This window comes from Dendropsophus ebraccatus, chromosome 5 (genome assembly GCF_027789765.1).
Source record: "Dendropsophus ebraccatus isolate aDenEbr1 chromosome 5, aDenEbr1.pat, whole genome shotgun sequence".
Classification (NCBI taxonomy): Eukaryota; Metazoa; Chordata; class Amphibia; order Anura; family Hylidae; genus Dendropsophus; species Dendropsophus ebraccatus.
The window spans coordinates 96,853,795-96,997,973 of record NC_091458.1 but is presented as its reverse complement, the minus strand read 5'-3'; the positions used below and the strand labels follow the sequence as shown (position 1 = coordinate 96,997,973).

General features: G+C 41.8%; 1 long non-coding RNA gene across 1 annotated transcript; it reads right to left on the bottom strand.

Annotated features, from left to right (window-relative positions):
* Nucleotides 1-44,575: 44,575 nt before the first annotated feature.
* Nucleotides 44,576-140,701, bottom strand: LOC138793688 (uncharacterized). The gene is made up of 3 exons (XR_011363318.1): nt 140,677-140,701; nt 128,755-128,832; nt 44,576-44,685 (listed from the first exon to the last, which is right to left on the bottom strand). It is a non-coding gene; the product is annotated as an uncharacterized lncRNA (long non-coding RNA).
* Nucleotides 140,702-144,179: the final 3,478 nt, after the last annotated feature.

Genomic DNA, 144,179 nt, shown 5'->3' with positions numbered 1-144,179 from the left:
TATTTAGATTTACCTGCATCTCAATGCTAACATATTATCTTTTGCAGTAGCAACATATGTATCCAAAAATCTGGGCTTCTCTAATTTTATTTGAAATTAAGAAAAAATAGGAATTTGTGATATAATTTGAGAGTGTTGATTTAGTTGAAAATACTTTGGCAAGGCAAGGGCAAAAAATGTGAAAGGAGGCCTTTTGTCTGGAAAGAATGGGACATACATTTGGGTGATTAAATGTCCCTATACCTTTTTCTCAATAGTTGAAGCTGAGCCCCATGCAGGAAGACTCTGCAGCAATGCATGGAGGTCATATGACTTTTGCAGGGGCATTACTGCCACTGTAGCAGCCATAGTGGCTGCTACAGGGCCCACCACATCAGGGGGCCCATTACTGCAATACGCTGGGCCTCCTGAGCTGCCATCATACTACCAAGGGAGATGCCTACCATGGGGGACACTATGTACTGGGGGAGCTTAGGATAATTTTGGCGGACACTAGGGATATTGGGGGATATGAGGTGAAATGCCTACCACGGGGAACACTAGGAGAGATGCCTAACATATGCTGTCTACTGGGTGTGGGGGGTAACAAATAGGGGGATAACCTATAGTCCAATGGGGGGAGAGGAGGGGGCCCAATCAAAAATTTGCTATGGGGCCGAGCCCTGGGCTGCATAGACTCCATGTGCACATATATAGGTTTCATTGGGTGCCATATACAGAGAGATATTCCCCCTCTAAAAACTGTGTACTTCCAAACATATACAGCACCTAATTGAGGTTGCCATCATTATTTCAGCCATTTAGAAGTAACTGGAAGTATACGAAGCTTGTAGCCTCGTGCCTCTGTGACTGCCCTATCATAGGGACATATGTAGCTTTAAATCAACAAAACACAGTAACATTTCCCTTATATAAAAATCCAAATACAAGACTCATAGAACCTGAAACAAAGGCAGTAAATAATCTGCAGGAATGAGAAAATGCTCCAATTTGTGTGTTATTCTCTTTGTGCTATTAACTGGTTTTCGATATTACTGTACATCTGTGATGCAGGTATTGTGCAGGGCAAAATTATGTTTTCTAGTGAGGCACTTTCTGATCTAGCATTGAGCCAGCGATTCTGCCAGCTGAGATAATTATTCCCAGCTGACACTAGATGTATGCAACCTCATTTCACCTTCCTCTGTCTGTTTGTTTACTTGCCTCTCATTAATAGTAGCATTGTTGTTGTACTTTTTACCTTTTGGTTCTTAGTGGAATTTGTGCAGTAAGGTCCTACAAATCGCCATACATTGCAAAACCCATTGCCCTCAGTCCAGATGACACAGCTTGTTTCCAGTGTTTTGCAAACAATGGCCCTGTCTGCCCGTCACAGCACATGTTTTTGGGAAAAAAAATTAGCAATAAAAATAATTGATTGTAAAAAATCACGTTGCACAGAATGGCGCATCCAATATACTTTTATGGAATCATTTGTTGTATCATCAATTTTACTTAGGTTATAAAATATTTTATTGTCCTAAAAATCCTATATCTTTCTTCCTATTATCTAATACTGTTTAACAAGACAATAACATCATATAAATGTGTACCCATTGTATGTGAATATAAATCAATCTGTAACAGAAATCATTAAAGTCAGGTGTTTCATTGTAGATTTCACTTTTATTACAGGAGCTTTCCAGACCTTATTACCTCAGAGAAGAATGTTCTTGTGAAAACATTTAAGTGCACATGAAGCCATTAGTGCCTTTCTTGTGGAGGAGCAGCTATCATGTGCCTTGTCAGTGTCTCTCATTACCTGTCCAGTGGATTATTCCTGTTTGTAGAGGTTTTTCCTAGAATAGATGTAGTAGATTGAAATAGAAAATAAGGAAGAAATGGGCATGTAACATGTGACAGTGTAACTGAGCAATTCAGTCTTTTTGTATACTCAGCTTGGGGCTATGTTCCCATTACGTGAAAATGACAGGCAACTTTTATTTTAGCACTACCTATTGATAACGATGGCTGCAATTAATGTTCATGATCATTATTTGCAGGCATCATTAACAAAAGATGGCTGTCTCTTTGACGGCCGTCCAGAGGTATGGCCGCAAAATCTTGTTGTAAGAACATAGCCTTAGGCTATGTTCACACGCTTTCTTTTTTTAGCCATTAAAATGGCAACATAGCCTTACCGCTAAATAACTGAACACAGCATCAAATCTACACCATCAAATATGCTGCGGATCTATGGCGTATCCGGTGTGTGTGAAGGCACCCTAACCCAATTTAAAACTTGGGTTAGCCTTACCGCTTGCAATGGTAAAGACGTCACTGGTTAACTATTTTAAATGAATTGCATAGAAAACATGAATATATGCCTATTAAAGAAAAAGAAGCAGCGTATGTTATATAATGCTAGACACACCTCCATAAATGGAAAATTCTTTATTCAACATAGAAATTTCCAAATAAAGAAAAACTCTAAGGGCCACATTTATCATCCGGCGGACGGATGATTTTTGGCGGAAAGTGCCGATTTGCGTATTATTTTATACGCAAATGGCCGATTTGCGAATAAAATAATCGCAAATCGGCACTTTCCGCCGAGTACGCCAGGGGGCGGAAAGGGGGCGGAAAGTAGGCGGGAAGTGGGCGGAACGGAGGGCGCGGACTCAGAGTCCGCGCGATTTATCATCCGTTCCGCCCAAATGTACGCCGAAAACCTACTCCAGTCCTCAGCTGGCGTAGGTTTTCGGCGGTGCGCACCGGCGCGCACAGGATTTATGTACAGGCAGTCCGCCTCTACATAAATCCCCGTACCGCCGGAGCTGCGGGGGCATTTTTAAGTCCGGCGTAAAAAACGCCGGACTTAATAAATGCCTCCCTAAGGGTAGCTTCACACACACCGTATCGCAGCGGATTTTCTGCAGCAGATCTGCAGCAAATCCGCAGCTGATTTGATCTAAATAACTGAACACAGCATGAAATCTACACCATCAAATATGCTGCGGATCTATGGCGGAGCCGGTGTGTGTGAAGGCACCCTAACCCAATTTAAAACTTGGGTTAGAGTCTTGCTTTTTTTTCTTTAATATCTTGTGAATTTTAGTATGTCAGTCTATGAGCACCCGTTATGCGGCTGTGCAGGTTGCTTAGTTTCTTGATGAATATATACCTTATATGCCATATATAGGGGGCAAAGCACATGTATAAATGTCACAAAATTAAACAGCTATTAAAAAAAGGCACTTTTTCAATAAGGAAATAAGAGAATATTGAATTGAATGGTGAAATATAAATATATGAGATTATTAACTATTATTATTATTATTATTATTAAGTAACTATTATCTATTTTGGGGAGTAGATGGGATATTTTAGACAAATTTTTAATTTAGTTCTTGAACCCTAATCGAAATAGAAAAGGAGTATGGTTTTTCAAGAGAATTGTCTTTTATTAGTGGGAATTGTTTTTGCTCAGCTTATGTTTTCAGCTCATACTTCAGAAAAGATGACTAAAATTTACACCAACACATTATCTGACAGATTTTTTTGAGCCAAAGCTAGGAATGGATTATTAGGGGACAGGTTATAAAGGAAAAACTGAGATTTCTCCTCTTTTCAAATCCATTCCTGGCTTTGGCTTAAAAAAATCCGTAAGATAATCTCTCAGATATAAGAGTCATGAAGATTGGCTGGGAATATAGTAGTGACTTTTTGAACATGCAATTCCCTGTGTTGGACAGTAGGCTTCATATTAGGGTTTTACTTTCAAAGGCAGATTTAAAAAGTATTTTGAAAAGGAGCTCTAATGTATAGTAAGGTGAAATGGAGACAACAGTATTGAGCATGCACCTGCTTTCACAGCATAAGTAAGAGTATGTATGTTGCTCCACAGAAAAGGCTGAACTGAAGACCTCTACACTCAAAGAGTCATCACTCTCATTCATGAAACAACACAGATGATGGTGGCCATCGATGGCAGGACACATTATGGGAGATGAATTTCCTTCTAAGCATCTTGAAATATTACGGGCAGAGACAGGGATGTGAAATTTACTGGGCCTTGATGGTGGTTAAGGAAACTGTGCGAGCTGCTCTTCCTTGTCAGTGGATCAAACAATCCTCCCTACTGGTGACGTGTCTAGGCCATCTGGAGCCTATTTGGCTATTGTGCGTGCCCTCATGTTACCACTGTTCCCAGCACCTCCTAACAGCTTGGCCAGAATAGCCTATTTGGTGGGAAATTCATAAAAATGACCATTCTGCTTATCTCATTCCGTTGATGCGCCTCTCAAAGTCAACTAGGCTAAATGTCTTCAAGTGAATTGTAGAAGCATGTCTAGTAGTCATTAATCTCTCACCAAGAAGCACACTGCCTTCAAGTAACCTTTGAGAGTGTCTTTATAAGGCAGCAAAGGAAGAGCCTGTGTCTAATTGCACACCTGTGGTCTTTGCCAATTTTGCAGCAATTCGACATTTCTATCTGCGTGGTTTGTAATATGCAATCCCATTCTCCCTAAATTAGCTTGATTGGATTTAGGTCTGGACTCTGTGATTTAGTCAAGTTCTTTAAAGGCATAGAAATGTGCAAAACTTTAAAGGGAATCTGTCAGTACCTGGGCCCTGCCACTGGAGCTTAGAGTGTGCTGTAGCTGGCAGTCTGCCAGTGAAAATGGTACCTTTTGGTAAGTTGTGGGTTATGCACAATCTCAGGTCTCCTACTGTAATGAAAAGTCAAACAGAAATTGTAACTCAGTGTTTGTGCTGCACTCTGGTATGCCTCACCACTCATTCCTCCCCACTTTCCTTCATGAATAATCAATGCTGCCCGGCCTCCTGCTCCCTCAGCTGTCAGTCAGTAGCTGTCAACAGAGGGCTGATCTGCAATCAGATATAGTTGAATCTAGCCTGTGTTGGAGATGTGGTCTAGGGGTAAGTCTCCTGTCTACACCCCAATAGCAGGTCTTTCTTTGGTTTGAATCCCCTGATGGAAATAAAATATATTTATTTGTTTTTTTCATTATTGTATCATTGTGCAAAAAATTCCAGATCAGGCCCAGATTAGTTTGTTTTTTAATAACTATTTTTAAATAACTATTTTTTTGCATCATTGTATTAGAAAAATGTAAACCTAGTTTGGACCTGCGTGGGAAATCTTTGCACTTTTAAAAATCATACAATAATGAGAAAAAAAAAAGAAAAAAAAGACCTATATTTTATTTCCATCAGGGGATTAAAACCAACGAAAGAACTGTGGGTGAGTTACCTTCAACACATTTGGGCTCAGGGATTAAACTATATTTGAGCGTTTCTTTCAGACATGACCTGCCTACAGAGGACTGATTTGCAATCAGATACACGGGCTGACAGCTGAACAAACAGGACGCCGGACAGCATTGATTATTCATGAAGAAGAGAGAGGAGGGAGTAGCGAGGTGTGCTAGAGTGCGGCACAAACACTCGGCTACAACTCCTGTTTGACACTTCTTTACAGTAGGAGATCTGCATAATCCACTCCATAGACATTCTACCAAAAGGCACCATGGTCACCAGAGGACTGTGCCCGCAATCCTAACACAAATGAAATATATTGGCCGCAGCAACATGTAAAACAGAAGCCGTTGTTTGACATTGCCAACAATAGTCGTTGTTATACATAGTGTACACATAGCCCAATAATGTATTTCATGTTATTATTTATTGTTTTAGAAGCATATGAATATGCATTTTATATGTTGTTAGTATATTATATGCTATGTTAATATTTCTACTCTCTCCATTTAATCAGTTTACAGAGGAACGATTTAGGATAAGGAGCTGAATGAGCCACAAGACAGATACGCTAGTAGAGCAGAAACCTAGTATTATAAGACATGGCTATTGTTACGGCACAAACCTGAACTGCTTGAGGCCAACAAAATCAATAGCTATTTCTAAAAGAAATCAGAAAACACAGTGTGGTGTGCACTTAATTAAAGGTCATATATATATATATATATATATATATATATATATATATATATATATATATATACACACATATAATTCTTTTATTAGGCATTGGAACAGGTGATGGCAGGTCTTTCTAGTTCACACATAGCACAAATGAACAATTAATTAAGAACACTCTTTGGATAACAGAGCATAGGATTAAGGGGAGATATAAATATATATATTTATTTATTTTTTAACACTTTATGCCGTGGCCACCAAGTGGTTGGAGTCGGTATGAAAGGAGGTGTGGCGTCTTGCAATGCCATATTTATCAAAGGTAGCATACATTGTAGCTAAATCTATGCTAAAGCCCCTATTACACGGAGCGATCTTTGGGAGCAAGCGAGCGCTGACCTATCAGGCCAGCACTCGCTTGCTTCTTCTTTCCCGCTTGCTGCCGGCACTGTAACACACCATGACAGCCAGCGGATAAGTGAGGGGAGCTGCGGGACGCTCGATCTTCCGGGGAGCCCATAGGAGTTAGTGGCGTTGCCATCAAGGTCGTTTGTGTTTTAACATGTTGAAAGACAATGATCAGCCAACATTGTGCATCTTGCCCTTTATTACACAAAACAATTATTGGCCGTAATGGTGAATAATTGCTTCCTGTAATAGGACCTTAACTCTGAGCTAGAATAGATGTTAGACGCACAGTGCATAGCCCCCCCCCCCCCCCCCTTTACTGCCCAATTTATTTAGAGGTATGCCTCTAAATAAATCTGCAAGCCAATGTAATATCATATTAGGAGCACTGTGTGAAATGCAAGTCTTGATAAATTGTAACCTAAAGGGTGTAGGTCTCCAAAACATCATGCCATGGAATCCCAGTGTTAACAAATTGTTAACACATTGTTTACATAGTCCAGTTCTGTAATTCCTTCTCACAAACTGTTATTTAAATGATCTTTTATTTAAAAATATATATACATACCTAAATTCTCCCGCAAGGCGACAACTGCTCATTACAACAATACTGAAGGCATCAGCTTCTTCCAATGACAATTAGCAATTAGCAGGAGGTTTATGTAATATGATGGAAGAGATTGCGCAGGCTATTTTCCTGGCCCTCCTGGGAACAATAAGCATTTCCTATTCACCAATGAACACTTGAGAATGGGAGTCAACTTTTAAATTAGCAGCAGAGGGATGTTATATGCATATTCTTAGTGCTATCCTATTCTAGCCAAGTACATTCAGATACATACACATTTCAACATGTTTCATCATTTGTTGCAGGATGCCGTCTCTGGTTCACAAACAAAGCAGCTATTTGTCTCCCGCCTGGTTTTGTGTGTATGTATCATCACAACAAAGTAGTAAGATCTGGGAAACAGATCCCTGGAGGATTGCTGAAGTACAGTCACCGTACACTAAGTTCAGAAAAATAGCTCAGCTCATGAGAGGCAACTAGAACAACACATAAACCTGAGGCGTCTTTATCACTGTAGTTAAGCATTGAAGTTTCAGCATTAAAACTGGATGAGCATTATGATAATAGTTTTTAGTGTTAATGTATATGATTGTGTTATAGAAAGACATAAAATAGCTTTTTCTGTTCTTGCTTTACAAAATAATGAGTAAGCAAAGCTAAATTTGGGGTTGTACTCTATGGGGCTGCATGCTTTGGGGATTGTTATATCACTTTCCGTTGAAAGGGTTGGGCCATAATAACTGTTACCTATGTACAGGATAGCCGACCAATGGGGGTGATTTTCCGGGGTCCCTGTGGTGAAAGCCCCAGTAATGAGACACATCTCTTATTCAGTGGATAGTTTATATTATATATATATATATATATATATATATATATATATATATATTATGCCAACAATGTGGGTCGGATGACTGCCGGACAAATACTTGTTATTGAAGTTGTATAGGCACGTTAAAGCGATTGTACAACTGTGTATATCACTTTTTTTTTTTTTCACATGAACAGACCGGCGGCAGCGTAGGGAAGTCAGTGAAATCTAGTCAGTGTACCAAGTATTTGTCTATGACAATAATGTTGTATACAATAGTATATACACTACCGGCCAGACCATATTTCGTATGACATATTTTCACACCACTCTCTTTATGAAGACCACCCCCATAGAAGACCATTTTTTTGCACTTCTCAAAGAGTTTTTACTGTTGTTGCACTGCTACATTATATTAACGAACAAAACAAACTCAGGGATTTCCCAGACTTTGTAACTACAGTAAGTAAGCTCATAGCTATTACTTTTCCCTGTGAGGCATTGCTACAGCCTGTGACACAGTTACAGGAGACAGATAAAATAAAGTTTACACCATGTTAGGGTGCGTGCACACTACGGAATGGAGACGGAAAACCCGTCGTGCATTCCGCAGCTCGCACCCGCCAGCGGACTGAGGCGGGTGCACACGTCTCTGTCTGTGTCATAGACTCCATTCAATGCATGGGAGGATTCTGGTGTCCGTCCTAAGAATGAACGTGTTCATTCTTTGGACAGAGGGCAGACCCCATTCGTGCATAAAATGAAGTCTATGACACGGGCAAAGACACGCGCACCCGCCGGCGGGTGCGAGCTGCGGAATGTGCAACAGGTTTTCCGTCGCCATCTTGTAGTGTGCGCTCACCCTTACTGTTTTATTGCTCTCAGTGACAGAAACAAAATGACAGTCTTGCAGATAAGATTCCTTTTAATGGGTAATAAAAATAAAAGAAAAATTATTATGCCTAATGAAGAGACTGAAGTTGTCTTGAAAACATAGAAGATTGTCAGCAGGAAAAGACCACATGGTCCATCTAGTCTGCCCTTTTAGTATTTCCTTTCTTACTATCTTGGGATAGATATATGTTTATCCCAGGCATATTTACATTCTGTTGTTGTGGATTTACCAACCACATCTGCTGGAAGTTTGTTCCAAGCATCTACTACTCTTTCAGTAAAGTAATATTTTCTCATGGATAACAGAAACAGTTTTCTAGGCCATGTGAGTGAAGAACCACTCCGGTGAAGCACAGTAGGTGTAGCCAGGCCAACTTGGTAAAACGAATCCCTCTTCATTTTATTCTTACTTAAAAGGAGTCATGTACATTGTTTCTAGTTATGGATGAGTGAATTTACAGTAGAAACAGATCAAAGTGCTTTGTTCCTACCGGCATTCTGCTCATCAGTCTGTGGGGCTATGAAGTGAGCTCCCCTCCATGCCGCTACCAACCCAGATGTTGGAAAAAAGATGGATCCAGTCGATCCATCTTTTGCCAGCACCTGGGGAGGAGCGGCACGGAGGGGAGCTCACTGCAAAGCCCCACAGACTGATGAGCAGAATGCTGGTAGGAACAAAGCACTTTGATTTGTTCCTACTGTGAATTTGCTCATCCCTACTTCTGATCTTTCCCCTAACTAAACTCTGAACCTTATTCTTAAATTCAGTTTTTCATTAAAAACACGGTTTCGATCATGTCCCCCCTTTCTCTTCTTTCCTCCAGCCTATATAGATCCTAAAGTCTTTCCCGATATGTTTTATGCCTCAGACCCTCCACCATTTTTGTAGCCCGTCTGTGGACCCGTTCTATTTTATCACTATCCTTTTTGTAGGTGAGGTCTCCAGAACTGGAGACAGTATTCCAGATGTGATCTCACTAGAGCTCTATAATTCAGAATCATAATCTCCCGCTTATTACTGGTTATACTTCTAGCTACACAGCCCAGCATACAATTTGCTTCCTATTTATCATCATTTCTTAGATTTTTGTTAGCCACTAAAAGGTCTGAGAGCAGTAAAATATTTTTCAGTTGGTTAACATGGTGGTTATCAGAGGTGGATCATAATGTAGGTGGTTTGGGCACAGAGCCTGAGGCTCCTGGGGGCCCACGGCTGTTGAAACTGCCCTCATCTGATGTTGTCATTGGCCTATTAGAGTATCGGAGGATTCTCGGGTGGGCCCCTGTGTGATGTGTGCAGATCCTTTAAATTTAGATGGCCCTCATGATGAGGCATAACTAGAAATGGCTGGGCCCATAGCAAACTTTTGATTGCCCCCCCCACCTTCCTGACTGACCACTAAGCCGTCAAGTGTAATCATAACTGCAGGCGCTCGCCAGGAGTGCTTGCAGTTAAAGAGATATTTACAGGAGCCAGGAGGCCCGTTTGGCCACTGGCTGCTGCAAATGATGACAGCTCAGGGAGCCCAGTGTATTGCAGGAGCGAGGCTGCTATGGCTCCTACAGTGGTAGTTACATCCCTGACAATAAATGTCCCTTTTCACTGTAAGAATCCTGTGCATGCGCCATCGCTAGTGAGGTGGCTTAGGCGCACTGACGCAATTAAGCTTGGGTCCTGCCACATCAGTATGCCTGCGTATGGAGAGGGGGGTTCATTCTTTTTTTTTTCTTTTTTCTGGTATTGCTGTTAAAATAAAGAACTATGATGTTTTACTGTTTGGTGAAGTGGATAGCCAGTATCATTCCACATGTCTTTGAGACTCTTGTTCAGATTTTGCAAAAATGCCTTTCCTTTAGGTTTTGTAATTTTTTTTAAATAACTTGTTTCACACATGAAGTATAAAGTACTTATCAGCTGTTGCATGTCTTGCAGGAAGTGGAGGTGGTATTTCCAGAGCAGGAGAGGTTTTCTATGGGGATTTGCTAGTGCTCTGGACAGTTCCTAACATAGACAGAGGTGTCAACAGAGAGCACTTTGTCAGGCTGGAGAGAACACATCCCTTCCTATAGGACATACAGCAGCTGATAAGTACTGCAATACTTGAGATTTTTTGGAAGTAAATTACAAATCTCTGGCACCAGTTGATTTGAAAGAAAACTAATTTTGGTGAACAACCCCTTTAAGGGACATTTTAAATGGATTATGATTGACTCATCACCTTCTATCTGAAGGATACCTTGCAATGTACTATGAGATGTATAAAGTTGGACTGTAGCTGTCTATTATTGTTCTAGCTTTTATCTGTTATTTTCTACATGGCTGACCTTTTATCTATTTCTTTGGTCTCTGTAAGTCTCTCATATTTTTCATCTCCCATTACTTATTCATTTCACCTTTGTGGAATGATTCAGGACTAATTTCTTTCCTGCAACATGATGTATTTCCACAAACATTTCCCAGAGGCATTTAGTGTTATCAGTCAATAGCTTTACTCTAGTTCCTCGATCCCTGCTTAGAGTATCAATTACTTTATCACAAGGAACAACATCTGCGTTGGTGACTGTATCGGAGGGACATTATCTTTTATGAATTTGTTACATTATATTTCATTAGATTTTTCATGTAGAGTGAACTCAGTTGTACTCTTTGCACTGAAGCTTTTGTCAAACACAAACTTTGCATTGTCTTTTTTCTTTCTAAAAATTAAAAAAGAAAAAACAACAAAAACTGTCATTTTTTTCTGCTCCTTGTCAGTTTTCTTATTTTATTGTACATTACTATAGGCATTTTTATTGCTGGAGTTTTATCCCCTGTGTTTTTCAGTACAAGCATGATTCTTTACTATGTGATTCCCTGACTTCTATTGAAGAATTTGCAAAAAAAAGCACCAGACAAAACACCAACGGTAATCAAATGCCGCACCCTCGGGTTAGAACAGAGTGGGCGATGGGTGCCAGCATGGTTTGCAACATACAGTACAGACCAAAAGTTTGGACACACCTTCTCATTCAAAGAGTTTTCTGTATTTTCATGACTATGAAAATTGTAGATTCACACTGAAGGCATCAAAACTATGAAATAACACATGTGGAATTATATACTCAACAAAAAAGTGTGAAACAACTGAAAATCTGTCTTATATTCTAGGTTCTTCAAAGTAGCCACCTTTTGCTTTGATTCCTGCTTTGCACACTCTTGGCATTCTCTTGATGAGCTTCAAGAGGTAGTGACCTAAATGGTCTTCCAACAGTCTTGATGGTGTTTCCAGAGATGCTTAGCACTTGTTCGCCCTTTTGCCTTCACTCTGCGGTCCAGCTCTCCCCAAACCATCTCGTAGCACCCCATCACTCTCCTTCTTGGTCATGTAGCACTTACACAGCCTGGAGGGGTGTTTGGGGTCATTGTCCTGTTGAAAAATAAATGATGGTCCAACTAAACGCAAACCGGATGAAATAGCATGCCGCTTCAAGATGCTGTGGTAACCATGCTGGTTCAGTATGCCTTCAATTTTAAATAAATCCCCAACAGTGTCACCAGCAAAGTACCCCCACACCATCACACCTCCTCCTCCATGCTTCACGGTGGGAACCAGACATGTAGAGTCCATCCGTTTACCTTTTCTGCGTCGCTCAAAGACATGGTGGTTGGAGCCAAAGATCTCAAATTTGGACTCCTCAGACCAAAGCACAGATTTCCACTGATCTAATGTCCATTCCTTGTGTTCTTTAGCCCAAACAAGTCTCTTCTGCTTGTTGCCTGTCCTTAGCAGTGGTTTCCTAGCAGCTATTTTACCATGAAGGCCTGCTGCACAAAGTCTCCTCTTACCAGTTGTTGTAGAGATGTGTCTGCTGCTAGAACTCTGTGTGCCGGCATTGACCTGGTCTCTAATCTGAGCTGCTGGTAACTTGTGATATCTAAGGCTGGTGACTCGGATGAACTTCTCCTCTGCAGCAGGGGTGACTCTTGGTCGTCCTTTCCTGGGGCGCTCCTCATGTGAGCCAGTTTCTTTGTAGTGCTTGATGGTTTTTGCAACTGCACTTGGGGACACTCTTAAAGTTTTTTCCAATTTTTCGGAGTGACTGACATTTCTTAAAGTAATGATGGCCACTCAATTTTCTTTACTTAGCTGCTTTTTTCTTGCCGTAATACAAATTCTAACAGTCTATTTAGTAGAACTTTCAGCTGTGTATGCACCTGACTTCTGCACAACACAACTGATGGTCCCAACCCCATTTATAAGGCAAGAAATCCCACCTATTACACCTGACAGGGCATACCTGTGAAGTGAAAACCATTTCCAGTGACTACCACTTGAAGCTCATCAAGAGAATGCCAAGAGTGTGCAAAGCAGGAATCACAGCAGAAGGTGGCTACTTTGATGAACCTAGAATGTAAGACATATTGTCAGTTATTTCACACTTTTTTGTTCAGTATATTTTTCCACATGTGTTAATTCATAGTTTTGATGCCTTCAGTGTGAATCTACAATTTTCAGTAATGAAAATACAGAAACTATTGGTCTTTACTGTACTCCTGCTCCCCCTCTCGTCTATGAAAGTTTTCAGCAGATGGGCAGCGGGGGGAAGTGGAGCGCCTTAGAGCAGAAGAGGTAGGACCTTTTCTTCTCTCCGGATAACCTCTTTAAGGGACATGTAACTGTCTTCTGAACTCTGTTTGGGATCCACACCAGTCAGGGGATGATGAAATTGCTACTCCTGTTTAACTTCTTCACGGCACTGATCTTTATATTCACATTAGCTAAGTGAAGGTGGGGTACGTAGCGATATAATCTCCTGAGTCCTTTCCTTGTTCTATGGGTGCCAGCTATTATCTACAGCTGACAGCTGCACGCTATCAATGCTCACACTGATAGTGGTCAGTTATCTATTTAAATGCAATTTTTAAAACTGACAGGGACCTTCAAACAGTAGCACTGCACATTGTTGGTGGTGAAGGGGCCGAATTGGCTCACCATAATGAGATCACAGAAAGCCTTTCTATTGTCAAAACAGTCCTAACACTTCTGAGGGCCTTTGTGGCTTTCCATGACTTCCATAGGCAGGCTGTGCAAGCAGAACACAAGCAAATTGATTCAATAAATTGCAATAGCAAAACAACACTTTTTTTTCCCCGCAGTTTGGCATACTTCCATTTTGATGTGTATTAGTAGGCACTTTTTAATTTTGATTTTACCCCCTGCATTTTCTATATAAGAAATGTGAAATGTCATTCTTTCTTTAAGGATTTATATTGAAGAATTGGCAGATTTTAAAAATTGCCTATAGAAGACTATGACACCCCCCCCCCCCCACACACACACACACTATTTCTTGAAGAGGAAAAAAAAAGCCTAAAAACATCATTAGTGTAAAAATACATCATACCCAAAAATGCCATGTGAGTATGGTGTTTCATATTGCCATGGGTTAGTTACAGGGCCGTTTCTTGCACCGGGTGGGCCGGGCGACGGCACGGGGCGCCGAGAGTTAGGGGGCGCTGGTGGCTCCCCCGGGACCTCACACAGCCTGGGTTGGATAGCGCACCACGCGCCCCCACACCCAGACCGTCACCCGGCCGCCCGGCATCTCGTCCACGATCTGTCAGATGAGCGGCACGGGACGCTCATGTGAGCGCCAATCCCGTCCGCAGTTGCCGCGACCATGCTCATGTGACTTGTCCCGGCCGTCCCTACGCCTCACCTACTGCCCGCACTCCTCCAATCAGAGCGGGAGCGTGGGGCCGCTGCGGCCGTCCATGGTGCACGCAGCCAATCAACGTGTTCGCCACGGCCGGCCGCAGCGGCCCCACTCTCCTGCTCTGCGCTGATTAGAGGAGTGCGGGCAGTAGGTGAGGCGCAGGGATGGCCTGGACAAGTCACATGAGCATGGTCGTGGCAGCTGCGGACGGGATCTGACAGACTGGGGGCGCGAGATGCCGGGCGATGCGCACTACTACCGCTGCAGCTGAGAGGTGAGAAGACAGCCATCTATGTAATATGAAGTGGGATCTTATTAGACTTCTCCTCGTTTACCTCCCATCCGAGCTTAGAGAACACTTCTTCCACAATGACAATACTTGATGCTACTAAGGTAACGGAATCCCCAACAATAAGGAAATCGTCCAGGTATGGGATAATAATAATGTCCTTCTCTCTGACGTGGGCCATAACCTCGGCCATGAATTTGGTAAAAATCCTGGGAGCCTGGGAAATGCCAAATGGCATGGCCGTATACTGGTAATGAAATACAGAACCTTTGATGTTTACTGCTACCCTAAGAAATCTTTGATGATCTGGATGAACAGGGATGTGGTAATATGCGTCCCTAAGATCAACTGTCGCCATAAATCAGTTGTGGGATAAGTTTAGAATAGCAGATGAAATGGATTCCATTCTAAATTTTTCGTAAGAAAGCACTCGATTAAGAGGCTTGAGATTTATAATGGTCCGAAAGGAACCATTGGGCTTCTTAAACAAAAAGAGGGTAGAATAATACCCCCTACCTTTTTGATGTTCTGGAACCGGAACTAAGACTCGCTTATCTAACAGGGATCTGACCTCAGTCACCATAGCCGTATGTCTCTCAGGGTTAGAGGTAACGTTAGTAATAACAAATCTTTCTCCTGGGGAGGACAAAAAGGAAATCTTAAGTCCATACTTTATTATTTCACAAACAAAAGAACTGTTCGAAATAGAACACCACTCCCAATTTTTTCTCAAGTAGACCTCTGCTCTTTTATCCATAGGATCCTTCATGGATGCAGAATCCTCAAACTGCAAAACGTCCTTACGTGTCAATTTCGCCACTGGAGGATCGATCTTAGGCGCTGTTTCCCAGGTTATTGACTCCTCAGCGCTAAACGGATACTTCCTTTTGTAAGCCTGAGGAACAAAGAATTTTCTGTCCGGACGGGCCCATTCATTGGAAATCAAGGTCTTTAAACTCTGATGGATGGGAAACACCGGACGTTGTCTGGGGGCTAGGTCCTCGAACATAATGTCCTGAATGGACTTAGGCTGAGGATTATCTTCTATGGCCATGGTCTGTCTAACAGCCTTTACAATAGTATCAACCAATTCAATTGGCATAAGTTTTTTAGCCGTCTCTTCCCCCTGGGTTTCTACTGTATCCAAGAGCTCTCCAGGTTCCTCAAGGCCAGACAGCTGTTCATCCCCCTCAGCCTCTTCCTCTTCCTCATCCTCCCCCTCCTCAAAGAGAATAATTGGAGCCTCCCCACTAGGACCTGGGATCTCCACCGGGGGTACTTCCACAGGAGTTTCTACGGAAGGTGGTATAGCAGTGGATGTGGAAGGGAGAGAGGCCTGAAATAAAAGGGTTTTACCTTCGAAAAAAATTTCAGAGGAAATTCTAACTATTATTCCAAAAATAAAGGGGAGAAAAAAAAATAATACACATACCCGGATTTGTCGCTTAATCAACCCCTTCATACTTCTTAAGAACGCTGGACCCTGATCATCCAGCACCCTGTTCCTACATCCACCACATAAGACCTTAGTGTAAGAACTACTGAGTCTCTTTTTACATATAGGACAATCCCTAGGCTTAGCTCTTGATTTCCTAGCTTCCTCCTAGATTAAACAGAAAAATACTAATTAGATTTGAGCTTAAAAGAACAAAAGTTTTCTTGGGGGGAACCCCTCTTACCCATACCATACCGCAATGGTCTCAGGTGGAGGATTATCCGTTGGATCAGCACCTTGTGACTCCATGTTATTCTTTAAATGAAATCAAGGGAGTATTAAAGAAATAGCCACCAAACAGTGGCAGAGTACACCAGTACAAGCAGCAAGCAACTCTGGACGTACACTGTCATAGAGACAGAATCCAGCTTTATACCTGGCGCTTGCTGAACAGACCGGCTGGAAAGCCCCCCGCCACGGTGCTGATGCGGCACACCCTCCCGTGCACGTGGAACGCCACCCCCGACAGGCTGAAGCCCGGATGCTGCGGGCAAGGCCCACAGGAGATCCCTACTCACAGGCGCGAGCTGACGTCAACCCGCGGCGATGGCGTCCCAGCGTGTGACGTCAGCGCGCCGCGCGCACGCGCCGTCAGCGGCACCAGGAACCACCAAAATGCGCGCTCGCCACACCGCCGGGGCTAGCCGGCAGCAAGAGACAGCGCAACCCGGTTCTGGAGGCGCCGGGGCCGCACGGGGACCCTCTCCAGGAGGTGCTGGGGCGGAGAACAGACTTGGCTGTGGCTCCTACGGCGGAGTCTTATACAGCCAGGATGGCGGCCGAACAGGTATGCCGGGTGCCCCAGTATGACTTCTTTCAAAGAAAAAAACCAGCAAGCAGGAGGATATACCCTCCTGCATGTCCTGCTCCCCTGGACAGGAAACAGAAAACTGGCATGAGTGGGGCGAGTTGCTTCTTTTAAAGGTCCAGTGGTCCTGTTTCCTGTCCAGTGGGAGGAGGCGGTCCTCTCCAGGGGTGCCGTCATAGCGCGAGAGGAGAAAATATGTTACTTGTTTTTCTGTGGCCAAGAAACCTCCAGCTCCTTTGGAGATTCAAAGTGAAATTGACTATGAGGTCTCTAGGATTTTAGATATTCGCAAAGTCAGAAATTCTTGGCTGTACTTGGTTCCCTGGAGAGGGTACAGTCTGGAGGAGAAATCATGGGTCCCTGTTAAATCTATCCATGCAGACAAATTGATAAAAAATATTTCATGAATGTCATCCGAACAAACCCAGTGCATTTAAGTATCCTGAGGCCCCTCATAAAAGGGTAGGGGGTGCTATTATAAACGTACCTGCTCATTCCTCCACTGCTCTCCCAGTACTCCAACTAGAGAGTGGGGTAGCATCTGAACTGTCTGACAGGCACGCTGTCAGCCTGTTAGAGGACATAGGTAGCAGTCTAATCATAGCTGATGCTGGCTCCACACACTCTCCCTGCTCTAATGCAAACAGGTGGAGGCATTTATACCTGGCCCATGATTTTTTCCCTTGTTTTCTCTGCTTGACTTCTGGCTTGGACTTACGGTACTTTTGGATTGCAATTCTGTGTTTGACACCTGGTTTGACCTAGCATGTTGGAATTTGGTTCTTTGTCCTCTATCTGGCCTTTCTACTTCTGATTGCTGTAGTTTTCCTGAAGTTTTTGCGTTTGCTGTGGCCTTTACTTTCTCTAGACTGGTGACTGTTTCATCTCCCCTCCTTGTTCTTAGTCATTGTAGCGACTGTCGCCCAGTTGGGGACTGAGTTTGGATAAGGGCTTACTACTTCTCTGCCGCGAAGGTGACAGACTCTCAGTTAACATCTGGCTATGGTGTTTGTAATGAGATCCGAACACAGTAACAAGTGAAAGCCAGCTCACCCTTGCATTTTCTCTGGAGCACAGGCCTACAGGCCTACACTCGGCCAGTGTGCGACATCTGATATAAGAAACAAGTGATCCAGCCATCTGGTAAAACTTAAATTCTTTATTTTGTCCTCATTTAAAATACAGGTATATTACACCATAGTGCGGCACAACACAGGGGTACTGATGACGCGTGCATGCGCACTCTTGATCACAGACCCATCCAAGTGATGGGGAATTTTTTATGTAAAAATGCGCTCCATTGAATTTAACAGGAAATTGACCAACAGGGCACACACTGTATAGAATCACCATAACTCATTACGATTGTAAAATAATGAACATTCTTATTATGGCTATGTTCCCACCTCAGAAAGTCAGGTAAAGGTGGATGTCCTGTTCTATAGATGACCGCTTAGAATGATCACAATCTTTGTTAGCAGCCATTTATATAACAAGATGGTCGTCCTGAAGTAGAGACATAGCCTATTTATGGCCTACTTTTACAAAAAAAATTGCCTTTTCTTCACCTGCACACACGTTTTTTTATTTTCATCCGTATTTTGTTTTTATGTTATTGTGTGTAAACATAGCCTTAGCCAAATTCAGGAAAACGTGCAGATTTTTTTAAATGTAATTTTTCTTATTATTAGTTCCACTCCTGGTTTTGGCGAAGAACACTGACAAAAATGTGGGCCAAATACAGAAATACAGATAGTGACCAAAATACTACACGTGAATCCAGATTAAAAATCAATTCCATTTAACATAGTAGGATTGCTTCAGTGACAATCGCATGGATTTCCTTTAATATGAATACCACAGTCACAGAAATCTTCTGTATGTGAAGCCACCATAAGCTGTGCCAAACGCATTACATACAAATACACCTGTACCATAAAAGACAATCTCTTTAAGAAAAGTAGATTTGGATGTACTTTGAATTGCATTGAATGTAAGACATACAAAGATTGCTGAAGTAATCCTCAGTCACATTGAAGGTGACTTTATTTATAGGTGGGTTTTCTGGCTATATTTACAGCTGGTCTTTTCTGGCTTTAGTTGATAGATGTGCTGCTCAGGAAAAAGTCAGACACTGGGTGCTGAAGAATCAATGTAAATCAAACAATAAGCAAAGCACAACCGTTTCTCATGGCAAGTCTTCACAACCTTTTAAAGATCTGCATGTAACATTGCAATTGCTGCAAGTATTGCTTCATATTATTGACAGGCATTTGTTTTTGGGTTAACAAACGGACAATTCTGACATAAAAGAAATTCAAAGATTGACCCCTAGACGACTCATAACGAACGGGTACAACATGGGCGCCTGTGCCTCAACAACCCAGGCCGTACCCATACACTATTATTTGCTATGTAAATATAAGGGTAGCTTCACACACACCGTATTACAGTGGATTTTCTGATGCGGATCCGCAGCAGATTTAATCTAAATAACTGGACACAGCATCAAATCTGCACCATAAAATCTGCTGCAGATCTGCTGCGGATCCGGTGTGTGTGAAGGCACTCTAAAGCAAGCTTAGGAGCTGAACTCGCTTTTCAGCGGATGAGGATCGGCTACTATCAGTAGCTGGGCCCTCACCATCAGGGATGAGAGCAGTTATCGCGCTGCAGCCCATCATTAACCCCTTAAACGCCGCTCCTGTCACTCACCCATCAGGACCCTCGCAGTTGGTTTCTCTGACTGCTGGAGGAATAATAACTCTGTGCAATCCGATTAGCGATCTTGTAATAGAGTCTGCCTCAGGCAGACCCTGAGTAGGGCAGCAATAAAATTGATCAATACTGTGCAAATTACATGTTTTTTTTAAATATGCCAAAGCTCCTCCCACAATTAAAGAATAAATCACCTCCCTTTCCTATTTTTGAAAAAAAAAACATGTATAAATAATTAAATAAACAAATAAACGTATTTGATATTGTAGTGTGTTATTGTCCGATCTATTAAAATAAAGAGAATATTGTTCCTGCACTGCGATCAGCGTAAATGGAAAAAGGAAGAAACTCAGGAATGATAGATAGATAGATAGATAGATAGTATAAAAAGGGATCCAAATGTCCCATCAACACACATTTTGTACAAATAAAAACTAGAGATAAGAATAAATAGGGCTATTTTAATTATAATTATTTGTAAAAAAAAAAAAAAACACGGCTTTTTATTATTGTAATCAGACTAGCACATAGAATAATAATAACATGTCCGTTGGACCGTTATATCCATTATGTAAGAAGGAAAGCCCCCTAAATGAGCAAAATAGCTTTTTTTTCCAATTTTACCACATAAATAATATATATATATATATTTTTTTCCCCCATACATTTAATGGTATATTGAAAGGCCCTATTGCAAAGTACACTTATTCCTGAAAAAATAATCTATTACATGGCTGTCACGCCTCAGTTCACAGAGGGATGCAGGAGAGACACGGACAGTGTACCCTAAGCGCAGCCCTTCCCACTGTCCCTGCCTACTTGCCACTATCTGCCCTAAAATGGCACGGGGCAACTGTGCAGCGGTCCCGGGCCTGGATATGGATAGATGAAGCGCTGCCGAATCTGTGTGCGCTATACAAATAAAACAATTATTATTATATGTGAAACAAAAGACAAGACAAGACGAACAAACACAATAAGAATAGTCAGCAATCTGGGTCACAACGGTCGGGCAGCAAAAGTACAAAATATGATCCAAAAGCGTAGTCAAATAACAGGCAATAAGGTCAGGTGCAGGCAGCAAGAAAGGGAAAGTCAGGAAGGAAGATCAAGGATACAAGGAACCAGGAAACAGACAAAATAGCAGGCACAAGACAGAGCTCAATAACCAAGGCACAGGCATAAACAGAAATCTTAAAGGGATTCTGTCAGCTCCTGGGCCCTACCTGAGGTGCTGACAGTATGCTGTAGCTCACCCCCAGTGAGCACGGTGCCTTTTTGGTAATTTTCCGTGCAGCGGATTATGTACAATCTTATGTCTCCTACTGTACTAAAGAGTCACAGAGCAGTTGTTCCTGCCACACTCTGGCATGCATCCTCCTCCCTCTTCATGTATAATCAATGCTGCCCGGCCTCCTGCTTACTCAGCTGTCAGATTGCAGATCAGTCCTCTGTAGGCAGTTTATGTCTGAAAGAAACACTCAGGTATAATTGAATCTCTTCTCCCTAATGTGTTTGTGCTGTGGTCACCTATCTAGAGACCTGACAGCAGTTCATTCTCTGGTTTGAATCCCCTAATGGAAATTAAATGTCTTTTTTTTCTTATTATTGTATCATTTTTTTTAGGCTATGTTCACACACAGTATTTTTGGTCAGTATTTTGCAACCAAAACCAGGAGTGGATTGAGAACACAGAAAGGCTATGTTCTCACACTGTTGAAATTAAGCGGATTGGCTGTCATTTAATGGCAAATATTGGACGTTGTTTTTAAATAACAGTAATTATTTGCTATTAAATGGCGGCCATCCACTCAATTTCAACAGTGTGAGAACATAGCCTTTCTGTGTTTTCAATACACTTCTGGTTTTGGTTGCAAAATACTGACCAAAATACTGAGCAAAAATAATGTGTGTGAACATAGCCTTAAAAATTATACAATAATGACAAAAAAAGACATCTATTTAATTTCCATCAGGGGATTTGAAACAGGGAATGAACTGCTGGCAGGTCTCTAGACAGGTGAGTTTCCCCTAGACCACAGCTCCAACACATTAGGGAGAAGAGATTCAATTATACCTGAGTGTTTCTTTCAGACATAAACTTCCTACAGAGGACTGATCTGCAATCTGACAGCTGAGTGAGCAGGAGGCCAGGCAGCATTGATTCTTCATGAAGAGGGAGGAAGATGCATGCCAGAGTGTGGCAGGAACAACTGCTCTGTGACTCTTTAGTACAGTAGGAGACATAAGATTGTACATAATCCGCTGCACGGAAAATTACCACAAAATTACCACATGGGTGGGGCAGGGAAACAATTAGCAGACCAGAAGGCATAAGACAGTGTTCAGACTGGACACAGACAAAGGGAAACAAAACACAGAATAGGTAGAAAGTTGTGGCCAAAAGCGCAGTCTCAGTCGTACCTTACGCACCGAGGACTGTGCCAAGGTTCCATCAGATGCATTCATAACAATGGCCCTGTAAATGAAAAAATAAAAGCGTAGCTCTTAGAAGGGGAGGAAGACAAAATGAAAATGAAATTTGGTCTGATCATCAAGGCCAAAATCCACTGGGTTAATATTCTTTGGAGCATTCAGTATTTTACTTGTAGAAATTCTACAGTGGTAGAAATTCTACGCCTGGTAGCCTCCATCAGAGCAACATGTCTATCATGGTTACAGATGCTTGGTATCAGAACCCCTATTAGGTCTCCTGATGATTGTGGGGATCAAGAAACGCGTTGAGACCGCTCTGCCATCCGGATTAATGATGAGTATTATTCCTTCATCAATACTTGATAAATAGTGTCCGGCTGACAGTTTTATATTTTTGTCTGCATTTATCACTTGGGTCATTACACATCGTACCCTGTATGCTATGGCAATTTTCATCTGTATTATGCACTAACTTATGTGACAACTGAGATTATGAGAAATGGGATTTGAGCACCGTGTCTATACCCTATTTATGAATAATTTACATTGACAATCATTTGTCTGAACCAACCCGCATTTTCTCTCCCCTATATCCCTAATTTTCTCCTGGTGGAGGGCTATATTTGTCACTAGCTTGACTAGTCAGCCTAGGGTCCATCAGTGAGACAGTTAGTCACACTATACATAGGGGCATAACGAGGAGAATCAGGGTTAGGATCGGGTGCGGGGGACGTCCTTCTAAGAACGTTACTCCGCCTAGGGCAGGTTAGAATAGTACATCAGACGTAGGGCAAATCAGGCACACCCCACCTAGATGCCCTACACGCCCCTTGCCTACCTACCCCGAGCCACCACATATCACGTCACCAGTAGGAGTTAGGGACCGCCATCCATAGTGTCCCCTGTCTCTCCGCTTGTATATTTAGGATCGTGGTGGAGTAAGTCCAGCCTCTAAGCTGGCATGGTGTCACATGTCACAGTATTATTGTGACAATATGTATATACCTTTGTGCTCTTTTCTTTTTTATAAAATTGACTATTTGATTATTTTGGTGCTGGTTAGAATTTAAAGGTGTATCAATTAGGTGAACAATTTTATTGGATATATATTAAACGCTAAGTTTTACTTACCCTTGGCAGTGATATACATTTGGAAATAAGGGTATTATTTATCACAGGTGGCAGTGAAATTTCCTACAGAGGACTGATCTGCAATCTGACAGCTGAGTGAGCAGGAGGCCAGGCAGCATTGATTCTTCATGAAGAGGGAGGAAGATGCATGCCAGAGTGTGGCAGGAACAACTGCTCTGTGACTCTTTAGTACAGTAGGAGACATAAGATTGTACATAATCCGCTGCACGGAAAATTACCACAAAATTACCACATGGGTGGGGCAGGGAAACAATTAGCAGACCAGAAGGCATAAGACAGTGTTCAGACTGGACACAGACAAAGGGAAACAAAACACAGAATAGGTAGAAAGTTGTGGCCAAAAGCGCAGTCTCAGTCGTACCTTACGCACCGAGGACTGTGCCAAGGTTCCATCAGATGCATTCATAACAATGGCCCTGTAAATGAAAAAATAAAAGCGTAGCTCTTAGAAGGGGAGGAAGACAAAATGAAAATGAAATTTGGTCTGATCATCAAGGCCAAAATCCACTGGGTTAATATTCTTTGGAGCATTCAGTATTTTACTTGTAGAAATTCTACAGTGGTAGAAATTCTACGCCTGGTAGCCTCCATCAGAGCAACATGTCTATCATGGTTACAGATGCTTGGTATCAGAACCCCTATTAGGTCTCCTGATGATTGTGGGGATCAAGAAACGCGTTGAGACCGCTCTGCCATCCGGATTAATGATGAGTATTATTCCTTCATCAATACTTGATAAATAGTGTCCGGCTGACAGTTTTATATTTTTGTCTGCATTTATCACTTGGGTCATTACACATCGTACCCTGTATGCTATGGCAATTTTCATCTGTATTATGCACTAACTTATGTGACAACTGAGATTATGAGAAATGGGATTTGAGCACCGTGTCTATACCCTATTTATGAATAATTTACATTGACAATCATTTGTCTGAACCAACCCGCATTTTCTCTCCCCTATATCCCTAATTTTCTCCTGGTGGAGGGCTATATTTGTCACTAGCTTGACTAGTCAGCCTAGGGTCCATCAGTGAGACAGTTAGTCACACTATACATAGGGGCATAACGAGGAGAATCAGGGTTAGGATCGGGTGCGGGGGACGTCCTTCTAAGAACGTTACTCCGCCTAGGGCAGGTTAGAATAGTACATCAGACGTAGGGCAAATCAGGCACACCCCACCTAGATGCCCTACACGCCCCTTGCCTACCTACCCCGAGCCACCACATATCACGTCACCAGTAGGAGTTAGGGACCGCCATCCATAGTGTCCCCTGTCTCTCCGCTTGTATATTTAGGATCGTGGTGGAGTAAGTCCAGCCTCTAAGCTGGCATGGTGTCACATGTCACAGTATTATTGTGACAATATGTATATACCTTTGTGCTCTTTTCTTTTTTATAAAATTGACTATTTGATTATTTTGGTGCTGGTTAGAATTTAAAGGTGTATCAATTAGGTGAACAATTTTATTGGATATATATTAAACGCTAAGCTTTACTTACCCTTGGCAGTGATATACATTTGGAAATAAGGGTATTATTTATCACAGGTGGCAGTGAAATTTCCTACAGAGGACTGATCTGCAATCTGACAGCTGAGTGAGCAGGAGGCCAGGCAGCATTGATTCTTCATGAAGAGGGAGGAAGATGCATGCCAGAGTGTGGCAGGAACAACTGCTCTGTGACTCTTTAGTACAGTAGGAGACATAAGATTGTACATAATCCGCTGCACGGAAAATTACCACAAAATTACCACATGGGTGGGGCAGGGAAACAATTAGCAGACCAGAAGGCATAAGACAGTGTTCAGACTGGACACAGACAAAGGGAAACAAAACACAGAATAGGTAGAAAGTTGTGGCCAAAAGCGCAGTCTCAGTCGTACCTTACGCACCGAGGACTGTGCCAAGGTTCCATCAGATGCATTCATAACAATGGCCCTGTAAATGAAAAAATAAAAGCGTAGCTCTTAGAAGGGGAGGAAGACAAAATGAAAATGAAATTTGGTCTGATCATCAAGGCCAAAATCCACTGGGTTAATATTCTTTGGAGCATTCAGTATTTTACTTGTAGAAATTCTACAGTGGTCATAAATCTTAGGGCTCATGTACATAGCAGAACCAATACAGTAGTGTGGAGAGTAGCTATGATTCTGTAGTACACCTTTTGTACTATCACACTGTGCTTCCATACGGCACGGTATTATAAAAGTATGCTTCTAGGAGAGAACATCTACATAATACTGGGGTTTGGGCCCCAGTTTTACAACAATAAATTATAATCAGTAAATCTTGCAATATATTGGAAGAGCTTTACGCCCTTTAGATAAATCAGTACTGTCTCTGGTTGCCACTTTGGTATTTAGTAGGATACATTGGCCCTATTCATGGAATATGAAGAAAAGATGGCTTTTTGGAGATAGCTATATTAAAATGGTACTCAAAATAAATATACTGAAGTAGTGTATAGCATTAATTACCTGTCTGCCCAAGTTCTGAAACTACCACAAAAACTTTTTGTTTTAGGGGTTTTTGAGATGAGAAATGGGGATATAGGCTGAAGGAGCTGTCCAGAGATGTTAAAGGGGTATTCCCCCCAAGAGCTAAAAAATGAAATCCTCCCAAACCTAGTTGGTTTTACTCACCAAGTCCCCCTGAGTATTTTGAGCCATCTCCTGTCTTTCTAGCTGCTGCCGTTTCTAAAAGCAGATATACACATGCAAGATGGTGCTGGCCAGGAAACTACATTTTCCAGCATGCAGTGCTTCCTGCTGCTTTCTGGAACATGTAGTTCTACAGAAGCTGTGTAACCTGATATATTGTGACGTGGATGGATAGCAGCTTGCTGAGACCTGTAGTTCTACACGATATATAAAGTCACAGAACTTCTGTAGAACTACAGGTCCCAGCAAGCTGCTATCAGTCCAAATCAGAAACTGTGTGACCTGATATATTGTGATGTGGACAGATAGCAGCTTGCTGGGACCTGTAGTTCTACAGAAGTTCTGTGACCTGATATATCGTGTAGAACTACAGGTCCCAGCAAGCTGCTATCCATCCACACCACATATATATTAGGTTACACAGCTTCTCATGTGGATGGATAGTAGAATGACGGGGCTGACAGCAGGGGTTGGCGGGGTCTGAGTGAGAGGGGGGGGCCTGGGGCGATGACCTGCACTGTAATATATGTATGCCCCGAGGTGGGGACTGGTGCGGGCGGCGGTACGAATCACAGGAGCCGGCCAGGACGGGGATGACAGCGGGGGTCAGCAGGGTCTCAGTGCGGGGTGAGGGGGGGCCTGGGGCGACCGCCTACACTAATATATGTATGCCCCGAGGCGGGGACTGGTGCGGAAGGCAGCACGGATCGCGGCAGTGCAGCATATATGACTGGTGCAGGCGGGCCACACGGTTTACAGGAGCCGGCCAGGACAGGTCTAACAGCGTCAACATAGATGAGGTGTTACCTCAGGAGAGAGGGAGGAGTTGGGGAGCAGGAGACAATGCAAATTTTGAAGCTTTTCTATTCTTTTCTATTCTATTCTATTTGAAGCTATCTATTCTTGTTAGGGATGTATGATGCAAAAGCATGCTGAAGCCAGTACTATTAGTGATAGTACTATATTAGTGTGTTATATGTCTAGAGGTGATAGTTTTATATATATTAAATTTTCTGATAACACCTTTAAAATGTACCTGTCATAAAAAAAAAAAAAAATTCAGCAGTGAGACCCCCATCTATCAGGAGAATGTGTGGTCAGTAATCTCCTTCTAGGCAGTGCAAACACTTATAATGGACCTGCCTTGACAGAGATCGCTGTAAACCAAAGAATGAAATGCATTCTGATACCCACAACAAAAAACTTATCTAAGGATTTTTTTTAAAAGATTTAGTTTTTTTAGCAAACCATTTGATCACGTCAAGGTGAACCTCAGAGAGCCAGACAATCTCTTTGGCTAACATTGGGCCTACAAAGCTGGGCATTGAGGATCCAACTAAACTCTGTTTAAAACACCCACAGGTGAGGGGTGGAGTGCAAGTCAGAAAGAGCCCCCCCCTTACACACAAATACAATAACCCCCCCCCCCCCCCAAAAAAAAAAAAAAAAACAGCCAGCACTCCATAGCGTGAACAGTGGTATTTGGAGTGCTAGTTGTTTTTGGTGTGACATGTGAAAAGTTTTTTTTTTAATATGATGCGCTCATTTAAGAGTATGTCTTTTTGGCTAATGCAGCCAAACCCATGCCAATGTGTAGTGGACAATAGCCACCAATGTTGCCGGGATTACTGGCAACTGGCAGAATAAATGGTAATAAGTAAGTCACTGAGTCATCTGCTCTTATAAAGGAACTAGATATCTTTGTCTCCTATTCGCTCTATCACTAGAACCTCTTGTGGTATACAAAAGTAAATAATGCATGCAATGCATTAGGAGAGTCTTTAGACCCTTTCACATTTTCACATTTTGTTATGTTGAGGCCACGTGTTAAAAAAAAGTTTCCCCCTGTCAACCTGCTTTCAATACCCTATAATGAGATTGCGCAAACAGAATTTTATTAATTTTTGCTAGCTTCTCCCAGGACTGCATCAGATTCTCCAGGAACCCAGAGCGGAGTGGAGTTCATAGGCAGCCGACTGACAAGCCAGCAGCCAAGCATAGCGAAGTGTTTTGCTTTGGCTAGGTTCACACTGCGTTTTCAGCATCCGTTTAACGGATCCGTTTTTTTTAACGTCCAGAAAAATAGGGTCAGCAAAGTTTTTTGGTCCGTCAAAAAAAACGGATCCGTTTTTTTTTATAATGGAAGTCAATGGAAAAACGGATGCACAGAAATGAATCCGTTTTTTGCAATCCGTTTTTCATGCGTTTTTTGCAAAAAACGGATGCGTTAAACGGATGCTGAAAACGCAGTGTGAACCTAGCCTTTGCTGATACTCTAGATTCTAGTCATCTTTAGCCATAATCATGGAGAAACCTAATAGACAATGTTGCTAAGAAATATGCATCCATTTAACGTGCCACATTATCAGAATGTCTGAACCAGGGATTTCCAGAGAAAGATAATTTTATTATATTATACTTTATTAGTTGCTGAAATAAAGACATTTTTATTTTCAGCATGAATATGTAATGCTGTTTGTATCTGAAAGCAGTACCACAGTGTGTTACAAGTCTTGCTTGCTGACCTTGCGCGCTTATAAATTCTTCTTTTTTTTTTTTTACCTCGGCTGCCAATTTGCTGCATACAGGAAACTACTCTTGTACAATAACTGCCTTCCGGTACTCTATTGCTAAGTGGAGCCAAATGGATTTTGTGGCGGAAGAGCTGAACGACAGTTCCTGTGCAGCAGTGCTGATCACAGCTAGAAATGATAGGAGCTGTTTGCAGTTATTGACTGTAGCAATGTAATTATGTCCTCATTTGGCTCCTTTATACCTCACAGAACAGCGTCTTAAATTAAAAGTGAAAAATAATAATTGATCTTACTAAGAAGTAGCCTCCCTAAGGACATTTTTTCTAGAAAAGTCACTGCTATAAAGCCTTGCCAAGTACAAAAAGAGCATATTAAATATTAATAAAGTAATGTCAAAAGTATGTCTAATAAAACCTCTGTGAACATAAAATAATAGATACAAGAACTACTGTTTGCTGTGTTTGCTTGTGGTAGCTGTTAACATCTCTGATTTGTATTATATTACATCATAGATGTGAAAATGAACAGACACTTACTATACAACTCTTGTGTCTCTAAAGATCTCTCCCTCTAAGTAGCGAGGTTAACTGGGGACAGTATCAACACAGTCAAGCGATCTTATGTTTTATGTGCATGTGCTGGTTTTAACCAGAGCTCACCCCAAGGTGGTTTAGGTTTGCTTCGGGGGCGACCTCCAGGTCACTACCCCTGGCTTGGCCTGCTAGTGGAGCCAGGCGAAGTGCAGCTGGAGACACGTAGACAGCAAGCAGGACCATAGGTGGGCTCACAGCTGAAAGCAGGGTTGGAACCACAAACAGCAGACACGATGCAGTGACTTCTAAATGTCTTAATGGCCAGGATGTCCTTGACAGCATAGATGTCAGAGGAAACAGTTTGCAGAGGAGTAGAGATGGACTTCTTGGAAAAATGGTTAAGGACCACCAGCTTTAAGAGAGAGAAGTGAAAGGAGTTCAGGATCTGCATAGGTGGGAGGCAGACAGAGCTTATAGGCAACCGGATTGATGTGCTTAAGCGCCATAAATGGTCCAAGGAACCGTGAATCCAACTTGTAGCTTGGGATCTTCAGCTGCACATACTTGGCAGACAACCAGACTTTGTCGCCAGGAGCAAAGGTTATGGCAGGTCTCCTCTTCTTGTCCACCTGGGACTTCATTCAATTGGTTGCATGTAGCAGGGATTAGCATGGCTGTTTCCAAATGGATTCTGGTGGGCAGAGTCAAAGTGACAGAGATAATTTTCCACATACTGATTAACTTTTTCAAATTCCCCGTTGGTCCCAGGGTGATAGGCAGAACAAGTCTAGCTTTGGGAACAGAGGTCACACCAAAATCTGGAAACAAATCGAGGTTCTCTTCCAAAACGATATGCTGTGGCAGCCTGTGCAACCGGAAGATGTGTTGGAAGAATAGATTGGCCAGATGAGGAGCAGAAGGCAGATCAAGAAGTGGCACAAAATGGGAAATTTTGGAAAACTGGTCTGTAACCACCCAGATAACAGTGTTGCCTGCAGTAGCAGAAAGTCTTATGACAAAGTCAATGGCAATATGTGCCCAAGGGTTGTCTGGAAAGGGTAAAGGCTAACGCAGACTGGCTGGTCTCAGGCAGGATTTCTTGTTTTGTCCTTGATGTCCTTAGATAGACTTGGCTCGGCACTCAGCTGCCTGGTCTTCTGGGCTCCAGGATGCCCAGCGTCCTGCCAGAAGGGACACACTGCAGAATTGAGGCATCTACCGGAACTGGGCGCTCTGAAAACATGATATGACTAGGAATGTCTTCTTGCCCCAAGACATCAGATGCCGTGAGAGAGAATCGTCTTTTGTTTTCTTCTCCGCAAGTTTAACATGGAGAAGAAAAGTGAACACCTGGCTTGTCTGAGGTTGAGGCGCTCAGCTGTTTGAAGATACAGGAGGTTCTTATGATCCATGTAGATTGTGGTTGGATGTTTTTCCTCTTCCAAGAGATGGCACCATTCCTCCAGAGCCAATTTTATGGTAAAAAGCTCTTAATCCTAAATGATATAGTTCCTCTGGCAGGAACTCTGCTTGGAAAAGAAGCCACATGTTCTAGTCTTCCTTAAGGAATCCTTCTGGGTAAACACTGCCCCGGTGCCTACCTAGGAAGCATGCACCTCTGTGAAGAATGGCCTGACAGAGTCTGGACGTGACAGAATTAATGCAGAAACAAAGGCAGATTTCAGCCTAGAAAAGGCTTGCTCAACTGTGGATGACCATTGCTTGGGGTTAGCGTTCTTCTTGGTGAGTGCCACAATCAGCGTGGCCAGAGTGGAAAAGTGGGGGATGAATAGCTGATAATAGTTGACGAACCTCACAAACTGCTGTATGTTTTGAAGTCAAATGGGCCACGGCCACTAAAGAACCGCCAACAGCTTTGCTGGATCAATCTGCAGGAATCTCTGTCCAGATGGAGCTGAGACCATGACCAACAAGAAAAGCATGGAGAGGATGCATTCACACCTAGGAAGGCCTCTCCTACTTCACCTAGATGCTGGAGTTTCCCAGTTAGGGCGGAAGGGGTCAGGGCTGGCATAAAAGAGGCACAGGTTGTGCTCCCAATGACGCGTTCTCTTCTCAGACATCGGGCAAACTTTCTCCACCTGTGTAGGCGTGAGAATGGGTGAATATACACTGTTTATTACTTTCCTGCACTCCACTGCCTCCATTTTTTGAATTTGGTTGGATTTCTTTCTTCTTTAATGTTTTTTTTTTTTAAGCTCCCACTAATTTCAACATGAGCAGTATTTGTCAGCGCTATTTTTTATAAACCACCTGTTTTTTTTTTTAAATCCCCCTCAAAAGTCAATGGGAACTCATGCATTTGCTTGCATTTTTTGTCTGTGTGAACATACCCTGAGCAAACAAAAGCTGTAGAACAATAAGATAAATCAGTGCTTCTCAAACTTTTTCCACTGAAGCCTCACCCAACAGACCGAGGCAATGCCTGGGCCTCACCAGACTGACCAAGAGGATGGTGGGGCCTCACCATCTGTGGTAAAAGTCCATTTAAAAGCTCAAAATAATGCTAGGGCTAGTTTTGACCCATCTCCCAAGCTCTATATACTAATAGAGCAAGTACAAAATAAATTAATAATGTTGTTAAAATGGAGATTTTGGAGGACTGTGCAGATCATAGTTACTTTTGTGAAAACTGGCTCCCCAGCTGGGCCTCACCAACAACTAGGGGGCGCCTCACTGGTGAGGCCCGCCTCACAGTTTGAGAAGCACTGAGATAAATGGTTTCTATATTTACTGTGACTTTTTTTTTTTCTAGGAAATCCAGATAATCATGTGTAAATCATAATAATAATTGCATATTGAAATGCACAGGTTCAAGTTTTATCAATTAGAAAATGGCTTGTGATCTTGAATAACAGTTTGATGATATGAAATCTTATGAGAGTAAAGATCAGAAGTCGAAGTGTAAAGATTTCTTTATCTAATTACTTTATTATCTATCTCTGGGAAAAGGTAGGTCCTTTCAGGTCAGGGTAAACCTGCATTAAGAAATCAATAATGAGATGATTACATTACAAATGTTTATTTCAAATCCTTTCAGGGAAGATCAAAGAATAAGAACATTTAGATTTTAGATTAAGTTTATCCTGCAAAAGCTGTGTTGGACCGCCCAAGCAGTGCTGTAGATGAGTGGCAGTCTCTTAAATCAGTGCTCATTTACAAAACCTATTACACAGCTCCACAATCATGTGGCCTCGGCAGTAATCAGCTGTCAGACGCACATGTCTTATTACATGGGAAGATGTTTGGATGATGGCAGATTTTTATTTGACATGTCAAAAGTGAGCAAACATTTAAGGCCCTATTACACGAAACGCTTATCGTCCGTATTTGTGTAGTAGAAGACAACGACCAGCCAACATAAACAATGTCGGCTGATCATTGTCATGTTGTTGTCTTTCAACATGTTGAAAGACAAACGATTAGAATAGCAGCAATCTGCTGCCGCTGCCCCGCACAATGGGAGCGGTGGCAGCAGACCTCTTCTGTCCTCTATGGGCTGCCCGGACGATCTAGCGGTCACCCATGCATGCACCCATGGTTTCTCTCTTGCGGGTGGGAGTGTTCTGTAACGGACATTATTTTTATAATAACTGCTGTTATTTGATGATAACAAATATTGTTTATGCTAACATTACTAACCTTATGTAGTAAAAGACAGGTGTTGTTTTGACCGTGGAATAGGAAAGGCGGCAGCAGACCGCTGCTATCTTCTATGGGCTGCCCGGACACTCTAAAGGTCACACGGGCAGCCTCCCCACAGCTTCCCGCTCCCCTCCTCCCCTCCCCCCCCCCCGGCTCTTATCAGCTTGCTGCCAACGCGTATAATAGCGTTTTTATAATAACTTCTGGGATTTGATAATAAGATCTGCAAATATTGTTTATGCTAACATTACTAACCTTATTTAGTAAAAGACAGATGTCTTATCGACCAAGGAATAGGAGCAGCGGCAGCACACTGCTGCTATCTTCTATGGCAGTGTTTCTCAACTCCAGTCCTCAAGACCCACCAACAGGTCAGGTTTTGAGGGTCTTCTTAGTATTTCACAGGTGATATAATCAGGAATTTTTAAAGGTGTTCTTTGTATGAGATATCCTCAAAACATGACGTGTTTGTGAGTCTTGAGTACTGGAGTTGAGAAACACTGTTCTGTGGGCTGCCCGGACGATCTAGCGGTCACCCGGACAGCCCCCCCACACACACACCTTACTGTTTATGCTAACATTACTAACCAGACAGATGTCTTTTTGATGGTTGTCCTGCTGTGTGAGCATATCCTTAGGAACTGCAAGTCATTCTTTTATATTATATTTATAATACATTTACAACTAATTTTGTGGGGTTTTATGGCACTTTTTACCTATATATTGTTCATAAACTCCGTTTTTTATTTGTCATGATCACCCATTACTTTTTGTATACTTTTTTTTCATCTTACATAAACATTTTATTGTAACCATTTCTATGTTTCTCTGAATCTTTTTCTACTTAAGTGTCAATTTATAGATTGTAGAGCAATTAATGGCACTTATCCTGCAAGGACCCTGAGGGTAATGCTATGAATATCCTATGTTTCATCCTTTATATAGATGAAAAGAAGCAAGGCTTTAGGTGCGCCCAAAACTCTGCCAAATTCTAGTAAAAATTCAGGTATTTGTTTAAGTCCACTAGTAGCTGGTCTATGGGTTTTCTGGGACATTAAAGGGGTACTCCAGCCATTTAAAAAAACTTTTAATATGTTGCTGGCCTTGGGGAGAACATAACAAACAAGCTATTCTTACCTCTCCAAGTTCCCCAGCATCCTCCTACAGCATCTTTGGGTGCCCTGCTGAACAATCCCGCCTCCTCTTTCGAGATGGACTTGTCTTGGCAGTGACAGTCCACTAAGTCAAGAACTGGCCACATCACTGACCCAAGCATGCTGTCACTGCTGAGACATGTCCATCTTAAAAGTGGAGGCGGGATTATTCAACAGGGGACCCAAAGATGTTGTTGGAGGATGCTGAGGAACATAGAGAGTTAAGAATATTATGTTCTCCTCAGGGCAAAAACATATTAAAAGTTTAAAATCACTGGAATACCCCTTTAAGAAGTCGTGAAAGTGCTACAAAACGTGGAAGCCTTACCTATCTATCTATCTATTTCCCCTCCATACCTTAACCCCTTGCCTCTCGGGCCACTTTTCATTTTTGCATTTAAATTTTTTCCTCCTCATGTTTAAAAGTTCATGGTGCTTGCATTTTTTCAACTACAGACCCACATGAGCCCTTATTTTTTGTTACACCAATTGTACTTTGCAATGACAGACTTAATTTTTCCATAAAATAGTGAAATCGGGAAAAAATTATCTGCACAGTGAAATAATAATAAAAAATAATTGCTTTCATTTTGGGGGCTTTCATGTTTACATTTGCCCTGTGGTTAAACGTACATGTTATATACCTCAAGTCAGGACAATTACAATGATAGGCAACTTATGTAACTTTAATTTTATCTGGTGGCTTTTAAAAAATTAAAATCTTAAAAAAAACCTAAATGTTCTTAAAATTGCTCTATTACCATCCTTTTAACGCTTTTATTTTTTGGTCTATGGGGCTGTGTGAGGTGTCATTTTTTTGCACCATGATCTGTACTTTCTATTGGTAGCTTACTTGTATATATACAACTTTTTGATCATTTTTTACACACTAGAAGAGGGGGCTGCAATCTGTCCACTAGACCACAACCTAGTTTCTTTACATAGCATTTAGCTATTGGCCTGCACCAGCTAACAGCAAAGCCTTTCAGAGCCAGGTCATCCCTCTCTGAATCTCTTACCCCGGCCGGGGCAGGACATACCAGTATGTCCTTATGCAGGAAGGGATTTTTTTTTTTTTTTTTGGTGCTTCCTGTCATGTCTAGCTCAGCTGCTCATGGTGCACTAATCCATTGTGATTGGGAGAGTGTCAGTAGTTCTCTGGCAGCCTACTCCCTTCCCTGTGGCACCACTACTCTTCCTAGCAGTCAACATCGTCCAGCTTGTCCCATTGGCAAGTTGGATCATATCATCACCCTTTCAGGCTTAATGTTGTGTTCACACTGATCCATGTCTATCTTCCCATAGTTCTCTTCATAACAGTGCATACTGTTGAGGCACTGTCATGGCACCATTGTGTTTTTACCACAATCCACAATTTAACAAAATCGTCACAGCTCTGCTCAGAAAATCCTGCTGTGGAGGCACCAGGACAGGTAAGTATCACTTCGTTATTATGTTCCCACTACCACCAGCTGCCTCCCTTTTTTTTTTCTTCTTACTTTTGCCCGGAGTACCCCTTTAAGGTCCAGTTGTCAATTTATAGGGCATTAACAGAAATATCAGAGGAACAACACAAACCAGACCAGAAACATTGTTCCATTGTTATTCTGTGTTGACAGGTATTCTTTGCGTTCTGTGCATTATCGACTTCGGTTACACTGTACCCTGGGGTTATATGCAAAAGTCCTCCTTCTGACTTTGTTTGATTGACCTGTTCAATGACTTAATGCATTTTAGTGTGCAGATGTTCAAGTGAAGTAGAAGGATGTAATGTATAGCCCATCTGTCATGCTAGAGTCAAAAGGTTATCCCTTAGCAGCACCTGCACTGAAAACCTTGAAGAATTTTAAGTATGTTCATACTTCATATATTATAAAATTTTGAGATTTACCTTTACTTAACCTACAAAAAATGCAGTTCCCTAGTATACTGCTGTTTTACAGTGATGTCGCTCCCCATAACAGCCAGAGAATATATGCACACTTCTAGTAGACAACAATTCCTTATGGTACATATTTATGAATATCTCCTGGATCCAAGACAATCACAGACATGGGTAGGGGTTGGCTGGCAAATTTTAGCCTGGGGGCAAGCACACAGCAGTGGCCCATGAGTAGCGTATGTTGACATGTACTTAAAGGGGGTGTAGAAACATAATAAAGAATGTATACTTACCTGACCCTGTGCCCCCGCAGTGCAGCGTCACTGTGCACAAACCGGCTTCTTGCAGCAGTCCTGCAACATCTCATACTGGGGCAGGACACTGCAGTCATCAGACATGTTAAAAGTTATTAATCAGAGCAGGTCAGAGCAGGTCTTGCTGCTTATCAGAAGATATAGCCAGGGAAAAATAGTGGCAGTGCGATACACTTCCTGGCCAGCAGTGCAGTCTGTCAAAATTCTAAATGGAAAGTCTATGGGAAATTTCCAGGTTTCGAGCTACTGGATGGGGAGTGGATCACACTGCCGCTACCTGTCCCTGGCTATATTTTCTGATAAGCAGTGAGACCCACTCTGATCAATAACCTTTGACACATTTTCCAACTTTTTTTTAGCTGGGGCACCCCTACCAAATAATGTTCTACACAATACAAAAAAAATAAAGATAAAATAAAATATTCAGTGACTCACAGGTGACATCTTCTTTGATCGGTTGTTCTCTTTCTTTTTTCTCTCTATCTGGCCCAGGCCTCCATGATGATTTCTTGCAAATACAATTAATCTCTTCAGAACCTGCCAAACATCTTAGGATCTGCACTTTTCCAGCAACTTCTGTCCCTATTTCCTACCCATAGGGTCCCAAACAGTGGTAATTCCACTTTTTGGTGTTATGTGCAGTAAAGGGAGTAGATATGTGCTGTGCGGATCCATATAGTAATAATGTCCCCTGCTGTGCCCCATATAGCTATAATGTCCCCATGTTTCCCATATAGTTATATTGTTCTCTGTGCCTCACATAGTAATAATGCCTCCTGCTGTGCCCCTATAGTAGTAGTTTCCCCTGTGCTGGCCCCATAGTAATAATGGCCCCTGTACTGCTGTGCCCCCATAGCAATAATGTCCCCTGTGCCCCATAGTAATAATGCCCCCTGCACTACTGCACCCCCATAGTAATAATGTCCTCTGCACTGCTATACCTCCATAGTAATAATGTCCCCTGTGCTGTGCTCCACCATAATAAATACCTCCTGTGCTGTGCCTCATAGTTATAATGTCCCTTTTGCTGTGCCCCATAGTAATATTGACCCTTGTCCTGTGCCCCCATAGTAATAATGCCCCTTGTGCTGTTCCCACATACCCTGTTTCCCTGAAAATAAGACAGTGGGGGAAATTTATTAAAAGGCTAAAATGCCTTTTTTTAGGCACAAACGGGCCGGATTGGCAAAAAAATATTCGCAAATGGTCTATTTGTGAATATTTTATTCGCATCGGGCCGATGTGCGCCTCCTGCGCCAGTGGGGTGGAAAGGGGGCCTCAAGGGGGTGCGGCTGTGCACAGAGGGGGCGGCCTCTGCGTGCACCGCATTTATCATTTTTCTGAGGGAAAAATATAGTGAAACGGCTTAGGTTTCAATTTATTTACATGGACAGGCTTAGTGCACATGGGATTTATGTAGAGGCAGTGCGCTTCTACATAAATCCTCTAAGCTCCGGAGCTGCAGGGACATTTGTAAGCCCAACTTGCCGAACTTATAAATAAATATCCCCCAGTGTCTTTTGCTCCCAAAGATGTGCTATGTCTTATTTTCAGGGGTTGTCTTATTTTTCCATGAAGAAGAATTAACACTTATTGTAGAACAAAAATGGAATGAACATTATATATTATGTATAAACCAGCATAACCAGACAAAACTAACAACCCTTCCCCTTAGCATCCTGGCGGCGAGGGTCTTACTTTCGGGGGATGCCTTATTTTAGGCTCTCAGGTAATTCCTCCACTATGCGTTAGTGGGTAGTAAAAATGCCCCCTGTGCTGTGTCTTCATAGTAATAATGCCCCCTGTGTTTTGCTCCCATAGTAATTATGGCTCCTGTTCTGTGCCTTCCATAGTAATGGCCCCTATGCTGTGCTCCAACACCCCCCCCCAACCTCTTACTCACCTAATGTTGGCATGGAGCAGTCTCTATCTTCTCTTTACTCTTCTCCAGTCTGTGAGCTGACGAGTATAGATCCTACAGCGGTGCGATGACGGTATACCACTGTGCCGGCTGGAGACTGTTACTGCAGAAAGAGAGACATCCAGTGCTGGAGAGAGGTAATGGGGGGGGGGGGATCGATTACTCATTCTCCCTCCCCTCATGTGTGCGACCTATGGTGAGAGTTGGGCATCTGAGTTATACAGAGCAGTGAACAGCGAGGCCCGGGGGTGCGGCCCGGTTATAAAGTCTTAATATCGGCCTTAATAATACCTTGCTGCTGCAGTTCTTGACTTAACTGGAGGGGACCGCCCTGGGGCATATGCTACCTTGCCCCCCGTCCCGGCCCCCCCCTGGAAATGGGGTGCTCTCCCACTGTCCAAAATGTCCCGTACCAGTTTGGGTGGGGTTTTGCAACTAAGCTCCATTTAAGTGAATGAAGCTTAATTGCAACCCACACCTGAACTGAAGACAAGAGTCGTGCTGTCTCTGGAAGAAAGTGACCATGTTTTTCTAATGCTGGATCCCTTTAAAAGACAAGAGAAGAGCTATGTATATTTAAAAATCCCTGTGTAGCCATTTATAGACTGCCACTTACAGACTGCTTATTGGACACTGGCAAGAGTAAATTTAAACACAGTAGGTTAGTAGCAGATACAGTCTATCTGTAACTATTCCATTAATAGGAAATATTCTGGCAAAAGTCCATTCAGATGTTGAAATGTGCAGTAAATTTGTTATACTATTCTAAAACTGTAAAACCTAATAGGAATTTACAGGAATAGGTGAGGAATTGAAGAGGAAAGTTTTCTGCTTGAAAGTTCTTGCCTATTCAGCTCTAGCAGAATAGGGGTGGGTTCACACTGATACCCAAAATGACCCAGTAGACCACACAAATTTTGATCTTTGCGCTTTCGTTTTTTCCTCCTCCCCTTCTAAGAGCTTCAACACTTTCAGTTTTCTTTCTGCAGGGCCATGTAAGGGGATGTTTTTTTTACAGGAATAGTTGTACTTACATGTATGATGGAATCCCAAAGTTATTATTTATGAAGATATAAATAGGTCAAATCGTAAAAAAGAATGCAATATGGTAACGTTTGGGGGGTTCCTGTGTCTACCTAATGCACTCTATGGTAAAAGCGAAATGATACTATTATTCTATAGGTCAGTCCGAACACAACCATATGCAGGTTCACACAGATTCTCTAATGTTATACATATTTTTTTAATGAAATCCTTTTTTTTTGGCAATTAATTATTAATAAAATGGGCCTATTGTGACGCTTATAACAGTTTTATTTTTTCACCTATGGGGCTGTATGAGATGTAATTTTTTCCGCCATGATCTCTAGTTTTTATTAATACCATATTTGTGAAGATCGGACGTTTTGATCACCTTTATAATTTTTTTTTTATATATAATGTAACATGCACTTTTTTCCCTCTTTTCGTGTACACCATTCACCATTCGCAATGATGCTTGCTATATTTTAATAGATCGGACAATTACACACGCTACAATATATTATATGTTTATTTATTTTTATATGTTTTATTTATATAATGGGAAAGGGGGTTGATTTAAACTTTTATTTGGGGAGGGTCTTTGGGGTAGTGTAATAATGTTTTTTACTTTTTTTTTTACACATTTTAAGTCCCTTTGGGGGACTTACATACACTTGTGTGAATATTCACACTGATCACTGCTATTCCATAGGCATAGGATTGATCAGTGTTATCGGCGATCTGCTCATTGAGCCTGCCTGTGCAGGCTCAGTGAGCAGATCGCCGATCGGGCCGCACGGAGGCAGGTGAGAGACCTCCAGCGGTCTGTTTTAACGATTGGGACCCCCGCAGTCACACTATGACCCCTGTCACTTACACTTAAATACCGCGGCATTTAAGGAGTTAATGACATGCTGCAGCGCAATCGCTGCAGCCTGTCATTAACGGTGAGGTGCCGGCTGCAGTGAGCAACTGGCGCCTCACCGTTAATGACAGCCTGCAGTGATCGGAGCTGCAGTACGCCCAGGGTCGTCGGGGCACAGACTTCCAGGGCGGACCGCTACGTCCTTGGTCGTCTAAGGGTTAAAGTAGAAAGCCAAGTGTAAAAAATTAAAATTACACAAATTAGGACAAAGACACCTCAATAGGGAACCAGAATGCAGATGCAATTGCAAACGTGGTTCCTATAGTGTCTTCTATGGAATAGCCAAAGAAGGCTATGTATGTGGTCCCACCGACCCTAAATAGCCCAAAATCCTAATGAGCCTGACTAACATGGCGAGGTTGCTGCCGTAATAAAGGTGATCCTGAACTCAGCTGTCCTGCGAGCCCCTTCTATTGCCGTGTTACTGGATATGCCAGGGGTGGGTAATGTACAATCATATACAAAGAATACCAATATATACAATTCCAGTAGTATTATGATGTAATATATATATACAGGCTGGTGGGATTTGTGTGCCAGGGCCCAGTTTTGTCCTGCATGTGCTCTAGAGAACAATAAAAAGGAGGAACTTCCCAGTGTAGACTTCAAAGAGAGAGAGAGGGAGAGAAAGAGCTATAGATATGTTTTTTTTCTCATTATAAATCAGATATTTTTTACTTAGGGTAATTCAGTTTAAAATGTTCTAATTTCATATGCAAATGAAATGCAAACCAAATTAGAAAAAATATATACATATCCGGCAAGACATTTGCCCATTCTAATTACATTGAATCCCTTAGTGTCTTCAGGATTCAGGGAGATGAGATTCATTTTAATGTCTGCTTGCTTCCCTATGATATAGTATGTAAACTGTAATCAGTACATAGACTAATCATTTCTACAGTGAGATGTTGCATAAGAAAATCTCATCTCACTAAACTAATAAAGAAATTGATAGAGCAGTTAATTATGTCGCAGAAAATTACACCACATGCAACCAAGTGTGAATTATTACCATCAAAGGCTCATTTATGCTGCTCATTGCAGTCATTTCCTATGTGATAATGCCTGATTTCATTTAAGGACAATAAAACAAATAGAAAGGCTCCTATGAGAGACTGATTACATGTGAAATGACCTAATATTTAAAATATTGTTGTAAACTGTCACATTTTCACTAAAAGTTTTTTTTTTTTCTTCAGGTGTCTAAATTACCCTTGAAAACAGTCCATCACCGTCCTTGTACTTGAATCATGTCTTAAGTTATTTTACTGACATTAACCCCTTAAAGTCAAAGCCAATTTTCGTTTTTGCACTTTTGCTTTTTCCACTTTATGTTTAAAAGGCCATAGCGCTTGCATTTTTTCACCGAAAGACCCATATGAGCCCATATTTTTTGCAAAACCAATTGTACTTTGCAATGACAGGCTTTATTTTTCCAAAAAATATGCTGCGAAACAAGAAAAAATCATATGCGCTGTCAAATTGAAAAAAAAAGGAATTTGTTTGGATTTCGGGGAGTTTTGTATTGACGCTGTTCACCCTATGCTAAAACTGACTTGTCATGCATGTTCCTCAAGTCGTTACGATTACAACGATATATAACATGTATAACTTTTATATTATGTGATGGCTTTTAAAAAATTCAAACCGTTGTTAACAAATATATGTTCCTTAAAATCGCCCTATTCCCAGGCTTATAGCGCTTTTATCCTTTGGTCTATGGGGCTGTGTCTGGTGTCATTTTTTGCGTCATGACATGTACTTTCTATCGGTACCTTTCTGGATTTGATGCGACCAAAAATGCGCAATTTAGCACTTTGGAATTTTTTTGCGCTTACGCCATATACCATGCGAGATCAGGAATGTGATTAATTAATAGTTTGGGCGATTACACACGCAGCGATAAACATGTTTATTTATTTGTTTATTTATGTATTAATATTTATAAAATAGGAAAAGGGGGGTGATTTGAACTTTTAATAGGGGAGGGGATTTTTTATTAATAAAAAAAAACATTTTTACTTTTTTTTTTTACTGTAGCTGATAGTCCCCCTGGGGGATTTGTATATACACAGCATTGATCTCTCATAGAGATCAATGCTGTGTATATACACAGCAAAGATCCATGCTGATCCATGCCGATGGGACCCCTCTCTGAACTCCCCCAGCGTCACCATGACGTACCAGGTACGTCATGGGACGCTAAGGGGTTAAGGTTCTTCCGAAATATGATATCAATGGCCTATGTATAATGAATGTTTTGTGGGTGTTCAATTCTTGGAACACAACTGAAGTGGGGTGAAGGGGACAGCTGTAGTACCTGGCACAGTAACATCCCTGTGATTGTGCCACTTACTACATCTTAGATTATATATTTATAAATAATACATTATTGCAGGCACTAAGGTGTTATAAAGGGCTACTCCTGCTTAAAACGAATGTACCATCAGGTATATTGCTGCTATTTTTTTCACCTTAACCCCTTCCCCCAATATGACGTCCAGGGACGTCATGAAAAGCAGTGCCAGAATGCATCATAACGTCCCTGGACGTCATGATTTCCCTGCCTTCCTCCACTGTCCCTATCTGAGATCAGGCAGCGGGAGGAGGCTGTGTCACACAGCCTCCTCCCGATGCCACTCCCCGGAGGGGAGCCGCACTCCCCCAGGGCAGTTAACCCCACAGACGCCGCGGTCGCTGTGACCGCAGCGTCTTTGAAATTCTGCTGCCTCTGCCTCTTCCTTTGCTGATTGGGTGGTGGGAGGAGGCTGCAACATGTTGCCTCCTCCTGCCGCCACTGCCTTGATGCTCCCCCCGAGCCCCCCTACCTTCTCCCTGTCCGTCTGTGCTCCCCCCGCCCTGATCCAGGTCCTTCCTCAGCGCTCTCTCCTGCCCCGATCCAGTTCTTCCCTCCAGTGCTCCCCCGATCCAGCCCCCCCCTCCCCCCGTGTTCCCCCCTCCTTCCTTCTCTGGTCCGGCTCTCTCCCGTTGTCCCCCCTCCTCCCCCCATATTTGGCTCCCTCTCCCTCCCCTGATCGCTCAATGAGTGTCGGTGTGTAACACAAACAGTTTTTATAGAATAAATGCCATGAACTATAACAAAAGCTATATAAAATGGATATCACTGTAATTGTACCGACCTGAAAAATAACGATAACATGTCATATGTAATGTATAGTAAACGGCATACAAAAATATGGTGAAAAAAAGCTGCTAAATTGTGTTTTTTATTCGTACCACCTCACAAAAAATTAAATAAATATTGATCAGGGTGTCACATGTCCCCCCGAATGATACCAATGGAAACGTTAACTTGTCTTGCACAAATATTTTGGCAACGCAATGGCCTCTGTGACAGTGTAATGGCTAAATAAAAAAATAAAATAAAAAAAGGCCACAAAATTCCCCAGGTCTCTGTCATGTCTTCGGCCTGTGGTTGAGTCAGGTGACGCACTGCAGCCACATATGGAGGATTTCTAGAAACATTGGAATCAGGGGAATAAATAGTGAGTTCTATTTCTCAGTTAGTATTTGCTGTGTTAGAGGAAAAAGATGAATTAAATGGAATATCTTTTTAAAAAAATATGAAAATTTTAAATTTCCCCTCCAACTTGCTTAAATTTCTGCGAAACACCTAAAGGGTTAATACACTTATGAAATGTTACTTTGAATACTTTGAGGGGTGCAGTTTTTACAGTGGAGAGATTTATGGGGGTAGCTAACATACAGGCCCCACAAATCCACTTCAGAACTGAAATGGCCCCTAATATAATCAGACTTTTTCCTGAAAATGTGAAAAATTGCTGCAAAATTTTGAAGCCCTCTAACATCCTAACAAGTAAAAGGATGTTCATTAAATGACGTCACCATAAAGCAGCACTCTTATTCATGCAAAAGTGTTCAACAGTTTATTAACAGCGTGCAAAGGAATAGGCCAGGTATGTATACAACATTAATCACCACACTAGTGAACATAGAATTATGAACTTTGTTTGGCGACTGGTTGACGTTTCGACCCTGCCAGGGTCTTTTTCAACGTCCCTGTGAAAAAAGAACATACAAATAAGTACCTGGTATGGACAGGAAATAGCGAAAGTAAGATAAAATAACAAACAGGCTAGTATATACAGTAAACATGTTACATGCTATGGTCACCCAACCAAAAACAGTGTGTATTAACATGTGAGTGGTCCTAAGGATACAAAAACATTAGGGTCACATAAAGACGGGGATATAGCTCCTCACGGAGGGTATATAGTATATGCCAGTGGTTAACTAGAGCAAGATATAAGGGTCACATGTGGACTGAGTATCGCGTTATGAACCTATAGGTCACATGGATGAATTATACGACACACATCATACAGTACACAATATGTAGTAGGGAACATAGTAGTGTGTATACTATGGCGTACATAGGACATATTCTATGGGGAGGTTGGTGTAGGAAGACAAACAAAGGTAAATGTGGGGAGGGTAAAAACATGAGAAAGGTAGGGTACGGTATGGTACATGTTGGAGCAGGTAAGGTACAAACTCAAAAAGGCAAAGATCAGATTGGGAGGAGGGCGGCAGAGGTATGAGGTGGCAAAGGACAAATAGTGCTGACCTCAAGTACCACATTTTGTTTCACTGTCTACCACTGTTCTATGGCACGGGCCCTTCATGGGATAATACACATAAAGCCCAAGGGGCATTTTTACGTTCTCCCCGTGGTAATGCACAAGGTACCTGTGCCTTGCTTTTTTCTCCTTTCTTAATTTACAGAAGGGTTTGGTCTAAGCGCCATGACAGCTCTTGGCGTTACGTATTGACAGAAAATTGCGCCTCTCCTAGCAAACAGGGTGTCGACTGTCAAAACAAAAGAATGAAATGCTTGACTTCCTGCACAAAGTACATCATAAAAATAAAACGCTAATTGCTGCATACATGTAACTACATTATATTACCAAGTTATAAAACTTTAAGCTTGGCAGTCTTTGAGAGATACATAAATGATTTTTTCACCCCATTCATCTCTTATTTGTAAACTTTGATTCCTCTGACAGAATGCATAACATAGCGAGAGAAGCACCTCAATGGTTTACTATATCAGTAACCCAAATATTATATCATTCAATAAATTGGTAGGAATGTATTCACTAAATGTGCTTTCACAGTGCTGATCAGAGGGCTAAAAATGCATTCTCCTATATGTACTTTCCTTCCTTGAACATCCTAGCCATTCAGCAGATACTCCATTGGGCTAGATCTCCTGGTACTTTGCGGATCCACTTCTTTATTGCAGCTGTGTTTACATGGTTATTATAGATGTGAATTGAAGTTTTCATTGTTTCATGGTACCTTTAAAAAGTCACTTATATTAAAAGCTATACATTAAAGCGACTCTGTACCCACAATCTGCCCCCCCAAAATAAACCACTTTTAATCCAAGATCTGTCCTGCGGTCCATTTGGCAAGTGATGCAGTTATTGTCATATAAAAATACTTTTAAAATTGCAGCTCCGTGCCCAACGGGCGTATCTGTGCCCTAACTTTGCATCACCCCACCGTCCCTCCTCCCCGCCCTCCTCATCATTAGGAATGCTCCAGGCAGATTGCCTCCTCTTCACCAACTGTGTTACTACGGCACATGGGCTGGATCATTAAGACACCTGTGCAATGTTCAAACAGAATTAAATGTTCCAGTGGCATTCCTAATGATGAAGAGGTGTGGGGGGAGGAACGGAGGGGGTGGTGCAAAGTTAGAGCACAGATATGCCCATAGGGCACGGGGCTGCAATTTTAAAAGTAATGTTCCTCCCCACCTTCTAAGAGCCATATCGCTTTTATTGTTGCACCTACAGGACTGGTTGGAGTGTCATTTTTTGCGCCATGATCTCTAGTTTTTATTAACATCATATTGGTGTAACAGAAAAATTTTGATTGGTTTTTATTAATTTTTTTTGTGATATATAGTTTATAAAATCAGAAATCCTGGTTTGTTTGTTTTCTTTACCGTTTACGTCATTCACCTTGCGGGAACAATAATGTTATATTTTAATAGATTGGACAATTCTGCATGCTACGATATGTAATATGTTTATTTATCCATTTTATATTTTTATAATGGGCAAGGGGGTCTTTTAAACTTTTATTGGGAGGGGGTTTATAAGGTTTTTTTTAATACTTGTATAAAACTTTTTTATTACACTTTTTTTCCCACTTTTATCACTGTAAAACATGTAATCTTTAGATACTGATATATAGCATAGCATAGATCAGTGTAATCGGCAATCTATGTATAGAGCCTGCCTGAGAGCAGACTCTATACATGGATCGCCCATCCGACAGGTTTACCCCCGCCTGTCGGCACATGCAATCGGGATTCCGATCACTCAGTGACAGATGCTTGATCTGTCACTGAGCACCTTTAAGGCGTTAATGAGAGCCGGCTGCGGGATCGCAGCTGACTCTCATTACCTGCGGCCCCGGACTTTGATGTGAGCGGGATCGCTGTGCTCCAGCTCACATCATTAACCCCGTCACAGCAGGAACGTATATATACATTCCTACTGCACGGGGTACGTGCAGTAGGAACATATATATACAGATTGCTGACGTGAAGGGGTTAATACTAGCATTAAAAAATAGATTGATGTTTACTTAAAATAAATGAAGAAAACATCTGATGGCTAAGTAGACTGTTGAAACAGACTTATTAGGGTTTGTTTGCTGTAAAATGTATTTAGGATTAATATATATGGATCTGGACAAAACATTTAGGCAACTCCTTCTTTACATTTCTAAAAGTTTAGAAACAATGATATGGAGGGAACTGCATGACCTGACTATGAAATTCCTGCTATGTGAGATGTGCAGCTTTGTTACAAGAAACCCACATATGTTTTAAAGACCACTTACAAAGGTGAACTGAGGACATGTCGGCAGTCTCAATTTAATTTCCCTTTTTTATTGCGTTGAAATGTATTGCAGACTTAGAAAGCCCGGGAGGGATTATGTAGAGTTTGAGCCCTGTAGCACTCTGGTATAGAGCCAACAACTCAGTCACTACGATGGATAGCTCAGACGATGCTTGAGAGCATTTTGAACTCTATTTGGCTGGGGAACTTAAAGATTCTGGAAGATCCCCAAGGGATACAGGAAAACGTACCAGTGCCTATATTCACTACCCAGAATCTAGGCGAGCTGCCAACAGGAGACTGCACAGCTTCATGTAGAAATTCAGTAAAGGGGCATACATAAAATGGTCTGTAAGGACTAATGAGGATTATAATAGTAACCAGGACACACATGGCAAAATACTAGAAGTGATAGTAGTAATATGTTTATAAACAGTAAGACGTGGTTTATACACCAATGACTCTACAATTAATGATGGTGAAAGAACCTTCACAAATATACAGTACAGTACCGAATGGAGTCATACAAGGTCAATATTGCAATATTAAGACATTGCAGTCAATGAACAGATTTTAGCAATGTAAATCTATGTAAACAAAGCAAAGGGAATGTAAATGAGCTTTGTACAAAGAGAAATATGCATATACGGAAGGGACTGTATATTATTCCAATAAAATTTTACACTAATTTTACACTAAAGTCACACTAAAGAATTGTTTTATTCATAATAATTTTCAGCCAGCTATCTTTTCCAAGCGAGACACTTGTGTTGCCTAAGTCATTTAATCCTCCAGTTATTTTCGCTTTGCTAAAAAAGCTTCACATGTTCACCCGGCCTAATCAGGCTGGGTGATCTATTGTGTCATCACACTATCTATCTTATCATATTGCCTGGGTGCATGCAATGTAGTCCACTAACTATATGATGATTTAGTTATCTGTATATATTTGTTTTCTTTGCCCGAAAAGGGGTTAATAATATTGATATGATTATCCTTCTTCTTTCTTGGTTTGGATAGGCTCCGGCGAAAAATCTCCTAAACTGTGGTACCCTACTTGCCTTCACTATTACTACTATGTATATTTATCTAACTACAGTACATCTTACTACACTACGGCATGTATTATCATAAGGGAAGACGCCTGCATTAAGTTATAATAGGCACATTGACCTAGCAATAAGGAAAGGCATACATTTTGAGCTGTTAGAAGACATTGTTATTCAGCTACAATTATATGCATGATGGAATGCAGTTTGCACTCCGTTTTGCGGCTTTATTGGGAGACATCATAGGTCCTATCATACATTATACCTGGTGGAACGCATAGTGCGTTCCATATACTGTATAGGACGGAGGAGACATCATAGGCCCGATCACGTGACATACCCTGTGGAACGCCTAGTGCGTTCCACAGACCGGAAGTGACGGACGCTCCTCAGAGAAAGAAGGATGTAACCGTCACCTAGACATGTGCTGGGTCCAGTGGAACGCATGCAGCGTTCCACACACCGGAAGTTCGGCGCGTCTGCAGCTGGAAATACGGAGATATAAGGGAATAGACTCAGGTGAGTCCCCCGTCGGGCATCATATCGTGGCATGGATCCCCACAAGCCCACATCTTGGTCCTGTATGATGATACCGCACAGACCTCTGTGACAGACCTGATAAGTATCATTTGTTATCTTATGGTCAGAGCATGATCAACCAGTTTGAGCGAGATTATAATATATTTAATGTCTGTTGAGCTACACGGCTATGTTGCTATGTTGCTACACCGCTGAGCTATCTTGCTGTACATCTTATACTTGTTGAGCTCCATAACGTATACGGTCTTATGTATCTCATGCCTGAGTTTGGGATTTGCGTTATGATCAGATATCTCTCACTTTAATCAGCCGTGAGAGTGTACCCAGTGGTGTCTATCATAAATCTATCATAAATCTATCATAAATATGGACTGAGTGGGCATCTTTTTGGTCATGTTATGTTGTGGATCATTGCATGTCATCCAAGTAGTACATATTGGTTTGTAATCCACTTGAGGTAGTGCAAGTGGTTTTGCATAATTGTTTATCTCACTACGTTTATGTATCTGTATGTTCTTTGCACCTTGGTATCCCTGATGATCCTGTTAGTATTATACAGGTGAAACGCGTTGGATTTTGTTTAAAATTGGTGGTGTGTTGTTCACATTTTGTGTCACAGTTTTATGTTTGTATGTCATTTGTTCCGCACTTAGTATAGAGAAGGGAACGTCATCGTGGTTGGGGCCACCCTGCTAAGGAGGTGGGCACCCCAAAAGGCAGGGACAGATTCAACCCATTAGGAGTGGACAGTATGCACTGTGTCCCTCTGTGTACCCTGTTAGTTACTTCGTTCCCTCGCATATCACACAACTATATCTAGGACGGTATTGTAGACCATGTGTCTGGTCTTTTGCCATTTTTAATCAATATCTAATTAAAAGTTATGTTTTATTCCCAAGTGCTTTGCCCTCTTTTTGGAAATTTTGCCTAAGTCATTTGATTTCATAGTAATATGTGTATATTGTAGTATTATGAGGAATACTTTTATTATTTTAACTGTAATGTGGATAAATGTTAAGAAAAAATGCACAGTATGAGGATTACTATAGGTAGTATGTACTTACAACTTCTTCTCTTTTGAATGTTTACAAGGAAATAGTAATGTACAGTTTTCTTTTATGACCAGGCTAGAATAGTGTATCATCATCACAACTCTTAGTAACATTAGATTAAAAACTAATTAGTGAATGGAAAAAGTGAATTTCCAATTCAATTAAAAGGTTATTTAAAAAAATTGGCAAACATTAGCTTAGATTAAATGTTAAAACCATTGTACAGTCATGGCCTAAAGTGTTGGCACCCCTGAATATTTTCCAGAAAATGAAGTATTCCTCCCAGAAAATTATTCCAATTACACATGTTTTGTTGTACACATGTTTATTTCCTTTGTGTGTATTGGAGCAACACAAAAAACAGAGGAAAAAGAGGCAAATTTGACATAATTTCCCACAAAACTCCAAAAATGGGTCGAACAAAATTATTGTTACCTTTTCAAAAATGAGGGTAAATAACTTTGTTTTGAGGATGTGATGCTCATTCAAACTCATAACGTATTCAAACTTATAAGTGACAGATGTGGGCAATTTAAAAATCACACCTGAAACCAGATAAAAAGGAAAGAAGTTGACTCAGTCTTTGCATTGTGTGTCTTTGTGTGCCACACTAAACATGGAGAATAGATAGAGGAAAAGAGAACTGTCAGGTAACTAATATGGATAATGCAAGTTCTTACACTTAACAGTCAGGAAGAGCTACTGGACAGTGTAAATTACTTTCTATGTAGAGCACTTGAGTGTTTTTAGGGTCCTGTACAGATCACACAGTGTCGCATGAAAATAAAATGAAGCTGCCCTCACCTGGTGGCCAAAGGAGAAAGTCATCCTGGCACGGGTAAAGAACAGTACAGGACATGTAGTATCACACTATACCGTAGGGAGGAGATGCCAGACAGCCAATCACTGCAGGCACTTCAGTAATACTGGGGCTTTACCAGTAAAATGGCCGTTTTTATTGGTTGATCATCTAGTTATTTACATGTGCCGCAGATCCTGACTGTCTGTAGCATTGTATGTTGAGTCAAGTAGCGGATTATAATAGGTCCATTTCGGGCGGTAGCCCGGGGCCCTGAGTTCCTGGGGGCCCATGGCCACACAAAAAGACATATACTTTAGTGGTGTCTTGTCTCCTGACTACAGTTCTGCCATGACTTGCTAAAAAAATGCTGCTTTTCTCCTGCAATTTTGCACGCATTAGGGCATCATGACATTATCTATTCTGTACTATTAACACTACGCTAGTGCTGCCATAGTTACAGTGGGCTGGGGGGGCTCTGCCCCTGGTTGAGTCTGGTCTCAAGTTACGATGGTCTAGAAAGAACCATTGCCTGTAGCCACTGTAAGTTAAGGGATCACTGTACAAACCTGGAGCATCTGAATATGGTATATTGTAAGTTAAGACCAACCAAATATTATCCACTTCTCTACAGGTGCTTTATTTGTAAAAACTTAAAGAAAAATATTATATATATATATATCCATATCCTCACTGCACTACTTTTTCACTACTCCTGGAGTGCTGCAGCCTTTTTGAAGATATATTCGCCACTGGCTGGTGGACCCCCAGCAAGCTTGCCAGCACCCGATTTTCTTCCTTGAGTGCCGCGTACACAATTTGTAATTATATATATATATATTAGGGATGATCCGAACGGAGTTCGGTTCGGGTTTGTACGAACCGGAACCGAGTTCGGTTCGGGTTCGTACGAACCCGAACCCTCGGTAATGATTCCCGCTGTCTGCCTGCTCTGTGGAAGCACTGGGATACAGCCACAGCCATAGGCTGTATCCCAGTTTTCCAGGCGTTACTCCCGCTGTATCCGCCCGCTCCACGGAGCAGGCAGACAGCGGGAATCTGCTGCCGAGCGTTCGGGTTCATACGAACCTGAACCTCGGCAGGTTCGGACCATCCCTAATTATATATATATATATATATATATATATATATATATATATATATATATATATATATACTCCTGTGGGATGTGTGCTTTGGCACCTTTGATCACAATCTTTTCCAAGCCAGGAAGATTTTTTAATGCAGTAGGTGGAATGAACCATACAGAGGGTTAGTTTACTTTAAATTACTTCTTTTGCTGGACCTCTTTAATTAAATAAGATTATATTTTATACTGTATAATTTGTAACATTTCTATTACGTGTATGGTTAGTCATTCACACTTCAGTTTCCAGGTATAGAGCTGAGTGATTACAGATATTTATATATAGCACCAATGTACTGTATCTCTCATTGCTTTCCAAAGAATGCCTTAATTTATCATTTACATTATTTTGGTGGAAAAGGGGAATCCTCCTTATGTTTTGGCAGCCTGAAGGCCTCCCTTCCTTCTCTACAGACTGTAAATGTTCAAAAACCTAAAAAAAAAATCTATCTAGTGTAAATCCAAACGATTTTATTTATTTATTTTTTATTTTTACTGATTTAAACCATATACTTAACTATTCTTTTTTTTCTTATCTGTTTTTATTTTCTGATTATTTTCTTATTTTAGTACATTATTATGGAGGCAGCTATCTTGACTAAGCTGCTGCACATAGTGATACGCTTTACAGCAAGCTCCATGGACATAGGTACAATACACTGGTCCAGAATCTGTTTACTAGATTGGAGGCAATTTGTAGTTATGCTTTGTGACTTGTGCAGAGATCATTCTACAGGGGGAGGCTGAGCTCTGAGCCTAAAAGCCCTATTACACTAAATGATCATCAGCCTTACTTGGCCGATTATCTGCCATTCAGGCTGTTAATTGTTTAGCACATGTTGAAAGGCTGCAATCAGCTGACATGCACGATGATGGCTGATCGTGGTCTTTTAACATGTTGAAAGATCATGATTTGCGTGCAATGAAGGTCTTCTGTCTGTGGCCCTGTGTAATAGGAGCTGCATCAGCAGATGGCTGCTGACTTCAATGGGCCGCCTGAACAATCTGTGCATGTAATACCACGGGTAGCGAGCAGGGAAGTAGGGGGAAGCGAGCTCTGAGCTGACAGGTCGGTGCTCGCTTGAGCCCCTGGAACCTAGGGCTCTGTAATACGGGTACTTCTGTCTGTGATGATGAAGAGGAGACTGCTGAAAAGTAATCTGTATAGAAGAGGAAGTGTCAGCTAAGTTTTAGGCTTAGTGATCAGAACGAAAACTGCAAGATTTTAGGATTACTTTTAAATATAGATAATATAAAAATATGAAATATACATATTTATATGGAAACTTAGTTAAAATGTCTCCAAAAATCCTTAAACAAATATCTTTAATATAAAGTTTTTTTTATTTCAATTTCAAGTGGTCATTTGTTTCTCTGACAATCTTCTGTGAGAAGAAGTGAAGCAGTATGAGGAGGATGGGTAGCAGAATAGGGACATTACAATTGCTTGGAGCACTGGGAATAGCCCCTACAGCACATTAAGGAGAGCCCACCCACTCAGTATACATGGAGAGTAAAAATGGTCATTTATTAAAAACAGTAGAGAGAAAGAAAAACATGCAGATTTTACACTACATACACTACTGTTCAAAAGTTTGGGGTCACCCAAACAATTTTGTGTTTTCCATGAAAAGTCACACTTATTCACCACCATACGTTGTGAAAGGAATAGAAAATAGAGTCAAGACATTGACAAGGTTAGAAATAATGATTTGTATTTGAAATAACATTGTTTTTACATCAAACTTTGCTTTCGTCAAAGAATCCACCTTTTGCAGCAATTACAGCATTGTACACCTTTGGCATTCTAGCTGTTAATCTGTCGAGGTAAGCTGGAGAAATTGTACCCCATGCTTCTATAAGCAGCTCCCACAAGTTGGATTGGTTGGATGGGCACTTCTGGCGTACCATACGGTCAAGCTGCTCCCACAACAGCTCAATGGGGTTCAGATCTGGTGACTGCGCTGGCCACTCCATTACCGATAGAATACCAGCTGCCTGCTTCTGCTGTAAATAGTTCTTGCACAATTTGGAGGTGTGTTTAGGTCATTGTCCTGTTGTAGGATGAAATTGGCTCCAATCAAGCGCTGTCCACTGGGTATGGCATGGCGTTGCAAAATTGAGTGATAGCCCTCATTATTTAGAATCCCTTTTACCCTGTACAAATCTCCCACCTTACCAGCATCAAAGCAACCCCAGACCATCACATTACCTCCACCATGCTTAACAGATGGTGTCAGGCATTCTTCCAGCATCTTTTCATTTGTTCTGCGTCTCACAAACGTTCTTCTTTGTGATCCAAACACCTCAAACTTGGATTCATCCGTCCACAACACTTTTTCCCAGTCTTCCTCTGTCCAATGTCTGTGTTCTTTTGCCCATCTTAATCTTTTTCATATATTGGCCAGTCTCAGATATGCCTTCATTTCTAAGAATAGACTGTCGAGTTTCAGAGGAAAGTTCTCTTTTTCTGGCCATATTGAGAGTTTAATTGACCCCACAAATGTGATGCTCCAGAAACACAATCTGCTATAAGGAAGGTCAGTTTTGTAGCTTTTGTAACAAGCTAGACTGTTTTCAGATGTGTGAACATGATTGCACAAGGGTTTTCTAATCATCAATTAGCCTTCTGAGCCAATGAGCAAACACATTGTACCATTAGAACACTGGAGTGATAGTTGCTGCAAATGGGCCTCTATACACCTATGTAGATATTGCACCAAAAACCAGACATTTGCCGCTAGAATAGTCATTTACCACATTAGCAATGTATAGAGTGTATTTGTTTAAAGTTAGGACTAGTTTAAAGTTATCTTCATTGAAAAGTACAGTGCTTTTCCTTCAAAAATAAGGACATTTAAATGTGACCCCAAACTTTTGAACGCCTCCACTGCATCTAATAGATATCTACAACTGTTTTTATTATAGTTATGCTTCAGCACATGGGAAAATAAAACAAACAATATTTTTCCTCTCCTAAACAATATTTTGCATTTTTTCCTGTCCTAAACATTAGTTTATTAACAGAACATATCAACTTTAACAGTAAGCATGGTAGAACACCCATGTGAGTGCAGCAGTTGTATTTCTACCAAGTGTTTAAAGAATAAGCAGTGATCCACAGACATAGGGGCCATTCCCTTGGGAGAAAATATGAGATGAAGACTTATCCATCATGCTTGGAGGAAAGCAGCTAATGAATCAGCGCTAATTACTGTCTTCTTATTCTCTACATTTTGTTCGGAAAATATATTGACTTGTATTACCTTTGCCTGTAGGCACACTTAATGTTTATTTTATATTTGGCATGGCCACTATTCCTAGGGGATGAAGTAGCGGAACATCAGCCTAAAGTTTCTGGTCTCTATTTCTGCTATGTACTGTAGGTGATAAAATGAGAAGACCACTTGCAGCCCGGCTGTGGGCAATAAATAAACACATTTCCAGTCCAGCTGTAGAGCAGATTACTCAATCAGGGATTAGATGATGCTTCAGAATTTTTGAGCACATTTTAAAAGCTTCAAAGTGCTGTGACCCTTCCTAATACTTCATATCTCCGAGTCTTCTATGCTTTTCTTAATACATTGCACATGGGCATTTTTTTATTTTAGAGTAGTAAGAAAGAAATTGAAAGAATAACAATAATGAACATTAAGCATTCACACAGAATACCAGGTGCTGCACTGGTCATATTGCACTTAGCAAGGTCATCTCTACTTCCTTATGTACTTATAGTTTATAGCCTTCTTTTAGTTATATTCATAACCTGCGTAGTACAGTAGCAGCTGGATTCATTGGGGGAGATACTGTGGCTGGAAATTCAAATATATACTGAAGTTAACTCCTAAATGACACAATGTCTTCTTTGGCTGAGATTTTCAGTTAAATCTTTATCCCCTTACCGCCACATCACCGGTACCGGTACGTCTTGTGGAGGGTAGGGGGATTCAGAGAGGGGTCAAGCCGTTACCCCATCCGGAATTGCGCTTCTTCCAGCTGCTGGGAGGACCGCGGCTATTGGCCTACACAGCTGATTGCCCAGATAATTAACCATTTAAATGTCGCTGTCAAAACTGACAGCAGCATTTAAATGCCCCTAAAAAAGCATTCCCTGGTGTCTAGTAGCTGGATTTCCCCCTTGGATGCAATTGCGAGGGGGCGATCCATGCTACCTGCTGTTCTGGAAGTCAGCACAGCAATGCCACTGATTCTGGTTCGGAACTATAGACCAATAGCTAGAGCTAGAAAGTTGGCCTAGAGCTACACCATAGCTCAATTTAGGTGACTGGAGACAGATAGTGTCACTGCATGATCTGTGGGGAAGAGACACAACCCTTGGCCCTAATAATGTCTAATGTCAAGTTCTCCTGTTTCTATAGTGTTCTACCTTTGTGACCCTCAAAGCTGTGTATAATGTGATGTAGTGTCTATTATAGTGAAAGGTGACACCAGTAGATACTGTAGATAATATAGGATCAGACCATTCACAATACGTAATGGTAAGAACCTCATTTCTTACTCTTCCCACAAAATGATTTCATCAGAGGTCGAAGGGCACACCTGGAAGTCAATGTCTTAGCTCGAGTTTCCAATATCATTGGGACTGCTGTAAAGCAGATATCTAAATGCTGTGCAGAAAGCTCAGGCAATATGCCTTCATACATAGAAATGTAGAAAAAAAAATCACAATTAATAAATACAGATTAAAAAGAAAATATGTTCAAATATTTGGCTTTAATCACTAAAAAAATGTAGGCGACACATGTTCATGCTGTTAGAAGATTCTCTTTCTGTCTATCTAGTCTATCTATCTATCTATCTATCTATCTATCTATCTATCTAGAAGCAAGACAGATTTAAGCGGCACAGCTCCTAGAATGCGATGGGTGCCAGCGGTCCAAGTCCTGATCGGGACCGATGTATATAGTAGAAGATAGTCCACGGCACACCAGGTAAAGGTGAAAAGGTAGTAGTGTTTTATTCACAGCATTATCATGTTACAGCACTCCAGTGACGCTGCGTCACTGGAGTGCTGTAACATGATAATGCTGTGAATAAAACACTACTACCTTTTCACCTTTACCTGGTGTGCTGTGGACTATCTTCTACTATCTATCTATCTATCTATCTATCTATCTATCTATCTATCTATCTATCTATCTATGGTGTGGAATGAAACATTGCTTCCACATGGGTGAATAAACCACTTTTTTCACTTTATGCTGCAATAATTCTTTTTGCATCTATCTATCTATCTATCTATCTATCTATCTATCTATCTATCTATCTATCTATCTATCTATCGGTACAAAATCCTGTAACACTCCCTAGTAAAAAACCTGATTTATTCCATACATTGCCTTGTACATTTTTGCTCCCATACTGAGCCTTTTTCAAGCAAATTTACGCGTATTTAAAGCGTAATGACATCGTAGCAATTGTGCATACAATCAAAGTGAATTACAAGCATCAGTGTATGGACCAATTACACGGTAGGAGTTTGAGCTTGACCATAATTCTCCTCCAGTGAATATACAAACTAAAAAAGTCCTTGAGTGAAATGCCCAAGTCCATATTGTGTTAACAATTATAATCGTTACAATCCAGTCATGATTATAATTAGCATATATTACTACAAGAAGCATATATAAGAGGCATATACCACTTATTACTGTTCAGATGTTCTGCTTTGCAACATTGTAGGTAAAGCTATGTTCCAAATGTTGCTTCATCCTATGATTAATCATCCCTATCCGCACATATATCATGTTCATAATAATTAATGTATCTACTTTCTTAGATGTATCCACAAAACCATCACATATTGGCTATACAGTGACTGCTGTTGTGCACAGTATTGGTCGCAGAGTCCACAATGTGCCAGTCTGAACAGGACCTCTGTCCCCTATCCACCAAAGGAAATCTCTGTGCAGAACTCACACCACTAAGTGCAAGTTCACACCAAGCTGAGTAAAGGCCGGCACTGGTATGTGTGTACCACAACCACAGTCGACCTTACTTAATACCCCAATATACTCTGTGTTAGACGACATCACCCTGCTGTCACCATCTGCCAGACCTATGGACCTTGATGCAGGATTTCCTGTGTTGTAGGATGAAATAAAGTAGAAGTAGTAGTTTACATGCTGCGTACAGCTGTGGTTTGTGCTGCCATCTGCTCCATTATTCATTTCCGTATCTATTTTCCATTTGGGAAAAAAATAGAGAAAAAAAATACATACATTAATGCTCACTAAGGTGTATACCTTCAAATGGCACACATTTCTTTCAGAAAGGGATCAATGGGCAAAATACCCAGTAGATACCCCCAAATCACTTGTACATTCTGTTTGTAATTCTATATTTAATGTTTAACCCTGTTGGGGATAGCGTATTGAGTCCAGTGTATCCACAGTAGCTCACATTTTTTGAGAGCGGTCATTCTATTACCTTCTCTTTTAAATTAATGGATCTGATCTACCAACATAAATTTGAGATCTTTTTCTTTATGGCCCTTTTCAATGAAGTGTTTAGATACTGGAAGATCCATCTTTTTATTTCTGATGGATTATCTATGTTGGTTGAGCCTCGTGCGCATGTCGCAGGAGGTCTCACCAACATGGAGGAGTTTGCAGGGAAAAGAAAGGACACAAAACTACCCAACTAGATGTACAGAATTAATAGCATTTCATGGGGAAAAACTCCCTAGTTGGATGGATAAATTCTTTGCCTTTCTTCATATAGGCACAACGCACACATTGTAAGCATGGGTATGATCCCTTGCTTTTGACTATTAAAAATGTCTCTCTGCCACTTTACTGCCTACATCGGCTTTTACCAGTTTGTCTCTAATATTCCTCGATCTTCAAGACATTAGGAGTGACACCTGGAACTCAGCGATATTGTAAAACTCCCACTCATAATTGTCCAATGTTTATGTATAATAGTTTTTATTTTTGTAGATACTTGACTGTACAAAATCACACACTGTGTATGCACTCCTAGGCCATACACAGTATGGTCTCAGAAAAGATCATCCCGATGCTCGCCCGCATCAGAACTCTCCACTGCACAGTATAAAGCCGCTCGCTCCATAGTGTGCACTGACAGGGTTTTCTGCAGCCGCTATACAATGAATAGCGGCCACAGAAAACTGACATGTCAGTTGTCTGCGGCGCCGCTAGAGATTCCGGACTGAGAGTATACCATGTGTATACACTCCGGCCAGGATTTCATAGGCGGCACATTCTCATATTAACCACGGCCGTTGTTGCAATCAGCAACAACAGCCGCAGGTATACGAAAATATACGTTATGTGAATATAGCCCTATAGTGTACTTCTTGTGATGTTGGACTAGTTTTTGTGGTTAACCACTGTCTACAAACTCTGTCTCCATATATGTCAAGTTTTTGTGTGGTATCGGTAATCCTTTTACCCTGAGCATTTGAATGTGGGGCAAATTTTTTAACCTATTATTATATTATTATTATTATTATTATTATTATTATTATTATTATTATTATTATTATTATATACATATCTTAGATTTGTCAGCTGCAATTCAAGAGCTAATCTATCTATCTATCTATCTATCTATCTATCTATCTATTTTAAGAATAAAACTATTCATATGTTGTTTTTCTCTTATGTTTTGTAAGTTGCAACATAACTAGTGCAGAGTACTGGATGAATTAACATCTGGATGTTTCTGAGCTTGTTACTTTTATTTAATTGCAAGTAAATGTGTTTATGTAGAGGACAGTGTTTTATTTTTGCTTTCGATGTACATTCTGTTTTCATGGCTGGAAAAAAAAGCTGCCCATAAGGATATTTGTGTTTATGAGCACATAAAACATGTCACTAAACTGTGCCCAGATGATATTGTTTGTTGGCACAGTTTTCAAGGACAAGTACAACAGGAAGTACTCTTGCGAAAAACTTTCAGGTAAAGCAAAATTAACAAGCAAATTTTTCCAGCGCAATGGTTATCTTCTGGATTAAAATACATACATAGAATAAGATTGGAGATAATATACAGATAATATACAGTAATATACAGATGCAGTTAAAGGGGTTATCCAGTGTGGGGGCTATTTTTAGATGTCCCGGGGAGGAGGTGGCTGAAAAAAAAGACGTTCACTCACCTCCCCGGTTCCAGCGGCGGGTCCCACATCGCGGCAGTCCGGTGCCCGGTTCCGGGACGCTTCCGGGTGTCTGATGCGGGCCTGAGACGTGACGCCTCAGGTCCGCTCAGCCACTCAGTGAAGGAGGCGGGATCTCAATAAATCTCAATAAATGATGTCTATCAACTATCCTGATGGCCTTCTAGCACTATACACATTACATTTCAGTATTGCCTGTCATGAATTCACAAACATATCACAGGATCGTACCCACTATCCAAGGGGTCATACATTACTCTATTGCACAAACCCACAGCCCAAATTTTCACTAAATCCTAAAAGGGATGTAGCACAAGCTATGGGCCATGTTCTGGTGAATTCACAGCGAAATCTGCTGCAGTTCCCTTGCCTGTTAGTTTCTATGAGAACCCATACTCGCAGCTGTTCCCGGCTGGATGTCCCGCTCAGCCAATCAGCATGCTGCCCTGCCGCAGCCACTGATTGTCTGACCAGGAAGTCCAGACACCGGGAGCCCCCGAATAAAGCCAGAGCGGGGAGCAGGTAAGGTATGCTCCGGACAGTGGGGGGTTAAGGGGGCTGTCGCTTATATACTCGCAGCAGGATGACAATCCCGCTACAAGTATGGATTTTCATAGAAACTAACAGGCAAGGGATTCGCAGCAGATTTTGCATCGTGAAATCCGCTGTGGTTCAGATACGTGTGAATCTGGCCTAAAAGTCTAGAGGGCCCATCTATAGACCGCTGTTTTGGGGTTCTTACCCTGATGAGTACAGGGAAGGTTACTGGTTGGCTGACTGAGAGGCCAGAGATGGTAGAGATTGTTCACACTGAATTGATTCTGCTTCCTGTTGTTTTTAATGGCAATTCAAAGTTTAGTTATCACTGTGAAAAACAGCATAGATTTTAAATCCATATCTCAGAAAAGTAACTTCTTTGACCAGATTTTACTTCGGGCAGCCTGGACATGAGGTGGCTCCATTGAATGACGCTAACCTCATGCAAAACCGCAGATGATTATGCAGCATAAATGACCAAAATTTACGTCAAAATACTGAATATTTCTTACTTGAAAAGGTATGTAAAAAAGCTGTCTTTCTGCAAAAAGAAAGCTGCCATCTGTAGGCGGCTGTTTTGAGGTTCTTGCTCACGATCAGTACAGAAGAGAGTGCTGTTTGCTGGGGAAGAGGCCCTTATTATATAAGAAAGCTTATGAATGTGTTTTTTTTCCATTCTACATTTATAATTTATTTGGCTAAATGGGATGTACATACAGGTCAAAAACAAAAAATGAAAAAACATGAGCCCTAAACTGTGAGCCCTTCCTTGTGACATCAAGTGCCCATTGTTTCTTAATACAGACACTAAAGAATCAATTCTGTTCCCAGGAGAGAAAGTGTAAAAGTACAATTAGCAGACATTGACTGATGTCTTAAGACAGTAGCTGTCCTTGTTCCTTTTATTATAAACAATCGGAAATGTTTTGTTCTTTAGAAAACTTCATACATTGTACCTGTTTACACACGTTAACCCTTTCTACACTGCACATTTTAGGATAATGTCACAGGTGAACTCTCATATTTAGCACAAGTATTGTGGAGGTATGAAACTGGCATATATTTTTTTACTAAATGGAATAGTGAAGTAACACCTAGAAAAAATTAATACTGTACAGTATACTAGTGAATCCCTATATGCTCCACTTGGGTGAACTTTCAAAAGTTCGGTTTGGCAATTAAGCGGAACCTTAACCAAAAGTTCTAATTCTGGGGGGCATAGCTTGACTGGAAAGGGGTTGCATGAATTCTCCACTCCATCCCCAAAAAATAATATATCAGTGGTTAATTCCTGCCACTAACTGTCTACCAGCACCACTGGCTGAGAACACTGCTAGTAAGATGGGCAGAATATCAAGTGTAAAGACTTTAGCTGGAAAATCTATTCAGCAGATTTTTTTTTTTTTTTTTTACTTTTATACTGGGCAAAGACAGTGTTCTAAAGATGGCACAACACCACCTCCCATCTTTTCCAATGCCTCTCTCAGATGCCTTCCATAGGGTGTTGACACCTGTGACCCAACACTTTTTTCATGTTCCCTCTGCCACTGATGGCTGTCAAATATTTCAAATGGACAGACTTCTCCTGTAAGTTTCTTTCTTAATGAGAATTAAAAAAGCTTTAGTTCTGACTTAACTTCTGTCCAATATTCTGTTTATCCCTTTTCTTTTTAAAACTGTTTGCATTGTTTGTATGTTTGTATGTATGTATTTTTTGTATTCTTATTTTTTTTTTTATCTGACATCTTTTGTATTGCACTGCACAATTGTGTATTAAACTTTAAAAATTAATCCTTCCTTGTAGTCTTATAGGACTTATACCTTCGAAGGGGGTAAAACATTACCAGTGTGTTATATCGAGATTAGTTGTACCATTGTGTTATATTGGGATTAGTTTGATTGTTGGGATACAGTGAGATAGTCCTTAGTAGGCCCCTACTGCCTGATAAGTATAGGTGGTGGTAGCGAATAGTTGTAATTGATATTGGGGTGCGGGAAACCTATATGAGTAATCTAGCATAATTCTATCATCCAGAGAGGATTGTATATGAATTTATGTGGTAGATTGGTAAGCTCAATAGTGTTAATCACCCCAGTGACGTGGCCTAAGAGTAGAGATCGTCACACCATCTATCAGACAGCATCCATGTTAAGTCAAAACTAAGTATGAAAATCTCTTACATACATCAGCTTTGAAAAAAAACTTTATTGAAAAAAAGTTCCCATTAACCAATTTATTAAATGTAAAAAAAAAAATCTTTTTTTCCCCTTAGTTTTTTTGATCCAGCATTGTCTATGCTAACTGCCAAGGGGTTTCCTGAACAAAAGCAGAAGGTTTGGAACCCAATGCGCCAAAAAATTTTTGTTTCTGCCTGTGAATGCTTTGTATAACACTATATATATATATATATATATATATATATATATATATATATATATATATATATATATATATATATTATCCCTTAAACTCTATTCCAAGCATGATTAATATGTATTATATAGATATATATCTACTTCCTATTCTAATTATGACTAATATGTATAATATGTACATTCCTTACAATCCATATTATGCACACCTTGGACGTCTCCATGCTTAGATACATGTACCCAAGGCCCAATTTACCTTGTAAGCAGTTCTGACACCTTACTGAGTCTTGGGGTCATCTCCTTATCTCTCCCATTCACTCACAGTATTGGTCCAGCTATGAACCATAGTGCACGACCAGAGATATACTAAGTACCAGTGTCCGGCTGTTCCTATTGGCTGTTTCCCCTCATTGGCCACTATTGCAGCCACGTGACTCCCTTCAGTCCCCGGCAGCTCTGACAGTGCGGTATACTTTGGTCTCTGTAACTTTGTGTATACATACTTTCTGAAACTTTGTTTTATCTACCTTTGTTTTACTTTCTGTTTTAACTGGTTTTATATGCCAATAAAGCCATAATCTTTTTGCAACTCTACCACTTGGAGAATCTTCTGTGGCAGCGCTAGGATACCTTCCAGACCATTTTTTCTTTCTCCTATTGAATATTGATACAGCCCCCCCCCCCTTTGGGAGCATCCCGACATCTGGTTCATCCAGATGGCAGCCCTCTCTAGATCAAACAGAACCCCCTGCCTATTGGGGTAATATGCACAAAGCCCAAGGGGCAACAAGATGAGAATCCATCTATGAATATACCTTAATTCATTAATACTTAGTAGGATTACACGAGACGCCATGCTCTCTGTCCCTTTTTCTTTCCTCCCATACCTCTGACATTCCCTTTTTAACATTGTGAAAAATGGACAGTCCAAACCTTAAAAGTCCCAAGTCCAAACATTAACCCCCTTCCGCCGCTGCACTGTAAATTAACATTGCTGCAGCCTATGCCCAGCCTATACACGCTCCGGTGGTGAGTGGAGTTAACTCTATAAATATTGCAGTCAGCATGACAGCAGCATCTATAGGGCTTTAGACAGAGAATTCCCTCTCTACATCGGGGCTATGCGATCATGCCATTGAAACTGGAAGCCTCGGGCTTCCGGTTTCTAGCTACGGAGGCCGGCGGGGAAGAGAGGGAGGTATGGCCGGCGTGCAGCCGTGAGCTCTGTTCCCTCCCCTCTCTCCCCTGTCGTTACCAGTGGCTGGGGACAAAGGAGAGAGGGCAGAGCTATGGACATCAGTTTATGGGATCAATATGATCCAATAGTTTGATGTCCAAAAACAATCTGGGCATTGAGACATTAATGACCCATGGTCATGAAAGGGTTAAAAGTGTCTGAATGCAGCCTAAAACACATTGGGGGAGATTTATCAAACATGGTGTAGAGGGAAACTGGCTCAGTTGCCCCTAGCAACCAATCAGATTCCACTTTTCATTTCACACAGACTCTTTGGAAAATGTAAGGTGGAATCTGATTGGTTGCTAGGGGCAACTGAGCTAGTTTCCCTTTACACCATGTTTGATAAATCTCCCTCATTGTGAAGAGAGCTGTATTTCTATATCCAATCAGTAAATGTTTGCATTCTTTCTCATTTCATTTTATGGACACTATACTTTACTATAAGATTTAAGATCCTGGGAGAGACCATTGGGAAGATGAGCTGGCTGCGTACTGTCACAAAAGCACATTTTAGGTTTTGGCAATAGGAGATTATAGACTGAATACAACAAAGAGAACTGTGTTGCTTTATATGCAGCTACACAGTACTTCAAGTGTTTAGGGGCCTTCTGAATTTTTCCTGGCACCTTATAGAATAATACTGCTATAAAAAATGTATGAATCAAAGTCTATTCCAAAGTCAATGCTTTTTTCCTTAGTGGTCACCATTCATTATAATTATTTAAATACCAACTTATCTCTCTTCAAATTGCTTATTTTTTAAAGTACAAGATGTAATGGCAGCTGCTACAAGAGCCACCCAAATTATTGGCTTTCTTATACCAAGCAGGTACCTGGATTATTTCAACTTCAACCATTGCCAGTTACTGAAGAGTGGCTTTATATTTGTTAACCAGCAATCATTACAGCAGAAGTTTGGTAGAATTAGTACTAGCATGCTATTTGTGGCTAAATACTGTATATCTTACACTGTGTACCGTATTTGTAATATTATTTTCCGCATAATGTCCAGTAGGGCTCAATTCATCAAACTTCATATTTAACCCCTTCCCCCAATATGACGTCCAGGGACGTCATGAAAAGCAGTGCCAGGACGCATCATGACGTCCCTGGACGTCATGGTTTTCCTGCCTCCCCCCTCTCTGTCCCTAGATGAGATCGGGAAGCAGGAGGCCCCCCCTTTCACTGCTACTGCCCGGAGGGGAGCCACGCTCCCCCGGGCAGCTAACCCCATAAATGCCGTGGTCGGTGCGACCGCAGCATCTATAGGGAGATTTCTGTTCCTCCCATCGATCGGGCGGCAGGAGGAGGCTGCAGCACGTTGCCTCCTCCCGCCGCCACTGCTGATCCTCCCCCTGGTCACGTCATAGTAGTCATAGTAATATAGTGAAAATGAATGTGTAAAAGTACAAAAAGTGAAAAACATACAAAAAAATAAAACACACTTTTAATTATAGTAATAATTGCAGTTTATTCTCAGATTACCCCTAACCCCCCTAGATTACCCATAACCACCGCAGGTTGCCCATAACCCGTAACTACACCAGATTGCCGTAAGCACCCTAAATTACAGGTACCCACCCCAGATTACCTATAAGCATTTCAGTTTATCCGTAACCACCCCATGTTGCCAGTAACCTCTACACATTGCCCGTAACCACCCCACATTGCCTGTAACCACCCCAGGTTGCCCGTAATCACGCCAGATTACACATAACCCCCCTAGATTGCACATAACCACCGCACATTACCCGTAACCACCCCAAATGGCCAGTGACCCTCTACAGATTGCCGTAACCACCCCAAATTACATGTACTCATCCCAGATTAACTATAACCACTTCAGTTTATACGTAACCACCCCAGATTGCCCGTAACTACCCCCCGTTGCCCGTAACCAGCCCAGATTGTCTGTAATCACAGCAGGTTGTCCATAACCACCCCACATTGCCCGTAACCACCCCACATTGCCCGTAACCACAGCAGGTTGCCTGTGACCACCCCAGATTCTCCATAATCACCCCATGTTGTCCGTAACCACCCCAAATTGCCTGTAACCACCTCCAGATTACCCGTAACCACCGCAGGTTGCCCGTAACCACCCCGCATTACCTAAAATCTCATTTTTTTTATTTAATTTTAGTAACTGCGCTATTCTAATAACTATTACTAGCTGCGGTTTTGCTCCAGCAAATTGGCGCTCCCTTCCTTCTGAGCACTGCTGTGTGCCCATACAGTAGTTTATGCCCACATATGGGGTACCGTTGTACTCAGAAGAACCTGCGTTACAGATTTTGGGGTACATTTTTTCTCCTGTTCCTCGTGAAATTTAGAAATTTCAAACTAAATCAACATATTGGAAAAATTTGAATTTTTCATTTTTACTGTCTAATTTTTAATACTTTCCTCTAATACCTGTGGGGTCAAAATGCTCACCACACCCCCAAATGAATTCTTTGAGGGGTGTACTTTCCAAAATGGAGTGACTTATGGGGAGATTTTACTCCGCTGGCACTATGGGGCACTGCAAACACACCTGGCACTCAGAAACTTCTTCCGCAAAATCTGCACTGCAAATGCTAATTGGCGCTCCTTGCCTTTTGAGGCCTGCTGTGGGCCCATACAGTAGTTTATGCCCACATATGGGGTACTATTGTACTCAAGAGAACCTGCGTTACAAATTTTGGGGTTCATTTTCTCTCTTGTTCCTTGTGAAATTGAGAAATTTCAAATTTTGGAAAAATTATTGGAAAAATTCGAGTTTTTAATTTTTACTGTCTAATTTTAAATACTTTCCTCTAATACCTGTAGGGTCAAAATGCTCACCACACCGCAAGATAAATTCTTTGAGGGGTTAAATTCTAAAATGGGGTGACTTATGGAGAGATTCTATTCTGCTGACACTACAGGGGCACTGCAAACGCACCTGGCGCTCAAAAACTTCTTCAGCAAAATCTGCACTGAAAATGCTAATTGGCGCTCCTTCCCTTCTGAGGCCTGCTGTGGGCCCATACAGGGGTTTATACCCACATATAGGGTACCGTTGTATTCAGAAGAACCTGGTTACAAATTTTGGGGTACTTTTTTTCTCCTGTTCCTCGTGAAATTGAGAAATTTCAAACTAAGCGAACATATTATTGGAATTTTTTTTTTTTCATTTTTACTGTCTAATTTTTAATACTTTTTTCTAATACCTGTGGGGTCAAAATGCTCATCCTACCCCAAGATGAATTCTTTAAAGGGGTGTACTTTCAAAAATGCGGTGACTTATGGGGGGGATTTTACTCCGCTGGCACTATAGGGGTACTGCAAATGCACCAGGCGCTCAGAAACTTCTTCAGCAAAATCTGCATTACAAAAGCTAATTGGCGCTCCTTCTCTTCTGAGCCCTGCTGTGTGCCCATACAGTGGTTTACACCCAAATATGGGGTACCATTGTACTCAGGAGAACCTGCATTACTAATTTTTGAGTTCTTTTTTTCTCATTTTCCTTTTGAAAATGAGAAACTTTAATCTAAACGTATATATTATTGGAAAATGTAAATTTTCCATTTTTTACGGTCTAAGGCTGGGTTCACACACAGTATATTTCAGGCAGTATTTAGCCCTTATGTCAGGTCCTCATAGCAACCAAAACCAGGAGTGGTTTGAAAGCACAGAAAGGATCTGTTCACATAATGTTGTAATTGAGTGGATGGCCGCCATTTAATGGCAAATATGTGCTGTTATTTTAAAACAATGGCTGTTGTATTGAAATAATGGAAGTTATTTACCGTTATATGGCGGCCATCCACTCAATTTCAACATTATGTGAACAGAGCCTTTCTGTGTTTTCAATCCACTCCTGGTTTTGGTTGCTATGAGGACCTGACATGAGGACCAAATACAGCCTCAAATATACATAGTGTGAACCCAGCATAATGGTGAATACTTTCCTCAAGCCCCTGTAGAGTCAAAATGCTTATTATACCACAAAATAATTCTTTAAGGTGTGTAGTTTCCAAAATGGGGTCAATTATGGGGTTTTCCAGTATACAAGCCTCCTAAATCCGTTTAAAAAAAGAACTGGTCCCTAAAAAAAAAATCAGTTTTGGAAACTTTTACGAAAATGTGATAATTTGCTAATAAATTTCTAATCCCCGTAACACCCTAAAAAAGTAAAATATGTTTACCAAATTATTCCAGAATAAAGAAGACATATTGGTTATGTGACTTAGTAACTAATTTATGTGATACGACTTCAAAGTTCATAAAATGCAAATTTTAAAAAATTTTCATGATATTTTGATGATTTTCACAAAAAACACACAAAGTAGTGACCAAATTTTGCCAGTAACATAAAGTGCCATATGTTACAAAAAACAATCTCAGAACTGCTAACATACGTTAAAGCATCACTGTGCTATAAGCACATAAAATTAGCAAATTAGCAAATTGGAAAATTAGCTTGGTCATTAAGGCCAAAAAAGGCTTTAAAAGGGGCTAAAGGAGAAGTTTGGCAAAAAATTTTATTAAGGTATTGTATGGTCCCCCAAAAGTAATATACATCACCAATATATACTTATTCCGGAAAAAGCACATAAAGTGCTTTTTTTTCTTTGCACTTACTACTGCATCAAGGCTTCACTTCCTGGATAAAATGGTGATGTCACGACCTGACTCCCAGGGCTGTGGCTGCTTGAGAGGATGATGGCAGGGGGACACTGAGGGACAAAGGGCACTGGAGTGACAATGAGCATCCCTCTGCCATCATCCTCTCCAGCAGCCACAGCTCACACAGCTCTGGAAGTCGGGTCCTGACATCACCAGGTTATGCAGGAAGTGACATCACCATTTTATCCAGGAAGTGAAGCCCTGATGCAGTAGTAAGTGCAAAGAAAAAAAGCACTTTATGTGCATTTCCGGTAAATAAGTGTATATTGGAGATTTATATAACTTTTAGGGGACAATACAATAATTTAATAAAAATTTTCACCGGACTTCTCCTTTAATTGACTGTAGTATTATGTGTGGTCTAAGCAAAAGGCCTTTAGGTATTTAAATAGGATGATTGTATTAGAAAATAGAGTGACATTAAGTTACATTTCATTGCTTCTTACTACTTTAGGCTATGTTTACAGTACACAAGTTATGTAATAATCAAAGCCGTTGCTTCCGGGGGGCTTATCTTGCTGCAGGGGCATACCTTGCTGTAAGGGGCATACCTGGTTACAAGGGGTATACCTGGCTACAAGGGGCATATCTAGCTATAGGTGGCCCATCCGGCTACAAGGAACATACACTCACCGGCCACTTTATTAGGTACACCATGCTAGTAACGGGTTGGACCCCCTTTTGCCTTCAGAACTGCCTCAATTTTTCGTGGCATAGATACAACAAGGTGCTGGAAGCATTCCTCAGAGATGTTGGTCCATATTGACATGATGGCATCACACAGTTGCCGCAGATTTGTCGGCTGCACATCCATGATGCGAATCTCCCGTTCCACCACATCCCAAAGATGCTCTATTGGATTGAGATCTGGTGACTGTGGAGGCCATTTGAGTACAGTGAACTCATTGTCATGTTCAAGAAACCAGTCTGAGATGATTCTAGCTTTATGACATGGCGCATTATCCTGCTGAAAGTAGCCATCAGGTGTTGGGTACATTGTGGTCATAAAGGGATGGACATGGTCAGCAACAATACTCAGGTAGGTTGTGGCGTTGCAACGATGCTCAATCAGTAACAAGGGGCCCAAAGAGTGCCAAGAAAATATTTCCCACACCATGACACCACCACCACTACCAGCCTGAACCATTGATACAAGGCAGGATGGATCGATGCTTTCATGTTGTTGACACCAAATTCTGACCCTACCATCCGAATGTCGCAGCAGAAACGTTTTTCCAATCTTCTACTGTCCAATTTCGATGAGCTTGTGCAAATTGTAGCCTCAGTTTCCTGTTCTTAGCTGAGAGGAGTGGCACCCGGTGTGGTCTTCTGCTGCTGTAGCCCATCTGCCTCAAAGTTCGACGTACTGTGCGTTCAGAGATGCTCTTCTGTCTACCTTGGTTGTAACGGTTGGCTATTTGAGTCACTATTGCCTTTCTATCAGCTCGAACCAGTCTGCCCATTCTCCACTGACCTCTGGTATCAACAAGGCATTTCCGCCCACAGAACTGCCGCTCACTGGATGTTTTTTCTTTTTCGGCGCATTCTCTGTAAACCCTAGAGATGGTTGTGCGTGAAAATCCCAGTAGATCAGCAGTTTCTGAAATACTCAGACCAGCCCTTCTGGCACCAACAACCATGCCACGTTCAAAGGCACTCAAATCACCTTTCTTCCCCATACTGATGCTCGGTTTGAACTGCAGGAGATTGTCTTGACCATGTCTACATGCCTAAATGCACTGAGTTGCCGCCATGTGATTGGCTGATAAGAAATTAAGTGGTAACGTGCAGTTGGACAGGTGTACCTAATAAAGTGGCCGGTGAGTGTATATGGCTGCAGGGTCATACTCTGAATCAGAGACTATTCATCCATGAGGTGAAGGGAGCACTCCGGTGGAACTCACTGAATCCAACAGTGGGTGGCAGTTTTCAGGTAGTAGAAATATCGTAACAAAGTGGTGGACCAACGCTAGGAGTTGTATCAAACAGGTGTTTTATTAATGTGCTAAAAACTATGTACAGTGTGAGTTGTCCCGGGTTAGGGACTAACATCAAACAGAGAAAGGGATGAATAGGTAGAGTTAGATTATATATGCCTATTACACCCTGCCTCAAAAACGCGTATCAACGTCTAGAGCGGAGGCTACCTTCCGGGTCCGGACATCTAAACGGATATATAGGGAGTTACAGTACTCCCAGGATGCAAAACAGGCACTGGTACACTGCTGTATTCCAAACCATCTGGACTATGCAGACTATACCTACCCATTGTCTAACTCTACTAACACTATTTGGTGGGAAACCTTCATTGGGCAATCAATCCCTGACCCACACTTGGTGACCCTCTTGAAAATCGCTCCATTGCAGCAACACCATAAGCGACTTTAACAGATCCAGGAGATCAACTAGACACGATCACAGTATTCGTAGTATCTTCAGTTACTGTACAGACTCTGCAGATGAGATCACGCTCCAACTATGGGCTATGAATTCCCGTGACTGAGCTGTTTGATCCAAGACCATCCCTGATGAACCCAGAAGACAACTATCTCTGTTGGGGGAAACGCGTCGGATGACGTTTTTTGGACATAGAAAACTTTATTTACCCATTAACAGCTAATTCACACAAATAATCACACAGTGCATACTGACCGACTGTGATACCGTTGACCTAGCGGCGAATCCACTAGACGTGTTATCAACACCAGTTAATGGACACGTGGAATCAATTCCACCACTAGCGTAGGGATTTGCTCCGCTTGGTGAGGGGGACGCCCTAACCTAGCGGCTCACTAGTTTTTGAGGCAGGGTGTAATAGGCATATATAATCTAACTCTACCTATTCATCCCTTTCTCTGTTTGATGTTAGTCCCTAACCCGGGACAACTCACACTGTACATAGTTTTTAGCACATTAATAAAACACCTGTTTGATACAACTCCTAGCGTTGGTCCACCACTTTGTTACAATATTTTGTCTTATGTCTGTATTCACACAGTGGGGACAGGTACATATCTCTACCTAACTTTGAAGACTGCACAATCAAACAAGTTTTCAGGTAGTGCAATAAGTTCTGAATGAAAAAAATGAATAAAGTACTTGCATCTATTGGAGCTACTGTGCATGTAACCTCCTAGGAATTAGCAACGGTGAGGAGGCAGTGAAAATCAGCCTCAGCCCAGCAGAACAGAGATTGTTATTCATACAGGGAGCACAGGAATGTAGGATGGCTGTACTAACATGGCTGCCTATATTTCTTTTCTCCTTTGCATCCCTCCCACCCTCTTCCCTTTTTTTCTGCAGTGGTCTGCCTGTTATATGCGTAGCTTTAGTATACACATTGATATATATATATATATTAAAAACATGGGGAAAAAAACAACAATAGTAAATCTGGGCATGCGTGTTAGACAGTGGAGACATGTGAAACTGAAGTGAGAAGAGAATGCTGTCTATGCATGTTCAGATATTTCTTCTCAGTAAATAGTTGCCAAACAACTTCATTGGAGGCCAATGTCCAAAAGTCAGTCATAAACCAACAGAAGGCACAGCAATAGTTTGGAGAGCAGTTGATAACAAGCTCTGTAGTGACTTTATATTCTTGATGAATTAGCAGAGCCAAGACAGAAGACGATATACTATGTCAAGCACAAAAACAACATGCAAGAAAATAGACCAGTGCGAAATCAATCCCCACAACTTAATTGGGTACTCCCGTGGAATTTTTTTTTTTCCCAATAAACTAGTATCAGAAAGTTATACAGATTTGTAAATGACTTCTCTTTAAAAACCTGAAGTCTTCCAGTACTTATCATCTGCTGTATTTCCTGCAGTCAGTAATGTATTCTTTCCAGTCTGACACAGTGCTCTCTGCTGCCACCCCTGACTGTGACAGGAACTGTCCAGCGCTGGAGAGGTTTTCTATGGGGATTTGCCACTGCTCTGGACAATTCCTGACTTGGGCAGAGGGGGCAGCAGAGAGCAAGAAAGAATACACCACTTCTTGAAGGACATACAGTAGCTGATTAGTAGTGGAAGACTTATTGGAGAGTGGCAGCATGCATCTTTTTCTATCAATCAAATCCCACTCTTTTAGAGTCTAGAGCAAGAGTTGGATGTTCAGCCGCCTGGCAGTTTGAACACACTGCTGCATACTCCCTAATCCCTAGGCTGTCTATCAGGATTGTCCAGGTTTCAGTGATTAGTACCTGCTGACATGTCTCAGGTGCAGCATAGGTTACTCCAAATGACAGTAACGTTTTCAAAGACTGCTGTGATATGATCCTTTTATGCTGCGTTTACACGGAGCAATAATTCGCCCAATCGATCGTTTAACAATTTTTAAAGCAACAATTTGGTTTTTATAACGATCAGAGTTTAGACGAATAAATCATTAGAAAAATTGTTATTGCGATCGTTTTTAAGATCGCTAAAGCCCATCTTTCACATAGGGTGAATCTTTGAAAGACTGTTTACATGAAGCAATCTGCAAATTTTTAGTGAACGATGAACAACGATTTGAGAACATGTTGAAAGATCAAAATTAACAATTGTTTGCTGTGTTTACACAGAACGATTATCGCTCAAATGCGATCGTTATTGTGAAAATTCGAACGATAATCATTCAGTGTAAATGCAGCATTAGGCTATGTTCACACTGCGTACGAGTCCTGCCGCATGTACGCCACCGTACATGTGCGGATGAAACTACGGGTGTGGGAAAAATAGACATGCGGCCGGATGCTTATGAACCGCAAACATACGCCCGTAGTACAGTTATGCTTCCCTAGCTTGTTTCGAAGCGATCTGAAACAGGTCATTTACTTGGAAATCTTCGCCCAGCCCCGTAAACCACACAGAACCTTTTGGATCGAAAAATCAAGTTCAATTTGGCTGAAATAAGTACTCCGTACGGGACCGCATGGAAATCCACGGCCGTGAGTTGGAACATTTCCGTTCTCAAACAATGGTCGTGTTCATTTTTCACGGCGCCGCATACGATCCGGCCGTAAGCTCATACGTAGTGTGCATTGTGCGGGCGTATATGGTATACTTTCAAGCGAACGCATCAACCTTAAAACTACGTGCGTATATTCGCGGTTCGCACTACGGCCGGAATCATACTCAGTGTGAACATAGCCTTACACAGAGTGATTATCGTTCAAATCTGTGCTATAGCAATCGCATTTTACTGGTCATCTGCACGTGTAAATAAAGGTAACGACAAGCAAAAAATTGTTAATTGCAGTCTTTCAACATGTTCTCAAATTGACGCTGGTCGCTTGCTGGTGATTTGCAGATCTTTGTCTCAACAGTCTTTTGCAGATTCACCCTGCTGTGTGGGTTAGCTTTAAGTGGTCTAAAAGCGATCATAAAAACTATTTTTGGAACGATTTATATCTGTCTAAATGTTGATTGGTATAAAAAACTAGACTGTTTCTTCAAACTTGTTAAACGATTGGGTGATTTATCACTGTGTGTAAAAGGACCAATAGTCACTGATGACTACACATAATAGCTTGGGGGAGGGCATTCAAAGGTTTGCTATGGGGCACATCCATTTTTAGTTACGCCCCTGGCATAAACCTGTCATACCTATGGGACAAATTTGGGGTCAGACAGTTGAGGTGGTCAGGCACCTATAGAGGATGGACAGAGAAACAGACCTTCACTTTTCTTATATCTTTACACATCCAATTTGTGGCCAATGAACACTGTTACTGGCTGTAACATTAATTGTTGTGGAATCTATTTATAACAGGTGAAATATAATGCACAGTGTTCTAAATGACAGGAGGTAGATTAGCTATTCATATACAATCATTTCATTTAAAGCCAACAGAAAATCATGCTCTATATTCCTTTACCTAATACAATTTTACAATGCAATATTTTTGGCAAAAACCCAATACTTTTTCTGGCAATAAAATCAATGTAAATCAAGTTACTTTTACCACATTGAACAGCATAGCAGTACAAATTTTTATTTTAGTAGAAAGTATAAATTCTACTAAATTTTGCTATATTAAAAAATTACTTTAAAGGAGAACTTCATGCTGGGGTGATTTTTGGCAGAGTGCTGGGGAGGGGGAGGATGAAAGAAGTAACATACTCTAAGGGCCCTATTCCACAGTAACGATAATCGTCCGGATCGGCCCCATTTGGCCGATTATCGTTCGGTGAAATACAGAGAACGATCAGCCAATGATTGTGTCATCGGCTGATCGTTCATTTAGGGCCAGACCTAAAATCATCGTTCCCCCACCGCGCATCGCTACGGTTGAATAGCGATGCGCGATGGGCGACCGACGATTTGAGAAGAAGCAGCAGCAGCAATACATTACCTGTCTGCAGGCCTTCTCCTCCGCTCCATCTCATCCCTGTGTTCCACGCGCTCTATCTTCTGAATGGCCGGTCAGCTGACAGAGCGCTCAGCCAATCACAGGCCGGGACTGCCGCGGCCTGTGATTGGCTGATGTGGCCTGTCAGCTGACCGGCCATTCAGAAGATAGAGCGCGGGGGACCAGGGTAGGAGACGGAGCGGAAGAGAAGCCCTGCAGACAGGTAATGTATGATGCTGCAAGGCTTGCAGCCCTCGCTCAACGATCATCGGGCCGTGGAATAGGCCCAGTAAACGAGCAGCGATCTAGCAGATCGCCGCTCGTTTACATCGTTGATCGGGCTCTCCTCGGCCCGTGGAATAGGACCCTAACCTCCCCCGCTCCAGCGCTGGTGCCAGTATCCTGCAGTTCCTGTCCACCAGTCTCAGCTGCTTCTGGGTCTCAGTGGGGACCTGTGATGTGTTGTGCCAGGCCCACTTAGCCTGTTAGCGGCTGTAGCTGGGTCCCTCCTCAACTGCTGACTGACTGAGCGGGCATAACACGTCATATCCTAGGTCCCCACTCAGAGGTGTCTGGGACTGGAATTATGATATACCAGTGCTGGAGCGGAGGAGGTAAAAGCATGTTACTTCTTTCATCCTCCCCCCTCCCCCAGCATTCTGCCCAAATCACTCCAAACCGGAATTCTCCTTTAACTGGAATTTTCCTGACTTTTGATAGGAACATCCAGTCTTTGAAAATTGCTGGCCTATTCTCTGGATAGGCCACCAATATTAGATTGCGGCAGTCAAACTTCTAGTAACCCCCCTTACTTGGATTAGCTGCTTGAAGAGGCTGCGCCTTCCTGCCAGGGGTCTGTAAGAAAAAGCAGCTTTAAAAATTGAAGAACTGTGGTTAGTTTTCCAAGATGAATTGAACAACCTCCCTGCCAAGGTCTTTCAAAGTATGTGCAAGTATACCTAGAAGAATTGATGCAGTTTTTAAGATCACAACAAATATTAATTTGATTTCAATGTCTCTTGTGCTTAGTATGCTGGGGCCCCTAATCTTTTAAGACCCTAGCAATGCTCCAACTTTGGGAAACAGCAGACACCTTTCTAATGAGTATCTAAATACTTATTGACGCAAGGTATTTACAGTTCCCAAAAGGTTAAAGGTTTCATTTGGAAAGACTGATTATAGTCCATTATATCCTAATATTGAATTTTTATAAACCTGTGTTTTACAGCCCCTTGAAACTGCCCTGTAAAGCTGAAGCACACTAAATGAATTGCTGTTATGGGCAAATTAAATCGAAAATTATGATTCCTAAATATTTCATTTGTTTTAAAAACCCACTTTCCAACATAAAGGAAATGTTTCTAGTTTAGGAATTTTAATTCAATTAAAACAACGGCTGTTCTTTCATTAATGCAATGATTTGCATTAAAGTCAATGCAAAAAATGGCCCTTGTGTCGCCCAATGTATTGTGCAATGTTGTTTGGCTACGGCCGTCGAAATAATGTTCATGTCATTAACTGTATTTCTGTCCGTTATTCATAGACTTCAATGCAATTTTTAATCTAAAACAACGGACTGTCAGGATAGGGACAGGGAGACACAAGGACAGGTGAACCCTGAAGCTGGCACCCGCCCCACTGGCCCTACCTGCTTGCCCCAGATGCCCTAGGTGGCAAACGGACAACTGGACGGCAGTCCCTGTACTGCTAGGGTGCAACACGAAACAAAACAAGACAGACACACACAACAAGAGCGAGGTGAGATTTCTGGGTCAGCAACAGTCTAGCGGCGAGGTACAAAAACGTGTCCAAGGGATAGTCAAAATACAAGCCAAAAGGTCAGGTACACAGGAGTATCTAAGTCAGGGAAAACGCGAGGTCAAGAAACACTAGGAGTACTAGGCTCTATCGCAGGCAAGATACTGAGACAGGGGATTATACTTATGGGACCTGTAGTCCCAGCCCCCAAGGCGTGATTGGGGCTGAGGCTCCAGGTCCTGCCCAGATACTGACAGCTGACTAGTGAGTCAGCCTTCAGTCATTGATTAGTGAACTCACTACACCTATGCTGATCTGTCAGGGAGTGAATACTGGCCACTACTACAACATGAATAGCAGAGCAGAGCAAAACCTGACATGCAGTCTGGCTGCTAAGGACGCCGAGCCAAACGCATAGCCCGAGTCCTAACACGGACATTGTTTATACACAGGGGTAACATAGCCTTAAATAGTGATATTACCCAATTACATGCTGCCTCTAATCCTCCTTGCCTAGTATATAGTTAATTCCATTGTTAAATTGAAATTTACACAATCCACCTTGCTGACACACGCTTCCTTTAATTTTAGACTTATTTGCTCTGGGTGAATGTCACAATCCTATGTATTAGGCAGGGGCTGCACAAAAAGCTGTGTTCACACTAAGTTAAAAAACAAACAAACAAACAAACAGGTATCCGCGGTTTCTTTTTAAAAATATATCTATTATTGCAGCATTTTAATTGACCTTAGTTGAATGCATTGAAGTTAATGGAATCATGGATGTCCAATGCACACAATGTATAAAATGATGGACTTATCTGTGTGAACGTCAAAATAATGATCATGACAATTATTTTCAGATGTCTTTTGCAAACGAGAGTTATTTTTTAGTTGTTCACACACATTTTTTTTCACTGTCCTTTTACTGTCTTTACTATTACAGTCAATGGACTTTTCAATTAAAGACAGACCCAAAAGGTAATCAGTCCACCTAAACAAGAATAATGAACCAACAGCCGTCATAGCACAGGCACCCAAACTGCGAAATGACTGACTTTTGAATTTTGAACTCAAAATGACGAATGTCATTTTAAAGCATAATAAACGGAAATGAAAACAGGTCATGTGAACATAGCCAAACAGTGTGGTGCAGCAGCTTCAAAGCATCAATGACAAAAGTTGTAGAATTTGTGCTTAGAACTTTTTAAACAAATTTGTGATGGAAATGGCCTACCAAAGAGTTCTCTGAAAACCTGTTTTTCAGCAGCATTTATAAAAAAAAATTCTCTAAAATTCCTAGCACAGATAAAACAAATATTCCAAAATAGTTTTTTTTTCTTTTTTTTTCTTAATTAAAAGATTTCTACCCAGCTATATCTTTTCTGTGCTGTCTCAATAGCAATTTAAGCTACATAATCCCATTAAGAAAACACAGCTTATGGCTTGCTGAGTTATGGGATAGTACATCAAGTCACCTGTAATCAGAAAATGACCTATTGTTTAACCCCTTAGTGACTGGCCTATTTTGGCCCTTACTGACCAGGCTATTTTTATAGTTTTTATTGATTGACCAAGTTTTTTATTTATTGACCAAGCTTTATTTCACTTTTACACTAGTGCTGATCACTGTTGCAATACACTACACTAACAGTGTAGTGTAGTGTAATAGCCCTATTACAATAAAACGTGTGTGTGTGTGTGTGTGTGAAAAATTGTTATATAATTCGAATTTAAGTGATAATCTTTTCATGTGTATGCAAGCAATGATCAAACTTCGCTCATGTGTCGTTGATCGTATCTTTTGAGCTAACCATAAAATCATTGTTAATTATTTGCTTATCGTTCACAAATCTTTCTATGTATGTACACATTATTTGTTTGTTATTTCAATCGTCTATATACTAGAGCATACAAGTGATCATAATTGTGTAACTAAACACTGTCGATCAGTGTATTATGATCAAAGATTTTAAGTCGTTTGCAAAAGTGTTTGTTTGCAGTTGTATATCATTAATCAGAGAAAACGAAAAATCGCTTTGTCTAAAAGGACCTTAATGTATTTGTTATAAAAGTTCATTCTTGGCACTCACCATTTCATGCTTCAAAAATTTTAATTGTAGAAAAAATTCATCAAAGTTATACAACAGCAACAGGACGTTTCAGCGTCAAGCCTTCCTCAACTGGATGCCGAAACGTCCTGTTGCCATTGTATAACTTTGATGAATTTTTTCTACAATAAAAATTTTTGAAGCATGAAATGGTGAGTTCCGAGAATGAACTTTTAGGCTATGTTCGCACTACATATATGTCTGGCCGTAGGTAGTTTGCGGCCGGACATGTGCGGCTGAAACTACGGCCGTGGGAAAAATAGATATGCGGGCGGATTGCGAACATGCGGGCGAACCGCGAACATACGCCCGTAGTAGAGTTATGCTTCCTAGCTTGTTTCGAAGCGATCTGAAACAGTTAATTTACTTGGAAATCTTCGCCCAGCCCAATAAAACACACAGAACCTTTTGGATCTAAAAATCAAGTTCAATTTGGCTGAAATAAGTACTTCGTACGGGACCGCATGGAAATCCACGGCCGTGAGTTGGAACATTTCCGTCCTCAAACAATGGTCTTGTTCATTTTTCACGGTGCTGTATGCAATCCAGCCGTAAGTGTGCATTGTGCGGCCAGAAATCGTATACTTCCAAGCGTACGCATCAACCTCAAAACTACGGGCGTATATTTGCGGTTCGCACTATGGCCGGAAATATACGTAGTGTGAACATAGCCTTATAATGCTATGGGAATTTTTTCTTACTACGAGCACCACCCTTGACACAGACGTGCCGCCTAAGAGACTATTTTTTTTTCTAATATATTTGTTGGCATTATGCTGACAGGCAATCTACACAGCCATGCCTCAGGGATGGCTCTGTAGAGGCACAACCATCACTGAAACTTCTTACATGCCCCAGTCATGATTTGACAATGGTATCTAACTAACTGTTGATCTCCCTTGATGCCAAATGTGGCATATCCTTCTTCCGACCATGATGTAAAAAGACATATTGGCTGGAATAAGGCCCATTAGTAACCGCTGTAAAAAGGAGTATTGTCACTAAAAGGTTAAATCAGTTATTATATTTAACATGCTTTTCAATAATTTTTGTTGATGATTTTCATTTTACTATGTATATTATAAAATGATCCTAAAATCTTGTAATTATCATTCCCACCACTAGGTTTAACCCCTTAAGGAAAGAGCCAACTTGCATTTTTGCACTTTTGTTTTTTTCTTCCTTGTGCTTAAAAGGCCATAGCACTTGCATTTTTTCACCTAGAGATGCACATGAGCCCTTATTTTTTGCGCAACTAATTGTACTTTGCAATGACAGACTGATTTTTTTCATAAAGTACACTGCAAAACAAAAAAAAAATGTTCGCCCTGGGGTAAAACTGACTTGTTATATATGTTCCTCAAGTCGTTACAATTAAAACGATATGTAACATGTATAACTTTTATATTATATGATGGCTTGTAAAAAATTCAAACCATTGTTAACAAATATATGTTCATATATGTTCCTTAAAATCGCTCCATTCCCAGGCTTATAGCGCTTATATTTGCGCCATGATGTGTTCTTTCTATCGGTACCTTTATTGCGCATATGTGACTTTTTGATTGCTTTTTATTACAATTTTTCTGGATTTGATGCAACCAAAAAATGTGCAAATTTGCACTTTGTTTTTTTTTTTGCGCTTACGCCGTTTACCGTGCGAGATCAGGGATGTGATAAATTAATAGTTCGGGTGATTACGCACGCGGCGATAGCAAAAATGTTTGTTTATTTATTTTTATTTATAACATGGGAAAAGGGGGGTGATTCAAACTTTTACTAGGGGAGGTTTTTTTTTTTTTTTTTACTAATATTAACACTTTTATTTTTCTTTTACACTTATACTAGAAGCCCCCCTAGGGGACTTCTCGTATAAGCACTCTGATCTCTCATTGATCTATGCGGTATATAGTAATACAGCATAGATCGATGAGATAGGCACTCGATTGCTTTCGACTGCTGCAGCCGGAAACAACCGAGTGCCGAGCCGGGATCAGCGCCATTACGGCTCAGACCCCGGCCGGCAGCAGACACGGAGATCGGGCTGCATAAGTAATCAGATGCAGCTGTCAACTTTGACAGCTGCATTTGATTACTTTATTAGCGGGCACAGCGATCGGACCGTGCCCGCTAATAGTCACGGTCCCGGGCTACATGCGGCACCCGGGACCACAGCAGTCGCCGTGCGGCCCCCCTCTGAACTCCCCGAGGCTGCCACAGGGCGTACGCACTGTGTCGTTGAGGGGTTAAAGGAGTTATCCAACACTACAAAAATATGGCCACCTTCTTCCAGAGACAGCACCACTCTTATCTCCAGTTTAATGCTGCGTTTACACAGACAGATTTATCTGACAGATTTTTTATGCCAAAACCAGGGACAGACTATAAAAAGAGAACAGGCCATGAAGGAAAGATTGAGATTTCTCCTCTTTTCAAATCCATTCCTGGCTTTGGCTTCCAAAATTGGTTAGATAAATCTCTCTGTGTAAACGCACCATTATGGTGCATTTACACAGACAGATTTATCTGACAGATCTTTGAAGCCAAAACCAGGAACAGACTATAAACAGGGATCAGGTCATAAAGGGAAGACTGTTATTTCTCCTCTTTTCAAATCCATTCCTGTCTTTGGCATTCAAAATCTGTCAGATAAATCTTTCTGTGTAAACGCACCCTAAGTCTGTTCCATTAAAGTGAATAGATTTTAATTGCAAACCACACCTGAACTGGAGACAAGATTGGTGCTGTCTCTGGAAGAAAGTGGCCATGTTTTTGTAGAGCTGGATTACCCCTATAAAACTAAGCTGAGACCTCCTGTTCTGTGTTTGGTGATAGAAGGCTGCTGTGAAATGATCTGTACAGAATTACAGTGACAGGTGACACCGGTAGATAGCTAGCATCAGTATAAGACAATATCAGCTGCCTATGGAATGACCTGTGGTATGCTCAGTATGTTTCACATTCCTGTCAAGGGGACAGGGTCTGTCTATTGTCAACTATGTCCGTGGGGTAATGCCTATCACTAAATAATGTTAAAAACAGTTTAGACAAGATGGCAGCCCCCATAACAACGTACAAAAACAATAAATACAATTAAAATCACAAAATAGAAACAGATTAGAATAAAAGAATTTATAACGCCCAGTGGAGAATTCTAAACTAGTTGATTTTTCAGGTAATTACTCTGGTATTGTTAAAACAGGGAAAAGGTTGTGTGTACCTAACATAAATTACACTGTGACATTACACTCAGCTATACTAAAGTCAAATAGCTATAAAAAAAATATCCTAAATATATTTAGTTTTGATCAGATTCTCATTCCACAAGACTTTCCAAAGCAAATAAGACTTAATGCTATACATGTTAGTTAAATAATCAAAGCTATATTAGATATCTAGACCTTTCTTCAGGAGTATTTTAAGGTGCCCATTGACCTTTAAGGGTAAATTCACACAGGTCAGATTTAATGCAAACGCAAAAATCTATTTGCTGCCAGAATAGAATAGAACAGATTCTCCACGGCAGAAATGTCTGATTCCAATGCCTGTGAACATACCCTTATTATATGCCCACTTAAAAGGGACCTGTCTTGTGTAGCTTCGTTTTAGTTTTTTTTAAAACTGCTTGTTTGAAGCTTGTCCAGTTAATCAATGTAAAGGGCCAGTCACATGTCCACAAAATACTGCTATGGAGCTCCCAGCATCATAATGAAGGCTGATGAAGGGAGCTCCGAGATCCATTCCAGAATACTGTCCGTGCACAGACTGTGTTTTACGGACGTGTGAACGGCCTCTAATCAATAAAGTGAGGTGTGATATGCTCAGTTTTATTGGTGCAATGTGCCTGAGCCTGAAAGCATGGACGTAGGGATGGGACTCCATTCCGTTTCGTAAGCAAAGTGTCAAACTGTATTACTTAAATGGACCAGGTGGACTTTATACAGGCGGTTTTAGGGCACTAACCTTCAGCTACATAAGAAGCATTGGTGGTTTAGTTTTCCAAAACCAGATGACAGGTTCCCTTTAAGCTCTCACAGCCACAAAAACAGTGTCAAAATTGATGTAGTAAAAGTAGACACATAGGTAACATTTGACCACTGTCTAGTTTTGCATGCTGATACCGTGGTAAGTGGTTATATCAAAGCCAATATCAATAAAAACAGCACTGACTGCTCAGTGCGAGAGTATATAGAATCATAGTATCATTACCTTTTGTATTATATAGGATCACAGTATCATTACCCTTAACTCCCACTTTTAGCTAAAAATGAAAAGTGTGAACTCTACCATATGCTATGTCACATTTGTGTGTGTATGTTTTTTTTTTTTTTTTTTAAGCAAGCTAAGTATTCTCAAAATGTCCAGTGATGCCCATCTGAAGCTAGTCTATAAATTATGCTGTTCGGCTGTTTTTGGCTTCTAGACCACCTCTGGCAGCAGCAAACAGAAGATGGGAATACCCCAATAATACCATATTTAATTTTCTACTGTTGTAATTCCTTAACAGTCGAATACCAAAGCATAGTGGATTCCTTCAATATTTGAAGAATTCTGGGCACAGAGTTATGTTTTGTTTGTTATGAACTGCTTATAGTTTCCTGTTGGATCTCTCTGGGGACTGGCTCAGTCCAGACAACATACACCCACACAAGGCTATTATGAAGAAAAGGTATCCTTTGTTACTTTTGAGTGCCCTTGTTTGTAACATCTATCTCCTGTTTCCTGTCTGGATCTGTTTACTTTTATGCTTGAGAGTGAAATAAATACACATGCAAGCCTAAATTATTCACAAGGTGCCTGGATTTCCAGCAGCACACACTCAGCACTAATGCTCTCATAAACACTTGTCTTATTTTGTTACTATGTGTTGACTACAGTTAATAATTCTTAAAAGAACATGCAATTTTACATGTGCTAATAGACAGAATATCTCTAATTTTAGATAAACATTCGATGAAGAATTATTGGTTATATAACTAGATAAAGATTTTTTTCATAGTAAGCTTAGAAAGGTGTCACAGTGTCATCTACCTACTCTTGTGGAAGTGCTCTTTTTATAAGTCCATGCAGGACTTGAAGGCTTGCACCATCTGGCACAAGAAATTAAGCAGACACATTATGCTGTGTTAGATCATTTGGGAGTTTGGACAATCTGGTAGTGGATTAATGGAATTTTACTGTACTACCATTGAAGATAGGGTCAAATCTGTACCCCCCATGGCATTAATGGTAATGCACCAATATAAATGACAGAAAGTCAAATACATCTCTAACAGGGTCTGTTCTGGATTATTTCTCTTCCATCACTTATGTTCAGCTATGGACCCTTCAGCTGAGTAGTAAGCAATCTTAATAACAGTATGTACTCTTAATAAAAGTCAAGGGTGCTGTGAAATTACTTGTACAAGATCAAAATATAACTGTCAAAATTAGATGCCGACATATGGTGGGACATACAGTGGGCAAAACATAGTCAACATTATGGCTGTTTCCTGCATGTGTTTGTTTATTTTGAGGGACTCAAAATCCCCCAAACTATTAATATATTTTTTTTCCTGATCTCTAACGGTGACGTAAGCGCAAAAAAATTTCCAAATTGCGAATTTTTGGTTGCATTAAATCCAGAAAAATTGTAATAAAAAGCAATCAAAAAGTCACATATGTGCAATCAAGGTACGATAGAATGTACAGATCATGGTGCAAAAAATTACACTCAACACAGCCCCATAGACCAAAGGATAAAAGCGCTATAAGCATGGTAATAGAGCGATTTTAAGGAACACTTTTTTTTTTTTTTAAAAGGTTTTAATTTTTTAAAAGCCATCAAATAAAATAAAAGTTACACAAGTTACATATCGTTGTAATCGTAACAACTTGAGGAACATGGATAATAAGTAAGTTTTACCCTAGGGCAAATGGCTTAAACACAAAACCTCCCCAAATTAAAAAAAATATATAATTATTTTTTTCAATTTCACCACACAAAATTTTTTTCTGGTTTCGCAGTGTACTTTATGCAAAAATTAAGCCTGTCATTGCAAAGTACAATTACTGGCACAAAAATTAAGGGCTCATATTGGTTTCTAGGTGAAAAAAATGCAAGTGCTATGGCCTTTTAAGCACAAGGAGGAAAAAACAAAAGTGCAAAAATGGAAATTGGCTCTGTCCATAAGGGTTTAATAAAATGACCAGTATAATTGTTGTTTGGTTGTTCAATGTAGATAGCTGCTCATGAAGTTATAGTGTGATATATTTAATAAAATAAAATGCTCAACTTGAAGGGGTACTCCAGAGAAAATTGTTTTCAAAATAACTAGTGCCATAACTTTATATAGATTTGTAAATAAGGAGTCAATGAGAGGAACAAAATTGATGTCTAAACTCAGAGTTAAAAAGGTCAACTCCTGTCACTCACATGGTGGTCTGCCATTACTATCTAGTATAGCAGATAATCATGTCTGCACATAGATGAGATGCCTACCGAGATTATGTGATGCCCTCTAGTGAGATTACTAGAGGAACGGAATACCTTAACCCTTAGAGGACCGGGCCAATTAAAATTTTTGCGTTTTCGTTTTTTCCTCCTTATGCTTAAAAGGCCATAACACTTGCATTTTTTCACCTAGAAATCCACATGAGCCGTTATTTTTTGCGCCACTAATTGTACTTTGCAATGACAGGCTGAATTTTTTCATAAAGTACACTGCGAAACCAGAAAAAAAAGTCAAAGTGTGGTGAAGAAAAAAAAACAAAACAACGCATTTGTTTTATTTTTTTTTTTTTTTTCGCTGTTCGCCCTGGGGTAAAACTGACTTGTTATATATGTTCCTCAAGTCTTTATGATAACAACGATATGTAACATGTATAGCTTTCATTGTATCTGTTGGCCTGTAAAAAATTCAAACCATTGTTAACAAATATATGGTCCTAAAAATCGCTCCATTCCCAGGCTTATAGTGCTTTTATCCTTTGGTCTGTGGGCCTTTGGGGCTGTTTCAGATGTCATTTTTTGCGCCATGAAGTGTTCTTTCTATGGGTACCTTGATTGCGCATATGCGACTTTTTGATCGCTTTTTTTATTACAATTTTTCTGGATTTGATGCAACCAAAAATGTGCAATTTTGCACTTTGGGATTTTTTTGCGCTTACGCCATTTACCGTGCGAGATCTGGAATTTAATTAATTAATAGTTTGGGCGATGACGCACGCGGCGATAACAAACATGTTTATTTATTTTTATTTATAACATGGGAAAAGGGGGGTGATTCAAACTTTTATTAGGGGAGGGGGCTTTTTATTAATAACAACACTTTTATTTGTACTTTTACACTTATACTAGAAGCCCCCCTGGGGGACTTCTAGTATAGGTGCACCGATCTCTCATACAGATCTATGCTGCATACATATGCAGAATAGATCGATGAGATAGGCACATCGATTGCTTCCGGCTGATGCAGCCAGAAGCAATCGAGTGCCAAGCCGGGATCAGCGCCATTACAGCGCTGACCCCGGACGGGGTAAGATGTGTGGATCGCTCCTCCGGGACAACGTCCTGGAGGACTGATCCTCCCCACTAGACACCAGGGAACGGCTGCATCAAGTAATCGGATGCAGCTGTCAACTTTGACAGCTGCATCCGATTACTGTATTAGCGGGCATGGCGATTGGACCGTGCCCGCTAATAGCCGCGGTCCCGGTCTACGAGCGGCACTTGGGACCACCCGGCCCTGCTCTAAACACATGGTGGTGGCCCTGGACGTACGGGTACGTCCAGGGTCGTCTAGGGGTTAATCACCTAACAGCACATTCTACATGTATCCGATGTCCAACCAACAGGGGGTCATACATATGGGGCATAGTTAAGAAAAGCAATGTATACGTCCAGCACACAATGGGCGAGATTAAGGAAAGTAATGCCAGTAAAGAAAGTACAGTAAATGTAGTGGTGGGTGGCACTTAAAACAAAGTTATGTGATCGTCTTTAGTAAAGTGCATAAAACAAGGGATAGAATGCATGTATCACATGGTCTTTATTTCCAATGTCCAGCCTGCAGGGGGCAGGGCATGAACGCCATGCAAGGTAAGCAGAATTGAGAAAAGCACAGAGAAGAGTAGTTACAGTGATTATGGTGCTGCGCACAGCCTAAAACAAAATAAATTGGTAAAACACCACAATATCAACACAGAGAAAGGACCAGTCTATAATAGTGGAGGTACAGTAGGAACCACTACGCAGGGGTATAAATAAGATAACTGATGCTCTATATAATTGAAATGAATAAAATACAGCCAACATAAAAAATACAAAATGATGAAATAAACAAGAAATTTAAAGTTGTTTAGTCCTAGAGGGTGGATTTTATTTTAAAAATATACCATTTTTTTTTTTAAGGAGTAAGCCGATTGAAAACAACTATATTACCCCCTTTGTCGAAAGGACTTTTTTTTTTAACCAAATCTCCATTCCAAAGCAAGGAGAGCTTCCATTTCGTGATGTGTATAATTACGAGACAAGGTGTGTAAGGTAGGTTGCAGTTTTCTAAATTCTATAGTTACTGTCTGCAGAAATATGTGAATATGGCTGGTGTCCCTAGCTGCAGTCATTCAACTGTCCATGTTTCTGCAGAACCTAATTTACCAAGGAACTGGCCATAGGATCAAGCTGGACTATTATTTATTCTGGGTATTTAGCTATGGATGGTTTGTCACACATAAATGAGATCATATGTGCACTTTATTACATATTTTATATATGATGAACTGCACTCATGTTTACTGTATTCTATTCTGATGGAAACATATGGTCATAACTAGAGATGATCGAGTACTAAAATGCTCGGTTGCTCGATACTCAAGACGAATATTTCCCGATACTCGGGTGCTCATTTCGAGTAATCAACCTTATTGAAGTCAATGGGAAACACGAGCATTTTTGCAAGGGACCAAAGCTCTGCACAGGAAAGGTTGCATGAAAACCTGGGAACCTCAGAAAATGATGGAAACACCATGGAAATGGACAGGAAACAGCAGGGGCAGCATGCTTTGATGCCTCTGAGGCTGCCTAATTGGAACATTACGCCAAATTATGGGCAACAGCCGGGTGGTGGCCCTCAATACAATTTTGCTGACCCAGACCAAGATGGGCAAGGCACATGTGTAACTGGTGCTGTTTTTTTTTTTTTTTTTTTTTTTTTTTTTTTTAAGGCACCCGTTGCACAGGACACTGCACAGTGAGGATAGCTGAACTACAGATCTCAGCCAGCCAAGAGAATATCAGCAACAGGACAAATTGACTACTGACAGATGCACTACAAGTCCAAGCCAGCAGCCAAGAACAGCAAAAAAACATTATGTTTTAAAATTTTTAAACCATTTGAAGGACTGTTGGGTTCTTCATGTCGGATTCCTTCCTAACCGCACACTAATTTCCTGCCTAACACTCTCCCTGACAGACAGCAGCTCTCTCCCTCAGCTCATCCAGCCTGCATCTAAAGCGAGCATCGCGGGATCTGATTCTTATATGCCCAGGTCATCTAATCTGGCCAGCCAATCGCTGTTATCGACATGTAGGGTTCCCACGTGATGCTAGGAGGTCCCAAAGCCTCTCCTGCATGATGATTGACTGAAAAAAAGCCACCAATCATGCAGGTAGAGGAAGATGCCATTGTCTCGAGTATCACGAGATGCTCATCCGAGTAACGAGCACCATGGAGTACCCTAATACTTGACGGAGTACCAAGCTCGGATGAGCATGCTCGCTCATCACTAGTCATAACAGAGATCTCCTAATGGTTATATGCTTTTGTGCAGATGTATAATAGTAAGGGATATGTGCAGCAAACAAATCTTTGTACATTTACACATAAAAATTAAATTAGGGGTCTGTAATGATAAGAAGTGCTCCGGCAAGTATTTTTTCAGAATTTGCTTTAAATTGGATCCAAACTTAAAAATAGTACAAAATAGTTGCTCTCTTGCTACCTTTATTGCATATATCTGTGTCATTGCATCTCTGTATCTATGTCCTTAGATAACCTCTTGCAGACAGTTTGGCAGCTCTAGCACAGTATGTTTTGCACACCAGTCCTTTGTTGCTGGCTGATATTTTAACACTTTTCCATTGACTGGAGCTGATTTCTTTACACTGCAGGGGTAAAAATAGACTATAACACTTGACAGCAGTAGATACATTTTGTATAAGTGACCGTTGGCATGTTATCACCCTTAAAGGGAAAAATGGGTTTCAACATACTGAACAGAATATCAAGAACATCTATTTTGTGTAAAAGCCTAATAAATAGCAGAATAATTCCTTGTCTCTACATTATGCAATGCAATATACACTCATTGACACCTATCTATCTATCTATAAACCAGAAAGTAAAAGCAGCAATTCGCCGCCACTTTCAAGCATGTCAAGTAAAACACATGTGTAGAATTTATAGCAAAACAACAATCACAATCTGCGATAGGTGATTACAAAATGATACATTCCTTACAGCTGTGATTAAGGATCACCAGGGTAGCTCAAGGGCCTCCCCAGTGATTTACACAAATCAGGTGATCAGGAGGTCATCACGTGACCACTAATTTGCATAGTGTCCAAAATCAGCTTGAAAGTTCCTGGCAAATAGCCAATAAAAGTCAATCAAAACGGTAAATGCATTCTACTTTTATCTTTGAGGATGAGGAGATACACCATTTACACATCGGGAGTTACGGCAAAGGAAGTCAGATGTCAATACGGATTTCAGATCATGTGACCTGTGGTACCCCATCCAGCATTCCCAGGCAACGTGATGCTAAGAGCTTGCTCACCTGGAAGGAGCACAACAACGCACAAGAGCACAGAATACCGGACTCTGTCCGCGGCAGCAGTGTGCAATGTTGCCAAAATGGGTCATCCACTTCTTCCACCCCAAGGAGTAGTTCTGTGGCGCTCGTAATTAGCCAATATCCAGAGGACTACTCCAGGTCCAAAACGCAAGTCATCAGTGCCACGCTGTGTGAATCCCGTATTATGGTAAAGCAGATCACGTCATCCAGGGGCCGATTTTGCATCAAAAAGTAAAGTATAGTTATTTCCCGTGGTCCTGGTGGATTCCTCATCCTATCTATTTTATAGATCTGAACATAGAGTTGAAGAGATGAGCATGAATTGTGAAACACTATTATATTGTACTTATCTTATTTTCTCTTATTCCAGATCTCTAAAATAGATAGGATGAGGAATCCACCAGGACCACGGGAGATAACTATATTTTACATTTTGATGCAAAATCGGCCCCTGGATGACGTGATATGCTTCACTGCTGACTTGCGTTTTGGACCTGGAGTGGTCCTCCGGATATTGGCTAATTACGAGCGCCACAGAACTACTCCTTGGGGTGAAAGAAGTGGATGACCCGTTTTGGCAACAGTGCATACTGCTGCCACGGCCAGAGCCCGGTATCCTGTGCTCTTGTGGGTTGTTGTGCTCCTCCCAGGTGAGCAAGCTCTTAGCGTCACGTTGCCTGGTAACGCTGGACAGGGTACCACAGGTCACATGATCTGAAATCCGTATTGACATCTGACTTCCTTTGCCTTAACTCCCGATGTGTAAATGGTGTATCTCCTCATCCTCAAAGATAAAAGTAGAATGCATTTACCCTTTTGATTGACTTTTATTGGCTATTTGCCTACAGGAACTTTCAAGCCGATTTTAATCACGGACACTTGATTTTGGACACTATGCAAATTAGTGGTCACGTGATGACCTCCTGATTACCTGACTTATGTAAATCACTGGGGAAGCCCTTGAGCTACCCTGGTGATCCTTAATCACAGCTATAAGGAATGTATCATTTTGTAATCACCTATCGCAGATTGATAGTTTTGCTATAAATTGATAGTTTTGCTATAAATTGCTATAAATTGTACACATGTGTTTTACTTGACACGCTTGAAAATGGTGGTGAATTGCTGCTGAAACGTTGCATTTGTATGCTGCACTTCCTTTTTCAATAAATTGCACCGTGAACTTTACCAAGGAGTGCTGTGGATTTTCCATCACTATCTATCTAACTATCTATCTATGCTGAGGGATATCAGCAGCGCTTCCAGTTTCCAGGTGTGTATGTAGTTGGTGCCAGCAAACTCGATTCTGACCACGTGTCAATGTAGATACCAAATGGATACTTCAGAACACTCCACAGCAAAAAGTGTTTACTCCATCAACGTGCAAAGGGGGGGGGGGGGGGAGATCCAGCCACTGGATACCAGGGATGGGGCTATAAAGAACATTTAATTGCAGCTGTTATATTTGACAACTGTCCCGCTAATAGCCGGGGTTCCAGGCTGCAGACAGCAGCCGGGATCACAGTGGTTCTTCACAGCAGGGTCGCAACACGTCCTTCTGGGGGAAGGGGTTAAATAGGTTCAAGGGAGCCCTGGATGGTTTTCTTGAAAAATATAATATTACAAAATATGGGCATTAGATCTCTGGTGACACGTTGATCCAGGGATTATTCTGATTGCCATTGGAGTCAGCAAAGAATTTTCTCCCTGTGATGGGACAATTGTCATCTTTCTTATAATGGTTTACGCCTTCCTCTGGATCAATACAGTAGGGTTTCTTTAGGTTCAACCTGATGGACTCTTGTCTTCTTTCTACCTTATTAACTACGTTACTATGTATTGCTTTTGCCTACCATTGAAGGAATATATCAAGAGAATTTCCTGATGTATACATTTGATGGAAGACTATAATATGTTCCAATGTAGAGGTGTAAGTGAAATATGTTGCCAATAGGCTCACATTGTAAAAAAAACAAACAAAAAAACTAAATACTTTCCTATACAACAATGTATACAATACAATAATAAAGTTCTGTGTATGTCCTGCTAGAATGCTATGATGTCAGGTATGTTATAATGCTAAACCTGTGCCAGGACAAGCTGCTTATTGGACTCTAAGTGGCTTTATTATATTTTTCTGGCATACGGTGTGAACTGTACAGGACTAGAGATAAGCCAATTCTTATGTTAGTTCTAAAATATTTTCCTAAAATTCATGACCAAAATTCAGATTACTCTATACCTAAATTTTTTGGGATTTATTTCAGGTGATTTCTGTAATCCACTGCCTCTTCTGTGCATTTAGTAGGGAGGTATGCATTGTACATACATATGTGCTGTCTGGGGGTAAGCGATGATCCTGAATATGCCAGTAAATGTAACTGAACACATTATAGGACTGTTTGAAAGGATTCCCTACTTTTGTATGTACAAGCGTAGCAATAGTGTGTTATTTTGACACAGCAATGTGTTGTCTTATCTTAATGCACCAGTGATCAAAGTAAGACCAGTATTGTAATACATAGGTTTGTGTAATGCCTTATCATATTTTAGTGCCTTACTGAAGTCAAGCCAACACTCAAGGGATCGAGATAAGACTTGCTACATCTGTAGTTTCTATGGCACCCTAGAACAGTGCTTCTCAAACTTTTTCTACTGGAGCCTCACCCAAAAGACCAAGGCAATGCCTGGGCCTCACCATCTGTGGTGAAAGTTCATTTAAAAGCTGAAAATAATGCTAGGGATACCTTTCACCCATCTCCCAAGCTTTAGATAATAATAAAATATGAAATAAATTAATAATGTTGCTAAAATTGAGATTTTTGCAAACAGCAAAAGGACTGTGCAAATCATTGTTACTTTTGTAAAAACTGGCTCCCCAGCTGGGCCTCACCAACAACTAGGGGGTGCCTCACTGGTGAGGCCCGCCTCACAGTTTGAGAAGCACTGCCCTAGAGTGTCCACCATTTTTGTATTCCGTCTTTGCACCCATTCTACTTTAGCAAAATCTTTTTGTAGGTGAGGCCAAAGCTGGACACAGTATTCAATCCACATGTGATTTCACTAGAGACATATACAAATCACAATCTCCTTTGTCCTACTGGTTATACCTCTAGATAAACATCCTGCCTTTCGATTAGCTCTCTCTTCTACTTGCTGCAGTAGTGGCTCATCCTTAGGTGTCAGAACCCACTAGTCACTGTCACAACCCCTAAACCAATCTCTTCTGAAGCCTTTGCTAACACAGAATTACCAATACAATACTTGAATAGGGTATTTCCAAAGTTAATTCTTTTACATTTGAAAACATTTAACTCATTGTTTTGACCACTTATCCTTGTAAATCTAAATCATTTTCCATATAACTGACACCTCCATGAATATCAACCCTACTGCATATTTTTGTGTCATCAACAACATACAAACCTTACCTACTAAACCTTCTTCTTTGTTATTTACAAACATATTCAATAGACCAGGATCCAGAAGAGACCTTTGTGGCATTTCTATTTCCTTCTCCACTCTGGCAGATGGTGCCCATGTAGCATAATCGTATGTGCCTCTGATGGTGCAGGGAAGGCACTTCCAAGTGCAAGCATGTTGTATGGACATGCTTACATTTGATAAAGGTGCTTGGACAAAATAAATTTTATGATTTCTTCTGCCCTCCTGGCAGGGCACCATTGCCAACTCCCCCACTGCATGCATCAGGTTGGAGTGCTAGGTGGCTGCAGCCATTCTATTGTATATTTTTGAATTTGCACTCCAATTTAAATAAAGGCTGCCGTTGCTTTCATTCTTCAGTGATTTCTATTGAAGTCTATTGAAACAACTGCCTTGGGTTTGCACAATGTATAAAATAACATCCGATATTTTCAGTATCGATCAAATTAATATTGGTTTAATTTGCGCAAACATTGGCTGTTATTTTACGTTGTTTACACGTAGTACTTTTTAGTCCTTGGACCTTTTAATTAAAGACACACCCAAAAGGGCCATCTTTGACTTTGAAGTAGAATAATGTTCCAATGTCCATTATTGCAGTGACGAACTTTGAAACATGCTAAACCATGGCCCTTGTTTGGAAAATTGTTGTGTGAATATAGCCTTAAAGTGATTTGGTTTATAAAAAATGTTTCCAAATGCAAAGGCATATTTTCTGCTTTGGTAAAACTGTGATGTCATCTTACATCATAATCATACACAAGTGTCTAAATATCACCAGTTTAGGAACAGACTTCCATGTAAGTGGCGTAGACATAAAATTGCTCTAAAATGGAATACCATCCAATATTAAAGATATCCTCTCCTCTGGCAAAGATAATTTATACATACATTTCAGGGGCTGGTATTTATAATAGGGAGGTTTTAACTAGAGATGAGCAAAGCAAATCTGACGACTTCTTATTCGCAGCGAATGTTTACATTACGCAGTTGTGTACATTACTCTGTTGCGTATATCATGAGATAAACACTCGTATGTTCAAAAATGATTGTTATAACCATTCCAATCATAGAACAAATTGTTCATATCGGCAAATACGAACAATTAGCGGCATGTTCGTATGAACATACGAACATTTATGAACATGTTCACTTGCCACTATTTTTAATGAAATTTGTTTGTATGCGATTTACAAATTCAGATGAATATTCGCGAACTTCACAAAACGAATTTCCCAGTTATTTGCTCACCTCTAGTTTTCACTCAATATGTGGACGATTAATTTAGCAATTATGAGTTGTTAGGTATAAGTGATGGTATGACCTCCAATCCTGTGTTTCTGTTTTTGCTTTATTTTGGCGAGTTTGTCTAGCTTTGCATTTCATGTAGACATATTGCTGGATGGATCAATACATACTGTATAAGAAATCACTTAGATTTTTAATGTATGCATTTATTACACTTATTCGCTTTTACCTTTTTAAATATTTCATAAACGTTATAAAGCTTTGAAGTTGCAGGCTACAATGTATGGTATTGCTGGCAAGACTAAGAGGAAGTATTCTTACCTCTGCTTCTGTTTATGCTGTATTCTTAATACAGAATGTCTATGAAAAGCCCATCAGTGCATTTGTTAAGCTAAAACAAAAGGCTTCAAGCATTTTGTTACGAGAACAGCAGAGTCACAATATGATTTTGGCAGAACATAAAGTTCTGTTACTTAGTAACATTCTTGTTTACAAAACATAATGAAAGGGGAAATGATAAACAATGCCAATATCAGCACAGAGTACTGCAGCATCTATGAAAGCACCTTTATGTCATAGAGGTTGAGAAATCATTGGAAACTTTAAATGCTTTGTATTATGGCATAAATGTTTTTGACTAAGGGAAAAATATAGATTAACCCATTCGCGCATCATGACGTACCTCCACTACATGGAGTGCATTGTCTTAGCACACTATGCTATACAGCTACATCATAGCAATTTTAAGGGCTCTAAAGCAAAGTGCACAAAATCGCTGCTGGAAGCCTGCCTGCCTACATAGCTGCCAAAACCAGTGCTGGTGCCAGTATCAACAGTTCAACCTTATGGATAGTGTAGTCAGTACGGACCACTGCATCTATAGGGTTAGTTAAAAAAAAAAGTATCAACACATAATGAAGCAACAATGACCAGGAACATTCCTTGTGATGCATAGATATTTGACACACTCAACGTCTTGTTCATGGTGCTGAACACAAAGCAAATTTCTGTATTGAACCACAAGAGATATTGCAAACATGAGTGGGGCAATTGATTTCAGAGACGATCCAGGTCTTCTTTGATATGCTACATGACTATCTTCCTATGGGAAAAATTTGCCTTTGATCCAACTTTGTGGCTTTAAGATGGCAACCGTTTTCTGGACATAGCCTAAAAAAAAGATTTCCTCACCCATTACTTGCTGGAGTGTTCAAATGTGATATTTTCCACTTTGTGTCTTTTGACTATGACCCTGTACATAGCAATACAGATGTATTGCTGTGTACTATAGTAGCAATCTAGCCACTGTAGCATTAAGTTTCCTAAGTCCTTCATAAAAATAATGAGTTTTATGCTGATTCCTCATTTTGGAGACCTTGCATCCAAAAAGAAGAATATTAATGAGGTTGCATGTATTGCAAGATTGGTACTAATAAAAAGTACAGCTAGTCCTGCAAAAACTAGCCAAACCTGTCAGAATATGCAACACAAAAAGTTTTTTTTTTTCCTTAAAGGGATTAAATTATGCAATGGAAGGAGAGCATTAAATAACTATATACTGTATATTGGGTATTTCTATAATTGTACTTGCCCCCAGAATAATATTATAGTGTCAATTATGCTGCAAGGTGAATGCTATAAAAAATAAAAAATAAAAACAATGACAGACTTACTATTTTTCCGTATCTCCCCCCCCCCCACCCCTAAAAATTTAATTTAAAATGATCGAAAAGTAGAGATGAGCAAAGTGAATCTGGCGAATTGAAATTTGCTGTGAATTGGGCCGTTAATGCGATTCGTTTTACAAAGCAAATTCACGCTCAATCGTTAAGAAAATTCGCCGTACATACTGTCTGGAGCATCATTGGGCGGGAGAAAGGGATTAACCATAGTCCCTAGTGCTCGTTCAATCAGCTGCAGGTCCCTTTATGATGTCAGCATGTCCCCCTCACTTTCTATATAAGGCGGTTCGTTTGTGGAGGTGGCCAGTCGGCTATGTGTGGAGGAGAGAGCAGCATTGCAGCAGGCAGTTAGAGCAGAGCAGGGAGAGACTAACAGAGTGATTTAGGGACAGAGAGGATAAGAGGGCTGATTGTGGGTGATTGTTTGTCATAGCTGTCAACCAAGTGTCCAGTTTATCAAATAACTGGGAGCCTTTAGGAATTTACTGGGATCTGTGAAGCGCAGTCCATATTATTCACTTACTGGGCACTGTAAACTCCTGTAAACTCCTATTGAGTTATACCAATTTTCTGGGATCTGTGAATTGAGCGCGTGCCTTACATAATCAGTGGTTCCACTCCACTCCTACTCTGTTAAACAAATTTGGATTCATTACTGAACTGAGTGTGTGCTTTACTTAATTAGTGCTCGCACTCCACTCCTACTGTATTATACAAATTGGGTTTCATTACCGAACTGAGTGTGCACCTTACATAATTAGTGCTTGCACTCCACTCCAACTGTGTTATACAAGTGTGGTTTCATTACTGAACTCTGTATGCAGTTGACTTAATCAGTGCTTGCACTCCACTCCTATTGTGTTATACAAGTTGGGTTTCATTACAGAACTGAGTGTGCGCCTTACATAATTAGTGGTTGCACTCCACTCCTGTCCTGAGGAAAAAATTTATACTGTATTACGCTGCTCATCCATCAAGGTCTGATTTTTAAAACTTTTATGTTTTTATGTTTTTTTGCTGTCTACTACTGTTTATTCATGCCCCTTTTCCTTGTGCACACTACAATATATGTGTTTGTTTATTACTTTATTTTTATTTGCTTTATATATAAAGTATTAAAGGGGGTGTAAGGGGGGTAATTAGAAAATCGCTGCGCTGACAGCACAGAGGTAAGTGTTAGACCTCCAGCAGTCAGTTAAAACTATCAGGACCCCCACAGTCACAATTTCAGTCTACACCAATATAGTACCAAGAAAAGCTATAGATCAATAGATCATGGAGTAAGAAATGAGCCCCCAAAAAGCTCCACAGTTGGAAAATTCTGAGTTATGGCTCTATGAAAATGCAAAAAAGAATGAATGAGTTAATTGCCCACCTCTGTGATCACTGCTTAGAAGTACAGTGCTGCACACACTAAAGCAGCACTGTACTTTTCTATGCCCCACTGTCTCAAAATTACTTGGATAAGTTAAAGTATCAGAGTTATTAGCACATAAAATGACACAGGTCAGATCTGAAAAATAGGCCTTGAGTCTTAAAGTCAAAATTAGCCTGGTCTTTAAGGGGTTAAATTTATATGTAATTTCATAGAAGGTACAAACTCTTTTTGTGTTTGTACAATTGTCACTTGACTTTTAACACTGGTTGACTCACTGAAGCAATTACACCTATAGGCCAGTACTAGTATTACTATTGCTACACATATCCAAATGCTTAAAGCATTAGTCTTTTGCAGCAACCTTTACCAAACCAAAGAGCAAATGCAAATAGCTGCACGTCAAGTCCTCATACAGTTCTTGATCACATCTCAGTCTCCTGACCTCAATATCATTAAAGTGACTGTACCACCAGGCCCAGGCTGAAGCATTGGAGGCGGGCCGACCCACCCTTAGTGGGAGGAAACCCTAGCCCCTCTATGATAGGGTTCCATTGATTCTAATAGACTCAGTCATGGAGGGGCTGGAGTTTCTTCCCAGTAAGGGTGGGTCGGCCCGCCTCCAGTGCTTCAGCCTGGGCCTGGTGGTACAGTCACTTTAAGCTACTTTGAGGAGATCTCAAACACGCAGTTCATGCAAGACAGCCCAATAATTTCAGGAACTGGAGACTTTTTGCCAAGAAGAATGGGCAGTTTTACCATCTGAGAAAATAAAGAGCCTCATCCACAACTACCACAAAAAATTTCAAGCTGTCATTGATATTAACCCCTTAAGGTCAAAGCCAATTTTCATTTTTGCACTTTTGCTCTTTCCTTTTATGTTTCCTCTTTATGTTTAAAAGTCCATAGCGCTTGCATTTTTTCACCTAGAGACCCATATGAACCCTTATTTTTTGCAAAACCAATTGTACTTTGCAATGACAGGCATTATTTTTCCATAAGATATGCTGCGAAACCGGAAAAAAAATCATTTGCGCTGTTAAATTGAAATAAAAAATGAATTTGTTTTGATTTCGGGGAGTTTTGCATTTACGCCATTCGCCCTATGGTAAAACTGATTTATTATGTCATGTTCCGCAAGTCGTTAAGATTACAACGATATATAACATGTATAACTTTTATATTATCTGATGGCTTGTAAAAAATTCAAACCATTGTTAACAAATATATGTTCCTTAAAATCGCTCTCTTCCCATGCTTATAGCGCTTTTATCCTTTGGTCTATGGGGCTGTGTGAGGTGTCATTTTTTGCGCCATTACATGTACTTTCTATCGGTACCTTGATTGCGCATATACGACTTTTTGATCGCTTTTTATTACATTGTTTCTGGATTTGATGCGACCAAAAATGCACAATTTTGCACTTTGGAATTTTTTTGCGCTGACGCCGTTTACCGTGCGAGATCAGGAATGGGATAAATTAATAGTTCGGGCAATTACGCACGCGGCGATACCAAATATGTTTGTTTATTTGTTTATTTATTTATTTATATTTATAAAATGGGAAAAGGGGGGTGATTTGAAGTTTTATTAGGGGAGGGGATTTTTTAATTAATAAAAAAACATTTTGATTTTTACATGAACTAGAAGTCCCCCTGGGGGACTGCTATATACACAGCACTGATCTCTCATAGAGATCAATGCTGTGTATATACATAGCAATGATCCATCAGATCGGTGATCCATTGCTATGGCCTGCTGCAGGCCATAGCAATGTATTGCCGAGTCTGGATCAGCGTCATTGCGACGCTGAGGCCCGGCACGGGCAGAAGTACAGATCTGTCCCACTAGACACCAGGGACGTGCGGAGCTAAGCCTCTTAATGCAGCTGGTTTGACAGCTGCATTTAAAGGCTTAATTAGCCAGCGCGGCAACGGGACCCGCGGCGGCTAATAGAGGCGCTCCCCGGCTGTACATATCAGCCGGGAGTGGCGCCATTCAGAGCGGGGTCCCGGCGGGACCCCTCTCTGAACACCCCCTGCGCCACCATGATGTATCAGATACGTCATGGGTCGCTAAGGGGTTAAAGGGGCAGTAGCAGAATATAACAGGTCCGTTTTGGGTGGTAGCCCATGGCTACCCAAAAAGACTTATACTTCCAATGGTGTATTGTCTCCTGGCTACAATTCTAACATGATATGCAAAAAAATCTATCTGGTATCTGTGAGCACCATGCTAGTGCTGCCATAGCTAGTAGGGTGGTGGTGGGGGGCAAGCTTGATGAATAGCTGGGGTCTATGATGTTATCATTCATATTCTCTGGGGGGAAAAAAGGACAAGAAAGCAAAAATTCTGGTGGGGTGTGTAAACTTTTGAGCACAACTGTAGTTATGTCCCTCAATAGTGCCACATTAGTGCCCTACAAATAACCTTAATAATTCCCCTACAAACAGTTAATTCCCCAGGAGTGGCCCACAAACAGTTCATTCCACCAATAGTGCCCCAAAAATAGCTAACTCCCCCAATAGGGCCCCACAAACAGTCAATTCCCCTGGAGCAGGACGTGTCACCACCCTGTTACCATGCTGGCTGTGCTGGGACACAAATCACTCACTTTTAGGCTGCAGACTTAAAGCGACTCTGTACCCACAATCTGACCCCCCAAACCACTTGTACTTTCGGATAGCTGCATTTAATCCAAGATCTGTCCTGGAGTCCGTTTGGCAGGTGATGCAGTTATTGTCCTAAAAAACAACTTTTAAACTTGTAGCCCTGTGCCTTTCCAGTGAGGTAACAGTGATTCATCAGGTGGGTAGGGTTATGCATCCGCATTTTTTATAGCCCCACCCCTGTAGGAGGAGCTAAAATCTGAGCCCAGTAGGAACTGCAGCAGTAAGGGCAGCATGACATGGAGGCGACCAGGAGATGATAGCTATGTTGTGGGGGGCACAGAGGTTACCCGCATTGCTTTGTAGTGTTGGGGTCCTGGGATAACAGCTGCATGTATGTCCCCCATGTATGTCTGCATAGATTTTATCACACTCTTCAAAACATTGTAAGTTCCACTGGGGACAGTGAATAAGATGAGTGACTACAATCTCGGTACAGCACTGCAGAATAGGTTGGAGTTATATAAATAAAGGAACTATGGGGGTGATTTATCAAAACTTGTGCAGAGGAACAGGGAAGCAGTTGTCCATAGCAACCAGTCAGATTCTAGGTTTTCGTTTTAGAGGCCCTTTAAAAATGAAAAAAAAACAAAAAAACAATCTGATTGGTTGCCATGGGTAAATGCTCCCCTGCTCCTCTGCACAGGCTTTGATAAATCTACTCCCATGTTATTATTACTGTACTGCAAAGGTGTACAGTGTGAGGGCAGTGCTGCTGCTGTATGTAATATGGAGAGGAGAGAGGATACTTCACCTCATGGCAGTCACCATTCTATCTATTTCTTGCTAAGGTAAACTTGCATCAGAATCCTGGCTCATAGAAACCCCACCCACCTGTAGGATGGCTACTGTAGTGTATGTGTAATCCAGGACTATAACTCCATGTACATGTGTGCTGGGGTTTGTAGTCCTACAACAGGTAAATTATTCAAAAAACAAGTTTATTTAGTAATATAAGTAATTGTTAGACACTAAGCCACTATGCTGCTCAAAAGGCACTTGTAGTAATACAGACATTTCCCTGCCTATAGGTAGAGTGGGTGGACCTAGATTCAGAGAGGAGGTGGAGCTACAGGCTTGCAGAGCTGTGATGTCACTGCTGACCCCTGTGACCTGGAAGTTCTTTATGTAAACAAACACAAATCCAAATAGCATCAACAGAGCAGGGTGCCCAGGGACATAGAGGCGAAGAAAGGTTAGAGAATACAACTAAGGGAAAGGGACAGATTACAAATTATTCCCTTTTCTAATCAGAAACGAAATGTTGGACAACCTCTTTAAATATGATATAGCATTGCAAACCTGTATATTTTTATGTCCGCCATATATGTTTGCATTATTCTATTAGAGCTAGAAAATGATCACTGGAAAATGTAGTTTTCTTCATTCTAATTTTATCACACAGGCCGTAGTCTACAATGTATTATATGAGAATTTCCTAGAAATCCCTGTGCTTGTAGAGTAAATTGATACCTTAATTTAACAGCATTTTGAAGACCCATCGTCAAAAAACTCCCACTGGAAGGTATACAATGTGCAGTATAATTGTGCCACTATATAATTGTACCCAAACTAGCGTTCAGCAAATTGAGGCTAGGAAATTAGGCCATAGAGATACATGAATAAGATTACTTGTGAATGTGACTTGCAGTTCATGCTGCATTGCTAAGCATGTATGCATCTAATACAGAATTTCCAATATGCATAGAAACATATGACTGGAATGACAATTAAATTCCATTGTTTTATCCAAATGAAACAATGTGGAATTTCTATATGTCCTTTTTCTCCTTTCCTGTCAACTAAAGAGAGATATTATCCCTTCCCCTCCCACCACACCATGTCCGCCCCACCCAATCCATCAACTTTACCTAATTATGCCTGGGCAAGCTACACTTTCCTTATGGCTTCACTCTTTTCTTACCTAATCACTTCCAACAGTTCGACTTCAGCAAACATCATTCTTCATGACTCTGCACAACTCCTTGACCCCTACAAACAAGCTTTTCACAGCTAGTGTAATTAATGATGTCTAAAGCATTATGGATATATGAAGTTCAGGGCAGTGTGTTCAGGTACCTGCACATAAATTCTCAACATTTACATATCATTCACATTTAGGTGAGACCTAACAAGGTGGCAGGAAGCTATGGGATTAATGCATTTCATTGAGCTTGTTGCTTTTGTTCATACAATATATAGTGACGACTTTGTGGTGTTTGATTATTTACCTTTCACAAGTGGATTTGGGCGCCCGGCCGGCCGGATTCATCAAAGAGATGTGCGCCTCTTAGTGTATTCTGCTGGTGAAAAGGGGGCGGGGCTTAATATAAGACCGGCATACAATCCCCCCCTAAGTGTCCAGAAAAGTTTCATAGTCTGTCCTTTATTAGGCATCCAAACTCCTGGACCATTTGACTCCAAATTTGCAACACTTGGTGTCCGCAAAGGTTTATGGAAAGGTAAACCTTGCTAGGCATGTACAGCACTTGCCATGGTTTTCTGTTATCAGTTATTATCACAGCATAACATATCATCACAACATCTTAGCAGTGTGGGGGAGATTTATTGCTATGTTTTATAGTAAGAGTCTCCTTATTGTCCATAGCACTCAATCACAGCTTAGCTTTGTTGTCAAGCAGCAGTTCAGTAGTCCCAGTTTAGGAAGGGACATATGTCCCGAATCTAACCTGCTCATAGCTCCCTATTGCACAAGAGGTGCCGAGGATAAAGGTATGTCTCTTACCTTCAACCTCGGCGCCGTTCCCGTGCAGTTAATCTTTTACTTCTTGGTCCGGTAACACCATTAGGAGCACTGGGTCACTGTTAGTAGGGCAGGCTGGATCGTTGCTATGGGGCAGGGCAGTGCTCCTAATGGTCTTACCAGACCAAGAAGTAACCGACTAACTGCAAGGAAATAGCGCCAACGATGAAGGTAATGCATAATCCAGCCCTTTAAGGTAAACTATTACTATATTAGAAGAAGAATATAACCTGCTGATATATCCCTTTACTGTAGCACACAGGGTGCTGAGGATAAAGGTAATTTTCTTGCCTTAATCCTCTGAGCCACTTATGTGTAGTTTGTAGTTTATTTCATATGCTAATGAGAAGTTTTGGTGCTAACCCCAGTGTACCCATCCTCCCCAGTTTACCTGTCGATCGATGCACTGGGTTTAGTAATCCCGCCCCCAGTGCACTTTTTAAGAAAGGAAACCCCACCCTACCGATTGGTTGGCACAGGTGAAGGAAAGTCTGCCTAAAGAAATCAACACTATTTATATAGCACTACTTTGAGCTATCTAATCACTAGATTCTCAATGTGATGTTTGTTTAAAAACATATCAATAAAAATTTCTATTAATATATTTTATATTAGAAATGGTAAGAATAACAGCAATGTAGAATAACAATACACATACTGGTATATAACTCATTGTCAAGTATTCAGTGTGTTCATGAGCATTCATTGTGATTATAATTAATTTAACATGCTATGACATCCTTATTAACATGCTTTACAGTCTTAGTATAGTTTAATAATCCTAAATAGTAAATACTCACGTTGGCTTGTTACTGTCTCATCCCTGATATACATATTAAATGCAAAAGTAGGAAGTAGAATCTTTTAGAAGATCTTCTATTTAGCAAAATGGAAAAATCAATATAGTGGTATGAAGTTGATAGTGTACAATGCTTGTCTCTAAGGTTTTACTTTATGCACGACATGACCTTGACCTGTAGCCATCTAAAATGCAATTTCCGACCATTAACGATTGATTCAAATGAACTGCCTACTCCTATGATTTGCACACGCTGAGTCTAAACCCTGTGACATGACATACACCCAGGCATTAGTACACACATACGCTGTGAGCAACATTTTGTTAATTGTTATTTCTTGATATTGTTGTCACATTTTTGAGAGGATAATTCAATGTTCGGTATGTGTGTAGAGACAATGTTCTAAAGTATGTATAGTCTGTGATTATAATTCACATAATACCACACTCATTAGTACAATTAGATAATTAAGTCTCCACTTGGCTGCTAGATCAATATTTAAAGCAAACTCTGCATTCAGGCAGATTCATTGCATGTTTTATTTCTTTACCTACATGCCTTACTTCTTAAGGTTGCATTGTTTTTGTAAGATACTAACAAAATTGAACTCTTGCAATTTACGAAAAAAAATATTGCTTGTCCATGGAATTCAATATCTGTGAAATTCTAATTGGACACAATACACTTCCTGTATTTATAGTTGTATTGATCCAGTGGATAGCAAGCAAAACCACTAGAAAACAATCTGTCAATTACATCTCATTAGGAAAAATCCTTCCGGTCTCTGAAAATAGCAACGACATTTTCTCACAATCAACTTTTTTTTTGTATTTAACTGAATTAGAGTATAAACCAGGATCACTTTTCTTTCATACTGGCCTGTAGGATTTCTATTTTTTACAGTGATGCCTTATAATAGTCCATTTTATTCCAGTCACTGGGAATTTTAACTCAAAAGGGTTTTCCAGAGGGAATTTTTTTTTTAAATTAACTGGTGCCATAAAGTTAAACAGATGTACAGATTTGTAAATTACTTCTTCTTTTTTTTTAAACTAAAGGTTTCCCTTACTTATTAGCTGCTTTATGTCCTGCAGGAAGTAGAGTTTTCTTTTCAGTCTGACACAGTGCTCTCTGCTGCCACCTCTGTCCATGTCAGGATCTGTCCAGAGCAGAATGATTTTTCCATGGGAAATAGCTACTACTCTGGTCAGTTCCTGTCATTTTGTATCATTTATTAATTGTACAAAACAAAAGACAGAAAAAACAAATTTGCTGTGAATAACCACATTCTGATCTCTATAACATTGTAATATTTATGTTTACAGAACTATGCGAGGGCTGCTTTCTTTCTTTCTTTTTATTTAATTTAATGTATGGTGCCTGTACCTGTAATTATAGTGCTTGAAAAGCACTATATTGTAAACCGTATTCTTCTTCTTCTTCTTCTTCTTCTTCTTCCAGCAATTTTTCTGTGCGTAATACAGCCCGAACCGCTTTGTGCGTTTCGAAGCCCTCGGCGGTGTGTGGTGTGCTATCTATTTTTCGTTTCGATCGGATTTGTCGTTTTTAAGAAATTTACGTTAAACGACCCCAAATTTCCCATAGAAAATAATGGCCCATTGCAAATAATGGCCACACTCTAACCGCTGACAGCCAATCACAGCACATATGCAAATAGCTGAAAAATAGCAGCCAATAGGAACTCTAAGGTCTCGTCATGCAATGTATCACACCATCCACAGTCACATGTCCACTATTGGCCAATAGAAGATGTAATATATGGAAGGTCCTTAACGATTTTGTCTCCCCGACATGAGTAAGATTGTCATGGTAACCGAGCAATGATCTTTACCATTATAAGTACTCAGATCGCTCTTAAAGGGACCCAAGTCACCCTTAAAGGAACGCAAGTCACTCTTAAAGGGACCCAAGTCTCTCTTAAAGGGACGGGAGCCATGTCGCTCTTAAAGGGACCCAAGTTGCTCTTAAAGGGACGGGAGCCATGTCGCTCTTAAAGGGACCCAAGTCGTTCTTAAAGGTACCCAAGTCGCTGTTAAAGTGGCGGGACCCAAGTCGCTCTTAACCCCTTAACGACATCGGGCGTACCCATACGCCCCCGTTGCCTGGGCTTTAACGCAAACGGGCGTATGGGTACGCCCGATGTTTCCCCGATCGCTGCGTGTTCACACACAGCGGTCGGGGAAGATGGCCTGCTATAATGTATAGCAGGCCATCATAGCTTCACGGCACGGGGGGTGGTTAACACCCCCCGTGCTTACGATCGCCGCTATAGGCTGATCAATTCAGATCAGCCAATAGCGGCGATCGGAACCTTTCCGGGTCATCGGTGACCCGATGACCCGGAAAAAAATGGCGGTCGGTGCTGTCCGAGGACGGCACCGACCGCCATTACTGTAAAAAGTAATGTTGATCGCCGTGCCACCGGCCCGATCGCCGTGAACGGCCGGCCGGCCGTTCACGGCGATCGGGCCGGTGGCACGGCGATCAGAGTCCAGCAAAATAGTAAATACCTGCCCTGGACCCCTCAGCTAGAGAGCCGAGGGGTCCAGAGCAGGTATTTGTACATTACTCACCTGTCCCGGGCTCCTGATCGGCGTCTTCCGGGTTCGCGGCGTCCTCCGTCATTCCGTTCGGTCTTCGGGTCTTTCCGGCGGTCCTCGTCGTCTTCTTTCGGCTATTTTCGGCTCCAGCCTCGTCATTTTCCGGATTTTGCGCTCTGCTGCCCCCTAGCGGCTGATATGTGTAATACACTTATCAGCAGCTACAGGGATATTCAGAATATAAAAAAAAATTATTTTTTTTTCCCAAATTTTTTTTTTTCTATTTTCCGCACCCTATCGCCGCTGAGTGTTGATCAGCATCGCACGAAAGTGCGCTGCTAATCAGCAACTCCTCCTTTTTGGCGTAGGGTGTTTTTTTTCTATATTCTACTGCCACGGTCTGCTTATAAGTGCCGCACATAAGTGCGGCATTTATCAGCAACTCCTTTGTTGGCGTAGGTTTTTTTTTATACTTACTGTAAAAAAAACACGTAAAAAACACTACATTACACCACACTACATTGAATAAAGTTTGACACTACACCACTACATACCCCATATACCAATCCCCGTATAAAGATGGCCCCCAGGGTGTTTTCGGTGTCAGAGGGATACGTTATTATTGCCTCCGACACCGAAACAGCCAGTGAGGATGAATGGGGGGGATCCTTCTTTCCTCCATTCATCCTCATCATCCAGTGACGTGTCTGGGGGTAGCGTAGCGTACGCTGCCCCCCAGACACGTCTTTTCCGCCAGTACCGTCCCAATAAGAGATGGCGGTATGGTGTGAAATTCTAAAAACTCTGTGAGAGTACCTCAGGGTACACTTACAGATTTCGGGTACGTGCAAACTGCGGAATGGCGAAGGATAACCCTTTGTGCATTCCGCAGCTGGCACCCGCCGGCGGACTGATGCGGGCGCATGTCTCTATCCGTGTCATAGACTCCATTCTATGCACGGGCGGAATCCGTCGTCCATCCAAAGAATGAACACGTTGGACGGAGAGCGGAATCCGCCCGTGCATAGAATGGAGTCTATGACACGTGTGGAGACGTGCGCCCGCATCAGTCCGCCGGCGGGTGCCAGCTGTGGAATGCAAGAAGGGTTATCTGTCGCGATTCCGCAGTGTGCATGTACCCTTAGAGTGTATGAAGGAAGGGACACCCGAATCCAGCCCCCAGATGCCCCCAGATGCCCCCTCCCCCCCCATCCTCGGAGTTAATGGGGAGATCGTCCGGGAACTGATCTTCCCACTGCTGGATAAAGGTCACCACCTGTACGGGGATAACTTTTATACCAGCACCCCCTCTTCCGGTCCCTCGCTGCCCTGTAGCTTGCGGCACGATCCGTAAATATCAGAAGTAGTAATAGCGCCCTAATATTTAGCAGCCATGGAGCGGACCCAGCACTTCTGGATATGAAGGACCCCGTATCGCACCAGGACAACATTTTCCAGGTGACGTCCCCCACACTGGAGAAAGGGAGACCCCAGAAGAAGTGCAGAGTGTGGCGTAACAGGGGGATCAGGAAGGACACCATTTCCAGTGTGACACCTGTCCTGATCGCCCCGACCTCTGCATACTGGATCGCTCCAAGGCGCACCACACGTCACTGGGGTTCTACATTATCTAAATTCTGTCCATTATTCCTATTTCAGGGGTCACGTTGATTCAGGGATTATTCTGATCGCCATTATGGATTCGGGAAGGAATTTTTCCCCTGTGATGAGGCTACTGTCGTCTGCATTACGAGGGTTTTTTGCCTTCCTCTGGATCAACACAGGTTGAATTTGATGGACACCTGTCATTTTCAACCTTATAAACTAATAATTGGCCTAATACCCCCAAATAAATTAGAATTGTCCCTTTTTCCCCAGCTAAATAGGTATGGCCGCCATTCCCATTAGAGGATGCCATGATGCAATTACAAAGCCTCTGTGCAGCCAGGACAGTAGAAACCCCCCACAAGTGACCCCATTCTGGAAACTACACCCCATATGGAATCTAACAAGGGGGTCAGCGGGGATATGGCCCCCTGGTGACGGCCACATTTGGGACGTGAAAATGAAAAAAATTGTATTTTTTATTTTCTCGGCACATGTTCTACGTAAGTGCCCGTCACCAGTGGGGTCCATATGCTCACTGCACCCCTTGTTAGATTCCTTATGGGGTGTAGTTTCCAGAATAGGGTCACTTGTCGGGGGTTTCTACTGACCTGGCAGCACAGGAGCTTTGTAATTGCGACATGGCCTCCATCCTCCATTCCAGCCTCTAAATGGCGCTCTGTCCCTTTGGTGACTTGCCCTGTGCCCATATGGCACATTATGCCCACATGTGGGGTATTTTCGTACTCAGGGGACACTACCCTACACGTTTTGTGTTCATTTTCTTTTTTAACCCCTTGTGGAAATGGAAAAAAATCAAGGCTAGACCAACATTTAGTGTAATTTTTGTAAAATTTTTACTCTAAATTATTAATCTTGTCATGTTTTTTCATTTTCACAAGGGGTTAAAAGATAAAAAAAAAAACATTTAATGTGTAGAGCAATTTCCCCTGAGTACGGAAATACCCCACATGTGGACATAAAGCGCCATGCGGGTGCAGGGTAAGCCTCCGAAGGGAAGGAGCGCCATTTGGTTTTTGAAGGCTGGATTTGGATGGAATGGATTTCGAGGGGCCATGTTGCATTCAAAAGGCCCCTGTGTTGCCAAGACAGTTGAAACCCCCCACAAGTGACCCCATTATGGAAACTGCACCCCTCAAGGAATGTAACAAGGGGTGTAGTGAGCATATGGACCCCACTGGTGACGGACACAAATGTGGAACAATGTGGCGTGAAAATGAAATATTACATTTTTTACACTATAATGTTGGTCTAGCCTTGAATTTATCATTTTCACAAGGGGTTAAAAGAGGAGAAAAAAAACAAAATGTGTAGCGCAATTTCCCCCGAGTCCGTAAATACCCCACATGTGGACATAAAGCGCCATGCGGGTGCAGGGTAAGCCTCCGAAGGGAAGGAGCGCCATTTGGTTTTTGAAGGCTGGATTTGGATAGAATGGATTTCGAGGGGCCATGTTGCATTCAAAAGGCCCCTGTGTTGCCAAGACAGTTGAAACCCCCCACAAGTGACCCCATTATGGAAACTGCACCCCTCAAGGAATGTAACAAGGGGTGTAGTGAGCATATGGACCCCACTGGTGACGGGCACAAATGTGGAACAATGTGGCGTGAAAATGAAATATTACATTTTTTACACTATAATGTTGGTTTAGCCTTGAATTTATCATTTTCACAAGGGGTTAAAAGAGAAAAAAACACACAATATGTGTAGAGCAATTTCCCCCGAGTCCGTAAATACCCCACATGTGGACATAAAGCGCCATGTGGGTGCAGGGCAAGCCTCCGAAGGGAAGGAGCGCCATTTGGATTTTGGAGGTTGGATTTGGCTAGAATGGATGATGAACGCCATGTCGCATTTACAGAGCCCTCGTGCTGCCAAAACACTGTAAACCCCCCACAAGTGACCCCATTCTGGAAACTGCACCCCTCAGGGAATCTAACAAGGGGTGCAGTGAGGATATGGACCCCTTGATGACGGACACATTTGTGCCATGAAAGTGAAAAAATGAAATTTTTCCCTTTCACGTCACATTGTTCCACATTTGTGCCCGTCACCAGTGGGGTCCATATGCTTACTGCACCCCTTGTTAGATTCCTTGAGGGGTGTAGTTTCCAGAATGGAATCACTTGTGGGGGGTTTCCAGTGTCTTGGCAGCACGAGGGCTCTGTAAATGCGACATGGCCCTTGAAATCCTTTTCAGTGAAATCCAGCTTCCAAAAGCCAATTGGCGCTCCTTCCCTTTGGAGGCTCGTCCTGCGCCCCCTTGGCACTTTATTGCCACATGTGGGGTATTTCTGTACTCGGGAGAAACTGCGCTACATATTTTTTGTCTTTTTTTGCCTCTTATCCCTTTAAGAAAATGAAAAATTGAAGGCTAGAACAACGTTTTAGTGTAAAAAATAATTTTTTCTTTTTTCACGCCATATTGTTCGGAAAATCTGTGAAGCACCTGTGGGGTCCAGATGCTCACCGCACCCCTTGTTACATTCCTTGAGGGGTGTAGTTTTCTAAATGGTGTCCCTTTAGGGGTGTTTTTTAGGTTTTGGCACCCCAGAGCCTCTGCCAACCTGAAGTGGTACAGTCAGAAATGACCAAATATAACGGAGGCATTGAAATTCACTAGGCGCTCCCTTATATCTGAGGCTTGTGGTTGCGTCAAATAGCGCAATAGGGTCACATATGGGGTATTTCTATAAACTGCAGAAACGGGGCAATAATTATTGGGGTGCATTTCTCTGGTAATAGGTTTATAATTATGAAAAATATTGGATTACAATAAAATCTCTGCACAGAAAATTAAAATTTTCAAATTCCTTACACACTTCGCTTTTATTTCTGTGACTCCCCTAAAGGGTTAAAACACTTTCTGGATGTGCTTTTGCAGAGTTTGGGGGGTGCAGTTTCTGAAATGGGGTGCTTTGTGGGGCTTTCTAACATACAGGCCCCTCAAATACACTTTAAACCTGAACAGGTCCCTAAAAATATCTGATTTTGAAATTTTACTGAAAATTTGGAAATTTGCTGCTAATGTTTTAAGCTTCCTATCGTCTAAAAAAAATGAAAGATAGTTTAATAAATGCCGCCAACATAAAGTAGACATGTTGCTAATGCTATTTAATATATAATTTATGTGGTATAACCACTTTCTGTATACGCAAAAAAGTTTCAAAGTTGGAAAAATGCATTTTTTCACATTTTTTCACATTATTTGGGTTTTTTTCATAAAGATTTGTTATGAGTATCGACTCCAATTTACCAGAAATGTAAAGTACAATGTGTCACGAGAAAACAATCTCAGAATCAGCCGGATAGGTAAAAGCATCCCGAAGGTATTAATGACTAAAGTGACACTGGTCATATTCATAAAATTTGTCTCTGTCATTAAGGCCATTTCAGGCTCTGTCCTTAAGGGGTTAAAGGGACGGGACCCAAGTCGCTCTTAAAGGGTCCCATGTAGCTCTTAAAGGGATCCAAGTCGCTCTTAAAGGGACGGGACCCAAGTTGCTCTTAAACGGACGGGACACTCCAAAAGGTATGGGACCCATGTCGCTCTTAAAGAGACCCATGTCGCTAGAGCGAAATGGGTCCCTTTAAGAGCGGCCCGGGTCCCTTTTAAGAGCGACCTGGGTCCTTTTAAGATCGAAATATGTCCCTTCAAGAGCGACCAAGGTCCCTTTAAGAGCGAAATTGGTCCCTTTAAGAGCAACCTGGGTCCCTTCTAGAGCAAAATATGTCCCTTTAAGAGCGACCTGGGTCCCTTTAAGAGCAAAATATGTTCCTTTAAGAGCGACCTGGGTCCCTTTAAGAGAGAAATATGTCGCTTTAAGAGCAAAATGGGTCCTTTTAAGAGCAACCTGGGTCCCTTTAAGAGTGAAATGGGTCCCTTTAAGAGCAAAATGGGTCCCTTTAAGAGCGATCTGGGTCCCTTTAAGAGCAAAATGGGTCCCTTTAAGAGCAAAATATGTCCCTTTAAGAGCGAAATATGTCCCTTTAAGAGCAAAATATGTCCCTTTAAGAGCAAAATTGGTCCCTTTAAGAGCAAAATTGGTCCCTTTAAGAGCAAAATATGTCCCTTTAAGAGCAAAATTGGTCCCTTTAAGAGCAAAATATGTCCCTTTAAGAGCAAAATTGGTCCCTTTAAGAGCGACCTGGGTCCCTTTAAGAGCAAAATGGGTCCCTTTAAAAGCGACCTGGGTCCCTTTAAGAGCGACCTGGGTCCCTTTAAGAGCAAAATGGGTCCCTTTAGGAGCGATCTGGGTCCCTTTAAGAGCGAAATGGGTCCCTTTAAGAGCAAAATGGGTCCCTTTAAGAGCGACCTGGGTCCCTTTAAGAGCAAAATATGTCCCTTTAAGAGCGAAATATGTCCCTATAAGAGCGAAATATGTCCCTTTAAGAGTGAAAGATGTCCCTTTAAAAGCAAAATGGGTCCTTTTAAGAGCGACCTGGGTCCCTTTAAGAGTGAAATGGGTCCCTTTAAGCGCGAAATAGGTCCCTTTAAGAGCGAAATGGGTCCCTTTAAGAGCGACCTGGGTCCCTTTAAGAGCAAAATATGTCCCTTTAAGAGCGAAATATGTCCCTTTAAGAGCAAAATATGTCCCTTTAAGAGCAAAATGGGTCCCTTTAAGAGCGACCTGGGTCCCTTTAACCCCTTAACGACATCGGGCGTAAACTTACGCCCTCGCGCCCTGGTACTTGGCGCATCAGGGCGTAAATTTACGCCCGATGTTTCCCCGATCGCTGCGTGTTAACACACAGCGGTCGGGGAAGATGGCCTGCTATAAATCATAGCAGGCCATCGTAGCTTCACGGCACGGGGGGTGGTTTACACCCCCCGTGCATACGATCGCCGCTATAGGCTGATCAATTCAGATCAGCCAATAGCGGCAATCGGAACCTTTCCGGGTCATCGGCGACCCGATGACCCGGAAAAAAGTGGCGGTCGGTGCTGTCCGAGGACGGCACCGACCGCCAGTACTGTAAAAAGTAATGGTGATCGCCGTGCCACCGGCCCGATCGCCGTGAACGGCCGGCCGGCCGTTCACGGCGATCGGGCCGGTGGCACGGCGATCAGAGTCCCACAAAATAGTAAATACCTGCCCTGGACCCCTCAGCTAGGTAGCCGAGGGGTCCAGAGCAGGTATTTGTACATTACTCACCTGTCCCGGGCTCCTGATCGGCGTCTTCCGGGTTCGCGGCGTCCTCGTCTTCGTTCGGGTCTTCGGCTTCTTCCGTGACGTCACGTTCGGCTTCTCTCGGCTATTTTCGGCTCCAGCGTCGGCTTTTTCCGTATTTTGCGCTCTGCTGCCCTCTAGCGGCTGATATGTGTAATACACTTATCAGCAGCTACAGGGATGTTCAGAATGTAGAAAATTTTTTTTTTTTTTCAAATTTTTTTTTCTTCTATTTTCCGCACCCTATCGCCGCTGAGTGTTGATCAGCATCGCACGAAAGTGCGCTGCTAATCAGCAACTCCTCCTTTTTGGCGTAGGGTGTTTTTTTTCTATATTCTACTGCCACGGTCTGCTTATAAGTGCCGCACATAAGTGCGGCATTTATCAGCAACTCCTTTGTTGGCGTAGGTTTTTTTTTTATACTTACTGTAAAAAAACACGTAAAAAACACTACATTACACCACACTACATTGAATAAAGTTTGACACTACACCACTACATACCCCATATACCAATCCCCGTATAAAGATGGCCCCCAGGGTGTTTTCGGCGTCAGAGGGATACGTTATTATTGCCTCCGACACCAAAACAGCCAGTGAGGATGAATGGGGGATCCTTCTTTCCTCCATTCATCCTCATCCTCCTCATCATCCAGTGACATGTCTGGGGGCTAGCGTAGCGTACGCTGCCCCCCAGACACGTCTTTTCCGCCAGTACCGTCCCAATAAGAGATGACGGTATGGTGTGAAATTCTACAAACTCTGTGAGTGTACCTCAGGGTACACTTACAGATTTAGGGTACGTGCACACTGCGGAATGGCGAAGGATAACCCTTTGTGCATTCCGCAGCTGGCACCCGCCGGCGGACTGATGCGGGCGCATGTCTCTACCCGTGTCATAGACTCCATTCTATGCACGGGCGGATTCCGTCGTCCATCCAAAGAATGAACACGTTGGACGGAGAGCGGAATCTGCCCGTGCATAGAATGGAGTCTATGACACGTGTGGAGACGTGCGCCTGCATCAGTCCGCCGGCGGGTGCCAACTGTGGAATGCACGAAGGGTTATCTGTCGCGATTCCGCAGTGTGCATGTACACTTAGAATGTATGTAGGAAGGGACACCCGAATCCAGCCCCAGATGCCCCCTCCCCCCCCATCCTCGGAACAAGTGGGAAGATCGTCCGGGAACTGATCTTCCCACTGCTGGATAAAGGTCACCACCTGTACGGGGATAACTTTTATACCAGCACCCCCTCTTCTGGTCCCTCGCTGCCCGAGCTACTGTAGCTTGCGGCACGATCCGAAAATATCAGAAGCAGTAATAGCGCCCTTATATTTAGCAGCCATGGAGCGGACCCAGCGCTTCTGGATATGAAGGACCCCGTATCGCACCAGGACAACATTTTCCAGGTGACGTCCCCCACACTGGAAAACAGGAGACCCCAGAAGAAGTGCAGAGTGTGGCGTATGCAGAGTATGCAGAGTATCCAGTATGCAGAGGCCGGGGGGATCAGGACAGGTGGCACACTGGAAAATGGTGTCCTTCCTGATCCCCCCGGCCTCTGCATACTGGATCGCTCCAAGGCGTACCACACGTCACTGGGGTTCTACATTATCTAAATTCTGTCCCTTATTCCTATTTCAGGGGTCACGTTGATCCAGGGTTATTCTGATCGCCAATATGGAGCAGGGAAGGAATTTTTCCCCTGTGATGAGGCTACTGTCGTCTGCCTTACGAGGGTTTTTTGCCTTCCTCTGGATCAACACAGGTTGAATTTGATGGACACCTGTCATTTCCAACCTTATCAACTAATAATTGGCCCAATACCCCCAAATAAATTAGAACTGTCCCTTTTCCCCAGCTAAGTAGGTATGGCCGCCATTCCCATTAGAGGGGGCCATGATGCAATTACTAAGCCTCTGTGCGGCCAGGACAGTAGAAACCCCCCACAAGTGACCCCATTCTGGAAACTACACCCCATAAGGAATCTAACAAGTGGGGCAGCGGGGATATGGCCCCCTGGTGACGGCCACATTTGGGACGTGAAAATGAAAAAAATTGTATTTTTTATTTTCTCGGCACATGTTCTACGTAAGTGCCCGTCACCAGTGGGGTCCATATGCTCACTGAACCCCTTGTTAGATTCCTTATGGGGTGTAGTTTCCAGAATGGGGTCACTTGTCGGGGATTTCTACTGTCCTGGCAGCACAGGAGCTTTGTAATTGCGACGTGGCCTCCATCCTCCATTCCAGCCTCTAAATGGCGCTCTGTCCCTTTGGTGACTTGCCCTGTGCCCATATGGCACATTATGCCCACATGTGGGGTATTTTCGTACTCAGGGGACGCTACCCTACACGTTTTGTGTTCATTTTCTTTTTTAACCCCTTGTGGAAATGGAAAAAAAATAAGGCTAGACCAACATTTAGTGTAATTTTTGTAAAATTTTTACTCTAAATCATTAATCTTGTCATGATTTTTTCATTTTCACAAGGGGTTAAAAGATAAAAAAAAACATTTAATGTGTAGAGCAATTTCCCCTGAGTACGGAAATACCCCACATGTGGACATAAAGCGCCATGCGGGTGCAGGGTAAGCCTCCGAAGGGAAGGAGCGCCATTTGGTTTTTGAAGGCTGGATTTGGATGGAATGGATTTCGAGGGGCCATGTTGCATTCAAAAGGCCCCTGTGTTGCCAAGACAGTTGAAACCCCCCACAAGTTACCCCATTATGGAAACTGCACCCCTCAAGGAATGTAACAAGGGGTGTAGTGAGCATATGGACCCCACTGGTGAGGGACACAAATGTGGAACAATGTGGCGTGAAAATGAAATATTACATTTTTTACACTATAATGTTGGTTTAGCCTTGAATTTATCATTTTCACAAGGGGTTAAAAGAGGAAAAAAAAACAAAATGTGTAGAGCAATTTCCCCCGAGTCCGAAAATACCCCACATGTGGACATAAAGCGCCGTGCGGGTGCAGGGCAAGCCTCCGAAGGGAAGGAGCGCCATTTCGTTTTTGAAGGCTGGATTTGGATGGAATGGATTTTGAGGGGCCATGTTGCATTCAAGAGGCCTCTGTGTTGTCAAGACAGTTGAAACCCCCTACAAGTGACCCCATTATGGAAACTACACCCCTCAAGGAATGTAACAAGGGGTGTAGTGAGGATATGGACCCCACTGGTGACGGGCACAAATGTGGAACAATGTGGCGTGAAAATGAAATATTACATTTTTTACACTATAATGTTGGTTTAGCCTTGAATTTATCATTTTCACAAGGGGTTAAAAGAGAAAAAAACACACAATATGTGTAGAGCAATTTCCCCCGAGTCCGTAAATACCCCACATGTGGACATAAAGCGCCGTGTGGGTGCAGGGCAAGCCTCCGAAGGGAAGGAGCGCCATTTGGATTTTGGAGGTTGGATTTGGCTAGAATGGATGATGAACGCCATGTCGCATTTACAGAGCCCTCGTGCTGCCAAAACACTGGAAACCCCCCACAAGTGACCCCATTCTGGAAACTGCACCCCTCAAGGAATCTAACAAGGGGTGCAGTGAGGATATGGACCCCTTGATGACGGGCACATTTGTGCCATGAAAGTGAAAAAAATGAAATTTTTTACTTTTACGTCACTTTGTTCCACATTTGTGCCCATCACCAGTGGGGTCCATATGCTCACTGCCCCCCTTGTTAGATTCCTTGAGGGGTTTAGTTTCCAGAATGGGGTCACTTGTGGGGGGTTTCCAGTGTCTTGGCAGCACGAGGGCTCTGTAAATGTGACATGGCCCTTGAAATCCTTTTAAGTGAAATTCAGCTTCCAAAAGCCAATTGGCGCTCCTTCCCTTTGGAGGCTCGTCCTGCGCCCCCTTGGCACTCTATCGCCACATGTGGGGTATTTCCGTACTCGGGAGAAACTGCGCTACACATTTTTTGTCTTTTTTTGCCTCTTATCCCTTTAAGAAAATGAAAAATTGAAGGCTAGAATAACGTTTTAGTGTAAAAAATAAATTTTTCTTTTTTCACGCCATATTGTTCGGAAAATCTGTGAAGCACCTGTGGGGTCTAGATGCTCACCGCACCCCTTGTTACATTCCTTGAGGGGTGTAGTTTTCTAAATGGTGTCCCTTTAGGGGTGTTTTTTAGGTTTTGACACCCCAGAGCCTCTGCCAACCTGAAGTGGTACAGTCAAAAATGACCAAATATAACGGAGGCGTTGAAAATCACTAGGCGCTCCTTTATATCTGAGGCTTGTGGTTGCGGCAAATAGCGCAATAGGGTCACATATGGGGTATTTCTATAAACTGCAGAAACGGGGCAATAATTATTGGGGTGCATTTCTCTGGTAATAGGTTTATAATTATGAAAAATATTGGATTACAATAAAATCTCTGCACAGAAAATTTAAATTTTCAAATTCCTTACACACTTAGCTTTTATTTCTGTGACTCCCCTAAAGGGTTAAAACACTTTCTGGATATGCTTTTGCAGAGTTTGGGGGGTGCAGTTTCTGAAATGGGGTGCTTTGTGGGGCTTTCTAACATACAGGCCCCTCAAATACACTTTAAACCTGAACAGGTCCCTAAAAATATCTGATTTTGAAATTTTACTGAAAATTTGGAAATTTGCTGCTAATGTTTTAAGCTCCCTATTGTCTAAAAAAAATGAAATATAGTTTAATAAATGCCGCCAACATAAAGTAGACATGTTGCTAATGCTATTTAATATATAATTTATGTGGTATAACCACTTTCTGTATACGCAAAAAAGTTTCAAAGTTGGAAAAATGCAGTTTTTCACATTTTTTCACATTATTTGGTTTTTTTTTCATAAAGATTCGTTATGAGTATCGACTCCAATTTACCAGAAATGTAAAGTACAATATGTCACGAGAAAACAATCTCAGAATCAGCCGGATAGGTAAAAGCATCCCGAAGGTATTAATGAATAAAGTGACACTGGTCATATTCATAAAATTTGTCTCTGTCATTAAGGCCATTTCAGGCCCGGTCCTTAAGGGGTTAAGAGCGAAATTGGTCCCTTTAAGCGTGAAATTGGTCCCTTTAAGAGTGAAATTGGTCCCTTTAAGAGCGACCTGGGTCCCTTTAAGAGCAAAATGGGTCCCTTTAAGAGCGACCTGGGTCCCTTTAAGAGCGACCTGGGTCCCTTTAAGAGCAATCTGGGTCCCTTTAAGAGCAAAATGGGTCCCTTTAAGAGCAAAATGGGTCCCTGTAAGAGCGATCTGGGTCCCTTTAGGAGCGAAATGGGTCCCTTTAAGAGCAAAATGGATCCCTTTAAGAGTGACCTGGGTCCCTTTAAGAGCAAAATATGTCCCTTTAAGAGCAAAATATGTTCCTTTAAGAGCAAAATATGTCCCTTTAAGAGCGAAATATGTCCCTTTAAGAGCAAAATGGGTCCTTTTAAGAGTGACCTGGGTCCCTTTAAGAGTGAAATTGGTCCCTTTAAGCGTGAAATTGGTCCCTTTAAGAGCAACCTGGGTCCCTTTAAGAGCGACCTGGGTCACTTTAAGAGCGAAATATGTCCCTTTAAGAGCAAAATGGGTCCTTTTAAGAGCGACCTGGGTCCCTTTAAGAGTGAAATGGGTCCCTTTAAGCGCGAAATGGGTCCCTTTAAGAGCGAAATGGGTCCCTTTAAGAGCAAAATATGTCCCTTTAAGAGCGAAATATGTCCCTTTAAGAGCAAAATATGTCCCTTTAAGAGCAAAATGGGTCCCTTTAAGAGCGACCTGGGTGCTTTTAAGAGTGAAATTGGTCCCTTTAAGAGCGACCTGGGTCCCTTTAAGAGCAAAATGGGTCCTTTTAAGAACGACCTGGGTCCCTTTAAGAGCGAAATGGGTCCCTTTAAGAGCAAAATGGGTCCCTTTAAGAGCGACCTGGGTCCCTTTAAGAGCAAAATATGTCCCTTTAAGAGAGAAATATGTCCCTATAAGAGCAAAATATGTCCCTTTAAGAGTGAAATATGTCCCTTTAAGAGCAAAATGGGTCCCTTTAAGAGCGACCTGGGTCCCTTTAAGAGTGAAATGGGTCCCTTTTAGCGTGAAATTGGTCCCTTTAAGAGCAACCTGGGTCCCTTTAAGAGCGACCTGGGTCCCTTTAAGAGCAAAATATGTCCCTTTAAGAGCGAAATATGTCCCTTTAAGAGCAAAATATGTCCCTTTAAGAGCAAAATGGGTCCCTTTAAAAACGACCTGGGTGCCTTTAATAGTGAATATTGGTCCCTTTAAGAGCGACCTGGGTCCCTTTAAGAGCAAAATGGGTCCTTTTAAGAACGACCTGGGTCCCTTTAAAAGCGACCTGGGTCCCTTTAAGAGCGAAATGGGTCCCTTTAAGAGCAAAATGGGTCCCTTTAAGAGCGACCTGGGTCCCTTTAAGAGCAAAATATTTCCCTTTAAGAGCGAAATATGTCCCTTTAAGAGCAAAATATGTCCCTTTAAGAGCAAAATGGGTCCCTTTAAGAGCGACCTGGGTACTTTTAAGAGTGAAATTGGTCCCTTTAAGAGCGACCTGGGTCCCTTTAAGAGCAAAATGGGTCCTTTTAAGAACGACCTGGGTCCCTTTAAGAGCGACCTGGTTCCCTTTAAGAGTGAAATGGGTCCCTTTAAGAGCAAAATGGGTCCCTTTAAGAGCGACCTGGGTCCCTTTAAGAGCAAAATATGTCCCTTTAAGAGCAAAATATGTCCCTATAAGAGCAAAATATGTCCCTTTAAGAGTGAAATATGTCCCTTTAAGAGCAAAATGGGTCCCTTTAAGAGCGACCTGGGTGCCTTTAATAGTGAAATTGGTCCCTTTAAGAGCGACCTGGGTCCCTTTAAGAGCAAAATGGGTCCTTTTAAGAACAACCTGGGTCCCTTTAAGAGCGACCTGGGTCCCTTTAAGAGCGAAATGGGTCCCTTTAGGAGCAAAATGGGTCCCTTTAAGAGCGACCTGGGTCCCTTTAAGAGCAAAATATGTCCCTTTAAGAGCGAAATATGTCCCTTTAAGAGCAAAATATGTCCCTTTAAGAGCAAAATGGGTCCCTTTAAGAGCGACCTGGGTACTTTTAAGAGTGAAATTGGTCCCTTTAAGAGCGACCTGGGTCCCTTTAAGAGCAAAATGGGTCCTTTTAAGAACGACCTGGGTCCCTTTAAGAGCGACCTGGGTCCCTTTAAGAGCGAAATGGGTACCTTTAAGAGCAAAATGGGTCCCTTTAAGAGCGACCTGGGTCCCTTTAAGAGCAAAATATGTCCCTTTAAGAGCGAAATATGTCCCTATAAGAGCAAAATATGTCCCTTTAAGAGTGAAATATGTCCCTTTAAGAGCAAAATGGGTCCCTTTAAGAGCGACCTGGGTCCCTTTAAGAGTGAAATGGGTCCCTTTAAGCGCGAAATGGGTCCCTTTAAGAGCGAAATGGGTCCCTTTAAGAGCGACCTGGGTCCCTTTAAGAGCAAAATATGTCCCTTTAAGAGCGAAATATGTCCCTTTAAGAGCGACCTTGGGTCTCTTTAAGAGCGAAATTGGTCCCTTTAAGAGCGAAATTGGTCCATTTAAGAGTGACCTGGGTCCCTTTAAGAGCGAAATATTTCCCTTTAAGAGCGAAATATGTCCATTTAAGGGCAACCTGGGTCCCTTTAAGAGCGAAATATGTCGCTTTAAGAGCAAAATGGGTCCTTTTAAGAGCGACCTGGGTCCCATTAAAAGTGAAATGGGTCCCTTTAAGCGCGAAATGGGTCCCTTTAAGAGCAAAATGGGTCCCTTTAAGAGCGACCTGGGTCCCTTTAAGAGCGAAATTGGTCCCTTTAAGCGTGAAATTGGTCCCTTTAAGAGGGAAATTGGTCCCTTTAAGAGCGACCTGGGTCCCTTTAAGAGCGAAATATGTCCCTTTAAGAGCAAAATATGTCCTTTTAAGAGAGACCTGGGTCCCTTTAAGAGCGAAATTGGTGCCTTTAAGAGCGAAATTGGTCCATTTAAGAGTGACCTGGGTCCCTTTAAGAGCAAAATATGTCGTTTTAAGAGCAAAATGGGTCCTTTTAAGAGCGACCTGGGTCCCTTTAAGACCGATCTGGGTCCCTTTAAGAGCAAAATATGTCCCTTTAAGAGCAAAATGGGTCCTTTTAAGAGCGACCTGGGTCCCTTTAAGAGCAAAATTGGTCCCTTTAAGAGCGAAATTGGTCCCTTTAAGAGTGAAATTGGTCTATTTAAGAGCGACCTGGGTCCCTTTAAGAGCGAAATATGTCCCTTTAAGAGCGACCTGGGTCCCTTTAAGAGCGACCTGGGTCCCTTTAAGAGCGAAATATGTCCCTTTAAGAGCAAAATGGGTCCTTTTAAGAGCGACCTGGGTCCCTTTAAGAGTGAAATGGGTCCCTTTAAGCACGAAATGAGTCCCTTTAAGAGCGAAATGGGTCCCTTTAAGAGCGACCTGGGTCCCTTTAAGAGCAAAATATGTCCCTTTAAGAGCGAAATATGTCCCTTTAAGAGCAAAATATGTCCCTTTAAGAGCAAAATGGGTCCCTTTAAGAGCGACCTGGGTGCCTTTAAGAGTGAAATTGGTCCCTTTAAGAGCGACCTGGGTCCCTTTAAGAGCAAAATGGGTCCTTTTAAGAACGACCTGGGTCCCTTTAAGAGCGACATGGGTCCCTTTAAGAGCGAAATGGGTCCCTTTAAGAGCAAAATGGGTCCCTTTAAGAGCGACCTGGGTCCCTTTAAGAGCAAAATATGTCCCTTTAAGAGCGAAATATGTCCCTATAAGAGCAAAATATGTCCCTTTAAGAGTGAAATATGTCCCTTTAAGAGCAAAATGGGTCCCTTTAAGAGCGACCTGGGTCCCTTTAAGAGTGAAATGGGTCCCTTTAAGCGCGAAATGGGTCCCTTTAAGAGCGAAATGGGTCCCTTTAAGAGCGACCTGGGTCCCTTTAAGAGCAAAATATGTCCCTTTAAGAGCGAAATATGTCCCTTTAAGAGCGACCTTGGGTCTCTTTAAGAGCGAAATTGGTCCCTTTAAGAGCGAAATTGGTCCATTTAAGAGTGACCTGGGTCCCTTTAAGAGCGAAATATTTCCCTTTAAGAGCGACCTGGGTCCCTTTAAGAGCGACCTGGGTCCCTTTAAGAGCGAAATATGTCCCTTTAAGAGCAAAATGGGTCCTTTTAAGAGCGACCTGGGTCCCTTTAAGAGCAAAATTGGTCCCTTTAAGAGCGAAATTGGTCCCTTTAAGAGTGAAATTGGTCTATTTAAGAGCGACCTGGGTCCCTTTAAGAGCGAAATATGTCCCTTTAAGAGCGACCTGGGTCCCTTTAAGAGCGACCTGGGTCCCTTTAAGAGCGAAATATGTCCCTTTAAGAGCAAAATGGGTCCTTTTAAGAGCGACCTGGGTCCCTTTAAGAGTGAAATGGGTCCCTTTAAGCACGAAATGAGTCCCTTTAAGAGCGAAATGGGTCCCTTTAAGAGCGACCTGGGTCCCTTTAAGAGCAAAATATGTCCCTTTAAGAGCGAAATATGTCCCTTTAAGAGCAAAATATGTCCCTTTAAGAGCGAAATGGGTCCCTTTAAGAGCGACCTGGGTGCCTTTAAGAGTGAAATTGGTCCCTTTAAGAGCGACCTGGGTCCCTTTAAGAGCAAAATGGGTCCTTTTAAGAACGACCTGGGTCCCTTTAAGAGCGACATGGGTCCCTTTAAGAGCGAAATGGGTCCCTTTAAGAGCAAAATGGGTCCCTTTAAGAGCGACCTGGGTCCCTTTAAGAGCAAAATATGTCCCTTTAAGAGCGAAATATGTCCCTATAAGAGCAAAATATGTCCCTTTAAGAGTGAAATATGTCCCTTTAAGAGCAAAATGGGTCCCTTTAAGAGCGACCTGGGTCCCTTTAAGAGTGAAATGGGTCCCTTTAAGCGCGAAATGGGTCCCTTTAAGAGCGAAATGGGTCCCTTTAAGAGCGACCTGGGTCCCTTTAAGAGCAAAATATGTCCCTTTAAGAGCGAAATATGTCCCTTTAAGAGCGACCTTGGGTCTCTTTAAGAGCGAAATTGGTCCCTTTAAGAGCGAAATTGGTCCATTTAAGAGTGACCTGGGTCCCTTTAAGAGCGAAATATTTCCCTTTAAGAGCGAAATATGTCCATTTATGAGCAACCTGGGTCCCTTTAAGAGCGAAATATGTCGCTTTAAGAGCAAAATGGGTCCTTTTAAGAGCGACCTGGGTCCCATTAAGAGTGAAATGGGTCCCTTTAAGAGCGACCTGGGTCCCTTTAAGAGCAAAATGGGTCCCTTTAAGAGCGACCTGGGTCCCTTTAAGAGCGAAATTGGTCCCTTTAAGCGTGAAATTGGTCCCTTTAAGAGGGAAATTGGTCCCTTTAAGAGCGACCTGGGTCCCTTTAAGAGCGAAATATGTCCCTTCAAGAGCGAAATATGTCCCTTTAAGAGCGACCTGGGTCCCTTTAAGAGCTACCTGGGTCCCTTTAAGAGCGAAATATGTCCCTTTAAGAGCAAAATGGGTCCTTTTAAGAGCGACCTGGGTCCCTTTAAGAGTGAAATGGGTCCCTTTAAGCGCGAAATGGGTCCCTTTAAGAGCAAAATGGGTCCCTTTAAGAGCGACCTGGGTCCCTTTAAGAGCAAAATATGTCCCTTTAAGAGCGAAATATGTCCCTTTAAGAGCGAAATTGGTCCATTTAAGAGCGACCTGGGTCCCTTTAAGAGCGCAATATGTCCCTTTAAGAGCGACCTGGGTCCCTTTAAGAGCGACCTGGGTCCCTTTAAGAGCGAAATATGTCCCTTTAAGAGCAAAATGGGTCCTTTTAAGAGCGACCTGGGTCCCTTTAAGAGTGAAATGGGTCCCTTTAAGCGCGAAATGGGTCCCTTTAAGAGCGAATTGGGTCCCTTTAAGAGCGACCTGGGTCCCTTTAAGAGCAAAATATGTCCCTTTAAGAGCGAAATATGTCCCTTTAAGAGCAAAATATGTCCCTTTAAGAGCAAAATGGGTCCCTTTAAGAGCAACCTGGGTGCCTTTAAGAGTGAAATTGGTCCCTTTAAGAGCGACCTGGGTCCCTTTAAGAGCAAAATGGGTCCTTTTAAGAACGACCTGGGTCCCTTTAAGAGCGACCTGGGTCCCTTTAAGAGCGAAATGGGTCCCTTTAAGAGCAAAATGGGTCCCTTTAAGAGCGACATGGGTCCCTTTAAGAGCAAAATATGTCCCTTTAAGAGCGAAATATGTCCCTATAAGAGCAAAATATGTCCCTTTAAGAGTGAAATATGTCCCTTTAAGAGCAAAATGGGTCCCTTTAAGAGCGACCTGGGTCCCTTTAAGAGTGAAATGGGTCCCTTTAAGCGCGAAATGGGTCCCTTTAAGAGCGAAATGGGGCCCTTTAAGAGCGACCTGGGTCCCTTTAAGAGCAAAATATGTCCCTTTAACCTCTTAAGGACATAGGACGTACCGGTACGTCCTATGTCCTCACTTGCACTTCAAAGCGGGGCCGCGCGGCGGCCCCGCTTTGAAGTGCCGCGATCCCGGGTGCCGCGTGTAGCCCGGGACCGCCGCTATTAGCGGGCACGGTCTGATCGCCGTGCCCGCTAATTAGCTAATCGGAGGCAGCTGTCAAAGTTGACAGCTGCCTCCGATTACCGGAGGCAACGTTTCCCTGGTGTCTAGTGGGGGAGATCGCTCCTCCGGGACCTTGTCCCGGAGGAGCGATCTCCGTTACTGATGCCGGCCGGGGACGCGTCCAAGATGGCGCCGTCCTCGGCTCGGCACTCGTTTACTTCCGGCTGCAGCAGCCGAAAGCAAACGAGTGCCGATCTCATGGATCTCTGCAGCATATCTATGCTGCAGAGATCTCAATGAGAGATCACAGTGTATATACTAGAAGTCCCCCATGGGGGCTTCTAGTATATGTGTAAAAAAAAAAAAAAAAAGTGTTGTTAATAGTAAAAAGCCCCCTCCCCTAATAAAAGTCTGAATCACCCCCCTTTTCCCAGGTTTTAAATAAAAGTAAACAAATAAATAAATAAATAAACATGTTTGCTATCGCCGCGTGCGTAATCGCCCGAACTATTAATTAATCACATTCCTGATCTCGTACGGTAAACGGCGTCAGCGCAAAAAAAATCCCAAAGTGCAAAATTGCGCATTTTTGGTCGCATCAAATCCAGAAAAAATGTAATAAAAAGCGATCAAAAAGACGTATATGCGCAATCAAGGTACCGATAGAAAGATCAAATCATGGCGCAAAAAATGACACCTCGCACAGCCCCATAGACCAAAGGATAAAAGCGCTATAAGCCTGGGAATGGAGCGATTTTAAGGAACGTATATTGGTTAACAACGGTTTGAATTTTTTACAGGCCATCAGATACAATATAAGTTATACATGTTATATATCGTTTTAATCGTAACGACTTGAGGAACATGCATAACAAGTCAGTTTTACCCCAGGGTGAATGGCGTAAAAACACATTTCCCCCAAATAAAAGAAATGCGTTTTTTTTTTCAATTTCACCACACTTCGAATTTTTTTCTGGTTTCGCAGTGTACTTTATGCAAAAATTCAGCCTGTAATTGCAAAGTACAATTAGTGACGCAAAAAATAAGGGGTCATGGGGGTTTCTAGGTGGAAAAATGCAAGTGCTATGACCTTTTAAACACAAGGAGGAAAAACCGAAAACGTAAAAACAAAAATGGGCCATGTCCTTAAAGGGTTAAGAGCGAAATATGTCCCTTTAAGAGCGACCTGGGTCCCTTTAAGAGCGAAATTGGTCCCTTTAAGAGCGAAATTGGTCCATTTAAGAGTGACCTGGGTTCCTTTAAGAGCGAAATATTTCCCTTTAAGAGCGAAATATGTCCATTTAAGAGCAACCTGGGTCCCTTTAAGAGCGAAATATGTCGCTTTAAGAGCAAAATGGGTCCTTTTAAGAGCGACCTGGGTCCCATTAAGAGTGAAATGAGTCCCTTTAAGAGCAAAATGGGTCCCTTTAAGAGCAAAATGGGTCCCTTTAAGAGCGACCTGGGTCCCTTTAAGAGCGAAATAGGTCCCTTTAAGCGTGAAATTGGTCCCTTTAAGAGGGAAATTGGTCCCTTTAAGAGCGACCTGGGTCCCTTTAAGAGCGAAATATGTCCCTTTAAGAGCAAAATATGTCCTTTTAAGAGAGACCTGGGTCCCTTTAAGAGCGAAATTGGTCCCTTTAAGAGCGAAATTGGTCCATTTAAGAGTGACCTGGGTCCCTTTAAGAGCGAAATATTTCCCTTTAAGAGCGAAATATGTCCCTTTAAGAGCAACCTGGGTCCCTTTAAGAGCGAAATATGTCGTTTTAAGAGCAAAATAGGTCCTTTTAAGAGCGACCTGGGTCCCTTTAAGAGCGATCTGGGTCCCTTTAAGAGCAAAATATGTCCCTTTAAGAGCAAAATGGGTCCTTTTAAGAGCGACCTGGGTCCCTTTAAGAGCAAAATTGGTCCCTTTAAGAGCGAAATTGGTCCCTTTAAGAGTGAAATTGGTCCATTTAAGAGCGACCTGGGTCCCTTTAAGAGCGAAATATGTCCCTTCAAGAGCGAAATATGTCTCTTTAAGAGCGACCTGGATCCCTTTAAGAGCGAAATATGTCCCTTTTAGAGCGAAATATGTCCCTTTAAGAGCAAAATGGGTCCTTTTAAGAGCGAACTGGGTCCCTTTAAGAGTGAAATGGGTCCCTTTAAGCGTGAAATTGGTCCCTTTAAGAGCGATCTGGGTCCCTTTAAGAGCTAAATGGGTCCCTTTAAGAGCGAAATGGGTCCCTTTAAGAGCGACCTGGGTCCCTTTAAAAGCCATTTGGGTCCCTTTAAGTGCAACGGAGGCCCTTTAAGAGCGACCTGGGGCCCTTTTAGAGTGAAATTGGTCCCTTTAAGAGTGATCTGGGTCCCTTTAAGAGTGAAATGGGTTCCATTAAGAGAGACCTGGGTCCCTTTATGAGTGACCTGGGTACCTTTAAGAGCGACCTGGGACCCTTTAAGAGTGACCTAGGTACCTTTAAGAGCGACCTGGGTCCCTTTAAGAGCGACCTGGGTTCCGTTAAGAGTGACCTGGGTCCCTTCAAGAGCGAAGGGACCCACGTCGCTCTTAAAATGACCCAGGTCGCTCCTAAAGGGACCCATGTCACTCTTAAAGGGACAGGAGCCAAGTTGCTCTTAAAGGGATGGGACCCAAGTCGCTCTTAAAGGGACGGCACCCAGGATTAAAGTTAAATGGAAGTCACTGGTAAAGGGGCGCTCTTTTCAAGCACTATGTATTTCCCTGGAAATGCAAATCTAGTTTTTATTACTGTTTTGCATTATTTACTTTTTTTTTGTATTTTGATTTATTATATGTTTATCATTGTATGCAGTGTGAGCACTTTGACATTCATATTTGGCTTTGCGTTTTGGATGAAATATACCATTGGGATAGTTTGCTATACATGCATGGTCTTGCAATCTTGGATATTATCCTACCTGTGTCCTTGATCTCATAAGTGTTTTTAATGGGACCTATTTACTAGTGATGAGTGAACACCCCGATGTTTGGTTCAGATCCTGAACACAAAGAAAATTATAGTGATCGGTTCCTGTTTGTGTTCAAACGCATTTCATTTGCATTAATTTGCATGCAGATTGTGTACGTTTCTAGAGTTACGCACATGCATACAGATTATCAGGAGCAAAGCGGAAATTACGCAGTAGCATACATTCACCATGTATGTTTGAAAATTATCGATATAAACATTCCAATCGTTAAATTGTTTATGATTTGTGAACTCAAACAATTAGCGTCATGTTCATACGAACATACAAACATTTACGAACATGTTTGCTCATCACTACTGTTTACTGTTGATTATTTATCTGCCTGAATAAAGTACTTTTATCTTCATTATTGATTGGTTAGGGTCAGTGGCGTCGCTAGGCATAATCAGTCGGGGCCCAAGCTCCGAATGAAATCAGCCTAGCCCCAAAAGCTTTTTTGATCCCGCCAGCGCCGAAATAACAGCAGCCGGGGCCTGTGATAGATCACTATCAGAGGCCCCAGGCTGCTGTTACTTCAACACTGGTGGATCACGGAAGTGGGATCAGCCGGCACCATTTAGTGACCTCACCCTGCTCTTCCGGTTGTGCCTCCTCTTCTGCACTACAGGAACGTCACCCTGCGTCCTCTAGCGTTCCACAGCCAGCCGTAGCGGTGCCGAGCTTCTCCCCTGCCACGCTCCTCCGCCTCAGGCTGCTGCACAGGGGTATTGTAACCCCCAGGGGGATGGCGGTCTGCTGGGATAATGTGTATGATGTCAGGTGGGGGAGTGTGTGGGGAATGGTATTGGTGGCCACGGGGGTTGGCAGTGTGTGTGTGTGTATGTATGGTGACTAGGTGGGATATTCTCTGTGTGTGCATGGGTCAGGTGAGATAGTGTGTGTGTGCGTGTAGGGGGGGTCAGGTGGGGTAGTGTGTGTGGGGGGGTTAGGTGGGGTAGTGTGTGTAGGGGGGTCAGATGGGGTAGTGTGTGGGGTGCAGGTTTATTGTAGACAGAAAGGTTGAATCTGATTGGTTGCTAGGGGCAACTAAAACAATTCAACTTTACACCAGATTAATAAATCCCCCCCTAAGTGTTTTAAGGGGTACTCCGGCGGGGGGGCACTTTTTTGATGGGACCGGGGAGGGGGTGGCTGAGGAAAAAGAATCGGGAACCGGGGACCGGAGCGCCGCGATGCGGGACCTGCCGCTTGAACCGGGGAGGTGAGTGGACGTCTTTTTCCTCAGCCACCCCCTCCCCGGTCCCATTATAAAAGTGCCCCCCCCCCCACCGGAGTACCCCTTTAAGTAAACCACAGGTGGTTCAAATTTTTCTATTTCCAGAATTGTTGTGTTGTCCAGGGAGAAATGGCTAGCAGCGTCCAGAAGAACTTTTGATATTGTTTTTTTTATTTTTCAGAGCACACTGTGGTCACTTAGAACTCCACTGACTTTATAATGGCTTTTTTTCTGTGAAAGAAAACAAAAAACATACACCAATCCATGAAAACATTAATGTAGAGCAGGTATCTTTACTACCCATAGGACTATGAGAAGACGGCGACAACAAACATATACAAATAATGACCTGACAGTGCTGAGCTCATCTTGGTGATACACTTGAAGGCTTCAATAACAGGAAGTCACATGCCTCTGTCATTATCAGCTGTTGGGAAAGAGACAGATGCAGCCAGATCAATATCAGTGTCCAATATCAAAGACTTATTGTCATAGAGTCAAACATTTCATACAGTGGAAAGAATTATTCTTCCCATCTCATTATTACGGAATGAGAACGAAACAACAAGAATTGTATTCAGAAGTAACATCTTTTGTATCTTTATTACACAATGACTTAAGAATATGTGCCCAGAAAATGTATGTGTCTGTTTCTATACATTTAAAGATACTGTATATGTCAGGATTACGGTCTATAAACATGTAAGTTTTGTCCTAAGATGTTTAGCAACTAATTATTTTTTGTTTTGCACAGTAAAGAGATGAAAGTTGCTGCAAAACAAATCGCTATCGAATGTGTACAATTGTACTTAGGAAAATAATTATAAAATAAAATGCCCAAAAGTCTCTCTCTATATAAAGGGCTACAGTTGCCAAAGACATTTATTATCTGAAGAAACTGTGCAAAATCACTGTCAGAATATACTAGTATACAATGTAGAAAAAGCAGGACTTTAATTTGGTTCATGCTAGTACAAATCTGTTAAAGGGAACCATGAACATTAAGTCTGATCTTCCAGTATCATGTTATATTAAAAAATTCAGTATAACTTGTAATGTACTGAATGAAATTCCGGTTCATTCTGGGGGTAGGAATCCTGTGGGCAGTCCAAGGTTTGGGGGTTACTTTTATTGATTGACAACTATCTCTATATACATATTCATAAATGGAAAACTGACCCACTGGATTTCTATGGCCAAAATGAATAAAATATGTGTCCTACTGAATCTTTTCCTACAAAAACTATGTGCGATCCTGCTTGGATCCTCTTGTTCTATAAAGTAATGCTGGCAGGTTCTTTTAGCCAGATTCTGTTCCAGGGCGTACATGTATACCCTGGGAGCCATGTTATGTTGTCACTCCAGGGAGTACTGTTTGCCTTAGAAGCAGAGCCCTCCTGATCGTCATCAAGAGCCATCTGTCAAATACAACTCTTTTCCCACTGCAACTGCAGAGATCGGGCTGGAGGTTGCCATGTACTAATGCCTGTGAGGGCCAGCCACAGGCTGGGTATCACAGGCTATAGCTGTCAGTGTACAACTGACAGTTATAATACATTGCAGGACAGAAATACTGTACCCCAATGATCAGAGATTGCAGCTATAAGTCCCTTTCAGGGGAGAAAAAGGTACGTGATTTATAAAAATAAAACAAAAATGACCTTTACTAATAAAGAAATGTATTATTCTCAAAAAGTGAAAAAAACAAACAAAAAACATATATACTTGGTATTGTCGTGTTTGTAACAACCTGAAGTATTAAATACTATTATGTTTTTTTATTAGGAATGGAAAACACAGTAGAAAAAACAAACAAAACAAAAAAACTACTAAATTTTGTTTACTGTGCCTTTAAAAAAAGTGGAAAAAATGACCAAAGGTTGTACTGCACAAATAGTACCAATAAAAACTACCACTCATCCTGCAAAACAAGCACTCACAACTCTGTTGGTCCAAAAAACAAGAACAATATGGCTTTCAGAATAAGACTAGATTTACACAATATATTTTTTTCCTCTCCATTTTTTAAAAGAAAAAACGATGTCAGTCATTTTGCTGTTTGGCCGCCTATACTCATTTAGTTGGCGTTTGGATGTGTCTTTGATTGAAAAGTCCATTGAATTTAAGAGTAAAAACGATGAAAGGAGGGTGAAGAATGAAAAAACTGCATGTGCGCAACTAAAAAATAACGTCTGCTGTTTTCAAAAGACTTAAATATTTGTCATGATAATTATTTTGATGTCAGACAAAACACAGACAATATCTGTCATTTTATATACTGTGCACATTGGATTTCCATCATTCCATTGCATTGGAGTCAATTACATTGCAGCTTTTTCTCTTTTTTTTTATGTTGTGTGAATATAGTCTAACATAGATAGACCCTGAGTATTGCAGTAATTGTAACGACTCACAAAATAAATATAACATTTCAATTATACTGCATGGTGAACACCATTAAAAAAATCACAGAATTACTATTTTTTTCTATATCTATTGTTATAAAATCTGATCAAAAAGTCATATTTACCCCAAAACAGTACCAATAAAAACTATAGTTTATTCTGCAAGAAGCAAGCCCTAGCACAACTCCATATTTTTTTTTTTAATAGGGTTATACCAAGATTACAATTTACATATCCAGAGAATAGATGATAAGGGATTGGTAGGGGTCTGACCTTTGTGACCCCTACTGATCACTAAAAATGGGGGCCCTGAGTGCCCCTTTGTGAATGAGGCTGCAATGTGCAAACTGAACACTCATAGCTTAGTGCTGTATTCCGTTATCTTTGTCAGATTTATAGAGTTTGAATAGAGCAGCAGTGCTGTGAATCACTTTGCTAAATGCTATTAAAAATTACTTAGGCAAGATGGTTGCACCCATATTAATGTAAAAATATTGAAATAAAATAGTTATAATCAGAAAATAGAAGCTGATTAAAAAAGGAACTTCTTTTAGTATCCAGCTCTGATCAATAAATTTTTTTTTAGATAGTTTCCTTCAAGAAACAATGGGTGAATCTGTATGGGATTATTTATTTTTATTTTTTTTTCCTTTTTTTGGGGGGGGGGGGAGGGGGGCAGGCGGACATTGTATGTAGCTGACAAGTCAATTCCCGCAATATAATCTAAGGACAGGCAAAACAGCATATCAGTAAACTCTAAAATAAAAAGAGGCTAACTCCTTTTTGCAATGTACTGTAGTTAGGAAAAATATCTATTTATTTCGGCTTATTATATTGTTTTTTTTTTTTACTTGTAAATGTAGTTATCATTTTTACTATATAATTTTATGTTCCATGTATCACATTTTGCTATACAATAAATTCTATGTTGCTGAAGTGCTCAAAATTTAAATAAAAACAAGATAAAGTCTTTCTGTGTGATTGTTCGTGGTAATATTAATTTACCATTACATAAAGAAAAACACTACATAGGAGATAAGAACAGTAGGATTTCGATAACAGTGGGTTTATCTGCGGCAGTTAGAACAGCAGGGATACTGTGTCAGGAGGAGGTGGAACACTAGAGAGATATATCTGCTATACATGTACTCTACACTTTATCATATCATACCAGTCAAATTAATTACCTGATTAATTATGTGATAGGAAGATACTTTTGCATGGCATACTATGTAACATATATTGGATTTCCTCAAGTGTTGTAACAATGTCTAAAATGCAAAATGTAGTGTTTGCTATTTGTTTTTTACAGTCAGGAACACAAAGCAAATTGAATTCTCAGTATGATTCATCTATATTTATAAAAACTGGGTTTACAACAATGTAACCTGTTGGGTAAAATTCCATTACCTTTGTGAAGGGAATTCTTAATGTGTCAATGTCTTTCTTAGCAATATTGCCAACTTTTGCCTTGGTACATTTAAGGTTACATTAAAGGTACACTAAGCCAGGGCTGTAGCGAGGGGGGGGGGGGGCAGAGGGGGCAGCTGCCCCGGGCGCAAGGCTGGGGGGGGGGGGGCGCCAGTCTCCCTGCACACTCCCGCCCCCTCTGCTATGCCTGTTCATAATCAGGCAGCGCTGTTGTTACCGAGGCAAGGCAGGAGCAGAGCAGGGCACAGCACTTGGGGAAGGGGTGGGGGGGATTGATGTGGAGTGATGGCCCCTGACACACACAACAGACAGGCAGAAAGGACACTGTACGATGCACACAAGAAGCGCCCCTTCCCCACCATGATTGTCTGTCCTCACACACAGCCTCAGCCTCCTGCACTGTATGCTTCTTCCCTGTGTCGGGACACAGGAGGAGGGGAGAATGTCTGCAGCTGGGAGCAGGTCTTGGAGCAGAAGATTCATTTCATTCTGTGGACCCACATTCAAGTCTGTATGTGTGTACAAAAAGCATGTAAGTATGTCAGTATGTATTGCCTATGTGTGTGTAGTGTGTACTGTGTGTGTGTGTATATATATGCATTATATATGCATTGTCCATGTGAGAATACAGAAGGAGAATACCCATCCGCGCTCTGGTTGCTTCTGGGGCACCTGTAGGTCCTGCTCAGCAAATCAGTGCGCTGTCCCGCCACAGAAACTGATTGGTTGAGCGGGACCAAGAGGAGTTAGGAGCCACAGAAGCAAGCCGGAGCACAGACTGGTAAAGTATTCTCCTGTCAGCAGTGGGTTAAGGGGGGGCGGCGTTTACATAATCGCAGCGGAATGAAAATTCAGCTGCTAGTATGTAAACCCATTCAAACTGACAGGACAGGGAATCACAGCGGATTTAACGCTGTGAGTTCCTGTAATTTTCTATCGCTGTTCATACTTGCAGCGGCTTTTTCATTCCACTAAACCCACCGGTGCTGGGCTAATATATTACTTGTTCACGCTCCTGCATGCTTCTCAGGCTGTGCAGGACACTAGGGAGCCTGAGAAGCTGAAGAGGAGCTGCAGCAGCTGTAACAGTTATTACTGTCTGGCTGCTGAACATTATAATGTAGAGGGTGGACTGTGTGAGAAGTACAGAGAAGAACTCTTCCCCCTAAATATACAGAAAATGCTTCTTACCTCTTCCCCCCATTTCCAGTGTGTCCATCCCCCTTCTCTGCTCTTCTCCCCTAGAGTCTTCAGTAGTCCCCCCTAAACTACTACACCCTTGGGTTACACAGTGGTTTTGGCTATGATAGGAAATGTGGGACTGTAAATTGCTGTCTCGCTATGCAGGGGATCTATGCTGTGTTAGGTTTAATGGGCACTGTCACAACAAAAAAACTAAAGGGGGGGAGGGAGCGGGCACAAAATTGAATGTTTGCCCCAGGTGCAGGAAAGGCTAGCTACACCTTCACTAAGCCTTTAGCCAACCTTCTGTTGATGACCCAGCCTGATGACCTTGATTACTCATTCGGTTTCCCAGTACCTCACACAAACTCTGTCTGGTCCTTGGGGACCAGCTGCTGTCCTTACTAGGACTACACTTGTGGAGCAAGTCCCTGAAGCGGGATAAGTGGTGAAGACTAGAGATGAGCGAATCGGGTTCAAGTCGATCCGAACCCGAACGATCAGCATTTGATTAGCTGGGGCTGCTGAACTTGGATAAAGCTCTAAGGTTGTCTGGAAAACATGGATACAGCCAATGACTATATCCATGTTTTCCACATAGCCTTAGGGCTTTATCCAACTTCAGCAGCCACCGCTAATCAAAAGGCCGAAAGTTCGGGTTCGGATCGACTCGAGCATGCTCCAGGTTCACTCATCTCTAGTGAAGACCTTGAGGGCATCTAGTCTCCCGTTTGAGTGGCATAGTGGGTCCACACTGTCTGTTACAACAGGCTACTTGTGTATGTGTTTCATTGAATTTACACTGGTATTTGTATTGAGGGACAGAAAAATGTAGTCTACTACCCTTACTTGCATAAAACTGATAAAATATAGCCACAGTTAGCCTAGGTCTGCTCTCATAAAGCCTATGGCAAACCTTGGTGTGTGCCCTAACACCTTTGTGATATTATGTTAATCAATGATTTACTTATAAATGAGGCCTTATGATATAAATGAGGCCTTATGATATAAATGAGGCCTTATAGGCATACACACTAATGCTTGTACACATAGGTACACAGAAAAGCCCCCCACTAGCACCTATTTATTACACTATGTACATGCGTACATACTTACCCAGGAATCAGAGGAGCACAACACTAGGTGATGCCATAATTTCCACATATGTAGGACCCCCCCCATTTTTTGCAACTATTTTCGAAAAATGCTAAAAGGCAACCAAAATATCAAATATAAATTAAGAGTACATGTCACACTGCCTTTGAGTTCCTTGCATTACCCAGCAGTGACACTTTCTCTCCCCCTGTAAACAGTAAGGCCATACTTCCCAACTTATGAAAAATGGAATAGAAAGAGGGACAGTAGCTCACTACAGTGATTTTTTTATGTTAAGCCACATCACTATCCATATCCAATGGTGCCATAAGTATGCACTACAATGGGATAGTCATTGACAACACAAAAATGTGTATGAATGCTGGCATTAGAGTTGTGCGACAGTATAGATGTACCTTTGCTGTGAATCCTTGGCAATTCACAGTAACCAACAGAATTGCACACAGCTAATACATTTGGCACCTACGTCTTGTATGATGATTCTATGAAACTAACTGCATGCAAGGCAAATTCTGTTACTTTGAGATGTTTTCCTTTCTCCAAGAGGGCAGACATTACACAGTTTGTTGTGATCATCACCACAGAAGTGATTGCCTTGCTCTATAATGCTGGGTTCGAACACAATGCAGTAGTATGCCATGCAGAAAATCGCTGTGCAGAAAAGAAACAGCTAACTGCTGCAGTTGTGTGGTGTGTTTATTGGCTGTGGTGCATATTGAAGACAAGAGTTACTGTTACTTAACAAAACTTTTGCCATGTTAGGGTATGTTCACACTGAGTAATTCAGGCAGAATTCCGCTGCAGAACTTTCTGCCGCGGAATCCCGCCTGTATTAGTGTGACACTGCTTCTCTGTGGGAGAGCACACGCTCCTCAGCAGCCTCCGCTCAAAGAAGTGCCATATCAGTTTTTTGAGCAGAGAGCGGGGGCAGCGAAGGAGCGTGCGCTCTCCCATAGACGGGCTATTGCACACTGAGACAGGAGGAATTCCTCTCGGAATTTTCCACCTGAATTACTCAGTGTGAACATTTCCTTATTAGGAAATATCAAAAGGTTTGATTGGTTTGGGAATAGGAGATTGGACCCCCATGAATTGCTATAATGAGCAGAAAGAAGTGTTTGGTTCAGAGCTTCTTTCCCCGTCTTGCTGCATGAAACAAATTCTATAGTGAGTCCATTGAGCCTGTCTCATGTAGCAATGCGGGGATCTGCTTTTTAAGGGTAGCTTCACACACCCTGTATCGCAGCGGATTTTGTTGCTGCGGAACCAAATCTGAACCATTAAATCTGCTGCGGATCCTGTACATGTGAATGCACCCTAAAACAGAAAAAGTAAAACATTTTCTTATGTTACAAGAAAACACTTTTTCCATAGACTTTTACAAAAACTTGCCTAGCTTAGCTTGTGCATCCCTCTACAGTGCCCTGTATGGGCTCTGTTTTTTCTGTACACGTGTACTCTGTACAGTTCTCTTTGCAGACAGAAATCACAGAGTGAAGGAAAAGCAGACAACAAGTGCTCAGTGTCTCTGGGAACCCCTTCAAGACTGTTGAAAAACTATTCCAGGTGACGACCTCATGAAGCAGACTGAAAGAATGCCAAGAGTGGGCAGAGCTGTCACAAAATACAAAATGGGGCGACATTGAAGAATCTAATTACTAAAATATACTTGTTTAACATATCTGTTCCTTTATAGTTTTCATGTCTTCAATATGAGTTTACAAAGAAAAATCATAGAATGAAAAGGTGTGTCTACATTTTTGGCTGGTACTGTAGTTTATAAATAAAATACTATAACACCTTGAGGCTAGGTTCCCACTACGTACTAACAATGGCAGTTCTTTAATAATTGGCCGTTATTTAACTCTTAACTATGTCCAGAATTAATGATCGTGAACATTAATTTCAGCTGTCGTTTTACAACAACAGCCGTTGTTTGCACTCATCTGTATGTAGTGGAAACATAGCCTCAAACTGATGAAGGACGCAATTCTAATCCTTTTTCTTGATTACTTCCCTCGGTACATGAAGAGCTGGAAGCCACAAGCAAACAGTACACAATATATAGTAGGAAGAGAAGCAGTGAAACGGCACTTCACTTAAAAAGACTTCACCTTTATTTCATCGGACAATACACAGTAGACAGCAATCGAGAGGCGCTCACTCCCTGCCCACGCACGTTTCACGCCATCAGGCTCTTTCTCAAGGCGGCTTCTGGCGGCGCTACCAGCGTCTCTCCTGCTGTAATGGGTCTGTAGAGTTTTCCTGCTCTCCAGTGACCTTTGTTATGGGAGGAATTATTTCTTTCCCCATTGATTGCACATACCTAAGATGCAATGATTAAGAGCCAAGTTGGCTCGAAACGCATCGGCTGATTTTAATGAATTACAGAAATAAAGTATAATGATTTTATGAGAGCTGAAGGAGTCCAGTTTTCTCTCTTCTTCGTATATACCCCGGAATCCAGGGATTATACCTTCGTGCTCCGAAACCTAGATTTGATGCAAGGAAGTATCATTCATCTACTTGGCGCTAACCACCCTTACTACGTTTAATCTCTGGATTGACAGCCCGCTCAGCCAATTACTGACTGTGCAGGACAGCCCTATGGCCGGTGATTGGCTAAGCGGGCTGTCACTCCCGAGACGACTTCATCTAAGAAGTGAAGGCTCTGCAGTTAGCAGAGAACACAGAGGAAGAGCGGACAGGTAAGTATAATGGGGGGGGGGGGGGGCTATTTATCATTGCGAGCCTCTGGCGAACACCACATAAAAGGGACAGATTTACCCCTTTTCCATGGCATACTTCTGCCATATCCCCACTCACCTTCTCCTGTGCCTGATTTATAAAGGTTTACACCTGGAAGCAGGCATAAACCAGGCAAAAATCTGCTTGAGAGCTGGCCTACTGTACTAAGAGGCATGCACCTTTTAGTAAATCCGGCTGGGGAAAAGGAGGCAGGCTTTATTTAAGAAGGGCATACTTGTACGCCAGTCTTGATAAATGTCCCCCCAACATGTTTTTTGGTTTATAAGCACCTGCAGCAATAAATTAAAAAAGGCCTACAACCCACAACTTTACAAAAAGGCCTACAACTTTAACCACAGATATTATTTACTTTTATTATTTCCATAGTCATAGTCATGTTACAAAAAAAGCATGTTCATAGTCATAAAAGATTTAGATGAGACTGATTCCCCCTGCCAGGGTAGAGTATTAGGAAACCCAGTCATACTGATATTTATGTTATAAGGCTCTCTGATATTAGAGTTGTGGCTGGAACATTTGGTGAAGGGTTAGCCTGTTAGTGTTTCAGAAATACTTATTTAACAACGTGCCCTTCAATACCCCTTGTAAGAGAGCCAGCATTTTACTCCTATTATCTGTCTGAAAGTGCAGTAGGCTTTCTTAGCCTTGTTACATGGCCCAGTAATGATACACAGGAGTAAAATCAGAGGTTGTCTGCATTCAGCTGGAAAGCCATTCCTGCTTAATTCAGTATAAAATGGATTTATTTTAAATAGATATTTCCTGTATATGTAGTAAATTGTTACAAGCACAGTCAAGTATTAATATCATATCATCTATTATATTTTGTGCTTAACAGTTTAGTAATAGTTTAGATGTTACTTTCACTAAGTTAATCATTCAGAAATAAAACTGGCAGATTTATAGACTGAATAGGTCTGAAAATGTTATGAAAACAGTACACCGCCCAGTCAGCTTTAGGTTTAATTTTAGTTTTCTCCTAAGGTTAGCTGCTGCTCATCTACATACAAAAGACGATAAAGAAAGTGCTGGAATTGTGGCAGCCCAGATGCAGTGAAAGTGGAACATATAGGATGAGGTCTGTGTGATGGCTGAGGCTTGTAGTCCCCTTCACAGTCACAGTCTGTGTCTTTTTTTGTAATAGAATTTTTAACGCACAATTTTTTTTCCATATTTTGGATGATTTTTATGTACAGATCTCTGTTTTCACCTACATTGGCTAATCTGTACATGTCATATTGGTAGGAGGTTGTCTTGTATAATTCTCCTGGTATGGGAGGTACATCGACGACCTCCTCCTACTATGGACTGGCACCCAGAAGGAAATTATGGGTTTTGTTAAGTACGTTAATACAGGGCTGGGACAAGGAGTTTTGGTGCCCTAGGCAAAGAAGGCAAATGGCGCCCCCCCCCCCATCAGAATCGGAGCTCCCCACACAGTATAATGTACTGAATGTGCCCCCACACTGTATTAAGATCCCCAATACATAAGGTAGTTCTCTTATAACCCTCCTACCACCATCCAGTGATTACATATTACATGAATACTGCTCTGAACAAAACAGGAAGATATTACCTATGATGCCATTACATAATACCAGTAGACGAGGAAAAATGCCAGAAGGTCCTTCTGAGGACCAGCGCTGCTCCAGAGAATTCACAGCCACGATGCAGATGGAAGAAATGTAGAGTTTATTGTAAAAGCACAGGTATTACGCGTTTCAGAAGCGGCAGCTTCCTTCATCAGAAAATGTGCATTTTCGGTATGCACATTTTCTGATGAAGGAAGCTGCTGCTTCTGAAACGCGTAATACCTGTGCTTTTACAATAAACTCTACATTTCTTCCATCTGCATCGTGGCTGTGAATTCTCTGGAGCAGCGCTGGTCCTCAGAAGGACCTTCTGGCATTTTTCCTCGTCTACTTGCATTCTTCCCACGGGCCCCATTTTCCTTTTGGGAGCATCCCGGTGAGCCTATCCTAGGACTAGCTCGCAGCTCCAGCACGCAATACAGCATCACCATCGGAAACTATCAAGTACCCCACACAAGGGGTGATATGCATCAAGCCCAAGGGGCGAAATGGTGAGCCTTCAATCACTAGTCTTCGCCCACGACACTGTCCTCAACGGTATCACACGAGGCGCCGCCTCTCGCCTTTTTTTCCTCCTTCTTTCCATTACATAATACCGCCACACCATGACCACTATAACTACAACCCTATAACAGAGTGCATTTACATCCATTCTCTTCCCTGCACTCTTGTGGAAGCATTTTGCCTGCGGTCACAAGAGGCCGCTCTGCCCATCACATAACAGTGCACTCACACACCCCTGACCCTGCAGAACATCGCATAACAGTGCACCTACACACCCCTGACCCTGCAGAAAATTGCATAACAGTGCACCCACACACCCCTGACCCTGCAGAACATTACATAACAGTGCACCCACACACCCCTGACCCTGCAGAACATTACATAACAGTGCACCCACACACCCCTGACCCTGCAGAACATCACATAACAGTGCCCCCTCACACCCCTGACCCTGCAGACCATCGCATAACAGTGGCCCCTCACACCCCTGACCCTGCAGAACATCGCATAACAGTGCACTCACACCCCTGACCCTGCAGAACATTGCATAGCAGTGCACCCACACACCCCTGACCCTACAGACCATCACATAACAGTGGCCCCTCACACCCCTGACCTGCAGAACATCGCATAACAGTGCACCCACACACTCCTGACCCTGCAGAACATCGCATAACAATGCACCTACACACCCCTGACCCTGCAGAAAATTGCATAACAGTGCACCCACACACCCCTGACCCTGCAAAACATTACATAACAGTGCACCCACACACCCCTGACCCTGCAGAACATCACATAACAGTGCTCCCTCACACCCCTGACCCTGCAGACCATCGCATAACAGTGGCCCCTCACACCCCTGACCCTGCAGAACATCGCATAACAGTGCACTCACACCCCTGACCCTGCAGAACATTGCATAGCAGTGCACCCACACACCCCTGACCCTGCAGACCATCGCATAACAGTGGCCCCTCACACCCCTGACCTGCAGAACATCGCATAACAGTGCACCCACACAGCCTGACCCTGCAGAACATCACACCCACACACCCCTGACCTACATAACATCACACCCACACCCCTGACCTGCAGAACATTACACCCACACACCCCTGACCTGCAGAACATCGCACCCACACACCCCTGACCTGCAGAACATTGCACCCACACACCCCTGACGTGCAGAACATCACACCCACATACCCCTGACCTGCAGAACATCGCACCCACACACCCCTGACCTACAGAGCCCTCAGTTTGGCTTACCTCCTGCTGAACCCGGGAAACCAGCTGTCTCATAGAAAGAGTCTAGCAGAGGAAGATAGCTTCTCCCACACTGGTCACATGGCCATGACGTCATCAAAGGTCCTTTACACCTCCCTCCGGACACTCCATTCTAGTTTCTACCATGATCCTGCTGTGGGTGAGGGTATTTTTACACTGTCTGCCCGGAGGGGGAGAGAGTGGAAGAACATGAGGGTGCTGGTGGTATGTGAGCAGGGAGGGGCAGCGTTCCAAGGCAACCAGGAGTACAGGAGCATGTAGTATTTTTTTTTTCTTTTGAAATCGCGCCCCCTATAACTCACCACTAGATGGCGCCCTAGGCCATCGCCTACCCTGGCCTACCCTTTGTCCTGACCCTGCGTTAATACAAACAATTTAAATCTGAAATGTATGCACTAAAGTCATCCTTATGAAAATTCTTTTTTAGATATTTTTCTCCAGTTTAAAGATGGCAGGATATCCAATGCGTTGTATAGGAAGCTGAGCTCTGGGAATAGTGTTCTTCATGCTATTGTTGAGTGAATCAGAATATGCCATACTTGTTCAGAGTTGACTTCCTACATTAATGCTTGCGAGGATCCTGTGAAAAGTCTATGAGCTAGGGGCTATTCAGATTATGTTACAAACAGGGCAAAAACTATTGCAGAAAAGAATAATAGACAATAACATCTTACTGACCGAAAAAAAAAAAACAGGACCCTACATGTATTTGTGTAAAATCTAAACAATCTGAACAGTCACTTACCTTCCCTCTACGTAAAGTCTCCAATTCAGGGCCATTTCTAATATTATCTAGAAATATATTCCATCCCTTTACCAAGATGAAACATGTCAGAAGATCTTGAGGTCAGGGGTGAAATGTCTTGTCTGGAGAGGGGTTACAGTGGGTAATATCTTGTCACCTAGTATATTGAGTAATAATTCTGAGCAACAACACACTTGGTTACATTTAAAAGGTTTTTTCAAATGTGTTTTTTTCTCATTCTATATGTAGGTTTGTAAACAAATGCACTCCTTTTTCTTCCATAGGTTCTTGCTGCAGTTTTCCATCATTCATGAACTGTAACTCTACATATGTTGCATATGTAGCAGAATGTACCATTTGTAAGCTTCAATATGTTGGATCGACCAAGCAAAAATTAAAAGTGAGGATTTCTGAACATACCACAGATGTAAACTCTGTACTGACCCGACTTCGCTGAAGTTCACACAGGAGATTTATCTGGGTTTTTGGTAAAAACCATAGAGAAAGTAAGTTGAGTGTGACTAGGTATATGCTCTCCACAAAAAAGAGAGGCCTTTTGGATTCCCCGCTTGGGCACATGTGCCCCAACAGGGATTAATTAGAGAAGCGATTTAGGGTATAAAGACACACACCGTATACGCAGCGTATTTACAGCTGCGATACGCAGCAAATACGCAGCAGATACGCAGCAGATACGCAGCAGATACGCAGCATATTAGATCTAAATAACTGAACACAGCATCAAGTCTTCACCATCAAATCTGCTGCAGATCTGCTGCGTTTCTGCTGCATATACGGTGTGCGTGTTTGTACCCTAAATGTATATTTACTAATGATGTGTTGTGGTGCTTCTCATATAATAGCATTTGTAATAGCCAATGTTGTATTGTATTAGTATTTTGTTACATATTGCTAATACATGATTATGTTATTACATGACTACGTTGCCCCACCTTGTTTGGGGCGTATTTATGTAGAACAATTTCCTTTCCTTCCATTTGTATTTAAATGTAACAAATGTATTGTACCATTGCCATGATTAAGAGACTATTGTCTCGAAACGCGTCAACATGTTTTTCAATCTTTTGTATGTCCATTTTTAAGGATGTGAAAAAAAGCCTTTACAGTTTTTATTGTATGGAGCTGTGGACCTTCTACATTTCTGTATCTACACTTACTGGGGAGGCCCGACTATATATCCACTTGTTATGTGTTTACTGGGAACCAACTGCTACAGCTAATTGGCACACAGTGAGCTGGACTTTGTGTATGTATTTTATTATAGTCTATGTCTCCCTGATCACTTTGGATCATGAGCTACCACAAGAACATCCCACATGTCCTAGTCTTACACAATAATGAGGGGTTGCAATAGGGATATTGTCAGGGCAAGGAGGTACAGACAGGACAAGACAATGGGCCATAGGTCTCAACCCACCCACTGTCCCTACCTACTTGCCTCAGTCGGCCCTAGGCAGCCGCGGACAACCACAAAGGTGTTCCCTATGCTGTATATGTGGAACACAGAACAAGACAGACAGACTGTTAGGACTTGAACCCAGAACCTCCAGTATCCCAGGCAGCAGCTCTCTTCACTGAGCTACTAGTAATTCTGGACAGCTACTTTTCTGAATCTGTTGGACAGTTTCTTATTCCTTGAGAACCTTGCCTTGATTGCCTAATGAGCTTCATCCTTGGACTTCCTATTTAAGTCAAGCCTTGCCCCTTCCTCTTTGCCAGATTATTGTGCTTCCCAGCCTATAGTCCAGCATTTTCTCCTGAGCTCCTTTCTGTGTACTGAACTTGTACTGTTATTTAACTACGCCTCTGCCTTAACCTACAACTTCTGCTATTCTCCTGTGTACCGAACTTGGACTGTTATTTGACTACGCCTTTGCCTTAACCTACAACTTCTGCTATTCTCCTGTGTACCGAACTTGGACTGTTTGACCACGGTTGCTGCTGTAACCACAGTCATCTGGATTGTCAGCCACTGGACTCCCACCTTGCCTTCTAGACTTTGATGATTCCACTATACCAGGTGAGCAATCATATTAATATCATTACACAGACAAACACAATATGGGATAGTAAACAAGCCAAGTCAAAACCAAACGGGCAACGCAGTACAAAATCAGCAACCAAATCGGATAGTCTAAAGTCAGGCGGAAGGTCAGATAACAAGTCGAGCAATCAGAAGGAGTTAGGAAAGGAATCGCAGGAGTAGACATGTGGAAGCTGGGATCAGGGTATTAATCTAGTAGAGCCCAGTCCGGATCCCCATTGGACCAGAACTCTGATCTTCCAGGTTACAGACAGGCAGAGAAACCCGTCAATTACAGAAACAATACAGGTGATTAATCAAGTCCAGAAGCTTCTCGGCTTAACCCCTGCATTGCCAGAAGCTGAGAAGCAATCGGGTGTGGCACACAAAAGCAAACACCAGTCCCAGTTCACACCAGGTTACTGCACATTCCTGACAGATATGTTACTTATCTTTCGCCTGAGGTACACAATTTTTAAGTGCATTGTTTATGTTTCAGGGTGCCCTTCATGGTTGTATGCAATAAGGGATCCAGACACTGTGAAAAATTGTAACAATTTAAGTAACAAACAATTTTGTAACAAACATGTTACAAATCTTGAACATGAAAGTTAATGTCCCCATACACTACTAGATTTTGATTAGTTGTATCCTCCGCAAGCAATCTAAAATAAATGGGGCTTTCCTGACAGTCCC